The sequence below is a fragment of the Oryzias latipes genome, chromosome 15 (genome assembly GCF_002234675.1).
Source record: "Oryzias latipes chromosome 15, ASM223467v1".
NCBI classification, from domain to species: Eukaryota; Metazoa; Chordata; class Actinopteri; order Beloniformes; family Adrianichthyidae; genus Oryzias; species Oryzias latipes.
This window is the reverse complement of record NC_019873.2, coordinates 25,356,358-25,500,536: the sequence shown is the minus strand read 5'-3', so window position 1 is coordinate 25,500,536 and position 144,179 is coordinate 25,356,358. Positions and strand designations below refer to the sequence as shown.

Genomic DNA, 144,179 nt, shown 5'->3' with positions numbered 1-144,179 from the left:
TTCCTTGCATTATTTGGTTTCTTTGTTTATTGGATTGTCTACTTGTGGTCAAATCATAGTAACCATAGCAGGTTTTACATTCAACAAGCCAGGATCATTTTTATGCAGCTCAGAGTTGACTTTTTGGGGTCTGCACCCGATTTCCGGTGATCTTTCACATCTGCTTGAACAAAATAACCTTTGACCTGCATCCAACAGCTCTGGTGTGAATGCATAACTTACTCTAATTAGTTGATACGTTAATTACTCCAATTACATGTTCCATGTTCCATGTTCCCGTTGGGTTTGAGATATTCCACATAATTTATCCTGATTTTCAGCCAAACTATGCTCCAGATCTGTTAAAAGGTTTAAACGGACTGTTAACAATGTTTCCAGAACTTATTATTTGAACGTCTTGCTTCATTGTTAAGTTTGTTTCTTAACACAATGGTTTCGGTGAAGATGCCCAAGATGAACTCAAACCAAAAACAGATTTTAAATCTGTCTTCAAGTAGGAGGATTATCACATCAATATGGACTCTATGAATGATAATTAGATGTATTGACTAATGAGGTCACTTTTTCCACTGTGTACTGCTATTCATTTCTTTTGAAATCTCAGAGCTCGGTCAGCTTTCCCAGAATCTGCCACCAGAACCTCCCAACCACTGCTTCTAACTTCAATTCAAGAACCCTTTAGACTGAATTTTTTGAATAATATCACATGGACTAACTCCTCTACACTAGTTTGGGGGTTAGCCTGTCTGACCACAGAGGCTGTTTAAATGTAAAAAGATGATTGGATGGAGCTTGTTTGTTAATGTTTTCGTTCCCTGTTTTTCCAAGCAACCATCCTAACATCCTAACATCTGCAGCTAGCATACATTTTATTACATTTCTGTTCCAAATGACACATCCTTCACTGCACAAAAAAAAACCACATCTGTCTATCAAATGTCTTGTGGTGGCATAGATATTTCTTCTAGCTTTCACTCATTGACATTGACCCAGAAGCTGCATCTGGATAGAAATCAGAAGGCATGAACTTGGACAATTCAATTCAATTCAATTCAATTTTATTTGTATAGCCCAAAATCACAACAACAGTCGTCTCGATGGGCTTCGAAGTAAAACATGAAATCAAAAGTATCACGAATACAAAGAGTTCAATAGAAAAATACTAAAATGAACTAACAAACTGACTAAGCTATACTGGCATCCCTGCCCTTAGACCCCCCTTCGCGGTAAGGAAAAACTCCCAAAAAAACCGGATTCCGGAAAAAACGAAGAAACCTCAGGGGTGCCCACATGAAGGAGGGATCCTCCCCCAGGACGGACAGGCGATTTACCAGAAATCTTAGAGAAGAATTAACTTATCTAAATCTACAACTACATATATAAAAGTCCAGCAGACGAGCTTCATCCAGCCGTGGTTGGGGGGACAGTCAAAGGCGCGAGTCGAGCCGGAGACAGGAACCACAGCCAGGTGTAGGAGCAGGAGCAGAGGCGAGGTACTCGGTCAGGTACAGAGCAGAGACGAGCCAGAGATGAGCCAGAGGCAGGATCCACAGCCAGGTGTAGGAGCGGGAACAAAGGCGAGGTAAATGGTCAGGAACTGGAGCACGGATGAGCCAACTGGAGTCTGGAAGCACTCCCACTCCCCAGGAGGGGAGAGGAAAAGAGGGACAATACATGAATCGCACTGCACCAAACAGAGGCATGGAGAACTAAATGATAAATTATGATCAAGAATAGAGGAGAGGAAGGGTAGAAGTAGAAGAGAAAAGAGGACAGAACTCCAGTGCACCATAGTTACCCCAGCTTCAACTTCTAGCAGCCTTTTAAAAGAAATAGTTATTATTAAGTTTAATTTAAACAAATTAACATTAAGTTAAATAATCTCTGAATACTAACTAGTCTGACAATAAGCCTGTCCAAAGAGGAATGTTTTCAGTCTAGCTTTGAATGTAAAAACTGAGTCGGCCTCTCTTACATGAGCTGGGAGTTTATTCCATAAGACAGGGGCTTGGTGACTAAACGCTCTACCTCCAACCGTACTTTTACTAATTCTAGGAACCACAAGCAGTCCTGCATTTTGCGAGCGAAGTGTTCTCATTGGATGGTAAAGGACTATGAGGTCCTTAATATAGGACGGGGCCATTCCATGTAAGGCCTTATAGGTTAACAGGAGGATCTTGAACTTGATTCTGGAATCAACTGGGAGCCAATGGAGCGAAACTAACACAGGAGTGATGTGATCTCTTCTGCTAGTTCCAGCTAACAATCTAGCAGCTGCGTTCTGAACAAGCTGGAGACTTCTTAAGGAACTCTTAGGACACGCTGCTAACAAGGAGTTACAGTAATCCAGCCTCGACGTAACAAATGCATGGATGAGTTTTTCAGCATCACTCTTAGAAAGTATATTTCTGATCTTAGCAATATTCCGCAGGTGAAAAAAGGCAGTTCTGCACGCCTGAGATATGTGAGCCTTAAATGATAAATCCTGGTCAAGTAAAACCCCAAGGTTTCTAACTGTGGAATTGGGGGCTATACTTATGCCATCCAGGGAGACTATCTGAGCAGACAGAGTATCTCTGAGGTTTTTAGGACCAAGTATAATGACCTCAGTTTTTTCTGGGTTCAAGAGGAGGTAATTAATTGTCATCCAGGTCTTGATGTCACTGATGCAGGCGTTCAGTTTCTCTATCTGGTCATTCTGGTCAGGCTTAATGTATAAATACAACTGCGTATCGTCGGCATAACAATGAAAATTAATGCTGTGTTTCCTGATTATGTTTCCTAGGGGTAGCATATAAAGCGTAAACAGGATCGGTCCCAAGACTGAGCCCTGTGGGACTCCATAGTTGACTCGAGTGCACTGAGAGGAATGGCCATTTACATTAACGAACTGATACCTATCGGACAGATAGGATTTAAACCACTGGAGAGCAGATCCTCTGGGGCCTCATTTATAAACGTTGCGTACGCACAAAAGAAGGCGTACGCCACTCTCTACGCAATAGTTGAGATTTATAAAAAGCAAACTTGACGGGAAAATGTGCGGTCCTTCACGCAAGCTCTGACCCAGGCGTACGCACAAAAACGGGTGAAATGAGAAACGGCGACACCGTCGGCAGATGGAAGAAACACGTGAAAGTGACAGTGTGTGCCAAATCGTGCTGGCATGTGCTGTGCTACACAATGTGGCACAGCTTAAAAACGTGCCTCTACCCCCTGGCGCTGATTGCTGTGTTGGCCCCGACCCTGAACCCCATCCCCACGCATTTGAGCCATTTGCTGCTGCTGTGCGCCAGCGTTTGGAAGTGATGCGTCGCTTGTAAAGAAAAAGAGGTGTGGAAAATATTATTTATTTAAGAATTCCCTCATCGTGCAGTTTATTTCAGTCAGGGCGATCTTGATTTCGCCCAACTCCTTGGCCACCTCTCTGATTGAACTACTGACTTCCCTCTGCATTTCAAGGACTGCATCGGTGAGGAAACGTCCACTGCTGGAGGGTTGAGAGCCGCGTGCCGTGGAGACGCTGGGGGCAGACGGCTGCTCAGCTGCAGCATCGTAACCACTGGCCCCGCTGGAACACCCAGCAACTAAAATAAAATTGTTCTATATTAATAATCTGTAATTGTGTAGCCTGCATACATGTGACTTGACTGCATTCATTTTAATTATTTCTCTTACCTGTGTCACCCTGACCCTGGCGCGTCGGCGTCCCCTCCGTCTCAGTCAGGTGACTGAGGCGGAGGAGGACGCCGATAAGGGGGACTTAATAGGGATTCCCCAATAACAGCGGCCAGTTTCTCATCAAGAGGGGTCAGCTCCGGTCCCCCCCCACCCCCCCACGTGGCGGACACACTCTGCCGATGCAGCGCTAGACGTTTTTTTGCCTCGACTTTGATGTCCGATCATTTCTTTTTTATTTCGGCCACGTCCGAGGTTGTGAGGCTACAGCATTTTCGGCGTCTGCCACCGTTTGCCGCTCACGTGCCTTTTTGGCATTAGTAATGCCCACACTGTGCCCTCCAAACAACACTTTTCTCCTCTTTTCCACCTCGCCAACGATAACTTCTACTTCACATTGAGTGAAGTTACGTTTTTTTGATTTCCCCTCTGTGTTTGCCATGATTTAGCAAGCCATGAATATTAATTTGTGGGCGTTTCACGGACTATTTATGGGCAACTATGGGCGTGTCATGTAGCCGCAAAAGCTGCGCTGCATTTAGAATCGGTTGTGATTTATAAAGGGAAAGATGCGTAGGATGTGCGTGCGCACGGTTTATTAAATCCGAATATTTCTGTGCGTACGCACATCCTATGTTTCATCCGTACGCCACTTCTGACGCAAATCCTACGCAAAGTTTTATAAATGAGGCCCCTGATCCTTATGTCCTGCTCTAATCTATGGAGTAAAATACCGTGGTCGATAGTGTCAAAGGCTGCACTGAGGTCCAACAGGACCAGAATAGAAAGTAGTCCCTTTTCTGAGGCCAATAACAAGTCATTAGAGACTCTAACTAGTGCAGTTTCCGTACTGTGGTGAGGTCTAAACCCCGACTGAAAGTCTTCAAAGTGGCTGTTGTCCTGTAGGTGGCAGTAAAGCTGCTTAACTACAACTCTTTCTAGGATTTTAGAAATAAAGGGCAGGTTTGATATCGGTCTATAGTTGGCCAAGATGCTAGGATCCAAACTGGGCTTTTTCAGAAGAGGTTTAACAACTGCATATTTAAAAGACTGTGGCACGTAACCCGTTTCCAGAGAGGTATTTATCATTGTTAATATGGGATCATTAATTAGGGGAAAAGTTTCTTTAAAAAGTCTAGTGGGAATTGGGTCTAACAGACACGTTGAGGATTTGGAGGACGTAATAATTGATGTTATTTCCGCTTGATCCACAGCAGTGAAGCAGTCCAATGTTACAGAGGTTTCTATGGATGCCTCCACTTCTACCGCTTCAGCCTGCTCTGGGCTGATAGAAGGAATAACTTGATTTAACTTATGTCTAATATTTGAGATTTTACTGTCGAAAAATGTAAGAAAATCATCAGAGCTGAGAGAAACAGGAACATGTGGTTCTACTGTGCGAGGGGGGTTGAGCCTCGCTGAAAGATTTCTGGTTGAGGCGGCAGATTATGGACTAGGATTCCGGTCAGAGAATCACGGCACTTGGAGAGAGAGACTGAAGTTTCTTCTTTATTGAACAACGTTGGAAGATGATGAACTACAGCAGCTGTTGCCTTCATCCGTGTGTGTAGGATGATGTGTGTCTCTGTGTGTGTATGTGTGTGTGTGTGTGTGGTCTGGAAACGAAACAAAGATATGAAATGTGTTACCACAAAGTCTGTATGACAGTGAGCAAAGCTTACACATTTACTAAACAAAACTGCTGTATGAGCACATAACATAAATTCACCAATGAGGTAAGTAACATAAACATTAATAAAGCCAATAATCCTCTTTAAACACTCAAATTTAGCTGAATTGTTCATAGAAGCAGAACTAAAGACAGATATTTAACTAACTCAAACTTCCCCACAGCATGTTGCCATATAAATCTTATAATATGAAACAAATCACAAAAATTATTGATAAATGAGAAGCAGAAACAACTTACATTTCCTCAAGAACGCACACAAAGAGAGGAAAAACACACAGTGAATCCTTACAGCTTCACACCTCTGGCAACTGCTTCTCTGCTGCTTGTGAGTGTAAGGGGCATGTCCAGGCAAGTTCAACAGATGTCGCTTTTCTTCTGTACGCCAGTAGATGGTGCTCTTCTGCCTTGACCACTAGGGCTTTCTCACATAGCCGCCCCCAAATGTCAGCACTGACATTTGAAACATCGGAGAAAGACCATCAGTTGGCATTATCCTCTGAATCACTGATCTTGGGTAGTCGGATTAGTCGGGCCACAGGCCGGACATAGGTTTTGTTTTTGACCTTGACAGATGCTGACCGGATGCGTCCATCCGCTCCAGGGTAAACATCAATTACTTTGCCAACTGGCCAGAGCGCTCGTGGAAGTTGAGGATCGACTATTAGCACCACCTGGTCCACCGTAATCTGATGTCCATCGGTTTGCCATTTTGTCCGCCTCTGGAGGCTTGGCAGGTAGCGTCGGATGAAGGTTGACCAGAAGTTGTCAGCTAGCACCTGGCTGTGCCTCCAACGCCGTGTCCCCAAAATACTGCTGGAATCATACAAGGCTTGTGGCAGTGAGGAGTCATGGCGTCCCATAAGCAAGATATGAGGTGTAATTGGGTCAGGGTCGGCTGCGTCGGCTGAAACATATCCGAGTGGTTTTGCATTTAAAATCCCCTCTACCTCAGCGAGAACGGTTGCCAGAACAGGTTCTGGCACTGACTGCTCTTTGAGGATGACTCTGAGTGCTGTTTTCACTGATTTGATCTCTCGCTCCCATGCCCCACCAAAATGTGGAGCACTTGGGGGGTTGAACCGAAAGGATATCTTCTGTTTTGCCAGCTGCTCTTGCAATTCTGGTGCCATGATATTGAAGGCTTCCCGTAATTCCCGTTCTCCTCCAACAAAGTTGGTACCGTTATCACACAGGAGCTCAAATGGCGTGCCCCGCCTGGCTATGAATCGACGTAAGGACAGCAGGAAGGCATCTTTGTCAAGGCTTTCAAGTAGGTCTAGGTGGACACACCTAGTAGTTAGGCATTTGTACAAAATCCCCCATCGCCTCTCGTTTCTACGGCCAATTCGAATGCTGAAAGGGCCAAAACAGTCCACCCCTGTGGAATAGAATGGTGGCTTATAAATGCGCAGTCTAGACGGTGGGAGATCTGCCATCTTGGGAACTTCTGGCTTGGCCCGCCAGAACTGGCAATCTCTGCAGGTGCGCTGATGTCTACGAATTGCCTCTCGGCCTCGCAGTACCCAGTACTGGCGTCGCATTTCAGCTAACACCCTTTCTGGTCCTGGATGGAGAAGCTTGTGATCGAAGTCCTGGATCAGTAGCTTAGTTATCTGGTGCACTGGGTCCAGAATAACTGGATGGATTGTGTCCACTTCTAGATCAGTTGCATGTCGCAGTCTACCTCCGATACGCAGAAGTCCTGTAGTTTCGTCATATTCTGGTGAGAGTGTGATCAAACGACTGTCGCCTGGAATAGGTCGACTTGCCTTGAGAGCCTTTAACTCATCAGGGAAGGAGTCTTGCTGAGCTCGAGCCAAGAGTGACCTTTCTGCTGAGATGTAGGCAACTGCATCCACAGTTTGACCATCACCAGAAGCAGCCGCCCCATGAAAGAACGTGACAGTAGCCTGGACTAAATCCTTCCAGGTATGGAACTGAATCGGATCAGGAATGTCTGGGTTCTGTACCTCTGATGCCAGGAATATCAGCGCAGACTTCTTGAGCTCAGTTTTATCGGGCTCAGCTTCTGTTGCTGTGGGCAGTGTTGGCCATTGGTCAGGAGACTGACAAAGAAATTCTGGGCCACTTGACCACCTGTGAGGATGAGTCAAATCTGAAAGCCGTAGGCCACGCGTTATGTCATCTGCTGGATTTCTTGCAGAGTTGACATATCTCCAGTTGGATGCTTCAGTCAGAGTTTGAATTTCTGCCACACGCGTACCAACAAAGACCTTGTAACGGCATGATTCAGATCTCAGCCACTGTAGCACTGTAGTTGAGTCCGACCAGAGGAAGGTCTGCGTAATTGGTACAGTCAGCTCCGTTTGGATAAGGTTGGCGAGCTGAGCACCAGTGAGGGCAGCACTTAGTTCCAAGCGTGGCATGCTCAGAAGTTTCCTGGGTGCTACTCTCGATCTGGCCATCACAAAAGATGTATGTACACGATCTTTATCCTCAACTGTGCGCATGTAAGCAACAGACCCATATGCCCTCTCTGACGCATCACAGAAAATATGCAGTTCCCTAGTTGTTGTAGGCTTGTCTGCACTTGATGGTGCATAGGTCCGCGGGCACTCAATTTGACTGATATCAGGAAGCTCATTCACCCAAACAGTCCACTGCTCTCTGAGAGACTGAGGTTCAATCCGATCATCCCATCCAATGTTTTGCTTCCAAAGATCCTGGATGAGAACTTTAGCTCTTGTCGTGAATGGAATGAGGAAGCCCAGTGGATCATACTGGCTTGCTAAGGTCTTGTAAATGTTCCTCATGGTTGGTTCAAGGTGGTCCGCAGAGCGAAACTTGAAACCTAGAGTGTCCTTGAGACAGTTCCACTGGAGGCCTAAGGTTGACTCCAGTAAGTCACTACTTCCCTTAGATAGACAAAGTTCAAATCGCTCTGATTTGGCTTCGGGGGGAAGATGTTCGACCACTGTTGGTACATTACTCGCCCATTGCCTGAGATCAAATCCTCCTTGCAGGAGCAGTTTGCGCAGGTCATCAATGAGAACTTTGGCCTCTTCAGACGTGCGGGTGCTATGTAGACAATTATCCACATAGAAAGAAAGTTCCACAACCTGGATCAAGCTGGACTTATTCCCACAGTTGTCCCGAACATGGCGCTGGAGGGCGTAGATCGCGCAACAAGGGCTGCATGTAGTTCCAAATGGCAGAACCTGCCATTCATAGATGGTTGGCCTTTCATCCTTTTTCATTTCTCTCCAAAGGAATCTCAACACTGGCTTGTCAGCGGGTTGTAAGCGGATCTGATGAAACATGGCCTTTATGTCACCGCTAATAGCAACGGAATGCTGACGGAACCTCAGCAGGACACCAAGTAAGGAAGGCCCCAACGTTGGTCCAGGCAGCAATCGCTCATTCAGTGACTGCCCTCCGTATTGGAAAGAACAGTCAAACACAACTCTATTCTTTCCATTGTGGTGGACCATATGGTGTGGGATGAACCATGACTCTGATGCTTGGTCTTTGTCCTCTGGCAGAACCTTTGAGATATAACCCGCCTCCTCCAGCTTTCTGATCTCGGCACAGTACGACTTGGCTAGTGTAGAATCCTTCGCCAGTCTGCGCTCTGTGCTGCGAAGCCTGGGAAGTGCTGCTTCAACCGGAGCATGAAGAGAATTATTGACTGGACGACGAAGAAGAGGGGTAGCATAGCGTTGCACGCCATCTACTGTTATCCTGGTGGTGGCCGTTTCCAGTAGAATGAGAGCTTGTTGATCTTCCCGTGAGCGAGTGGCAACCTTCTCGCTGTATGGCAAAATGTCCAGTTTCCAGAGGCGCTCCACATTGGTGAGAAGTTCACTGGCTGCTGAGGTGGCAACATGCAGACATTGTTGGATTCCAGGGGAAGTGTGGACAGTATCAACTGGCCCTTGAAGTGACCAGCCCAGTTGTGTACGGATGGCAACTGGTCCACCTGGTGGTCCTGCATGCACAGGTTGAACTGGAGTGATCAGGTGAGGCATATCAGCACCAATCAGGATCAGAGGTTGAGCACAGTTCACTGGTGGTAAGGGAAGGTCCCTGAGGTGCTTGTACTTCCGCTGCAGCATAGCAACTGGGTAAGTGTGTTCAGCAAGAGCTAACCCTTCTGCAGTGAAAGCATGGGGTATCAGGTACTTCTCAGATGGTCGGAGAGGTGATGATACCTCCAGAGAGACTGAGGCTCCATTGAGTTGCGTCACACTTTGGTGCACAGTCTGCAGAGGTAGGGTCTCTGGATGACAAACGAGGTTGAGCTGGTGCACTACTTGAGGAAGGACAATACTCCGCTCTGAGCCGTCATCGAGAACTGCATAGGTTTCCATCCTTTGATTACCATTGTAAAGGAGGACCTTTACTACTTTAAGCATTACTCTTTGAGATCTATTGGGCCGGTCCAAGTATACCTTTGTAGGAAGGAGACTAAGAGTATACACCTTCTGCTTGGTTTCCTGGATTGACTCATGCAGAACAGTAAGGTGAGTTTCTTTACAGATTTTACAAGGACGCTTCAGAGTGCAGCGGTCCATGGTATGGTTGCGTCCACATTTCCGACACCGTTTGCCATCCTCAAGCCACTTCAAGATCTGGTCTGTGTTTAGCTTCTTGAATTCCTCACAGGAATTAAGATAGTGGTCAGAATTGTCACAAAAGGGACAGTACGGTTTGATCTTAGATTTGACCTTGGCTGATGTAAGTTTTGCCCCTATTGTCTCTACTTGGTTCGCTTTCTCAGTCGCACTGAAGTACATCTTTGTTGGCTTTTCCTTTGGTAGGGCCATTTGTTGATCTTTCCTGGCTGGTCGGGAAGTATCGGCTTGATAGAGTGTTGCTGCTCGACTGGAAATGCGCTTCACTTGAGACTTCATTTGAAGCCAGGTGGCTAAGTCTGGAAGGGTATACGTTCTGTCAGTACCAGTCTGTAGAATACCCTGTCGTAAACAATACTCAACAAAGCCATCGCGGTAGGTGGGAGGCAATTTGCTGAGTAAGCGATCGACGTGGGAACCACAGTGAAGTTCATATCCATTTTGTCCCTCAAGAGACCTCAACATGCCGACCAAGGACTGGACAGATAGTGCAAAGGAGTCAAAGGCATTGGCATCTCCCATCCTGAGAGCAGGGGTGCTAAGTATGGCACCTAGCTCGCTCTGGACCAGCTGTCTGGGTTGCCCATATTTATCCTGTAGAGCTTGCAGTGCATTGGTATATGGTGTTGGGTCATGCATGAATGCCTTTGCGAGCTGTAGTGCACTAGGAAGCTTAATGTGTCCTAACAGGACTTGATATTTATATTGCTCGTTGAGGTGAAAGTGGCTTCCTAGTACATTGTCTAAGGCGAGCTTAAGTAGAGCAAAGTCACTCTCCCGACCACTCTCAAACACTGGCAGAGAAGGTCGAGGGATGCCAAGGGCTGTTGCAAAGAGTATTTCAGCTCCGGGTAGTGATGCATAACCAGAGTAGGGAGCAGGAAATACTGAATCAGTTTGTTGCCCCTGGTAAGTGGCAGAGAGTGGTGGAGCCCCTTTACTGACCTGCGGAGCAGCGTGAAGTGAGTCTACTGCCGGTTGGTTGTAGCTGTAAGCAGGTTGGTGGCTTGCAGCAGGCTGAGGCCATCCTGGATTGGTAGATGTTTGGTTGAAGTATGGACTCTTTGCTGGGCCTGGACCACAAACAGGGTTTGACTCAGGAAACAATGCCACCTGTGGTTTTGGATGTACCAGAGGTGTTGAATTGATGACATGGGCTGACAGATGTGGAGAAGGATGCATTGAAGGGGCAGATATTAACCCTGATGATGGTTGTAAATTTACAGATTTGGGTTCAGTGGATACTAGACCCTGAAGCTGTGTCGTTGGGGATGCAGAGGGAGCAGAAGTTGCTGGGACGGAAGCAGGTTGCCGCATTGGCGGTGGTCCAGTAGTTGTCACCATAGAGACTGGGATGACCTCTCGGGTCAATTGTGGGGAAGGACTGAGCGCAGCAGGAGCTGGTGGTGGAGGCAACTGGGTTGACAGTGATGACTTGGAGGTAGATGCAATTGAGTCTGCCTGTCCACCCTTCACTGGCGTTGGCAAGTCCATGAAGTGGTTTAGCTTGTCAGAGGGTGCAGGTGAAGGTGCCTGACCATGAGAAAGCAATGAAGAACGGAGCTTGGCAATCTCAAGGTCCTGTTCGGCTCGTGCTAAGCGCTGTTGTCGTTCAAGCTGCTTAGTGAGCGCTTCTCTGGCTTTGAGTGCCTCCTCTTGACGTCGCTGTGCTTCCTTGGCTTGTTCATCCAGTCGTTTACACTCCAGATCAGCCTGTGCCTCATCCGTGATTAGACGACGCATATCTTCTAGCTCCAGCTGCTTTATTCTCTCCTCCAAGATTGCAGCTTGTGCAGCTGAGAGACCCTGAGTGGGATATGTCCCAACAGAGTACCTTGTGCGCCTACTCGATCTGCTGTGGATGTATGAACTCTGGTTGGATGAACTGCTCGATTTGTTGCTGTAGTGGCTGTTGGAGCGGGAAACAGCGACAGGTGGAGCTGAGCACCTGGGTGGCTGGAATCCAACTTGGTAGTCATCCAAATAAGCAGGTAAGCGGTGGTCCCTCTGTGGGCGGCTCCGGTGCTCAGATGTTTCTGATGCTGCATTGTCCATGATCTTCTTTGGGTGCACTCAATCCGGCTCGAAGGACCAGATGTGCGAGGGGGGTTGAGCCTCGCTGAAAGATTTCTGGTTGAGGCGGCAGATTATGGACTAGGATTCCGGTCAGAGAATCACGGCACTTGGAGAGAGAGACTGAAGTTTCTTCTTTATTGAACAACGTTGGAAGATGATGAACTACAGCAGCTGTTGCCTTCATCCGTGTGTGTAGGATGATGTGTGTCTCTGTGTGTGTATGTGTGTGTGTGTGTGTGGTCTGGAAACGAAACAAAGATATGAAATGTGTTACCACAAAGTCTGTATGACAGTGAGCAAAGCTTACACATTTACTAAACAAAACTGCTGTATGAGCACATAACATAAATTCACCAATGAGGTAAGTAACATAAACATTAATAAAGCCAATAATCCTCTTTAAACACTCAAATTTAGCTGAATTGTTCATAGAAGCAGAACTAAAGACAGATATTTAACTAACTCAAACTTCCCCACAGCATGTTGCCATATAAATCTTATAATATGAAACAAATCACAAAAATTATTGATAAATGAGAAGCAGAAACAACTTACATTTCCTCAAGAACGCACACAAAGAGAGGAAAAACACACAGTGAATCCTTACAGCTTCACACCTCTGGCAACTGCTTCTCTGCTGCTTGTGAGTGTAAGGGGCATGTCCAGGCAAGTTCAACAGATGTCGCTTTTCTTCTGTACGCCAGTAGATGGTGCTCTTCTGCCTTGACCACTAGGGCTTTCTCACATCTACTGAGCTCTGACTGCGAGTTAATTTAGCTATAGTGCTAAAAAGAAATCTTGGATTATTTCCATTCTCTGATATTAAGGTTGAATAGTACTGGCTTCTAGCTCTACGCAGGGCTTTTTTATAATTTAAAAGGCTATGTTTCCAGGTATTCAGAGACTGCTCTGAACCGGAGCGGCGCCATTCCCTTTCCAACTTACGGGTTTCTTGTTTAAGAGAACGAGTTTCAGCGTTAAACCACGGTGCTACTCGGTTTTGTCTGACGAACTTAGGTTTCAAGGGGGCAACAACATCGAGTGTACTCCTGAGGGCTTGTAAGGCATCATTAACAAAGTGGTCATTTATATTAGGACTGATACTATGGGAGCTGTTTCTTATTCACTGGTGCAGAAGGATGTTCCAGTGTAAGCTGGAAGGTAATCATAAAGTGATCAGAAATGATGGGGTTAAGAGGAAGGACACTCAGCTGGCTGATCTCTATACCATGGGTTAGAACAAGGTCCAGGGTGTGCTTATGACAGTGAGTGGGTACATTCACACTTTGGGTGAAACCAACATCATCTAATAAAGCTGCAAAAGCCTTTCCTAGGCAGTCACTGGGGTCATCAACATGAATATTAAAATCCCCTAATATTATAGTTTGATCAGAATCTAAGACAATAGTCGATCTTAAAATAATCTGCAAAGCTTTGGCGGGAAGGCTGGAGAAGGTAGTTCCCTCTCTAATACATCCTGACCAAACAGGTTTTATAAAGGGTAGACATTCATCTACCAACATGCGCAGATTAATCAACCTCATAGATTATACAACCATCAACAACCGAGAAGCAACCATTTTGTCACTGGACGCAGAAAAGGCATTTGATCGGGTCAACTGGAAATTTTTAATAGCCACCCTGAACAAATTTGGCTTTGGAAAATCATTTATTAACTGGATTAAAATACTATATGCCTCTCCTAATGCTCGTATCAGAACAAATGATCAAACATCTCCAAGCTTTAATTTACAAAGAGGAACCAGACAAGGCTGTCCACTATCTCCGTCTTTATTTGCACTATTTATTGAACCTCTAGCTGCTGCTATTAGGCAAAGTCGAGACATTGAAGGCATTCAAACCAAAAATTTAGAACACAAAATAAGTCTTTATGCAGATGATGTTTTACTATTTACTCCTAATTCACAATCTTCCATCTGCCAAATCATCTCCCTAATTAATAGATTTTCCTCAGTTTCAGAATACTCCATAAACTGGTCTAAAAGCACAATTTTACCAATTAATTGCAATTATCTAAATCCGTCATCTATTAAAATACAAACAGGCAACATAAAGTACTTAGGTATAAATATCTCCTCTAGGCTTTCTGATCTACTCAAGCTAAACCACACCCAACTACTTAAAACAACCGAGGCTGATCTCACTAGATGGAAAACTCTACCCATTTCTCTAATCGGGAGAGTTGCAGCCATAAAAATGATGATTCTCCCAAAAATTAACTACCTATTTTCAATGATTCCTTCCAAACCTCCAACTACTTGGTTCAAATCATTAGACTCATTCATTTCCAAATACCTCTGGGAAGGTAAACCCCCACGGATTAGTTTAAAAACTATTAAAAAACCTAAAGATAGAGGAGGACTAGGCCTTCCAGACTTCCAGGACTACTACTCCGCGAACAGATTGTGTTATGTACAAAAATGGCTGAATCCTGATGTGCTGGATGAATCCTGGCTAGACATTGAACAAAATCTCTGTGATAACCTAGATATTTCTAATTTACCTTTCTTCAGTTCTAAAATTAAACAACACAAATGCTTCAGAAGTTTAAACATCAGCTCATCCTTAACAGCCTGGTGGGATTTTCTTAAAAAAAACAACCTCACATTAATTCCATGTAAACTTACCCCCATTTGGAATAACCCTGACATTTTGATTAACAAAAACATGATTCATTTTGCTTCATGGAAGAACAAAGGAATCGAGCAGTTCCAGCATATAATTCAGAATAGAAAATTTATGTCCCTCTCAACGTTATCCTCAACCTATGGAATTAATATAAACAAATTTCTAGAATATCAGCAGCTTAAATCAGCTATAAGCACTAAATACTGCCTGACCCAAATAGACCTAGACCCTCCCCTTACAGTAACACATTTCATGGACCTTAAAAATCCCAAACTCACCTCCAAAATTTACAAGATGTTATCAGACATAGATGAAACCATTTACTTACCCATGACAAAATGGGAGTCTGAGCTATCATTGAATTCTAGTGATCAATTTTGGCTACAGATCTGTTTTAATGCCTTTAATATGACCAAAAGCCCTAATCTGCAACTTATTCAATACAAGATTCTCCACAGAACTCACTACACCGGACAGAGGTTATTTAAAATGGGTCTCAATCAGTCTGCTACATGCACACAGTGCATAGGTAACAACATAGACGACTATTTGCATGCCCTGTGGGTCTGTCCACCTGTCCAATCATTCTGGCGTAAGGTTTGTGAGGATTTATCAATCTGGTTTAATCATAAGTTTCCTGCTTGCCCCAAATTCTGCTTATTAGGTGACCTGAATAACATCAACATGGAATCTAACAAGGCTTATATGGTTCTCACCGCTGTATGTATCGCAAAGAAAACTATCCTCCTAAACTGGAAATCTAAAAATAATCTTAGCATCAACCACTACAGAAACCTCATGTCAGAGCATATTAGTTCAGAGATAATGTCCTCCACAAAAAACCTGTCGGCTTCAGACTCTCCCTGGCTCCAGCTGGTTAGTCACATCACCTAGTGGGGGTGGGATGGTGATAGGTTGAGCCGGGTCCTGGCTGGTAGGGTGGGCCGGGGTGGGTTTGGGGGGGTGGGCTCTGCCGGGCCTGTCGTTCTCCCGGCTCGGGGCTCTGGTTGCCTGGGTGGGGTGGTGGTGGGGGCGCACACTCTGCCGGCAACTTGGCAGGGGTTCCTGGGCGGGTGCCTGCTGGGCGCAGGGTAGGCAGTGCGGCTGACCGGGAACGGCGGCCGGGTGCCGTGCTGGGTGGCTGGTCGCCGTGGCGGGGGCTGGGGGGGGGGCTTGGGGCTCTGGGGCCTGGGGTCGTCTGCCCGTGGCCGGTGTTTCGCCCGTGGCCGGTAGTTGGCGCGTGGCCTGGCCCCCCGGGGGTCGGCGCCGCAGTCACAGCAGGGGTTAATGGGTTCACTTGGGTGGGTTTATTTCATTATTATTATTATTATTATTATATTAATTATTTTATTATTATTATTATTATTATTATTATTATTATTAGTAGTAGTATTATTATTATTATTATTATTATTATTATTATTATTATTATTATTACTTATTTATTTTTTTTGGGGGGGGGGCTGGGGGGGCAGTGTGCTAGTCCTTAGGGGGGCCAGGGTATGAATGGTGGGGCTGGACCCCCTGCCCCCCCGTTCTGGCACCGGGACCCTTCCTTGCTGGCTGTCTCTCGGCGCCGCGAGGCTCTGGCCTCCAACTGCGGCTGGCTTGGCGTTTCTGGCTGCCCGGCCGCTCTGGGAGGGGGGGCGCCTACCGCGGCCGGCTGGGGGGCCGGTCGCTCGGGGGAGCCTTCTCCCCCGGTTGTGCCCATCCGCCCGCTCCTCCCCGCTCTCACCCAAACAAATATTGCACACAGGCACATAGGGCCCCGGGATCTGGATGGGAGGGGTATGCTGGCGGGGCTCACTGGGGATGCCCCTCTCTGGGTTCTCGTTGGCACCCGCCCTCCTCCCCGCTTTTTACTTGCATATTAGACACTCTGATTCATCTAGGGCCTTGTGGAGAGGGTCTGGTGGAGGGGGGCACGGTGAAACATCCGTGCTCACCTTTCGCTGGCCCCCCCACAATTTTAACTTCCTCTGTAGACACACACACTGCATGCTAGCAGCACACACACAGCAAATACACACCACTCACAGAGGGACTCCGGAGTGGGGGGCTTTGCGGCTTGGCAGCGGTGGATCCCCCCACACTGGTGACCTCCTATTTTACCTGCAGCACACACACAGCACTCCCACACCTCCATACATGGGTGGGGTCGGGGGGGGGCGGCCGGTCTTCACCCGCCTGGTCCTCTCAGGGCGGCCGGGCTTATGGGTGTCCTGTCGGCTGCGGGAGGGGTCGGGCATGCGGCGCTGGGGGTCGGCCGGCTGGGGGGGGGGGTTGCTGCTTGGCGGCGGGGGTAGGGAGGGTAACCAGATGATTGTGAGTATGTGTGTGTGAGTGCATGGGTAGGACCGACATGGGGGCTGGCTCGCTGGGACCCTCTGGGGCTTTCCCTCCCCATCACAGAGAGGGGAGGGCACTGAGAGGGTTGGGGAGGGGGGGGTCAGATATTATGGCGGGGGGGGTGGTAGTGCGTAGGGTTTTAGGGGGGTGGCTGTGGCTGTGGGTGCGTGGCGATCCCTGGGTTGCTAAGGTCGCGGGCCTGGGCTGGCTTGCGGGGACGGGGCGCCGGTCGGGTGGTGGCCGGCTCTTGGGTTCCGGGGGCCCTGGCTTCGTCCCTGGCCTTTGTCTCGGTGTCCGGCGCCCGGTGGCCCCCATGGCTGCCGCCTGGTACGGCTAAGCGCTCCTGTCTTGTGGCCTGGGGGCCGGACACTGGGTTCGCTTGTGCCTCTGGGCATTGGGGGGGCCCCTGTAGGGGGGCCCTCTCTGTGCCTGGCTGGTGGGGTGGGCGGTCCCCTCCTCCTCCCCTCCCGGGCTGCCTGGGTCCGGATGCTGGGGGGGCTTCTGGCCTGGGGGGCTCTCCTCCCCTCTCCTGGTCTGGCTGGTCTGGCTGGGTAGGATCTGGCTCCCTTTATGAACACACGGTTCACGTCGGCAGCATGCATGTATCTCCACCCCCACGTGCACGTGCACACTCCACACTGCTCCCTGTCTGCTTCATCCCTCCTCCTTACCTACAGTGTATTGATGGACAGTTTTTTTTTCTCGCTCATCTTAGTGTCAGATTTTCACCTTTGATGTAACATTCGTCTTTCCAGCAGATCTGGTATAATTGTTACAGCTTAAATTAATAACTTAGTCAAATCAGTGCTTGTATCCCCCACCTTTTCACCTTTCTTCCTTTTACTCTCTTCCACCCTCCCCTCACATTCTTCCCCTCTCCCTCCCCACACACACTAAATGTAACAAATAAATAAAAAATAATACGACAAAAAGGGGTTTATACAAATCTACACTCTAGTTTCTTGAAGCTATATAACCTCTTTTTGTGATAGTAAAACCAGTCCAACACAAAAAGCCTTCAGCTCTAATCTGTTTGCTCAGCTGTTGGACAGAACACGTTAAAAAGAAAAAAAAAAAAAAAATAAGACAATAGTCGATAGGAAGTTGGAAAACTCAGTTAAAAATTCTGAATATGGGCCGGGGGGGCGATAAATAATTATGAGTAAAACAGGTTTTGGAGTTTTCCTGTTTGGGTGACTTAAAGACAATATGATGTTTTCAAATGAATTATAAGCATTTTTAACTTTAGGGCTGAGAAGTAAGCTAGACTGTGATATTACTGCCAAACCACCTCCTTTACCTGAAATCCTGGATTTCTGATAGTTAGCATAAGTGGGGGGGGTTGCTTCATTCAATCTAACATAGTCATCCTGATGGAGCCAAGTTTCTGTTAAGGCTAAAAGACTAAGGTTTTTATCAGTAATTAACTCGTTGACTAAGAGGGACTTGGAGGAAATGGATCTAATGTTTAATAAACCGCATTTAATTACATCATAATTCTGCTTGTGAGAACTGCTGTCTGTCACTTTAAGGTTTCTAAGACGCGCTCCTTTCATTTGTCTTTCAGCACATAAGCTAAAGCTCGGACCTGCTTGACTTTCCCTGCATGGGTTTTGCACCGGCACTAACCCTAAGGGAGGCTCAGAGGAGCGTTTTACACTGCTGCTCTGCGCCCGGATCTCGTCTCTGGATTGACAGAGACTTGGGGAAACCAGGTTTCTGATTTTGAATCAGAGAGATCGGGTTTCTGAAAAATCTTTATAGCAGGTAAGCCAGAGTTCTTCATCGTGTAAACTCATCAATGTGTTACTCATTTGCAACAAAAAAATAAAAAAATAAAAAAGCTGAAGATAGGTAACTGTACCATTTGACTTTCAGCTAAGAAGCAGCTGGATGAATCCAATCTATGCATGTTGATGATAATTATTTGACATTTTAACAGTAACCAAAACTTTAACAGTGTTAACTTATTCAAGATCTTTATCCAAACAATTCCAAAGTTTTGTTCCAAAAACAGAAGGATTTCTCCATTTTACATTTGTTCTTACTCTGATGTGTTAATTCCTCTCAAATAATAGTGTTCATCTTTTCTTTTAAAAAATGACTCTCAAGGGCAAACTATTTTGAAAGGCACAAAATTAAATTTCCAACATTTTTACATGCACAATATCCACCCATGCTTTTTTTTTAAGCAGCGCATTTGTGGATTCACAAAAAACAACTTCATTTATTACTCAAACTGCTCTTGTTTGACGTTTAATTATTGGACCAATATTTGTTTGTTAAATATTTCCTTAAATTTCACAGTAGTGCTGGAAGTATAAAAGAATCAGGGTTGAATTTAAATTATGAAAATATTTTCTGCTGTGTTCCTTGGTTCTCTGGATTATTCCTTTAGATATTTTGTTTTTTATATATCTAAAATAGGGTTTCCAATTAAGCTGGTGGTCAATAATGACTCCAAGGAACTTTGTTTCATAAACACCATTTCATTTCTATTCCAAAGTAAAGTTGTCCTTTGCTTTAGGTACTAAAAACCATAAATTTTGTTTTCATTTCATTTAAAATTGACTTGTTTGAAATTTAACCAACTCCATTTCTGTTATTCGAAAGGTATCTTGACCTGAATACATTTGTATCATCTGCAAGAAAACAAGCTCAATTATTATTTGATACCTTAGCGATATAATTTACATTTTTCCTTCCCTACTGCTTCCTCAATGGAAATTATTTTGAAACTTTTTTTAAAAAGTTTTTGATTATTCTACTGAAAAGACTTCATACTTTATTGCTCCCGTGAAAATACCACATATTTTAGAGTTCCTTTTCTCACTGCTGTTAGCATACACTATCCCATGCAATGACCTTAAAGATTGATATTATTTGTAAATCAATCCAACTCAACTAAGTAGTTAGACTACAACTGTTTGTTGTTGTTTTGTTTTGTTTTTCTGTTGTCTCACTTAAATAAATAAATTGAAAGAAAAAAAAACTAAGTAGTTGGACTTAACATGTGTGCCTTATATCTAGCCATCCAGAGCGTAGACATTCATTTATCACATGCTAGCATCTCGTTTAGATGTTTGTGTCCTTGCAGATGCATTATTTATATGCCTTTGTTTTCCTTTGTGTTTGGCAGAGACATGATTTATCTGTAGGTTATTGGTATTCAACGGCATGTTGACCAGGGGAGTAACAACGCATAACAACGAGTACAATTAAGTTTCCATGTTCTTTTTGTAATGCAACTGAATGCATGCTGAAATTTTAGCATTCTCACCTGAATGTTTAAAAAACCGGATGGGAGCATCGGGTATCTCTAGTAAGGTCAAACAAGAACACAGTGTTCGGATTTGCTTCACGCCAATTAAAACATTAATGTTTTAAGGTTCCTGGTTTAGAATTTATCTTCTGTGTTGAAAAAGATGTATATTGAAAATACACTTAACAAGGAGCACACTTTATATATCCTTTTTGAAAAGAAAAAAAAAGATGGTTTTGCATCACTACCAGGTACTTTTGAAGGAATCTCAGAAGCAGACAACATTGCAGAGCTTTGGGGACAGCATTATTTTATCAATCATTAATTCAACTACATAAAAAGTGAAGCATTAAAAGATGGAAAGGATCAGAGTAATACAAACATTGGGATAAGCTTTTAGGATGTGTCTGAAGCTATTAAGAAGTTCAGTAAAAACAAATCATGTGGCTTGGACCACATTATAGCTGAACACCTTAAATATGCCAGCCCGAGAATCATTCCTTTGCTTGCTATCTGCTTTTCTGGATTCCTGAGTCATGGGGTATTACCTGATTCTACAGTATGTTTGTACTGCTAGTGCCTGTTATTAAAATTCAAGAGTGAACGGCATGATAGTATTTACAACTACAGACCAATAGCCTTAGCTAGTGTGCTTTCTGAAGTTTTAGAAATTATCTTATTGGATATTTTAAAAAGATTTTAGTATTAGTACAGACAGCGCAATTCGTCTGTGCTTATGTGTTTTATTGATGGTTCAGAAGCATTTGATCACACCAAACTTTTCTTAAAGGTGATCAAACGGGGTGTACCATGGCTATTTGTAAGAATATACACTTGCAGGTCAGATGGGGACCAAGTGTTTCATCATCCTTTGGTGTGAATAATGGGTTGAGGCCGGGAATGGGCCAGTCCTCTTCAATCTTTCAATGACTTGTCAAGTGAATTGAATGCATGCAATACTGGATGTATGATTGGTGGTTTCAAAGTAAATCTTTTGATGTGTGCAGATGATTAAGTTGTTTTTAGTCCCCAGTTTGCAACAGCTTTTAAATGTCTGTTCCAGTTATGGTACTTAAAAGTGAACGACCTTGGGAGTATTTCAGGCAGGCAACTCGAGCAGTGCCTTTACCTGGTTACTCCTCCCTGCGGGCGGTTCAGTCTAATCAACTCACCTGCTCAGCGTCCTACTTAAGTTCCAGGTGTGCGGTCCAATCCCTCTTCATCCATTTCCGCGAGCTCTGCCTTCGTCACCTCACCCTCCTCCCCGGCTTCCACCTGTGAGCTCCGTTAGGGGTAGTTTATTATCCGAAGTTTTATATGGAGATCTTTGTTTTATGTATCTGAACAGAGCCTTATGCCAAACTAAGAGTTATGGAAATAATTCTTCGTTACTAAATGAGTCGTCTGACTAATGTGTTTATATAATGTTAATACAAGTGTTTATTGTTTGTACTAAGGCTAATGTGACATTGAATTTTCCTGCTTTTAAATTGTACAACATTGATCTTGTTGTCTGTCATAAAGTTCAATATCTTGGTCATATTATTGACATTATGACTGACGACATCCGCAGACAGTTCTCTTCTATATGCTCAAATACTCTTTCATGCAGGTTTTATTCATGTCCTGATCATGTTAAAATTGTTTTATTCAAATCTTACTGCACTGCTTTATATGCACCACACCTGTGGATTGACTACAGGGTATCCAGCATGAAAAAGTTACAAGGTGCCTGCAATGATGCCCTGATGATTTTATAAAAAAAAACACAGTGGTGCAGTGCTAGTGAGATGTTTGTTGATGTTGGTGTTCACACTCTTCAGGCTCTTTTAAGACATTTTACTATAGGTTTTAAAAAAATGTCTTATTGCCTCAGAGAATGAAATTGTTTAAGCTCTCACCATTATAAACCACAGCATTCTTAAATATCAGTCTCCAGTCTGGAGGGACTGGTATGGACGCGTTTTAAGCCCTGCAGTTTTCAAGCTTGTAATTTGTGTTTTTACTAAGATTTTTATGTCTATTGTTTTTAGCATGTTTATTTATTGCACGGTGGTGCAGTGGTTAGCGCTCTTGCCTCACACCAAGAAGGCCCCAGGTCAGTTGCTGACCTGAAACAGAACATCAATGGGGGGACCTTTCTGTGTGGAGTTTGCATGTTCTCCCCATGCATGGGTGGGTTTTCTCCGGGGACTCCGGCTTCCTCCCACCGTCCCAAAACACGCTTCATAGGTTAATTGGTCACTCTAAATTGTTCATAGGTGTGAATGTGGGTGTGTGATATGTGTGACACTGCGACAGACTGGCGAACTGTCCAGGGTGTCCCCTGCCTTTGCCCATAAGTGGCCGGGAAAGGCTCCAGCAGCCCGTGACCCTGAAAGGACAAACGGAAGAAGATGAATGAATATTTATTGCACCTTTTATTTATGAATTTCGGTTTCTTTTTAGTCCTTTCTTCTTGTTATTTTGGACTTTAAGTCTGTGATTAAATTATTCATTCATGCATTCATTCATAAGAAAAATGCCAGTTAAATGCTTGAAAGGGAGTGGGAAGAAGTGAACTCATAAAGTTATGTATCATTACAACGCTTTCCATTTTAAAGACAAGAAATGTATATACTTTAAGTTTATACACTTTATACTTGACGTTTTTTAGTTGGCGTTGTGGTTAAACATAAAAGTACCATTATGCTAACTGATTACCTGTAAATAAACCAAGTACAGATCTTTTTTTAAACTGTTTTTCTTTGTCTAGTTGTACATTTTATAAAACGAAAACAGGAAAGGTCATATTTTTGCAGATTATTACAGATCATTAGTGCTGAATATTAGTTGCGATCTCAGGATTTGTGACTATAATGTATTGCATTGTTTGCTAAAAAAAAAATCAGATGAACATTGTAAAGAGCAGAAAAGTATGGGCTTGTTTGTATTTTTCAAAGGCCCACTCCAATGAAAATGGTGTTTTTAACATATTGCTTTAGCATTTTTCTCATGATGGAGGACATCTATCAACAAGAAAAATAGGACTAAGGCAGAATCCAAGTTCTTTCCCTAAACCTATGACACCCTCGCGGCAGAGGGCTCAGGATCCCTCCACCACCGCAAGGGTAACCCCTAAAAAAAACTACGCCTCCAAATGCCCCTACAATTGGAGGGGTAGTTTGAAGCCGTAAGGGTAGGGGAAGAATTTGGATTCTGCCTTAGTTTGGGATTGCGAAGGGCAGAAAGGTAGCAGGAGAGAGTGTGAACAAAGGAATGATGGGAGATCAGGGCAGGCTCACTCCCCCACAACAGTCCCGCCCACAACTCAGAGATGAAACTCCTGGTGCTCTGCAGAAACCACGACCTAGAAAACAACACTGATTTTGGTTTAAAAAGGCATCATCTTAATTGAAAGACCTTTTGAGCTTTTAATACTGCTCAAAAGATGATTGAAGTGGGACTTTAAGAAACCATAAATGGCCAAAAGGTTGGAAAATAGTTGCCAGTTCTAAAAAAGAATGTAACCGTGCTCCAAGTGTTCTTCAATTCTTTGAAAACAATAGATCTGTGAAGAAATGCACAACTGTAAGGCTAATAATTACAGCAAAACCATCATTAATGTTTCTGTGTGATGACATAATTAGTGTAATCATATATTTACTGCTAATCGCTTAACAAGGACAGCAAACAAGGACCTCTACATGAAAAGCTGAGCCCTTGTCACAATGAACACACTGTGAATGACTTGATATAAATTTATAATCTTCGATGTTGAGCAAAGCGTTCTTATATGTCAGCCCTGTCCATTAACAGCATGTCTATGGAAATATTACTGCAAAGGTCATTGCCTGAAGGAACAGCGAGGGAGAAGGGAATGTGCGTGAAAGAGCCGTGGCGCGTTGCCTTGCTTTTGCAGCTCTCTTCTTCGCATGCCATTTAAAAAGCCCGTGAGCTTGGCCGATAATCCCTGTCAAAGGAGTGGGTCTGATCCCCAGGCTTCAGTTGCTATTGATTCCTTGTTTCATTGTTCTTTGATTTCCATTTTAAGTTATTTAACGAGCAGATGATGGATTGCTGACCTTCAGCTTTGCCCTGTCTGGCCCATAAATTTGTGTTTGTCTGTCGCAACAAACTGTTTCGTTATCATTCTTTTTATTTTATTTCGTTTTTTTCTGAAAAGGACAGAACTCATCTATTTTCCTCTCCTTCCTTAAAATACCACTTTCAAAAAGTCAATATTGACTGTGGGCTGATAAAACACCTGCATGTGTCCATCTGAAATAGTTCCTGAGCTCTGTTATGAAGCATCCATTTTCAATGGGCTGGGGCAAGAACACTTGGCATGAAAAGCAGAAATAAAAATGAGGTGATAAGAGATGTTTCATGCAACAGTAGGTCCCCACTGTGATATTGAGCTCAGGAGTGCAGAACGTAATCCTCTGGATTTTCAGTATGCGATGGAGAAGATTAGAGGGAAACTAGCTCTTTTCTACTTCGTCTGGAATCTTTCCCATGTCCATTACACAATTCCTTTTTTTTCTCTTTTTACTTCATTGTAAAGTTTTAATAACATTTCACTTTTAAAAACTAAGAAACAGAGGATCATGGAGGCCATGCTTGAAAACAAAATATAAAAAGCATCCTGCAGCAATAATCTATAGCGTTCTATTTAATCATCAGTAATCTACAGAGGGGAATTTCTTTTCCAAAATTGATTAAAGAGGCTGCAGCTCACAGTCCAGCACTAAAAAGGAAGAAGCAAACAGTAATTAGCTGTAATCTGACTGATTTAGTTTGAATCATGTTTACTCTGCGAAGCAGCAGAGAGAATTATGCATAGGACTGCATTTGAGTGAAAACTAATAATACATTTAAGGCAGCAATGCTCAAGTTTCCCAGAACACTTAGCTTCTGTTATGTTTATTAGAAAGGGGTGTTCATAATTCATTTAAACTGTTTCAAAATAAAAGCCTTACTGAGTTTGATTTTTCTGCAAGGACGACAGCCTTCTTTCAAAGATTAGCCATTTTATTTAGAAAAACTAGCAAATAATAAGGGATTATTTCTTCGTTTTTGTCATGCTGAATGAGCTTCTCAGAACAACTTGCAACTAAAGTTGAAAGGGACATTCAGTTCAGATTGCAGCACTTTCCGTGTCGTCTCAAAACGACCAAAATGCTAACATCTGAAACGTCAGGCTTCACTGTCAGAAGCCTGATGCTGTACAGCTCTTTACTGCCTTGTGGGAGCACAGCAGCCCAGTCTCTGTCACATTTGATTACAGCCTAGAAGGCAAAGAGCAACTACGTAATAACCCTATCAGTAACAGATGATTGAGATCTTCAAAGACTCAGTGCTACTTCATTTGTTTGGCCACAAATGCATGCTGATCAATTGCCTCCAGAACATGGCGGCTCAGCAGCCCTCCCTCTTTCGCGCTTGCAGCTCATAACCAGTCAGCAGTTGATGCTGCTAAAACCCCACCACTGACAGGTGTCGCACTGTTGCTTTGCTGCGTGATGCATTCAGCTGTCTGATCAAGGGGGCTTGTTTTTCTGATCCTAAATGCGCTTGGTGTCAGATAAAACGGTGCAGGCTCTCAGATGAAGGAAACGACAATCTCTATCTCTGTAACAGTTCAATACTGCTGGGTTTTTCCAACATTTGACATGTGTTTTGATTAAAGCAACAATCTTTAGCAGTCCTCCGCATAGTATCAGACTCTTGTTCAAGATTGGATCCATTTCTGCATGTCTCTGTAGAGCATTTGACAAGTGCTTGCAGTAAAAACCTAAAGTAAAGTATCATGAACTGAAAGTGAAATATATATTTATATTTTTTTTACTTATCATCATTTATTGAAGATGAACAGCTGAAGCGATAAAGCAGCAAAGGTGCCTTCCGCCCACAAAAACAAACAACGTCCAAACGTTTTCAAAAATGTGGGTGCATATTGTGCATACAAAAGGAAAGAGATTTTGCCAAACACCACCAGCTCCCCAGAGAATGTGTGTGTGTTAGCCTGGGGGCGGAGCTGGCAGCGCAGACTCTTCCTTCATGTGGACATCCCTGAGGTTTCTTCTTTTTTTTCCCCCCAGGAATCAGGATTTCCTCACCAAGAAGGAGGGTCTGAGAGCAGGGATGTTCAGTTTAGTTCAGTCTGTTTAGTTTAGCAATCAGCGATTGTGTTTTATAACGGTTTTTTAACTGATTTTGTACAATTAGTGAAGCCCGTTGAGACAACTGTGTTTTAACGTTGGGCTACATAAATAAAACTGAATTGAATTGAACCGGTCTACATCAGCTTGTGAGATCCCACTCATTTTCATGGGTTAGGAGGGTTCGGTGCTCAGAGTTCAGGTTTTTAGCGTAATAGAAATCAATCAAAATACCACTTTGGGGTTATTTTCTGTTAGGGAATTAACATTATAATACACTTAAAAGCTCAAAAAGTTGTTTTTAAAATCCAGGGCACTAGGAAGTCCTGCATTATATACCGTAGTTTCTTGGTAGTTAGGGAGTAATAATAATAATAATTGATATTTTATTTATCCCACAATGGGGAAATTCTTCTTCACATTTTGACCCATTTCCTGGGGAGAGCAGGGATCGATCGCTCAACCCTTCGGTTGTTGGTGTATGTCCGAAGAGAGTTCGGACATAGCCTTTGTTTTACTGCGACTGCGACCACATGACAACATCACCCCTGCGTCACAAATGCAACTTGCATCATTCTTAAATACTTCACAATGCACTTACCACACACACACAGCAATGATACGCCCCATTTTTATTACGTCCATTAAGATGGCCGCACAAGCCTTAAGGGAACTAAAAGACACGCCTGTGCTCCACGTAAGATGCAGCCGCTACTCTCTAGGGGCCGGACAACTCAAAAAGGACCCGTATGGATACATGTGACTAAGGCTTTAGACAAATTCTCCAATCCCAGCATCTCCATCTAAACTGAACATCGTTTATCCTCAAGCCCCTTCATGTTATTTTATTTTGAAAAGGTTTGCTGATGTCTGCTGTTTTTGTGGTCGGACTTCCTGCTGTTTCTTGTCCCCTGCGATCCCTGTAATGCGCAGGGACCGAAAGCCATTTATATTTAACGAGCAAGGAAGCATCGGTGACAGAATCTGCTGATTACTTGATTTTATTTACTCTGACATGTCTTTATCACGCATGGCCACACACGCAGCCTTGGTGTTTGCTCTCTGCAACAACCCACACTGCAACAACTCTCTTTACAAAGCTGGTCTTTGCCAGTGGCTTCGTCTCTCTTGTGTCACTACACTTTAAAGACATAAAGGTTAACAGTGCGCAAGTATGCGTCCAAAAGACAAATGCAGGGATCTGCAGCTGCTCTCCTTCCATGAACTCTTTCTATTTATATTTACTTCATTTTGCACAATTCAGTGGTCTAATGCGTCTTTACATATTGGCTGTTACAACCACTGCAGCAGGAAGCAGAAATTATGTGACCTTCAAACTATCTAAAGAAATTAAACGTTTTCTGCACACTTAGAAAATGAAATAAGGAACAGATGAGCACCAAAACAGTATGAAATGAGCCTCAATACATAATGATCTACAGTATTTTGCTTTATTTTGGTCACATTTTAGGAGCAACAGCATTTGAGTTTCTTACCAAAGTCACATGAAATGGTCAAGAATAAAGATTTCTCCATATATTTACTTATTTACTATGATAACTTTTAAGGCAGCAGCATTGATCTTTACATAATAAAGCTGTACTTGTAGATGTAGAATGATATTGTTTTGTTACCCATAGTTACCAAAAATGGGTGGATTATTTTGAGATGATGCTTGCTGCATGAAACTTGACATTTCATCTGATGATCCTCAGTCAAATAGGGAACAGTTTCCATATGAGAAAGTGAAAAAAAAAAAGATCAAATAGTTATGAAGCAACAACACTGATGTTTAAATAAAACATGAGAAAATATAGTGTATTATATTATGTAAATATGTTTAATGCCCTTTCATGCCTAGTTGTTTATTTCTTAACCTAAATTAAATAAAACACTGCTGACGTGAATCGCATTTTTAACCAACTGGAATGTGCACCTCTTGTTTTATTCCCCTTCCGTTATGATATTGGGTATTAAACGACTTTGGCTACATTCAGGAGTCACAGTTTTCGACAAAATTGAAGCAATGCATCTTAGTAAAACACCAATACCTATGTGTGTCTGCGGGAATGTTATATGGAACAATATAACTGTGTGCTGCAACATAATGCAGTGTTTTACAAAAGGTATTAATAGAAATATACTAAGGTCATACTTCCAAACATAATATTTTTAGCTAAATAGCAGCAAAATAAAATCCTCTAAACTGATGTCGTCCATGAGATTCTGCAGGGAGAAAAGCATTTTCATTTCAAAGTGGATGAGAAAGTGCTGTCCTATTGCTGCAAACTATTTTAACAAGTGCAGGGTATCACTGTCAAGCTATTGAATTGATTTGGTTTTGCTTCACAAGTTTATAATTCTCTTTCAAGCTCCTGATTTATCATGAATGGATAACATTTGTGATCTAAAACTGGTCTTGTTGTGAACATAGGTTTTCTCAAAACTGGTGATTTAAACTTAGCAAAGCTGTAGCTTTCTTAAATAAATTAAATTCTGGATATGTTTATAAAAACCCAAGAAATTACTTTAAAAAAAGAAAAACCACTAATGGGTTTTATTAATTTAAAATGCATTTTCTAAGTGAAGACCAATTTATCGATGACTTTTTTATTACCCAGCCCTGTATGTTATCAGGCTTTAACCTAATGACAGGGTGTATTTTTCTACAAAGGCAGATGTACACCTCTTTCTTGCATCTTCAAGAGGGTTTTCTGTGTTGTCTGATGAACCTCCGTCTTATGCAACATTCTCTGTTGATGCAGGCATTCTTTTGTCAGCTGATTACATTTTCTTAAAGTTTCTTGCAGCCAAAACATTTTACTGTAAGACGAAGAAATAACAACAAAAAATCCCCCACCACAGATGAATTGAAGATGTGACGTCTTGTAAGCTGTTTCCTGTAACACTCGCTCTTTGACACACCGTAACTCTTCGATCATTAACGCGATCAACATCAATCGGCTGACTCTGTTAAGGAGAATAGTGTCTTTTCAAATTGGCTTTGCGGCAACATACAACACGTTATTAATGTAAAGTGTTTCATAATAGCTAAAAGATGATAGAAATCGTCTTTTTGGTGTTTTTGACATCTTTTTATAGCCTTTTCTGATGATGGAGGACATATTTTAAGAAAATTAAGCTCACAATTGCATTTCTGAGTTTTTCTTTCTCAAATGGTGGTGAATCAGGAGCAGACAAGAAAATGCCGTTTGAAAAAGATTGTATTTGTGACATATGTGAATGGGAAAAGCCCAAGCTCCCTGCTCTGCTATATTCTGATGCATCCACTTGCAGATGACAAGATCCTCGCCCGACCTGATATCTGGCTCAAAACTGTAGGACTGCAAAGCTCCGATATTGCTCGCCATTTTTGCTGCACTGGTAATGTTCAATTGGGGGAAAGAGGAGCAGTAGGCTTGCAGGAAAGCCTGTAAACAGACAGCTCTCAGTTATGGGTGACAGGAAGGGGGGGAAGCAAGATTGCTCCACATCAATGGCCACCCACAATTCAGAGGTGAATTTCCAAGAAACTGCTGACGCTCCACTGAAACTACTGTATGTCTTAGAAAATGACACAGGCTTTTGATTTTGTTTAAGAATGGCATGACCATAATTAAAAGACCACTAGGATTGGAGGTGGACTTTTAAGGGTTTACTATTAATAAAGCCCTGAAAAGCTGCTTGACAGTTTCTCCCGACACTCTCTCCTTTTGGAAATGATGAAGTATGTTTGCAGGAGTATTTCTGTGTATCTATTTATCATTCTGCTAAGTCAACAAAACAGATAAAACAGATAAAATCACTACAGCCTAAATATCCACAAAAAAGGTGAACAAAGAAAAACTTTTGCACCATTATAACTTTCAATATTTATTGCTTTTTACGTTTTTGTAGATTAAAACCCATCCTTTGAACTCCCCATGCCAAAAATGTCCTCCGCTTTTTTGAAAACAAAATGTTCTTTTTTATTGACTAAATTAGGTTTTTCTTGTTTAGCTCTAAACAAACATTCAAACCTCCTCTTTCACACTGAGGTGCTTTAAAATCCTGCATTTTTTCTGCTTTAATAAGGAATGTTGAATTCTGTAAGTGATAAAATGCATTGTGCTTTTACGGTTGTTGTGAAAACTACTTTGCAGACCTCCAGTTTACTGTAAAGCCAGAGGAGTTAATACATCTGGGTGCCGCGTGTTGCATAAGGTGTGTGATGCTGCATTGTTTCTCATTAGTATCCAGAGTGTTAAAATGCCAACCGACAGCAGTCCTGGGGGATATCTTTGTGCTGCTCTCTTATTTATGTGCCTCGTGCAGCTCAGGAACGTCTCATCCTGCATGCTTTCCACACTCCCCATCTGTAGGCATTAAGCTCAACTTCAGCGGTACCTCTGGAAATTTAAAGGCTGGGAACATTTGTTAACCCACTGAGAGACGCCATGGTGAAGTCGTAAAAGGGTTTTCAGACATTTCGGTTTCGTGCTAATTCAATTTACAGGTAAATAGCTTGCGTCGATAATAGCAGATGCTGTTTGATCAGCGAGTGAATCATAAAAACACAACCAAAAAAACATAAGAAAATCTCTTTTTTCTCTTTAAGCAAAATCAATTCAGTTACTGATTGCGGTTTTGCAAAACGCTTGCATGTGATGCTGCATGGAGGCCTCATGGGGAGGCCAAAAAATGAGACTGATTTATTTTTGATTGCAAGGTGAGTTCCAGCTTAATTTCTTGCTTTGAATGGAGCCAATACAACTATTGATACTCTACTATTGAGCTGTTTTTGAGCCCTACAATTTCTGACTTATGTGATGTTTTAGATTTCTCTCTTTTCTAGATTGCACAATGAACAAGTCATTATACACTCTTTACATCCAACTTCATTCAATGACAGCGTGAGTGCAGCTGCCATGTGTTCATTTCTCCTGCGAAAGCAGGAATTTCTCCCATTTTTGGAAGACTTTTCTAAGATCTTCTGATGCTTCTTGAGACAATAAAAAAAAACCAGATACATGGACACTCATGGCTTAAGGTTAAAGAAAAAGCATACGTAACTGCTTCCTAACATAAGAGAACAATCTAAACTGTTTTATGTGTCATCGATTCATTTTAGATATTAAAAGCCAGATGTCAGAGCTACAACAAAACCTTTTTAAAAGATGCTGCCAACATCAGTATTCATTCTTCATGTGTTTATTATAAACTTAACAACGTGGTGCATTTACTGTCACCATCTGCCACAAAACCTTTAAAATGCCTGTCAAACACAGACAGCACACACAATGCATTTGAAGTATAAAGACGTGCTGATTTCTCTTTGTGTGCTTGGCCTTGTTGACAACGCACTGAGTTTCTGTTCTAAATTAATGAGCCGTTCCTCTTTTGTGCTGTACTCTACAACAGTACTCTTTTTAAATTCAGCTTTGAGTTAGCAGAATACAAAAGAAACAAGATAATCAATGAAGCTTGTTTTTAATTACTTGGTAGATTTAAACGGCCCTGAATTTGACACCTTCTTAAAAAACAAATCATCAAAAGGACCTGTGATTTCTCCAAAAAAGAATAGCATCAAGAATCAAAGATGGGCAGGTTAACTAATGTCCCTATTGGCTAATGAATCTGTCAAGCCAATTGAATGGCCTCTTAGACTTTGCTTTCACACAGGTGACGAAAAAAGCCCCGCCCATCTTTGGTTCTGTACCAGTCGGTCGTTAGCGTGTTAGCTTTAGCATGGCTCCTGCAGGTTTATTGTCTTCGTTCTTAAAAAATGACTGGCTTGTGCAACTTTCTAGTGGACTTTGAAGCAAGGCAACCGTGGTTGAATGCAGTTGGCATTGAATGCAGAGAATTGTCTCCTGGTGATGGGATTTGCAATGAATGTTTCACTCAGGATAAATGCTAATACTTTATCCTATTAGCTATGATGCTAGAGTCATCCAACACCAGTATATATGTTTTTAACCAAAAAATTCATTTGTCTGAATTAAATTATTATATCTTTTACAGAACGATTTGTGTATGTTCAGTCTGTTTTAATGTCATAAAGTTCTTTTTACAATCTTTATGCTTTGTGGTTGTTTGTGGTAAAAAACGTCCACACTTTAGATGAGGTGCTGCAAAACAATTAATAAACTGTTAACAGAGTTAATTAATACATTTGTAAAGCTTATAAGCAGTTTAGTAATATGGATTTAGAAGACAATGGTCTTACTTTAGATGTTAATAAATCTTATTAACACTTTCAGGTATTTGCAAGACATCTATAATGCTAATACATATCTTACTAGCATCTGACACATTAATAAAGCCTATTAATTTGTTAAGTTAGTTAATAAAACTTATTAACTTTATGAACACTTAGGCTTGTGTGAGACATCTATAATGCTAATAAATATCTTACTAGAACCCCAAACAATAATAATACTTCTTAATTTGTTAACAAAGGTTGTTAATAAATCTTATTAAGCTTATTAACACTGACACATTTGTTAGGCACCTATACTATCAGTAAATGCATCATAAGCATCTTAAAAACATCCTAATAGTAATCCTTGTTAACTAAGTAATTTAATAAACCTTATTAGACTTATTGTACTAATAAATGTCTTACTAACGCCCTATAAATTCATTTATAATGCTTGTTAATGGGTTAACAAAGCTTGTTAAGGAATCTTAATATAAAGTGTTACCAAGTCTTCATTCACTTTGAGATGATGTGATTGCCAATGCTCCAGGCTCTGTAGCATTCTTCCTGTTCGACCTCAGTTATGTTGTTAATTTAGGCACTTTCAAAAATAAAAAAAGGAGGAGATATCAAACATGTATTTGTACTTATTACATTTTACAAATTGACGATTACATAATAAATCCTATAGACACTTTAAAAGAACTAAATGATGGGATATGAATGCAAAAAATGTGTGTGAGCATAAGTATAATTTACAGTGACTTACAAATTAAGAGCCAGTGTGCAATCGCACCAGATCAGTGTTTTAGTGAAGACTGGCATTTTTGTTCTGACATAGCATGCGACCAAACTGTGACTTCCACGTGATAACAAGTTCCTATTTGGGGTGCTGAGTCTATTCTTTGCAGACTCCTTCTGTGTGTTGCCTTAGGCCCCGTGTCTCGACCTGACAGGGAGTCCCTAAGTTTATGTGGCGTGGCACCAGGGTAGACACACACCATTACTCCAAAGCCCCAGGTTCACACATGAACATCATACACAGCCCTTGCAATGCCTGCCTCGCTGCTGGCCTCCTGCTTTGCCAAATAGAGGGGCTGTCCTGCTTTCCTAGCCTCATTGGCTTTGGAGGGTCTCCATCAATTAAATCCAATAGACTTTAAACTCGAGTGAACCCAGCACAGCAGCTATTCGAGGAAAAGGGGGGCCACTCCAACCTGAGAGGCTAGATGCCCAGGGGCCCTGTCACATGAATTCACAGAGACCCATCATTGGCTTTGAGCACTAACCACAGGCAAGAACACAGACCACATTTGATATTACATTGCAAATTTAAAGATACAAAGGAGCTAATTTTATAATTACAAAAATGGCTGTTTGGGGATTTAATTGTTGACTGCAACATGTTTTATTAGGTGAGCAATGATCACTTCTCTGTGTTTGTAGGGAAGTGTGCAAAAATTACCTGCTGGATAAAACAAACTGGTCTGTTTTTAATCACTTATTAGAGCTGACCAACCAATCATTTGCCGGCTTTCTGTTCTTCTTATCTCATCCTGCTGAGGAGTCGCCACAGGTGGCTGAAGCCTTTTCCGTCAAAGCCATTTCTAGTGGTCATCAGGCGAGAGGCGGGGCAAACTCCAGACAGGTTGCCACTCTCTCACAGTGCTGCACACACCCCTCACACTAACACTCTTTCCTGAGGGCATTTGAAAATCACCAACCAACCTGTGGGAGAAATACACACATTGAAACTCCACAAAGCAAGACTTCAGATGAGATATTAGCCAGGACCCAATTTATTTAAAGTGCTTTCCTCCATGAGTTTATTCTTAAAAAATGTCATAAGATGGTGTACTTTTAGGCTTTTAAAAGATGTTGGTTGTACTGATTTCATTAGCTCCACAACAGTTTGTCAACCAATACTTCACAAAAGGGTCTTGGTCCCAGCTGACACATTTCTGGTGGAGTTCATGTGCAACGGTCCACACCAGCTCCGTCCTACAGTACAAATCCACTCACTTCCTACTGTATTAATAATTGTTAAAAGCCAACAGATCCTCCAAATTGAATAAATATCGTACACCGTGCATAATAAATAACTTCCATCTCCAATCTAATGGTCCATGTTTTTGCAGTGGGATGCATCAGTCAATGGTCCAGTTACTCAAGTATTCTTTGGAGAATCTTTACCTCAACACCATATAATTAAATTACACTTTTAGCAACAATACTAACAAAAAAACGAAAACAATAACCACAGGCAGGAACAAAGCTACACATGAGTGGAATTATGATTAAAATGCAGAGCAATCAATTACAGAAAAATTAGACAAAATGTATACAATTTCTTTGGCACAAGAAGGAACATTTTACAACATTCATGTTGAAAATTAAATATTCAACAAGATTTGAGGTATTTTTCTATTTGTTCGTACAATAGCACCGGAAATGCTATACATCCAACTATCAAATAACATCTGTAATGCAAAAAGTGTTTTTACATTTCAATTATTTATCTTTTTTTGGTTTCCTTTAACATTATATTGAGTAAACATCGTTTTCCTGTTGTGTAAAGGGCGTTGCCTGTATGTAAGTTAACAATTGTCACAGGCGTTCCAAACAGACATGAGGAGAGATGGATTATTCATGTGTAAACCTACATGGCAGGTTTCTTCAGAGGCAATCTTTTGGAAGAAATGTCATTCTGAATAGCAGCGATTGGAGCTGATGCATACATTGCTCTGGCAGCATTTTACTGTACGTCACTTCAGAGTGATCTGTGTCATTCTGAGATGAATCTGGAAGAGTGCAGGAAGTAGTTTCAGGCCAGAAATGAGTCAAGCAGGTGGCTAAAGCAGTGACTTACCAATATTTCACCATAGCCAACTCTGACACTTACAATTCACATGAAGAAGCAGCCTGATTCCCTCCCCCTGTGAGTTGAGGCTTGAGAGAAAGGAGCTGCTGAAGAGCGATCAAAGAGCCATCGATCTGGTCTGCCGCTCTTGTGCTCAGTGGAACAGAGCCTGCATCTGCTCCAGGAGCTATCCAGCACCGAAGAGGAAGCCATGACTCTTCCGAGTGCTCTCTACATTCTCACAAATTGGATTCATAAAGCTTTAATTTAACCCTGGGTTTCCTTCTCCTTGGAACCAACATATTGCAAGATACTGCTTAAAAAGATGTTATCTCTTGCACCTAAACAGCAGCAAATAAGCTAGCCTCCAGCACAACTGGGAAAAAAAATAGAGTTTTTGTGAGCTGCTGTTCTAAAATGTGTATCTGCACACAGAGGCAATCCCAGTGTTTGGTGAAACATCTCCATGAAAACATAGAAGCAACCGCTGCATTGTTGAAGCTGCATCATCATTAACTTTGTCTTTTAAATGTGACAGTTTCAGTGTGCAATAATTTATTATTGTAAAGAAAAAGCATTCTAACCAATAGCTGAGATGGCTTCAAGTTAGATAAGATTTTTTTTCAAAGCGTTCCCAGTGGTCTTTTTATTATAATTATGGATGTTTTAGCCCAAATTTAGAAATCTGTGCCATTTTCTAGGACTGCAGAGCAGCATTAGTTCATTAGAAACTCAGTTCTGAGTTGTGGGTGAGTTGTGGCAAACAGTAACCCGTACCCCCTTCCCATAACCCATCTGCTTACACACTCTCCCACTAGCTTACAGCCCCTCACAATCCCAACTTAACATTACAGGTGAAACAAAAATGACGAGCAATACTGGAGGTATCCAGCCGCATAGTTTTGAGCCAAAGCCCAGCTTAGATGAGGAAAACAAAGACGGACGTGGATCTATTTGTCTGCAAGTGGATGCATTCCATCTGATTTAATTGACACTTTATTGTCATTATTATATATCGTGATTTAAAAAAAAATACTATTTTGTTGATCCTTCAACCTCTTATTTGTCTATTAGACAGCAACAGACTAAAAGTCTTCAGAAGCTTATTAAGAGGCAGATTAGATTCACTTTTGTTTTTTTCTTACCATTCATTTGATGTATTTTGTATGTTTAATTCACTCTTTGACCGAGTTTATGAGTATAAGGCTTTTTTTACCAAAGGAGAACAGCTGTTCCTGACTTTGAACTTCAGAGTGTGGGATTATATTAACAATGTGTTAAACCGATAGCCAGTGGGAACGGATATCAGATTGGGTTTTTTCATGCATGGATCCTACTTTCTGGCTCAGCAACATGATGACGCCAGCAGACAACAACAGCTGTTGCGGGGGTCTTTGATCCTTACAGGTTAAAAGCAGAGCAACAAAGTCTTCCTTCCAGTAACTGCAGCTCAGTAAGTGCTGGCTTTGCCATTTTTGTAAAGCATATAGCTTTAGCTTTGACTGTTAAGAATCAACATTAGCACGCTTTCTTATACCATTTCTCAGCCTGTCAAAACAGATCGACACACTCTCATGAGAAACTTCAGTTGTCATTCTGCAGTTTTTGCATGTTGGCAGCCCTGCAGCATCAAGTCAACATTCTTTGATCCAAATGTATGTCTTTGCTGTGTGCTGCGATGTGTGGTAAACGTCTATGGCAATGAATGTCATAATAATATTTAGGGAAAGATCAATGCAAAATGCTATTTTACTCTGTCATCCATGTTTGATTTCCATTGTATTTAGCTTTAAATACAAGAAATTTGTGTTTGTGATGTTTTAATATGTTCTTGTTCTTATAGAATGCAATAGAACGGTGGCGCAGTGGTTAGCGTTCTTGCCTCACAGCATGGGGGACCTTTCTGCATGTGTGGGTTCTCTCCGGGTGGGTCTCCGGCTTCCTCCCACCGTCCAAAAACATGCTTCATAGGTTAATTGGCAACTCTAACTTGAGTGTGAGTGTGAGTGTGAATGGGTGTGTGATTGTGGACACTCCACCCTGCGACAGACTTGCGAACTGTCCAGGGTGTCCCCTGCCTTCGCCCACAAGTGGCCGGGATAGGCTCCGGCAGCCCCCGTTACCCTGAAAGGGACAAAACGGAAGAAGATAAATGAATGAATAAATATAAAGAAAATTAAGCTTAAAATTGCATTTCTGAAAATGTTGTCTATTCTCACGGTGGAATCAGGAACAGAGGAATAAATGATGCTTGAAAAATATTGTATTTGTGAGTTAGAAAATAAACTGCGCTTCATTCTGATGCATCCCCTTGCAGACAAAAAAGATCCATGAACGTCTTGGTTTTCCCCGTCTGGCTCAAAACTCTTCGGCTGGTTAGCTCCAATATTGCTTGCCATTGTTGTTGCACAGCTAATGTTGATTGTGTAAGGGGCTGTAAGCTGTGTAAACAGCTCAATAATGGGTCACGGGAAGGGGGTCGGTTTGTTCCATCACAACGGTCCCGTCCACAACTCAGGGGCTCATTTCGCATGAGCCGCTCAGCAGAAAATATGTCCTAGAAAATGACACTTTTTTTTTGTTTGTTTTGAACCTTTAAGTCATAAAAACTACTGTCTTTAAATGACACTATTGTCTAATTTTTTTGCTTCCTGTTCTCAGACAAAACTAACATATTTTTCTTCTTTTAATTTTAATCTTGAGTCAAGAATATTATTCACATTATTCAGACTCATCTGTTTTTAGCAATAAAACTGAATTCTTTTTCTGAGTGATGATACGTTTAAGGTCTACTTTGCATTCTTAGCGTGACAATGGAATCAAATGGATGTATAGGCTGTTAAAAACTAAATGAAACTTCAAAAAAATGAGGCGTAAGTTTTAAATTTTGGGTTTGAACTCAATTTCTTTCGGTGAAAAACATCATCACTTTTCTGCTCTAACGCCCAATGTAAGTCTTTACCGTGCTCTGTATATCTCAATGTAAAGAAAGAATGCCATTAAAATTGAGGTTATTGGTAAAAACATTGATAAATTATTCATTTTACTGCAGTGCTAGAATGGCTGTAAAGCCGTGTGTTTAACTGGGCCGATCTCAGCAGACGGCCCGGCGGATCTCAGGGGTTCATGTTACCCCGCTTTCCCCCTCCTCATTTTTTCTGAAGGGGAGTTTTTTTTTCAGCGAGCATGAAAAGTAACTTCATGTTTGACATAAAGTAGAAGTTGGATTTCGGTCTTTGAATAAACCTATTCACAGAGTTCTGACTTCATCATTTATTCTATGGGAGCAGCTGAACAAACTTGTGAGCCTTTGCTGAAGTGGTCGGCTCTTCTGTCAGAATGTTTTCAAAGAAGTTGAGATTAATATTTTAAATCTCTTTCTTCAGACCTGTTTGCAGTGATTGTTGCACTCGTTAAATTCGAATAGTAACAATTTATCATTCAGTTGATGACATTTCCTTCTGCACAGCTGTAACTACCATTCATGCCTTTTGAAGTTAAGTTTAATTAGGTTTGCATTATTTTAAATTAAACTTTTGTTTCCTTCTTTGAGATGATTGGGACTTATTTGTGCCTTTTTTGTTTTATTTTATTGAATACAATGCAAAGGATCAAGAAGATATTTAACAATTTGGCTTTGAACGTGTAGTGTTCATATGAACTAGTACATAAAAGCAATCAAAAAGTTAGCTTTTGATTGAGATCTCTAAATCTCAGAGAAAAGTATTGCAACATTTGCTTTGGAGTTCAGGTTTTGGTTTTTACCCTCAAGTTCTTCCAAAATTGATCTGGTTGATCTGACATGATCAGATTATACATTTTTTGGGGAAAACAAAATGTTGTAAACTGTAATAGTTTCTTAAATTCATCAAAAGAAAGATTTAAAACTAATGTCTGACACTAGATGCGTTTCCATTGACTAAGAAATTGAGCAAATTGGATTTGTGCTGATAAATTCGCCGAATAGAAACGCAACAAAAAACTTTTTTGTGCCTGGAGGTTTGATGCGCAACGACATTGACGTTTCACAAAACTCCAATGGAAACACGGTTTTTGAATTAATTGAGTCACATGACCAACAACCGGCTTGCAATCCGCTTCTTGACAGGAACTGGCTCCACAGCGGGCGCCACTAGAGGTCCCACAGCATCACACAGCTCATCAAAAGCTGACCGTTTCACACAGAACTGTTGGATCCACAACTCCTCTGTAAAATCACTGATCGCGATTTACCCAAAGCCCTTCATCCGTAGCCGCTCCCCCGTTTAAGGAGCTCCCTGCTCCGTGGCCCGAAGAAGACGCCGGCGTAAATGATGATGAGCGCTGGTGCCGGGGCAGAAAATTGAATGTATCTGCTGTCAATCCAAAAATCATTCACATCCATCGCCATTGTTTTGAATGACTTTTTTCACATAATTGTGATTTAATGGACATGTGTAATTGCGAAATTGTGTTTTTTCGATGTTTCTAGAATTTTGATACCTTTCGGGCACGTGTGTAATGAAAACACAGCTAATGTGAGTTACCTTTGACAACTACACCACCAGTTTACTAAAGCAGTATTTTCTGTAAAAAAATGTAAGAGACAGTGAGAAATCCTTCTGTTTTACTCTGTTTTTTTAATTTCTTCAGCTGTGACCAAAATGTTCAGTCTCCCGAGGCTGTTAGATTTAATTTCCAAAACATTTTGGCAGCCCGTAAATGTGTTATTTTGAATTCCAGTACCTACCTCAAATTTGCATGAGACCTTGGAGCCAGCACAAAGAAAATCAACATTAAGCATCCATAATTTCTTTCCACTGTTGACAAAATCTCAATATTTTTAAGGCCTTTTTATTCTCTTTAAGCATTTTTATGTCACTTGAAACACTAGCTCCAGGTTGTCTGTTCTTCCTTTTTTTTCTCCTTCCAGATATTGATATGGCGCCAACTCCAGCAGAGAATATGGTGAAATTATTTAGATATTCACACATTTTCTGCAGGGGAAACTAATTTTTATATTGTTTAAACTATTATGAATAAATAATTTTCACCTTTAAAAATCCTCATATACAGCAATAACTCAGCAAGGTGTCGTCTTTTTAAAAAAAAAAAGAACTTTACTGCATTGCACAAAAGTGGACTATGATCAAAAGAAAAAGGAGAGCAATTTTTTAACAAGAGCACTGAAGTTCTGACAAATCCTGCAACCCTTATAGAACTTATGTTGTTCAAATAAGATTTATTATATGTGTCTCTTTGATATCTAAGCCTGCTTCAATATAAAGGATTTTTTTGAGTGATTTTGGAGCAGCTTATCTTTTAATAGTCTGATTGTTTTGCATTGTTTAATGTCTTCTCCAGCAGAAGCTGAGCTTTGCCGTTCTGCGTTTTCAATCATAAAGCTTTCTGTAATGCAACAAGCTTAAGGGAATTATGGGATGCATCCTGAAGAAGGTGCACTTTCCTCCAACCACTTCACAAGCTTTTGTCAATTAAGTACTTCTGATTTTCTGAAGGAAAGGCAATGCTGCCAACGCTGTTTTTGCATTCATGGCACTTGCATGCATTATGCATATTTTCATGTATTGTGTTTATTTTCACTAACACACTTTTTTCTTTTGAGTTGCATGCTGCCTTTATGTGCAGGATTTTCCCTAGAGTTGCTTTCATGTGACGGACACGCTGCTGTGTGCAAAGTATGATCAAATTAGCATAACTGAGGCTTCTCTCAGATCTCAGAAAGCTCAGTAAATCTCTTCTGTGTATTTAGAAATGTTGCCTTTGATTAGACTACAGTGACTTTACAATAGAACTCTGAGCATGTGCAGTTATTATGACACTATCTGCAACTAAATGAAAGCGTTATCACATAAAAATTAAAGCAGAATGAAAGCTACATAAACCCTAAAGTTTGGGGTTGTTAAATAGTTAAATTACAGTCTTGTGTATCTTTTTCATTGCACAAAGAGGTAGCCTAAAAATAGGACAAGAACACACATTTTGGGAAGAAAATTACTAGAAAGTAGTAAAATGGCCGATCAATGCAGCAAATCATTTTACTTAACAAGAAATCTTATAGTAAAATATCAAAATATAGAAATAAGGTCCCACACAAGCAATTTAAAAGAAGGAAAATAAGCTCAAAAGCAACTGTTAGATAGAATTACTACAAATTAAATGTTATAAAGCCTAACATGAATTGATTTTTTGTTAGTTCTAAGCAAATGTTTGTATTTTTTGAGATTTCGATTAACCTAATTGTGGTTCATTGTGATTACAGTGACAAAAAGGTAGTGTAATATGTGAAGATGACTCATTTTAGAACAAAATGTGAACAAAAATGAGAATTTTATAGTACAGGAGTGCCTGCGGGCATCTGGTTGCCCCAAAAGGCCAAATAAGTTGCTTCGCAGACCTGTTCTAAAAGTAGCGCAACTCAGCAGTGAGCTGAGTCTAAAGTTTACTTTTGTTATGTTGCTATTTTTTTCAAATCACACTTACATTTATATAGATTCAGAAATGACAATATCTTAAAAATATGTTCATTAAACAGTGTTCCTTAACCCTTTCCCACATATAGGAGTTTTAAGTATTGAAACAGAGTTAGCTTTTTCTGTTAGTTTAAATGAGCTCTGAAGTTCGTTTTCTAACAAAAGAAGAAGAATGGAAAATAAATGAAACTGTGATCAAAGTTGAAATCATTTTAACTATACAGTCATTAGCTTTTTTTGCTCTAAATTGGGTTTTTCGATTTAGACTCTGTGTTTCAGAATCATTAACAGCTGGAGTCGTTGTTTTCCACAGTGCATCCTCCTTGCATGTTTAAGAGTTACCACCAGTCTTTACTAACTGCTGTTTTCAGGCCTCTTTAAAGCTTGATGATTAACTAGATTGGATGCGTACGAGCGATGCAGCATCAAAAAAATCCAGAATACTGAACCCTAAAGTCCAGGTTTGGGAAACCTTTGACTTCAATCACTTCAGGTCCAATGCTGGTTTCTAAAGAAATGGTGTGTGTCACCTGAAAATCCACAAACTGACAACAGAAAGTGGGGTTAAAAAATGACAGTCTCACATAATGAAGGCCAGAGTTTCTTTATACACTACATCATTGTATGAAACCACAAAGGGCTTTATGTAATATACCGTACATAAAACCTCCAAAAAATGGTCTTCTACAGCTGCAGTCTGCATCGTGTTGCTCATGCATTAATTTATGTATAAGCATAACAGAGTATTGACAAAGTATGAGAAGTTTTCTCCAATGCTTCTAATGTTGTTTATATCAATTTGGTATAAGAAAAAAAAATGACCTTTTCATCTACCTCTGTTTTATTTTACCATGCACATGCCGTTTTGCACAAAATCTCTTTGCACAGTTGTATTGTTGTATTTATTGTTTTTGTTTAAACTGCATCTGCCTCACTGAACAGATTTGACCTGCCTATGAGCTCTTTCTATTACTTGTGATGTTTAGATACTGTTTTGTTTCGGCAACTGCAGCAACACAATTCTGTTGCTGTGCACAAGTGACATATAATCTGAATTTCCAACCGGGATTTGGTCAAATGCTCAATTTGGCAAAAATCAAATTATCACCAATCTGGCAGGACCTGTGATTTACCAGAGTTAGCTTGAAATCAAATGAAAAACACTCAAATTTCTACACAACCAGGTCATGAGGGTCAATTACAAGCAGCCGGCAATAAAAACTAATTTAAATGCGCATCTGATTAAAACTAAAGACGCCCTTGTAAACCTCATTGAACTGATGACCTGAATGACTTCCATCTTTTTTCTTTACATTCTTGGATGAATTGATTTGGTATCAATATCTTGGAGTTGGCTCTGTGCACATTTAAAAACATGGATTTACAAACGAAAACCTTGATTATGACACACTGTTAGCATTTAATCGCACTTTGATGAACTCTGAATTCTTCACTTCAAAGCTGCAGTGTCTGTGGGCTGCTTGGCACAGATCAAGCCAGTCATTTCTAAGCCGGCGATATCTGATGTCCTCTGGTGAAAATCCCAGTCAGTGCTCTGTCCTTGTTCTGTGATGTATTTGCAGAGGGAGATTTTCATTGGTGCAAATGTTGCAGTTTCATTCTGCCTTTGTTCATAAAAGTACATGTGCAGTGTGAAAGAGCAAAAAAAAAAAACACCGGAGTGCCCTGTGCATCACGCTACTAGCAGCTTTGAAATGCATTTTGCATCCCTTTCACTCAGAGTAAAAAAAAAAACAAAGGCGTGTTGGTTGGCTGAGAAAACCAGGAGGGCACTTTGCCACATGGCTGGCAGTTGGCTAAGAGAGCATAGTCAGAGTACTGCTAGCAGCTGTAGAGCGGTTAGTTCCTTTCCAGGCACTCAGGAGACAAAAGTTCACTCCCGATGTTCAGCCATTCAGAACTTTGTCTGAATAAAACACATGTCAAAGTTAAACGGGAAATGATCTGGTTAATTTCAATAATTGACCCTTCCAAACTGTGCTTCCAAACAAAATGTGTCAGATTCAAAAGTGTTGAGTTAAGTGAAGGCCTAACAAATTCACTCATTCCAGGCGTCAGTGTGGGGTCTTCCAACTGCCATTAAGGGATGAGCCAATGAGGCAGAACTAAACAAACCAGTGAACGTTTGAGTGTGTTTGCACTCTTAGACTGTTTAGAATCACCAGCCAATCAAACATGCATGTTAGAGGCAGAGCCATAGCAACAAAAGGAAAGCATAAGGGGAACAAAGAAATACGCAAAAGAGGACCATTTGTGAATTTGTTACAATCTGCAAAACTTTCTTGCAAAGTAAAAGCAAACCAAACATTTAAATATCTATGGCAGAGGGACACTGAAGCTGAAACTTAAGGAAGTAAAAAAAAAAAAAACTTGCCTTAAGAAAATGTGTCTTATTTTCTGTCTTGCAAGAAAAAAACATTTTACCAAGAAAGACTTTATTAGCAAAATAATCCTACTTTTTAAAAACATGTCAGTGATTAAAATCCGATTTTATTTTTGTTTACTTAAAGAAATTTTAAGAACTTTTGATTTATTTTAAGGGCCTGTTTCTGCATTCATGCAAAAAAAAAAAGGTGAAATATTTGTATGATTGTTGTTTTGGTCTTATTTTCAGAGCAGGCTTGACCTGGAAGGCAAAATAATAAAAGCACTGGCAGAGCTCCAAAGCTTCAGTTTAAAGTTTTCTTTGTGGTTGACTCATGTTGTCCGTGAAAACCAGTGACGTGCAGTCAGGAGAGGCAGGTGAGGCTGTGCCTCACCTGACATTATGGGAAGAAAAGATAAAAAATAAATTCAATTATTATATTTAATCATTAATTTGTGCTTTGCAGTCATTTTCCATTTAAATGTACCATTTCTGGGTTTTTTTTCTTGTCAAAATCGCTGAATTTCCGCATTAACCGTTCAGATACTAAGAAGTGACGTGCGATGAGGCACCAGCCCGCTGAGCCTCACCTTGGATTGCGCAATACCTATGCAGTCAGACGGTACTGCTGTCTCTCTGTATGTCAGTTCAATCACTTGTACTATATGAGCGGAGTTTACATAATTTAGCAGATGTATATGATGTACAGTGTTTGTTTTTATAAATAACTGTATGTGAGGGACGTGTTTCTTGTGCTGAGTGCTAAACGCCGGCAAAAAAGCCGCTGGGTGAGGCCAGACATTCTCGTGCCTCATGTTAGGGGGCGCCGGTGAGCCCTGAGATTATGACGCTAAAAAAAAAAATAGAATAAGTGATAGCAAGCGGGCAAGTCATTTTCCTCAGAAGGAGCGGCATATGGACTTTATTTACAAGTAAAGGTAAGATGATAATAACGTTTGTCTTTTTTTCTATGCTGCAGTTTGTGTATGAAAAAAACATGTTGAAATATATTTTAAACAAAACACGTTAACTGTTGTCAATTAAATGGTGAATAAGTTACTCAGTATGGTTCATATGTTTGTAAATCTGACTGATGACGTCAGTGCCTCACCAGCCATTGACCTCACCGCACGTCACTGGTCAAAACTGACTTAAAAAATTGCATATGGATCTGTTTTCAACCCTTACCCTACAGTCCTTATTTACATTTATTATGTTTAGATCCTTTAAAGTGTTATTGTCAAACTCAAATTCCACTGTGATTTTTGGTTTGGATGTGATTTATTTGTATTTATTTTTCATTTTCATTTAAACAGCCTAATGTACTTTTCTTAAAGATGCAAACACTGACTTTTGACTCCTTATTGTTAAATATTTTTAATAAACATTTGTGCTAATCTTTTCTAAAAACACTTTTTTGCAACTTGCTGGAAACAGTTTTGCTTTCAACAGGCTTTTGATTGTAAATATGCAGTATGTTAAATGTTAGTTTTTCTTTAAATCACTGTATTTCTCCAGAATAGTAACACATGACAGGCTGGTACAGGTTAGCTGTGTGGGTGGTTGTTGTAAAAGATCAGCCAAAAGCTAAAGCAAAAACATTTGCAGCAAAGAAAGAGTTATGAAGCTTTTTTTTTATTTTATAGCATTGAATTATAAACCATACTCTTGGTTTTGGTGGAACAATATATGTTTTTTTAACATTAATATTTCCTCATTGTTATCCAAATCTTTAATTATGTCAGTTGGACAATTCACAACAAATTCATAGTTTTATATAATATATAAGCAAATGGTTTCCTCAGTTTGCTGTACATTGAACTGTAGATTGTATAACGACGAGTGAATCATGAGCTAAAAGTATCTGCTCAGCAGGTCATCTGTCAGGGCTGCTGACAGTACCAGCTGGTCCTTTCAGGCTGCCAGTGGCACAGGCAGGTTAGAGGGCGGGCCTCCCACAATCATGGTTCTCCTTTTTTATACCAGGGACTGGAAACGGTGCCAAGCCTCCAAGTTGTGGTGTTCCTGCCTCCTGAAAAACAAAGAGATGGAGCCAAGAAAAGAAGTAAATTAACAGAAGGGCAGGAGGAGCAGAGCGCCCACACAGTCATTCATGACCTGCACATTTTCTCAGCCTCGGAGTTCAAACTGGGTCAAGGTTGAAGACCCAGAACCGCACAAGAGCCCTGAAGTGTATGTGTGCTTTTATTTGTTGTAAAACTTTATGATCAGCAAAAATAACACGAGTGTAAGCAAGTTTTAGTCCACCAATACAAATGATATCTGAGGAACACAAAGGTGGATCATTTCACTGCAAAAGGCCCCCTTAGATATAAATTTAAAATTTCAAAAAATCTGCTAATAGGATAAGAAAAATAGTCTTAAGAATTGTTATATTTTAAGAAAAAAAATCTGGTCACTAATTTCCTCAAACTAAGATTATATTGCTTTGAGAACTAAAATATACGACCGTTTTCTTGGAAACAAGGGTCTTCTTACTTTCTTGCAGTATCGTTATTAAAGAAACCTTATTGTAAAAGACAGCTCAGAGAAAAGGCCAGCGCTTTTACAGGAATTTCACACATAGAGGTGAGAAATTTTCTTACTGAAGCAAGTGACCTAGAACTTTTTGAATTGGGTTTAGGTTGTCTACTCCTTTCATACCCACTTTCACTGATGGTATCATGAAAATCTGTTCAATTATAACTGAAAAGTGCGATATTTAGGAAACTAAATATCGCACTTTTCAGTAGTAGTAGTATTTGCTTAAATCTTGCTTTTGAAAGAGCACCTCCTTTTTTCTTCTTTTAAACTTACTGCACTTATGCGTTTCACTGATTAACTATATTAACCTTGAATCTTTGTTACCAAAGAAAATGCAGTAGGACCTCAAAACAGACTTCGTTTCATCAAAGCAAAGATAGCAGATAAAAAAAATAATTTCTCTTCAAATAAAAAACCAACAAATCTACATGTTATGAAACTATAGATGTTCTGGGGGGGAAATATATCATCTTCTTCATATCTTTAAGACACAAAAATAGGTTTTTAAAATACAAAAAAGTTAATTTACAGTTGACTCAAACCCTGGAAACCAAAATAATACATGCATAGCAAACAGAATGAATAAACGCCCTGGTGACATTAGTGTAACAGAAAAATATCAGAAATTGATTCAGTTGTCCACTTGGTTTGTTGTAAAATATAATTTTATTATTAAGAAAAAATGGGTCTTGGTTCTTATGGGTCAAAGAATTGTTTGATATTCAGATTAAGACCAACTTTATTAATCCCTGTTAAGTTGTAGTAGCAGCATATTTCAAGCACAATGAAATAAGTACAAAATAGAGAGAAACCCACCAGAATCCAAGGCAGGTGTGCTTGAAGATCCCCAGTTGTTGCTTGTTGATTACATTTTTTTATCATATTATTTCAAGCACAGTGATTTGTAATTTTATTGCATGTAGGTGTAATGTAAAACAACACAGCATTTGCATCCATTCAAGCCTAACTCCAATAGATTTACATTTAAGTTTAAGTTTTTCAAACTCAGATAGAAATTGATAAATGAACGAAATTGATGTTAAAAACCAGAATCCCTTCAGCAGTTATTCATTTCTTCCTTCATTTCCAGGACAGCTCTCAAAACCTCTTAGCACTCCTGTCTTGGTGGTTCATTTGTCACCTGATTTTGCTTCTCACAGTTAAAGTCCTCCTGCTTCACTGTGACTTTGCTCCTTTGTCCTAAACTGGAATACTATAATAACTAGATCCGCTACGCTAAAGTGATCATTTTCATTTATTCAACCAGAATTGTAGGGATGTGTACAATGTCATTAGTACATTAAGACTATACATTGTAATGTCTCTGCTGCATTAAAGAAGAACTCTGCTCACTTCAGAAATAGAAAATCTGTGTCACCTTGTCTAAATCTCCAAGTCTAAATGGATCTCCAAAGCAGAAGTCACATCCAGCACCTTCAGTGATGATTGAACACGTCCAAAAGAAGAGTCAATTTAGAGACAAATTACCATCCATGCAACTCATTCAAGGAGCTTTGCCAGCTTAACTTTGTTATATAATCAAACCCTTTAGTACTCTTGAATTTTAAGCAGACCACAGAAAACGTGTGGTTGTAAAAAGAGCTCAGATAAAAAATAAAAAAAAAAAGAAGATAACTGCAGTCTCATCATTAATGTATCTCTCTTTTTGTGATCTTTTTGAGTTCCCTTTGACCGGGACTCGCCAAAACATTTCCCTACAAGAGCAAAGTGGAGGAGCAGCCACGGGGCAAAAAGGAATCGTCATCAGGATCCTTCCAGCAACACTCTGCCCAGAGTGGCGGGGGTCCTGCAGGACCAACTGGCAGATGGCTGCCTAAGGATAATGACCAGGTGACATCTGCGGAGTGAACAAACCATCAGGCTAACAGACTCACCTTGACCACCTCGGAAGCGATGCTGCTCCGCCTCCTCATAATGAGATTCCCTCCGGTTATCCCAGCTTCCAAAAAGTGACAAAAGTTTTTGAACCCTCAGGAAATCCTTATTTTTAAATGTATATTTTTATTTTCTTTATATGTTAGTTGTTCTTTTTTTTTTTGTCTTCTTTTATGCCTAAGCCACAATTGCCCTTACGAGCTGTCTCTGGGCGAAAAATCAAAACCTTAAGAAAAGAGAAAATTAGCTATATAATTAGCTGTTAAACATACGAGAACTCGTATTATTCTCACTTTAAAGATAAGCAAATGTTTTTCTTTTCACTTCTTGCTTGGTGTAAGTACTAATGACGGAGCTCTATAAGGCCCAGCCCGCCTTGTCTAAAGACTCATACACACTGACTCTATGATGCTATGCGCAAAGGTCATCTTTTGACAGCACTGAGATCATCAAAAGGTCACATTCCCCTGTGCCATTTAGAGGAGAGGCAGCGTGATGCCAAGCTGCCAATATAATTTCAGCGTGTCTTTTTTCAGTTCAGTGTTAACACCATACATTGTTTACTGAAACCTGAAGCAACACTTTATCGCCTCTGGCAATAAGAGACTGGGATGAAGTTGGCAAAAACTTGGAAGCTGAGCAGGAAAGGGGAACAAAAAAAATGAACTCAGAATAGCAGTACTGCTGCAAAACTTGAGTTACAAAAGAAGATTTTGAGTGTGTTTTTTTCTTTTCTTTTTAAGATAGGAATAGACCCGACAGCCACCAAGAAGAGGCTTTGTAGCCTGGTTCATGGTTTTATTTAAGGGAGGAAGGTGTTAGATAACACGCAGCAAAGAAAAAATCCAAACAAGCTAATTTAAAAGAATAAATCTGGAGTTTATCAATTCATTTATGATCAATTTATGATTTATCAGGATACAATATGATTACAATATGAAACCTCCATATGTTTAAGTGGTGATTTTTGTAATAACACATATAATTAAAAAAATAATAATAATAAAACAATTGTTTACTGAGCCAGCCCTCATTATAACCCCCTAATTGTGGCTCCTTTTTTTATTGACTTTTGTGTTTTGGATTTCTTCTGTTTAATTTCACATTTTTATTTTTAAGTTGAATTTTTTTTTTTTTTTTTTTGGGGGGGGGGGGGGGGGGGTGACTATGTAAATAAATCCAGATGGGTTTCTGTCTTACCCCACGACATCATTTTATTTTCTGTGTCACATTGTCCTTGTTGAACATCATGTGCACTTCTGGTTAGGTGTAATCAAATCAAATCAAGTATGACCACAAGTAAAAGGTGCATCAAAGATCCAGACTGGCTTTTTCTAAGAACACTTCTGATATCAAAATGTGAAAATTCTTAGTTCAACGTATGACAGGAAATGCAGTCTAATCAAAATCCTCCTTTAACCAAAATGTTCAAATTCATTTACAGATTTGTGTTGGGGGGAAAATTGCATCACAGGTTGTCTTTTAAAATCCATAACAACCTTGTTTCCGTCTAAATAAATGACACGTGCTGAAGGTTAAACTGCAGGCAGACTGTTGTGCTGCCTTTGTGTGTTCCCTCAGTTGTACCAGGCTCTCCACATTAGCTAAATGGCTCCACAGTGGAGTTGTGAAGCTGAAGAAGCCATCATATTTTGCACATCTCAGCCTGTTAAAACTGCAGGCACTCTAAATTGGTGCCAATGAAATCTTGTGACTGCATTCAAATGATGATGGATTGTGGGGATTCTTTGCATCAATTACGCAGGAGCAGAGGCGAATGAAAATGAAGGGAGGTAAACACATGCTGTGCAGCTCGCAGGACACATGTATCTGACCTGCAAACAGCATTTCAGGTTTGTTTATGAACTCTTCTTTTAATTCAATTAGTTTCAAACATGTTAATAATTAAAATACAATCAGTATAATGTAAACCTAGTAACACCAACAATAACAATAATATGATAATAATAACAATGCAAAACTAGTTTAAAAGGAGCCAGCAGAAAATAATGAAGCCTGTCCCTTAAGAAAAACTATAACTAAACTATCTTGATGTCTATGATACCCAGATAATTTAATAATAAATATTATAATTTGATGATAAAAGTAAACATAACATTTCCATGTTTTTATGTAGGACTACTCATGTTTACCAATATAATCTTAGGTTGAAATCGTTAATGTCCACATAATTATCTTTATCATACAGTCTTGCATTGGGCCCATACCGCATGCTTGTAACTGTTTTTTTTTTTTACTTTAGAATATTTTTGCATTCCAATTAGACTATTCCAATTTTTTGAGCACACAGACACATAAATTCCCCTACAGTTAGTTCGTACCATTAGTTATTTAAATTTTCTTGGTCTTATTCTCTTACTACAATAAGTAACTTCTTAATTTTATTTAGTTACATGCTTTAAATGATTCTAGTCAGTTTGGATATTTTACAACATCCTGTAGTTATTATCATTTTGACTGTAAATAAGGACCCAGACTGTAACATGTATAATGGATGTAATGTATAGGTATTCTCCCATACTTCATTACAGTAGGTAAGATAGTGGAGCACAAAGGGAAAGCATAATATACGCAATGATTTTTTTGTTAAAATAAGTGTTTAACTTTGTTTAATATTTAAAAAAAATGAGATTTTGAGTTTTATGTGTCTGATTTGTTTTCCGTGATACTTTGCTGTCATTTAAAAATTCTAAAACCTGTTTTAATTGGAAAGTCATTTATATGTATTTTTTGTTCAGATGTTTGTCTTATGGCTACCAAATATCATATTTTTTTTATTTTTATTTTAACTTAGTGATAACTTGTTGCAATCCAGACATTTTTTAAAGCCCACAGATTCTTTATTGATAAAGCTAGTAAGGTTATAATAACTGTCATCAATATAAAATATGACTTCTTAGGTTCTTTTATTATCAAAGTAGGTTTTTTTTCCCCACATACCTGACATGTTTCGATGGAAACAGATTCTTTAATAGGACGATTTTGTCTTTCTATGAATATAATGTTCAGTGTTTATATTTTTTGAACCACTAAACACTAATATAGTTTTACTTTTCTTGATTTCTCTATAAGAATAAAAAAAACAACTACTTTTGTCGTCCATCCCGTCAATCTCTGACTCCGTTCCCTATTTTGCACTTTTTACACTCTTCACTTTCACACTTTGAAGACACAGAATGACTTTGACTCGTCAAGTCCCCAGAGTCTATAAGCTCTTCCAGCTTATGCACACTGCTTAGGATGCCTTTTCCAGCAGTTAACCCACTTTCAGTTCTTGAATATAGAACAAAAGGAAACAACTTGGGTCCCACCAACTTTTTTTCTGACTTTGAGCTTTGAGTCTCAAGACTGTTGCACAGCTTGGAGTCTAAGACAACGCACGCTGCCCGTGCGTGAGCATCCATGGTCAGATCAGAATGGTGGCACAGGCTGCTTTTGATGAAGCTAGAGGTAGAAGTTCCCTCCAAATCTTGTGTTTTTCGCAAGAAAAGCTTTAAACGTTAATTCAAAGAAATTAAAATTAAGTTTAAACTAAACTAGATGCAAATTGTCTTATTGTGTATTAAATAATGTGTCTCTGTTGTCAGATCTAAACATACAAAACCTCAGACAGGCACAATCCTCTACAAAAAACTCATTACCTTCTCTGCAGGGATGTGCAGAGCTGCATTCTGATCCTCCACCATGCCTAAATCCATTTCTTTCTCTTGGCTAGACTTGATGCTTTGCTTTCTTTGCAGCATTTGTTCAGGTAGCAGTACGTTTTAGCATGACATCAGCCTATAACATTGCATCACAGTTTGCCTCACCAGCGATAAGATTTCTCTCCAAACGGAGGAAATGTGAAGGAGCCAGCTTTCAGGTGCGTATTGAGAAGCGTTGTGACACTGCGTTGTTAAAGCTGATAAACTCATCTGCATGTGCGGGATTAGACTCAGGAAAAAAGGCTGGGTGAATTGTTAACAGATTTTACATGAGTGCAATATACCTGATCACTGCAACAAACAAGAAATGTGCAATCAAAGAAACTGCAAAAGCCGTATTTTGAACAGTAAGAAGATTTTAACAAGGAGACTCTATGCAACAGGTGGGGATACATTACATAAATCAATGCCTACTGTCATTGGGAAAATCATGCAAAAAGAGGTGACAGTATTGATTTGATGTCTGACATATTCTATGTATATTTTTAGGTGACAGCCTGGACGATATCTTAATCTTTGCATGAGACCTTCAAATGTCAAGATTCATTTTTCTCTGCTCCCCTTGGAATGATGTTATTATGGTAGGAGAGATGACAGTAGTATCAATTATGCATAGGCTGACGGTGTATGGAGGACATCTATGCAAATCAAGTTCAAACCCGTCAAAAAGGTGAACTAGGATTCTGTCTCTCTGTTCGTCCGTAAGCGGAGGAGAGCTTTTGCATGAAGAGGATGATCCCATGTTATGTTTCTTTCTCTTGTGTGGGAATCTTTTTTTCATCCCTCACTTTCCTCTGGACTGCTCATCCTCACACCAACAGCTCCACCTAGAGGTTAAAAAAGAGGTTGCCTCTAAACTTCAGAGGAAACTAAGACATGTTCCTCTCACTGTCTTCATTTTCATGCACAAGTGGACAGTTGAAATCATCTAAAGAGCTTTTGTTTATCCCTTGTGCTATCTTAGATGACCCCACCCTTACATTGAGGTGTTATTCCTACCATGACAAAGGTGGATAAAGGTGGAAAGATTTCATGTAATCCATGGACACCAGTGAAGATCACAAATCATTGAAGAAAACAGGTTCAACACACTGTTTAGTTTGTCTAGAGATGACCTAACTCCCAATGTTAAAGTACCTAGGATAGCACAAGGGTTACTTTGTATGATCATCACTGTGTGTGGAATTAAAGAATAATCTGGGTCTGTGATTATTAAACCAATAACAGTTACTATTATTATTATTATTATTATTATTAGCAGGTGAATTATTAAGAGCAAGGTCTTATTAACTAAAACAACCAGTGAGTTGAACAGCACATGGTTGCTCATCATGTAAATTGAAATGAACAATTTAAATACAAACAATTTTAAAAAAAAAGCATCAAACTGATTCTGACTCCATTCACAATTTCTATGTGAATTTTGTAAAAACAAAAAAAATAGTATTCATTACTGTACATGCTTAGACAAGTTAATTTTCTTTTTATTTCTTTTTGAGGGTTTTCTTTACACAGCACAGATGTGTATTTGCACATTATCCACAAGGTGGCAGCAGAGAGGGAGGAAAATGTAAATCAGTTTGAACTTTTCATGTGAGTTTGAGTTTTTGTTATTGTTTTTTTGTTTTGTTTTTGTTTCCAATTTTATCCAGGTTTATTTTTCAAAGTAACTATAACTTGTTTAACCCTTGTGCTATCTTAGGTGACCCCACTTAGTGTGCCTAGGATAGCACAAGGGTTAAAAGCACAAAAATGTGTTGTGTTGACTATCTATTTTGCGCGAGGGTACATATGTTTGTTTGCCTGTGTGTTTAATTGTTTGTTAATTGCTATTGTAGAGGGGGGGTTATGTTTCATCAATGCCCCTCCCCCTTTATAAGTGCAGTTAATAACAGTACACTTTTGTTATTATTAGTATTAGTAGTAGTAGTAATAGTACTATTATTATTATTATTAATAATAATAATAATAAAAGTAGTAGTAGTAATAATAGTAGCAGTAGTATTTTATTATTATTATCATTATTATTAGTAGTAGTAGTACTATTATTATTACTAATTTCCTTCCCTAGTGCAATTTTTTTTCTTTATTTCTTTATTGCTTCACCAATCTACATTAGTTTAAAAAAATACTTCTGTGATTATTTTATGCTAATAATCTTGAGCTTTCAGACGGTTATTTATATATTTTTATATTGCATTCTTGTGGCTGTTTAATTTACCTAAGTTAATGTAAAAGCATAAGTCTGGGATTTCAGAGGGTATATATATATATATATATATATATATATATATATATATATATATATATATATATATATATATGTATATATATATATATATATATATATATATATATATATATATTTACAGTAAAGGATGAGAGTGGGGTTTTTTTTCAGGAAAACTTTAAACAATACAGTGTAATCACTTTGCATCATTTGTAAATACAAATGGATAAGAACACGGCAGTTAACAACGAATGAATTGAAAGAACAAGCAGTAAACAAAGAATTGGTACGGGGTATGTGTTGTAAAATTTCACATAGAAAATAAATATGCAATCTAAAATCTATAATCTAATCGATTTGAGAAGGTTCTTTTCTAATACCGCAGACGTCCGCGAGGGGGCGCTGCTTAATTTACATTTCTTCGAATAACCGGAACACGACGTGGCAAACAAAAGGTTCACTTCCTGTGAGTAGATCCGTGTTGACATCCGCCTCGCTGACATCTGTCAAACCGGACTATCTTCAGTTTTTTGTATGGTTTAGTTTCTCTGTCCTGTAGCCAGAAGCGGGAGGTTTTTATTCTTACGACGACGGGCTCCGGGAGCTCAGCAGCCAGACACCAGGAGAGAGGATGACCGGTCTGTTGTTGCTCGGAGGTCTGCTACTGTTCTGGGGCAGAGTTTACTGCAACAGAGGGGCATACCCTTCCTTCACAGACGAAGTCCCTTTCAAAATCACTTGGCCGGGCACTGAAGTCTCACTGGTAAGTATCCCGATCATCATAGCATGCAGCAGAGCTCTAAGCTCTGTTTATATCACTGCTGTTTGGTACATGTGTCAATAAAGGTTTGTCTGTTTGTATATGTCACAGCCGACTTCAGGCGCGCTATACAGCGATGATGACTTTGTCATTATGACAACAGCAGAGAAAGAGAAGTATAAATGCCTTCTACCATCTCTGGCCTTTGGAGAGGAGGTGAGGAAAGCTCCATGTTTCACCTACACATTCAAATATGACGTATGACAACCTTTACTAAACAAAACCATTAGTTTGTTTTCTAATCTATGTGCTAGTAACACTCAGAAGTGACAGCTGCTAACACTGGGAGATATGAATGCTTTTTAAATAAACAGGAAGTGTAGATTTTTGGCATTTGCAGTTTCCTCTGCAGCTTTTTCTGATGACCTGAATGTAGATGTAGACCTAAGGTGAATGCTTATTAGTCTAGTATATTAGCATTCCATTCAACAGTTTAACACTTCAGCCGATGCTGCACTTGCTCCAAAGTGCCATATGGTGGACACCAAAAAAAACATGTTTAACAGGCAGAGTGATAATAGAACAGTTATGAGTATTGTGGTTCTGTAGAAAAGATGGATATTAAACAAACGAATGATTAAATATCTAAACGTTTATTAACATAGTCTGTTTTCATGATACAATGAGCGAGTTAGAAGAACAAAATAGGAACCCATTTGAGATGGGGATAGAATGTCGCAGTGGTTATGTGACAATCAGAAAAGCAAAACAGGGACATTTTGAGGAGAGACTGAGGGATTTATAACAACTGTCAAAACACCTGCACAACCCGAACCGTTTCCTGAATCAGTCATGCGGTACAACCAGGCGGTGAGTCTCCGGACGTTAACACTTTCAGCTCCTCCTCTGCATAAAGCAAGCCTCCATACAAGCCCTACTCGCAACACTAGCCCCAATACAAGCACATCACATCAGCGGTGTTTATGCATCTAATGAGCAGCGCCATTTTACCAGAGACGGAGACAAATCTTTTTGTTTGTTCTCTGGGTTTTTTATTGATATTCAGTCGGATTGACATGATCATTTTGCCACAACTGGAAACCAGCAAACCTGAAACCTCACTGCAAACATTAGGTGCATCTGTCTTGTGTTTAAGGATGACGGGAAAAACTACTCTGGACCCAGTCCATATGAACTGCTGGAGCCACTGTTCAAACGAAGCAGCTGCTCTTACAGGGTGAGCCTTTTCTGCTGTGAAATGCCATTATGTTCAGTCATGCTTCATACGTTGTTAGCAGAGCAGATCGTGACTGAAAATGTAGTCAGACTTTCTTTTCATTCCAACTCCAGATTGAGTCCTACTGGACGTATGAAGTGTGCCACGGGAAGCATATAAGGCAGTATCATGAGGAGAAGGAGACGGGTCAGGTAAGTGGGTGAAGTGATTCCATTCCAGGTTAAATAAATGTATTTTTTTATTCATTTTACAATAATTCTATTTGCAGAAAATGAGTGTTCAGGAGTACTACCTGGGTAAAATGATTCAGAGGAGTAATTCAGCAGAGACAGGTGAACCTTTTTAGTGATTTAACTTTAATATACATCTATGAATATTTCATATTTGTTTATTAAACATTTTTGGACTAAATGGATGACTTCTTATTTTTTAATCAGTTGAAGAGATGGAAGATGACAAAGCAGCTAGAAAAAAGGAAGTAAGTCAAATACTGAAACTTACGTGAACAAATTTGTCAGAACAGCTGTCGGTTCTCAACTTCGTCATCTCCTTACGTTTGTTTTTAGGTCTCCACGAAAAATATAGAAGGTCAACTGACCCCTTACTATTCAATGGAAATGGGAAACGGGACCCCGTGTTCACTGAAACAGAACGAGCCGCGCTCCACGTCTATTTTATACGTCTGCCATCCAGAGGCCAAGCATGAGATCTTGTCTGTGGCCGAGGTCACCACCTGTGAATATGAAGTTGTGGTGTTGACGCCTCTGCTTTGTGCTCACCCGAAATACAGGTAAGTCTGCCAGACTTTTTCCTGTGTAAGACGAACTGTGGCAATCTCATGGTTTTCTTCTTTCTCTTGTTTTTCTTGTAGGTTCAAGTCCTCCCCGGTGAATGCCATCTTCTGCCAGGCCCTGGCGGGGTCCCCCCTACGGCCTCAGCGGCTCGTTCAGTTGGACAAAGAGCAGGAGGAGCAGCTCAAACCCCCTTTTGGCACCGCTTCCCGAGGGGTAAGGCATCCACAGGGTGGTTTTGCATCCAAAGTTGTCCCTGTTTACAACTCTGACCCTTCTCAGGACGAGGCAGCACCCGTCGGAGAGGAGGCCTTCACCTCCACCCACAAGCCCATCATGGTTGGGGGGCAGGCTCAGGTCGCCGTCGGCACCACTCACATCTCTCGCCTGACAGATGACCAGCTGATCAAAGACTTCCTCAGCGGCTCGTACTGTCTGCAGGGGGTGAGGACATGATTCCCTTGGACCTGTTTGTTTAAAAACACTGTTCTGCAGAAAAGTCATCTTAATGTGTTCTTTTAGGGAGTGGGTTGGTGGAAATACGAGTTCTGCTACGGGAAGCATGTCCATCAGTACCATGATGTAAGTGTTTGTCTCTGTCTGATAGAAAAAGGAGCAAAACAGTCAAACTTAGAGCGTTAAAAGATAAAAATCAAAATATGTTTTTTTCAGAGTATAAGCTGCTCTGTAGTATAAGTCGCAGATACTAAAAAAATGCGTACTAAAGGAGAAAAAAATCATATATAAGTCGCAATTTTAGGTGGAAATGTATTTAAAAATATGCAGGAACAAGAACGGACATTTCCTCTTGACAGTCTAATCATATCAACAGTACAAAATAGATAACAGTAGTAGACTGAATATATGCACACTTTACTATTGTAACACATTGATGCTTATTTAGCTTCATGAAACATCAGAGGAATATTAGTGTAATATTTGACTCATTTTTCAGATAACCTTTGCATAAATAACATGCTTACAAATCAACGAAACTCTTTATATCACTTCAAATGACTAAATCCACTGAGTTCTTCATTCTTCAACCACATAGAAGTTGCACCTGAGTATAATTCCTATCCCCAGGCAAACTTATACTTTGAAAAATACGGTAGCTTGAAAAAACCATCACTAGTTAGTTTTTTTTAGATAGATCATAGAACAATGGTTGATTTATTCAAATGCTCTTTGTTGTACCAGGATAAAGAGCAAGGCAAGAACATTGTGGTGGTGGGGAACTGGAACGCTGAGGAACACATTGACTGGGCCAAGAAGAACGTTGCCCGGTCCTTCCAGCTCAGGGATGATGGCGTGCAAAAAGTCAAGTAAGCCTTTAAGATAATTTACCTTATATATAAAGGAAAAAAATGAGACCTCTTGTGGTTCATTGACTCATTTTTCTCACAATAGATCCGTTTCCCATTTCTACGGTCATGGCGACGAATGCGATCTGACAGGAAAGCCCAGACAAGTCATCGTCAAGCTTAAGTGAGAAAAGTCTCATCAGAGGTCAACAAAACGCCTCTCTGTGATTCGCTGACATCCTTTGTATTCGCTCTCTCAGATGTAAGGAGTCTGAGTCGCCCCACGCCGTCACAGTCTACATGATGGAGCCTCAGACCTGTCAATACATCCTCGGGGTAACTTTACCTGCATGTGCTGAAATAAAGAACAAACGTGCTTATGTGGAGGCCGTAACAGTGAGGGATTCAACCTCTGGAAGGGTCATTACTGTCTTAGCAAACTGTGCTCCTGTGTGTGGTTGCTTCCTGACCTTTATGTTAATCAGGTCAGTGTCAACAGGATTATCTTTAAGAGTCTTTTCTATATCTTTAAGGAGTTTCTTAACATAGTGACCCTAAAAATAGTAGACATGATGGGAGTCAATCCAATTTTCTGATTTTAAATTCAGAACTCGCTGATCTATTTTCAGCAGAGGATATTCCGTAACACTGTCTCTTATAAAAGCTAAAAAGAATTTCTTTCACGAATAATCCGTTACTTTATTCAATGTGGCAACTAATTATGAGGCATACATATTAGGATTTCTATTAATAAAAGGGCAGTGTGGTCATTAATTTTTATATTCATTTTGTTCTTTTTCATTTTTTTGGTATATTTCTCAGTTTCATCGTGACCTTTCCAATAAGAAAATAACAGGGTTATTATAAATATAAATAAAAGGTTTTTAAATGAAAGAGAATCGGAATAGACTCCCTAAATGGTTTTAAATGAATGCAAAAATTTGATGTTTTAATCGTTTAAAGACTCACTCTGATCTTCTTTTGATATATTCTAAAAGCTTCCCAGTGGTCTTTTAACTAAGAAAATGCAGTTTTCAGCCAAAATCAAAAAAACTGTCGTTTTCTAGGACACAATTTTTGCAGAGCGGTGGTAGATCATTACAAATAAGCCAGTCTGCTGATGCAGAGCAAGCCCTCCCCCACTTCCCGTCATTTCTCTGTTTACAGCTTATAGTCGCTTATAGTCCCTCACATCCACAACGTTACTGGTGCAACAAAAATGATGAGCCGTATTGGAGCTATCCAGCCGTGACAGTTGTGAGCCAGATGACAGCTCGGATGGGGAAAACATAGACGTTTATGGATCTATGATCTATTCGTCTAATTGTGATGTAGAAAATAAGCTAAACAAAATCCAGGGTGGGTCCTTCAAAAAGACCCTTCGCACTGCTGCCTGTCTGGGTCACCTTGTGCCTTGAAAAAAAAAAAAAACAGTTTTGTGTCAGGAAGGACGTCCCAAAAACTCTCTGCCAAACCTCCTGTATGAATCGGTGAAAGCTGATTTGCTGTGGCGAGCCCTGATAGGAGGGCAGAAAGGTGAACAACAAACAGATCACATCTTTTTCATCTGCTCCTGATTACCAACAATTTGAATAAAGATATACTTAGAAATGCAGTTTTAAGCTTAAAAATATCACAAGAGCACGTTAACAACACTAAAACATGATTTTCTTTGGATTTAATGTAATTTTAATCATTTCCTAATGTTTTGGTATGTTTTTGAGTTTCATCATGATCCTTTCCACTGAGACAGCAGCTAAGGGTTTTTAAATAAAACAGAATGTGATTATGCTAAATTTTCTTATATTTAAAAATTTATCCAAAACTGTGACTTCATAAGGTTTATGAGTTAAAACCTTTACCAATGACACGTGGTTCTTAATGACCTCTGTCTCTTTTGAACCAGGTGGAGTCTCCGGTTATATGCAGAATTCTGGACACCGCTGATGAGCACGGACTCCTGTCAGTCTCCGGTTAGATTAAGGACATCGTGACAGCAGGGAGAGAAGAGCACCCATTAAACTGAGGCTTGTTTGCTGGAAGAACAAACGCTCGTGACACTGTGTTGAAAACCAAAACTGAGGTTTGACCTGATCCTGAGGTTGGACTTCATGGACTGGAGCGCAGCCCAGTCCGGCCTTCATTCGTGGCTGTGGCCACAAACCCACTCCTGCAAGCCAGCTGGCCAGAACTCAAAGAAAAAGAGGCTCAACGCCTCCCCCTACAGGACGGCGGTTTTATTTTCTAAATTTTAGGTGTTGCATCCGTCAACTTTAAGAAAGAAGTGCTGAGGGGAAGCGACTCCGTTCATAGTGATTTTACTCTGTCTTTCCATATGAAGGACTGGACTGGACCACTTTTCATATCTTTAAAAAACCATTTTGCAGGTGTGAGAATGCATGCTGTGTCAGCCTACATAACGAGTGAGTGTAACTTATATGTTAGGGGTGTTGCCTGTGGAAAATCATCAAAAAGGATTTATTAAAATTGAATGCATTGAATGTGCAGAATGTGGTAATTGTGTATTTTACGGATGCACACTGGACTGTGTTGCTGTAGCAAAAGAATGCAAACCTGTTTTTTATAGCGAGAACAAATCCACCTAAATTGCCACTTATAAGGGGAAAAAATGCCTTAACAGAGACATGCCAACAAATGTTTCACCGAAGGAAATAAATGCATCTATTGACATGCCTTTACCTTTTCAAGAATATTTTATTGTTTTATTTCCTTTTGTGATCAAACAAGTCTTTAAAAAGATTTGTCAAATGTGCTCCATTTCTGCAACTGCTTTGTAAATTTAAGGCCATTCCAGGGTGCCGATGCTAGGTGTAGTATACATTTATTGGTAAAAAGTGCTTGAGGCTCATATATATACATTTCTTTTAGGCAGAAGTCCATAAAGTTGCAGCTACATGCTTCTGACAGCCACACGGGGGCTTCAGCAAGGGCTCATATAGCATCCTTATGCTGCATCAAACCATATCAAGGTTCTGAAAGGAAAAAAAACACTCAAAAATTTGATATGGATTGAAATCTGTAGCTGGACTGGAAAAAAAAACACCAATGATTGTGGTTTTCTAATGGCACATGCGTGTCAAACGGAAAGAGGAGTTATCTGAAACTACGGAGATCAAATAAATAAACTTGCTTCATAACAAAAGTCTAGTTACAGTGGAAAGTTTATAGTCCATCTACAGAAGAGGAAATGAATGTTAATACTGACTTCCGAAACAGAGTTTAATCTTTTGATTGATTGATTGGCATTCTCGGTTCTTTGATTAGACTGAAGGGATAGGAATCTGATGCACCGATGTGCTGTCAAAGTCTTGCAGTGCATCCTGGTGAGTATGGTAGTGCATGGCAACATAAGACTTGGCAAAGGCGAACGCCTGAGAGCTGACAGGTTGGAGGCTGGTGGGGGAACTGGGCCCTGCGGATGGACTGCTGTTGTATATACTGTAGTAGGGCTCGATGCGAGTGTTTATTGGCGTCGAAGTGCTGGGGAGGCGGGGTTTTCGTGCACCCGTGACCCTTGGACTACCACCACAGTCCCTGGAGTGACTGGGCCCACAAGCCTGATCCACCAGCCTCCTCTGAGGTTTGGGCGACAACACGTAGGCCGAGTTGGTCTCATGGTGCGAGGATTTATTGCGATTGACTTCCAGGCTTCCCTTTCCCATGGCGTGCAGGCGGGTCTTCTGCTTGCAGCAGAGAAAACCCAGAGTGGCCCACTGGATGCAGCCGAGCAGCCGGCGGCGCAGGCCGGCACTGTTCCGCGAGTACACGAATGGGTTAATGCCCGACTTGAGGAAAATGAGCACGAAGCCACACAGCTCGAACTGGTAGTGGGCAAAGCTGCTTTTAGGTGACAAAACATCCTGCGCCAGTGAGAACCCCATTGGCAAACAGCAGAGTAATACGGAAAACACAATGACCACACAGGTGACCACTGCCCTGGAGTCTTTAGCTGTGGCCAAGTTGACAGAAGACACCATCTGACAGCAGGTGGCACCTTGGGCCGCCCCTGGAGCTAAAGGCTGGCTAGTCCTGTTGGTATAAGAGTGACTCTGCACATTCTGAAGTTTGTTGTAGTTCTGGTTGCGGTACAGAGACGGTCCTTGGACGGCACACTGCATGCTTTCGAAACCAGCTGCAACAAGGGGTGGAGGTGGTGGCGGGCAGGTGGCATCCACACTGGTGATGGGACACTTCCGCACCGAGTTCTTCCTTAGAGTCCGCGCGATCATCAGGTAGGACACGGACACCACAGCCACGCAAAACGCAAAGTCTGCCAGGTAGACGTACAGCACAACCCTGGCCTGTCCAGTTCCCAGGCCAAAATGGCGCAAACAGGGTCCATCTCTGTGGGGGTATACTCGCGTGGTCAGCAGCGCCGCCATTGTGAAACTGGTGGTCCACAGCAGGGCAGTGAGTGCCAGTGTGCAGGGAAAAGAGGCTGTCCGGTTGGGCTGCTGCCCCAAAACCATCCGCAGCCTGTGCAAGGCGATGACCGCGACCGTCTCCAGCGACATGATGATGAAACCTGAGCTGGTCAAGTGGAAGGTAAAGCAAAAACTCTTCGACACGCCGTCCCTTCCATCCGCGTCCAGGAAGAGAACCAGCGCAAATGTGGGAGCGGTCACACAGCAAATGAACAAGTCGCAAAAGGATAGGTTGAGGATCATGAAGTCAAAGTTTGTGCGAAACTTGCGAAACGCTGGGTCGAAAAAAGACAGAAACACCACCACATTGCCGTAGGAACCCAGAAGGAAGATGAAGATGAGGAGCGGGGAGCAAAAGGTCAAAGTAGCAGTGTGGATCACAGCCCAGCCGGAAGGCATCTGGGTGCCGTTGAAGGTGTGCTGTCTCGGCACATCCACCAGCTCCGATGCGGGTAGAGTGGTGTTCATTGTATTGTAGAGAAATTTTAGGTGGATCCTCGTATTGTCAGCATTATTCCTTTACATGGAAGCAGCGTATGATTATGACTGAATGGGCTGCCTCTCCCATGGCTGCCACAACGGTGCTGAGCTGCAAAGGACACAAAGACAGATGTTATGTCACGCATTTGGCCATGATTCTGAGAAACTCAGCATAATAAACTTAAAAATAGTCATGTCAATTTAAACGTTATTAGTGATGCTACAATAGGCTGTTGACTGACAAAATGAAAATCATTTAAATAGTCTGCAATTGTGCATAGTTTAATGGTGCATCCTTATTTAGTGATCTGTTTATTTAAATAATAATAATAATAAAAGACTTGATTACCTGTAATGGATCGTGAATCCAGCATCCTCACCAGATTTAGGGCTTTTCACCATTTTAGAGGAGTAAGTGAATGCACCACAGAAAGAGACAAATTCACGAATAAAAAATAAATAAATAACAATCATAATAATAATCAGCAGCAGTAAAAATCCGACCTGCACAGCGTTTTAGCGTCGACGTGGACATGAGTCTACCGAACGGCGGCGGCTCCGTTTCTTTGTGCGTCTTCCAGTCTGGCAGAGCAGCGTCGGCCGCCGGACGTGCGTTGAAAAATGAGCAGGCAATGAAGTCACTATCTACGTATCTGCGCATGCGCACAACCGCCGCACCAGCTCACCTTTGCTGCTTCCACAAAACCCATATATTTAGGAAAGGATCGCATTTTAAGGCACTAAAAACACGACATTCCTACTGAAATGGCCTTTAAAATCAGTCAAAGGGGCTAAAAATAAGAACCAAACATCAGATGTTTTTTTTTTTTTTTTTACTGTAGACTTAAAAAGGACCGTTCATCCTTCAACACTGCTGAAAATATGATCACATAATCAGGAATACATTTGGAAATGTTCAAATAAACAGAGCATTCCTAAATGTCGGTTTTGAGGATGTACGTTTTCTTTTCGTCCTTAGACTTCTAAACGGTTGCTAGGCAACACTGGCAATTTCACAGTGAGTCTTAACAGGGCTTATTTAAAAAGCATGATCATTAATAACACACCTACTTGTAGAATTAACTATGATTCCACCATCCGATTTGTTTATTTGTTCATTTGTTATGCAAATATACAAAATAAACTAGCTAAGCTACATATCAGGATAAACATGATAAACAGAAAGTGCTCAAAAAATGAGTGTGAAGAAGGAAAACCCTATTAATTCCCTCCACCAATCTTGCACTATTTTTTTTAATAAATTTTCACATTATGAACTATAACAAATTTTCATATAGACACAAAGGAATTAAGGAAAAAAGCAAGGGACCCAAAAACCATCAGTTATGATTGTCCGTACATTGTCCTATTTTCTTTCTAATTTCCAAAGGTTTCATTTTATTTATTTTTTTATTGTGCAACAGTTTTGGTCGTGATAATACTTTCTTCCATGTTGTCCTACAACCAAAGCACACAGACAAAAAGGCATTTTTTTGTGTTGTCCTTAGACAGGGTTGTATTTCTTTGGAACTAGTTTTTTCTTTTTTTCACTTTAGAAAACTTTTGAAACTTCAAGTATTTGCATTTCATCTTTAACCTTTAACACATTTGATTCCTAGAATAAAATACTACTTTGTTCATAATTATCTCACTTTTTTAATAATTAATAAGGCTCGTTTTTGTCGTGTGCATATTGGTTTTGTAGGCGTTTCCCCGTAGCTCAATACCTTAGTTGAGCCAAGTCAGTATAGAGCACGACATAATATATATTGTTTTGTAATTAGGAATATGTTCAGCTTTGCTTTTTATCCCTATACTCCGTGATATTTCTTAGCAATATTTGTAACTTAGTTTGCGGTCAATTGGAATTTAATCAGACTTACTTTTATCAGTGTCCCTAATCATAAATTTCACCTTTGTGTTAATTTTTCAATCAGCAAAAACTATGCATTTTGTTTTGTCTAGATTTAATAGTAATTTTCTTTTTTAGCAAAACAGTTTCAGTTTTGACAGTTCAGGCGTGACCACGTCTAACAAGGACTTTGTTTTCTCCTGCACAGAAAACAATGGTGTCGTCTGCAAAAACAAATCATTTTAATGGTTGATACCATACAAATATAATTAACATGTGAAACAATTTTAACCCCAATATTAATCATTGCAGTTATTTTTGTTTCTGTACTACTCTCACTTATTTGCACATGTTTGCAACTTCTAAAGTCTTAATTTTTTTAACCAGCAAAGTGCAACACCTCTTTCACCGCATTGTTTCGATTTCTGGAATAAAATGATCAAGTTTCTTTGTGATGCTTTCAGACAAACTGTTAAAAAGAATAAACAAATAGTTTAGTTGAAAATGAATTTTACTTACTGTCAACAAGGGAAAAAAAATGGAAAGAAAAACCTGCAGTTTTGGCACTACTCTATAGTCACGTGAGGTACTAAACGCTTTTATTTTTAGATTGGTTTCAAGTCCAAAACACACAAACCAAATGTCATCCTATTGGGTTCTAAGAAAAGTCAAAGAGAACTGGTCAGGAAGGGAGATCACCATTTTTAGACAGGCATTTTGGCTTCTTTTCCTGTGCACGCAGGTGCATGACATTGATGTAACTCCTCCGGTTTTCACAATAAAAGCATCACACGGCAATAGAGGGGAGTTCTGCGCTCTCCCTTTCCTCTGTTTTGTTGAAGAGTAGGAACGATTGGCTCCACTGCTAAAAGCTAACCCAAGTACATATCAAAGGTACAATGAAAAAGAAAAAAAAACGTTAAAAAAAAACTAAATAAATAAGGGTTTGTGCATACTTGTCATTTATGATTTTACACGGGTTGAAAGACCATTTTTTTAATCATGAAAACTCTGTGGCTACTTCACCACTGAAAGATGTTTAAATGCTTCTCCTGCACTGTAACTTCTGCCTTTTCAAAGAGAATCCATGGAATAGAATCCTGAGAAACATGGTGTGTCCTAAACCATCCCATTAACACGCACACGTGTGGAAACGTGTACATGCATAAAATCAAGCCACAAAGAAAAAGGGGAAAATATCTCTGTACAGTAATGTTACAAACTGCAGGTCATTCCTCCCTGCCATGATTGATCCTTAAATATTAAGTATAGTAAAAACATAAATGCGCTACATTCTTTTACACACGTTTCAATCATGTGTCACAAGTCACTACGCAGTGCGCCGGTTTTCTTCTTCCAAATCTGCCCTGGTTTCTTGTTTCGTCCAATTAGTTATTCAGTGAGGATTTGGTGTCTGGTTTCCAGGCTGGTGTCTGAAGTCTGGGATCCTCCAAACTGAAAGAGAACACATTTTTTTAAAGAAGTGGTTACATGCTAGTCAAAACTTTAAATAATGTCTTACAGTGATTTTATCTGATTGAATTTGTTTATAGACCCACTTTGATCATCTTTTGAGCTCTTTTAAAAGGGTTCTTTTAATTATGATTATGCTGCTAAGCCAAAAGTTATTACAGATTTAAAGATACAATTATTCTTAAAGCTCTACCTGGCTTTAGGCATAATAACAAGGGGAGACCAGCAGATCAGTGAGGACCAACAGCTGATCATCTGTGAACTGTTGTTTATGTTGCTGCCAGTTGTCATGGTGAGTGCGGCGGAAGTTTGACAGAGTTTTCTTTACAGTCATCTGAAAGCAGATAGCATTAAACATGTCCTTTTTAGTTCAGACAAAAAATACTAATAACCATAGTCAGTGCTCGTACCTCAATGGGCTGCGTATCATTAAGGTGAGCACTCAGGTCCATCAAAAGCTGGGGCATCCAAGTGGGAACATCATATGGGCTGGAGAGAATACAAGCACTTAACCCGAGCACGCCCGCGTGGCGACGCACCAGACCTAAGAACACAAAGATAGACAAAGATAAAGCTACACAACAAACACTACAATGAATATCTAAAGAAGCATGTTCTTGTGGTATTTTTCTGATGATAAATATTTATTTTTATTATTATTTGAGCTCAAAAGTGCATTTCTGTGTATTTCTTTATTTAAATTGTTGTGAATCAGGAGCAGTTGACAAATTGCTGTATGAAAAAGATCGTATTTGTGACGTAGAAAGTAAGCTGTGTGGGCCGCGAGCTCCCTGCTTAAGGTCCCGCCCACAACTCGGTGGTGAATTCTTATTCCTACTCCTGCTTTGCAGAAACTATGCCCTAGAAAAATGACAGAATTCTTTCATTATGGCTAAAAATGGCATAATCATAGTTCAAAGACACCTGGGGAACACTTAAATGAGCTCAAACGATGATTGGAGTGGGTCTTTAAACACTTCCTCTAATAGTCAGGTGTGCTCCTTACCAGCAGGCGGTATGGTATCGACAACAGAGCCAAGCTCTCTTTTCCTCTTCTTTGGCAAACAGGTTTTGCAGAGAGCCTCAAAGTGTGCTTGCATTGGGGCATCCATGGACAGGAAGTTGCACTGAAGGAAGCCACTAAGAGTGGTGGCAGCCATTTCTCGAACCTTAAAAGCAAAACAAAAAGCTTTTGTTTGCTCCGTTTCACGAAAATGTTTTATTGACTGCTTTTAGTAGATAATAAACCAAGGACATTACAAGAAAAATAATAAGACAAAACATTGACTTAGTAAAAATAAACAAATTCTGGATTGTATCTTGTCGGTTGTTTAACTCTAACTTGACCACCTCGACCTTAAACAGCAATAAAGAAAATATATAAACTGGTTATAACAATCTATATTTACCCCCCCCCCCCACACACACACACACATCGCTTTACACCTTCCACTCTCCTTTTTCTCCTTCAATCTAAAATGCGTTATTGCCATAGCAACAGATTACTGCAGCTAGTGGTTTCCATAGAAACAAGAAAGAGACTGAGAAGAGGAGGAGGAGGGGGGATTAGGACCAGGAGGAGAGTGCTGAATCACCACTATAAAGCTGGAAGACAAAGCAACTGTCTGCTAGCATCAACAATTTATGTGACTATTTTATATCAAGTCTGCTCTATTTCTGCCTTCCAGCCATCCTAATGTCACTATTTTTATACCGTTTACCGTGTATGTTGACATTTTTTGGAGATTTGAATGCTTAGACTGCTGTTGATTGTGTGTTTCGGTTTACCTCGAGCTGCTCGTCCTCCAGCAGTTTGATCACAAGTCCCCGTACGTCAGCCACAGCTTTCTGGTCACTCATGAAGGTGAACAGGTTGTAAAAGACCATGATCTGGAGGTACGTCAGTACTGAATACCGGGCATGCCAAGAGCTGCTGCCAGCAATCTGTAATGCAGACCAACAGACATCAATGTGATGCTGTTTCAAGAGGGATAACCTATGACCTGCGTTCACTTCAAAATTAAACTAACTGTTATGACCTTTGCTTTATGGGAACAAGTATAAATTAAATAAGCTGCTGCGTTATAATTTTTTTCCAAGAACACATTTTTTTTAACAATTTTCTCAGCCAATCCAATCCCCGTGAATAATAAGGGGCAGTTCTGGATTGCAAGGGCTAGATTGTTTTTACAATTCTTCTATCTTACTGTGCCTCTGAGCAAAAGATTTCACCCCCCGCCACCAACTCAAAAACTCACCACATTTTGCAAACACCTAGAACCTGCTGAAAATGAATTCTGGGCATAGTGAACCAAAGGAGGAAAACAAAAAAGAGGGTAGATATCACAGCAAGTCAAACCGTCAAAAGAGAGTGTGGCCAAAATCATTTATGGAGCTGAAAAGCAATTTCAAACTCCATAGACAAAACGAGAACATACATGTTGCGGATATTCAAAGGCAGTTTTGAAATTATTATGGACTGGCCACAGGACCATTTTGTGTCAAAGTGTGAAATTTAGCAGTTTTTACATGTTCGCACAGTACAGGAAAAGAAAACCTTTTGTTTGAGTGATCTTTCCGCTGTCTTTTTTTAAATTATTTATTTTTTACAGTCACATCACCAGGTTAGGTCTACAAACACAACCGAAGATTTGCTGACCTTTGACCTTTTTCATTATCAAAAAGACACTTTTAGGCCCAACTATAAATTGGAACTCCTCCTACGGATTTCAATCTATGGCCTCCTAACTCCTCGAGCGTCACTGGGACACATCTGGAGAAAAAAATTTAGAATTAGAACGGTGTTAGTATGGCGAGCTCACTAGCTTGGCTCACTAGCCAATGAGGGCAGGTAAAAATGGGTAATGGGGCGTGGGTCGGACGCCGCAGTGTTGCTCATGGTTTTAATTTCTATTTTGCTGAAATGATGTGGGTAATTTTAAATCTTAGTTTTTAAATATACCAACAATCAAGCAGGGACTGGGGCTACAGCCACAGCCTTTGAATATCTTACCTCTTTCAACACAGTGAGGACCATCTGAATCTGTTCTGGGTAAAGGAGTCCCTGAGATATCAAGGACAGACAAGTCTTTGCGTCTCTCTTCAGTTCATCATAACTGTCGTCATTCTCGACTGGAGCGATCTAGAAGAAAAATCAAAGGTGGAATAACTGTGTTCCTATAATGCAGTGCTTCTCAATTATTTTTTGTAAGGCCCCCCTTAGGGGTGACAATATATTTGATTAGCATCTATAAAACCTGTGTAAATATACCTAAAATTGTATCTTTTAACATTAACAAAACAAAACAGCAATATAAATGTACTTTCAACAAATATTACCCTTATTTTTCCACACAGAAACCCTGTTATAGTCTAAAAAAAAAGAAGCTTAAAGTGCCTAGAATAAAAAGATCTGTCATTCCTTATTTAAACTAGAAACATTTTGACCAACTGAATCATCTGATGCTGAGAAAATAATTAAATCAATAAATAATATTAAATGTAAATTGATCCGAAGCATTAACACAGCAGTACCAATATATTTAACGTTTTTAGTCTGAAGAAATAGGTAAAAAACATTGTGCTGATTTTTTTTCTAAATAATAGGTCGTTTATTTATGATCTCATAAAGTGTAGCGGTTTCCCTGCATTATCTGCTGTCTTTATGTCAAATACCGACACCAACTAAACCACAAGCTGACAAAGAATACATTTATGGAAAATAAAGACAGGTCATCAAAACGTCTACAGTAATAATACAGAATGACATTATTAGCATGAGCTGAGCCAACTAAAGGCACGAGATGATCCTGGTGTTGCACAACAGAGGCTGCTCACGTGGGGGTTCCACCTTGCAGCCTGAGCCCACTACCCCTCCCCTCTCCTGTCACACACACGAGCCCCATGTGACAGGAGACAGGAGCAGCGGCAGAGATGGCAGTTCACGCTTTCAGACTGTTACAAATTCTATCATATAACAGATAATAGGAAACCAACAGTGGCGCAGATTTTTTTCCAAGCACTGTGCTGCTGTCAGCGCAGCCCCCCTTTTGCGCCCCGAGCAATTGCCCGTAGAACCTGTGCCTAAAACCGCTACTACTGCGCGCCCCCCCTGGCATCACGCGCCCCACTATTTGAGAAGGACTGCAAGAATGGGAGCATATTCAAGTTTAAGAAGGACGAGGAGGCCGATACAAGCCAAAGAAGAAAAGTCACCTTAAAGAGTAGGGGGAGCAGCCGTAGTTGCTCTGGGACGGCGGTGGTGAAAGAGCGCCCAGCACTTGCAATCAGCCACTTAAGCACTGGACACATTTGGAGAGGAGAAAATTAAAATTTTATTTCAAGAATAGTTGGCCTTGAGGATGCATAAACTGTTGCTGTATCCACACATTCTATAGTTCATTCTGCTCTTGACATAAACACGGCTTCTTCGAATGCAGAGGTTTTGCTGAGACTGACCTGTTTTGAGCAACTTGATTGCTTGCGTCCTCTCATCCTGCTCCCCCACCTCGTTCTCCTCCACGACATGGTTCTGGATTTCCTCATCCCCCTCTGTGAGAGGCTTCAGCTGCAGCAGGATTCGCTCTGTGAAGTCTGCGATGCGCGGGGAGGTAGTTGGGCGAGTGAACGGCAAGTTGACATCAATCATGAAGATGTACGTGAGCACGCTGGAAGGAGAGCAGATCACAGTGGGCTTGATGTATAATGCACACCAAAATCATCACCATGACAACACTCATAATAGGATTATCAGGAGTGTTAAAAAAATAAACTCACCTGCCAATTCGTTCTCGTACATTCTTGTAGACCTGAGTGAGTTTGGGCTCCAAGTATTGCAGCAATCTGTGCAGAAGCTCGGGTACGCGCCACTCCTGCTGGGCCAGCCCTCCCTGAAGCACGTACAGGCGACTAGAAAGGAAAAAAGGTAAACGCACAACTGTAACAACTTGCTTTGCTAAACAACAACAGTAGTAGACAACGTCTAAACTTACCAAGCGTCTACAAAAGAGCCGCCCTCCCCGTTGACTGGAGATTCCATCAGCATTTCAAACAGCCAGTGAAGCTTGCGCGGGTCTCTGCTTTCCTGTTAGTCCGTCACAACAGCCATTTAGAGCAACGGATGAAAGCAACAGGTTGGATGGCGATTGTGGTTTTAAGTAAAGAAAGGACTTACGCAGGCGGTTGCGATGCAGGTGCCCCAATCAGCATAGGTTTCTATAGTAATATTTGCCAAAGCTGTGTGTAGCAGAGGACACAGCACCCCCCACAGATTCTCCACCTGTAACAGAATCCCCATTTCTGTTAAAACAACAGTAAAACACATCCGAACAACTATGAACCATTTCTTTCCATTCAATCAATTTTATTATTTGTAGAGAATTCATAAAAGTAGGACCAACCAAAGAGCTGAGCATTAAATCAAATATAAATGCAATCATTAAACAATAAAATAAAAGAAACAACAAAAACAATCACAGTGTACCTTGGAGAAGCTCCAGTGTTTGGATCCTCTGATTAATCCAGAGATGATCTCAGCAACACAGCGCTGCTTACTCTCATGGGAGTCTGCCACCAGCCGCTCCAAGTGAGGCTGCAACACCGGCAGAAAGGCATCTCCAAAATTACGGAACAAGCCCTGAAAAAACACGCAGGGAGAATTAATCTTTTTACTCATCGGTCCTTGACTGACCTGAAGTTGTGAAAATCTCACCTTGAACAAACAGAATCTGCGAGGGCTGAACTTGTCCTTGCCCTTCCGGTCTTCAAGAGACAGAAACTCGATGAACTGATTTATGAACACTGGGTCGGAAAAATGATCAAAGGTGATCTGCTCCCGCTGGGAAACAAAAAGAGTAAAGATAACTACCGTATTTTCCGGACTATAAGTCGCTCCGGAGTATAAGTCGCACCAGCCCAAAAATGCATTATAAAGTAGAAAAAAACACAGATAAGTCGCACTGGACTATAAGTCGCATTTTGACGGGAAATTCATTTGACAAAATCTGAGACCAAGAACTAATAACTTTCACAACCTCATATGACACAATCATAGCAAAATGTTTATCTCATAATTTCACAGTAATTCTTTCTCATACTTATTTATTTATTCCTTTCATGAAGCATCATTGGCCAACTAATACTCTGTTTCATCCTGTATTTGTAGAATGTAGTCATTTTTATTGCATTTCAGAATCTATGAAATCATTGGAAAATAGAATATTATGTTGTTAGCCTTCAAGATCTTACTGTAAAAAAATGTTTGCTGATTCTCTGAGTCACTTAACATACACTTAACAGACCTCATACATCAAATTGACCCCAGGAGTTCATAAGAACATATGTTCCTCACAAATGAACATAACAGGAGGGTTACCAATGTATTTATTTCAATTTACCGTATTTTCCGGACTATAAGTCGCACCGGAGTATAAGTCGCACCAGCCCAAAAATGCATTATAAAGTAGAAAAAAACACAGATAAGTCGCACTGGACTATAAGTCGCATTTTAACTTTCACAACCTTATATGACACAATCATAGCAGACTGTTTATCTAATAATTTCACAGTAATTCTTTCTCATACTTATTTATTTATTCCTTTAATGAAGCATCATTGTCCAACTAATACTCTGTTTTCATCCTGTATTTGTAGAAACAGTTTTCATTTTTATTGCATTTCTGAATCTATGAAATCATTGGAAAATAGAATATTATGTTGTTAGCCTTCAAGATCTTACTGTAAAAAAAAGTTTGCTAATTTTCTGAGTCACTTAACAGACTCTTAACACTTAACATACCTCATACATCAAATTGACCCAGGAACATCATCTCTGTTCCTCACAAATGAACATAACAGGAGGGTTAACAATGTATTTATTTCAATTTATTTCTAATATAAGTCGCTGCGGAGTATAAGTCGCACCCCTTGCCAAACTATGAAAAAAAGGGCGACTTATAGTCCGGAAAATACGGTAGTTCTAATATAAGTCGCTGCGGAGTATAAGTCGCACCCCTTGGCAAACTATGAAAAAAAGGGCGACTTATAGTCTGGAAAATACGGTATTTTTAGGTGTTTAACACGTTACACGTTAATGTGACACGTTGATTTATCTCACAAACCTCTGTCATTTCCTCTCTGCACAGGTTCTGCTTGGGCTGCTCCTTTTCAGGTGCATAAATCATTAGTTTTCTAAAAAAATAAAGGGGAAAAAAAATGTTTAGGACATCAATAAAGTAGTGAAACAAACAAATTAACATTTTTTTAAATTAGGAACCTTGGCCAACAGTAGTATCCCCAGTGGGTCTTTTCCACAAAAACACAAGCATCCCAGTCTTTCTGCGTTAGTGGAAGTTTGCCGCTGTTGTACTGGAGCCACTGGTTGTCAGGACGGTCTCCGGCAACAATAGCCTTTGTGTCGATCATCTCACCTGCCGGGGATTCATGGGAAAACTGTCATAAAAGCTCAACTGACAAAATAAATAAACAACAAGCCAAACAGACAAGCGAAACCCTACAAAGCTCAGAAGGGCTGATCGGAACTTTCTTATGTGGTTTCTTAATCTGCTTCATGACTCCGGCCACGGCGGATATCGCCACCTAGTGGAGAGAATTCAAAAGGATTGATCAGGAGCAGGCTCAACTGAAAGGGACAATCCTACATGTTTCCAGTATGTGCCATACCTTACGAACATAAAGGGAATCATGGTTAAGGCTTTTCACAAAGAATGTAACAGCTGCAGGTGGAAGCTGGTGGTCATCTCTCAACAACAAAGACAGGAAGCCGATTGAAATGTGTTCAAACTTCCAAGGCCTAAAATGTTGTCAAAGCAGGTGTCACTAGAAGTGGAAAATGATTAAAAACTGCATTTTTTTTAAGCATAAACTAGTTTAACCTACATGTTTCTGTTGCCAAGGCAGTCCAGCAGATCACTAATGAGCTGTTGGTATTTTCTATAAAAAAAAAAAAAAAGAATTGTATTTTTTAAGTCATGTGAACATCTCCAACTTTAAGAACTTAAGAACTCAATTTCTACAGAAACGTTAAAGTCTACAAGCTCCAAGGCTGTTGGTGAGGTAGGACTTGTTTTGTCGCATTGGGATGAAAAACTTACTCAACAGATTCAGAATTCTTAAGCTTCTGTCTTTTTAGACCTTCAGCCTCTTCTTCCTCAGAGGGCATAAGAGCCTGCGGTAGTGGATTTCCTGCAGTCATGAGTTTCTTTGCCAGAGCACAACACTCATCTGGGATCTAAAAGAAGGAGAAACACAAGTAACAATAAAAGCACATCTTATTAAAAAGGAAGACAGAGTACAGTTATCCCATAATAAACAGTGATAGGTGAAATCCATGAGCTAGTCATCTTTGTTATTTTTACAATAGATGTTTTAAGGCAGTAAAACCCTTCACTAGACACTTTATACACTTTCCAAAGACAGACATGAACATTTTAAAAGACAGAATTGTCTCTCTTTTCAACACTCCCAAACCTTCATAGAAAAATAAGTCCAGTTTTATAGGATGAAAACAAAGATCATGTCATGATCGAAGACTATGCAAATTTGGCAGACTAAACGCATTCTGCACAGGAGACACGGTACGGAGGAGATGGATTGACAAGGCCAACAGCCAATCAGGATGCAGAACAGTGCACTGTAAAAAATAATTAAAATAATTGCTGTGACAAAAACTCTGCAAAAAAAGAAAATGAGACTATGATGTGAACCAGGATTTAGCAATGGACTACTGTACACAAAATGTAAATGTAGGGAAAATGGGTATAACCAGATTAGAAACAAAATGTTCTCAGCCTCTACTAAAAAAAGAAATAAAAAAAGTTGATCATTTCATATCAGTATAAAAAAAAGTACAGTTTGTTATTAGGACCATTGAAGTTTTTAAAAATTATTTTTAATTGCCCTACATTAGCTTTGCATTAGCAGTGCATGGTTTAGTTGGGTACACTGTAATGAATCTTTTTAATGTTTTAAGTTCCACTCCGATTGATTTTTGATCCATTTTCAAAGCGTTCTATAAATGTGTGTTATTAATAATGATTGTGCCGTCTTTAGGCAAAAATCCAAAAAATCTATTTCATTTCTTAGGACATAATGCTGCAGAGCGGCAGTAGAGAAGCCCCGCCCCCCTCTTCCCCTGTCCATTGCTGAGAGCTTTGTTTACATGCTCTACAGCTACCTTACAGCCCCTCACACCCCCCAACCGAACATTACCGTTGCAACAAAAATGGAGAGCACAAGTGGAGTTACCCAGTCGTACAGTTCTGGGCCGGGCACCAGCTCAGACAATGAAAACAAAGATGTACATGGGTCTAGTCGTCTACAAGTGAATGCATCAGAATGGAGCAGAGCAGGAAGGCTGTGGAGTGCCCTATTTTTGTAAGCAGATACCATTTATACACGAGGAAGTGTTGAGCTTACAGAGAAGTCGATGCCAATAGTCTCGTACTGGCGATGAATCTTGTCAGCGAGATCGTCAAAGAGCCGCACGATAGAGGGCTTCTCCAGAGACATGGCTGTGCTCAGACCAGAGCGCACGATAGCAGGCCATGTCACAGAAATGCAGTCCCAGTCATGGAGATTAGCCAGGCAAACTCCATTGTGGTTCCCTAGAAGGCAGTACAAGGCACCCTGGAGGCAAGCAGATGCACCATATGAAGTCAAAATGATGGGATTTTTGCTGAATGGAGAGAAATTGTGATGCACAGGGAGACGACTGTCCTACTTTGAATTGTTTCTGAGTGACACTGCTGTTGTCTGGGTTGAGAAACTCAAGAACATGAGGGATCAAATCTCTGCAGCAGAAGTTGTAGGTTCCCAGCGCGGTGAAGAGCACACTTTGAGCTCTGCTGCGTACCTGCAACACATTTTTCTAAAAGTTGAAACCCACCTACATCTTGCTTTTATTTTCGAAGGCAGCGTTGTGAGGAACTCACCTGACTATATCTACTTGTGGAAAGCCTCAGCAGACCTCTCATCAGCTCCTGGTGAATGCTCCTGTACTGACACCCTTCCATCGTCAGCTTTCTCAGCTTAAAAAGGACAAAGATTAAAAGTCAAAAACAAGAACATTGGAAGAGTTGAAATACTGTGAGACTCATTACCTCATGCTGCAGCATGACCCTGTCAATAAGTAGAGCTCTGATGTGCTGTTTTCGGCCATGAAGCTGAAAAGAAGTTACATATAACACTAAATATGTAGATCAGGTTTTAAGGCGTTTTTATTTCCACTTTTTGAAATGAAGAGAAGAATCTACTAAAAAGTGTTACCCTGTTTTCCATTGATTTCTTTACAAGATTAAAACTCTTCCAGCGAGAGTCAAACTCGTGCTTGTGAGAACCTTTGAAGTGTAGAAGGTCGCTAACAATCTAAAATACAAAAAAACAACAATAAATATTAGATTTTGATGTGGTGCCATTGTGAGCTGTTACTATTAGTTCACCGCTTACTCACTTTAATGATCAGAAAAAGAGATTTGGTGTCATCTTCAGAGTGCTCCAGAATATAATCTGAGAAAAAAAACAAAAGAAAAAACAGAGAGGGCAAGCTTTATGTGGATATGTCCGGATTTTGCCTCAAGCATTTTAGGAGCAAAATAAGTAAACACATACGAAGCAGCTGCCTCATCACACTGCAGATAGCATCTCTGTAGTTCTCTCTGGTCTGATCTAGTGGGCAAAAGTAGATTTCAGGGTAAGGAAACATTAAAGACATCTCTAACTGCCCAAATCATCTTACAGTATTTCTTAAATCACTGTTCCGTACCATACTCCATTCCTGTGTGCAAGGTGGTCTCATCCAGATTCACCATGCTACAAACCCTGGGAGAAGAAACAGAACATTTAGAATCAGGACCAACAATACTTAGAAAACAAACAAAAAAAATTAAAAAATTTTTGGTGTAAAATACTACCCTGGGCTATTAAGGTCTGTATTGACTAAAGCAATATTATTATCTTTATTATAAGTCTTGTTAACTTACAGATGTACATCAGAATTAAGTAAAATCTATTGTCTCAACATTTTTTTTAATTCACCTTGCAACTATAAATCATTTGTGCATCAAACTATTCCTAAAAAAAAAAAAGAAAATCAAATTGTGTTTGACAGTCACAGGTACTTTTTGTGAAAAAAGCGATACAAACCGGAAGAATAACAACAATGAAGTCCTAAAAACTGACTGAATGTTTATTTCTTTTGTAAGTGATCATGGTATAAGCAGGTTAGTGGCCTTAGAAGTGTGGATTATCTGCTTTGCGTCGGATGGTTCAGGCTTCCGCGGCGTGCATTAATTCTTTTTGTTTTGCATTAATTTCTAATAATACACACTTCGGCCACATAAGCCTTACACATTGAGTGTAAAAGTATTGAAAGGAAGTGTCCTAATGTATACATTTATCAAATTAACCTTTTTAGTACTTATCCGAGTTTGCAAGAGCTCATAATTGAACTAGTTCTGTTTTATTTTAAACCTTTTATTTTTTAATGTGAATTCTATTCGTAATACCAACATAGGCTTTCAACCATTACACCCCACCCCCCCGAGATTATATTTGTTTTAGAGAGAAGGTCTTGTTTAATACTTTAACCCTTTCATGCCAATTTAAACCCTTTCATGCCAATTAAAAAAAATCTTTACTGTTTTTTTCCTTCTTTCAAGGTGATCAAGATTATATTAAATGAAGTCGAGTCCTGGGTTTAAAGGTACATTGCAACACACAGCATGAAGGGGTTAATGAAAACAAATCATTTGGATACGGCATAAATGAAAGTACTTACAACTCAGGAATGGGCTCCCCGGTTAGTGGCGGCATCAAGCTGCCTGCTCCCAGAAGACAGTGATGAACGATGGTAAGACTTTTCAGGACATCATCTCTGTCGAGAAAAAAACAAGATTATTATCACTTATTCTGTATCGATCATATCACCTCCATTTATAGACAAGCAGAAAAGTTTCCTTTTAAGAAACAAGAGGACAGTAGGAGGTGCTGACCTGCTCATGTCCTGTTCTCCTGTTGCAAATCTCTGAAGCCGCTGAAGTTCAGGCTGGAGGATCAGATCCAGCAAATAAAAGGCCAATGATGTCTCCTCAACACTGGGAACATGCCACTGGATGTTCAAGTTCCACAAGTCCCCAGGCCGCCCCCAGTCCTGCAGGCATATGATTGATCAAACCTTTTTTGTTAATACAAAATAATTTATGGGGAATTTAAAACACAATTACATTTGATAGAGCATTGGTTTTCTATATTAGTGTTTTTCAACCTTTTTTGAGCCACGGCACACTTTAACCTTGACAAAAATCCTGCGGCACATCAGCATCCAAAAATTAAAAAAAAAGGAGAAACTCAGTCTGATATACAGTCCCTCCACAATCTCACATGCATTTTTGTAATGATTGTGGCAGAAAAAGCTGGAAGTTGCAGCTGTGTTTTTTAAAAGACGTAATAAAAGTTAAGTTAGAAGATTTAAAAACTGTTTGATGTGTTCGTTGTGGTTTCAAGACGTTTAACAACAGATCTCATTGTGCGCTGAGACGCTGTAACTTTAAACCAATGCATCATGGGAGATGTAGTGCGCAAACGGCTGGAGATCGCTTCTCTGAGCTTCATTATTTTGTTCACTTGTTCCACGGTCTGACACCGGATTCTGTGGAAAGTTACACCGCTAAAGACGAGCTTTAGCTGGTATTTTTGTTAGAACTATGAGCAGAATCGGGACAAGGAAGTGAAGACTTTAACCACTTCTGATTGCTCTGACTGATTACGTGTGATTAAGCCCCCCAAGAATGATTGATGGAGACAGTTAAAGGGGCGGGACTTTTCCAAAAACAGCTGAAGCTGCGGCTACATTGTGGTACCGTCATTCTTATCAACGTGTCTTTAATTCAATTGAATTAAACACAAACAAAAAAGTATTTTACGATCTTTCATATTTCTAACTACTCAGTGTTTTATCAGGACCTGTTTGGATGAACACAGAGCTGATATCCTGGAGATAGAAAATGTTTTTAGATCAGTTAATGAGGGAAATTTCCCACGGCACACCTGACCATCTCCCACGGCACACTATTGTGCCATGGCACACTAGTTGATTGAACACTATTCTATATGACAATAAGAGATTCTACTGTGTGCCTCAGATATTTATAGCAATAAACATAATTACCCTAATTGGGAGGTAGTCACCGACTGGCTGATGGAAGCCTCCAGGTACACTGCAGTACTCTGTGGGGTAGATGAGGGCAGCAGAGCGAAGGATGTGGTGCAACAGGTTGCACGCCAAAGTGTATCCCTGCTTACACTTAAGATGGAGAGTCAACTGCAGAATCTGAAGCAGGTCAGAGCGATACGGCAAGAGCTTGTGTCCGTCCACCCGAGAAACCTGTGGAGGACACGCACAAGAGGATGAGGGCAAAAAAGCAGCGTTACTGCCTAACTTTAAGACTGAAAACTCACTTACCTCGGAAAGCAGCTGCAGATTCCACAGAAGCTCTTTGTCAAGCTCTTCCTCATTTAAAACCTCCTCATCTATTTATAAAAAATAAAATAATAATGAGGATAAAGCCACAGCTGATAAAAGGCACAAGTAAATCAGCCATTCTTACTTATTTATTTCAGGGTTTTTTTTAATCACTTACTGACAGCAATGTGGTTTATGGCACTGCAGCAGTGTGGCACAAACAGCTTGAGTGACTCTGCTGGATGACACTGAAAACAGAAAGCACAGAATTAACACAGAAAAACCCAAATTCTGAAGGCTAAAATTAGGGAAAGCAGTCCAAAAAGACTTGCCTTGGCAGTAGCTCGACACATGTCAGCCACCATTCGGCCAGACACGCGCGTCTCAAAGATGTTTGTGGTCGCAAAGTTAAAGACTTTTTCCAAAGCCACCTGTTGAAACAAGAAAACTGTTCTAAAAATGTGACTTTAATCTCTTCAAATCATTAATAAATAACTGTTAAACTGCCCAATGACAAATCACACGGCAGAGGCTCAGAGAAACATCAGTTCAGTTCAAAGACATTGTTTATCCCTGAAGGGAATACATTTGTTGCAGTAATCTGTGCCAGCCAAAAAAGCAAACCTCAACACGTCACTGTGAAAATTTATTCCAATTTGATCTTTAAAGCATTTAGGAACAGGGCTGGGTATTGATGTCAAAATACAGAAGTGATTCTATTTGTAGATTCATGGTTCGATATCATTTATCTCTCAAAATTTTGTTTGGAGCCAAATTAATTTGGGAATAAAAAACAATTTTCACATGACCAGTGTCATAAACTGTGAAAACAAGGAACTTTCATAATAAAATCAAATTTCACAGAGTTCCACAAGTTACATATAAGACTTAAAAAAATTAAATATAGATTGTGAAAAAATAAGTACTCCAGTAACAGTATAAAGGGATTCTCATTAAATACCTATAAGTACTGATATTCTAGTTACTTATTCTGACATGTATTAAGAAGGATTTATAACTTTTTAACACTTCAAATATTTAGAATGACGAAAAGAGATATTTTATATTTAACAAAGAACAATAAGACTTGTATTTAGTCTTGAATATGTCTTAGCTTTTCAGCTGTGTTAAAATAAACAGTCCAACAATTATGGAGTTGGACCCTTTTTTCCTCATTGATGACATAAACAATCGTTGTTTTACATTTGTCCATCTGTTGCTACATTCCTTTTCCGTTTAGATCACGTGACCACCGGCTACGGTGGCCCTTTTGGTTCAGTTGTTCCACTCCAAGAACGGATTGCACTCAGACTGAGGAAACTGAGTGAACCAAGGCTCAGTCACATTGGAAATGACCCGAGAACGCCTGGAAAGATGAGTCCGAGAGCGGTTCTAGGTCCCGGACCAGATTTCACTTGGGTGTATTCAGACCGAAAGTTGTTCTGGATAGTCTGAGGAAACAACCTTTGGTTTACTTTAGGCGAACCAAATGTGTCCAGTCTGAAAACGCCCTAAATATCCTTTCAAAATATTTATGGTATTCCTTGTAGATTTACCAATGTAAGACTTCACTATTAATGGAATACTAAAAAAATGCTTAGATTGACAATTGATTCATGGATCATATCAGCTAATATTGATTTATAAAAGTTAGGAAGATTCAATTTAGATGAATCTATTATTTCAACCCAGGCCATGTCTGGGTTGAGATTTTATTCCTCTAAAACTACTGAAATTTACAGTTTACAGATATAAAAAAAAGAAAATGAGACGAGACCTTGAAGATGTCCAGAGAGCACTGGGTGAGGATGGTGCTAAAGGTGGAGGACAGTCCAAGCTCCACCAAACTCTCCAAATGAGTCATTTTCTCTGTTTCGGTTTCCTCTCTTGTTTGTTCAAGAGTGCTGCTGTCTATCAGAGCAAAGCATCTGTCCAGACACAATGATCTGGGATGTTAAAACGTCTGAACTTCATACATAGCCCATTGAGGCAAACGCATGTCATGAATGAAACAAATAATCATATCTGCACAAAACTGTTAGTAGTAGTATTATGTAAAGTCAGCCAACTTTTCAAATGTCATTTGTGCTGCATTTAGCCAAAGGCCCTGGATGGAGAAATGGTGTCTTGACACAAATATTTAGCAAAAAACAACATACCTGTCCATGAACTGAAGCACAAAATCTTCAAACTCAGCGGAGGCAGAGCACAGTTCTCTATCCAACTGAGACACCCAACATATGGAACAAAGTGTCAAAATACTATACAGGTTTGAGTTAAATAACAGAACAAGAGAAAGTCTGCCACTGCTCACCTCTGTCAAGTCTGTTCTTTCGTGCAGGGCAGACGAACAGTCCACCAAAGGCACAAGAGTCACAAACGTAGCAATAAACTGGAATGTGATCTATATGAAAAGAAATGAGGTTCAGAGGATCAGATTAGAGGAAAAACATTAAAAAATTTAACGTTTAGACATGAGTCAGAAGTGAAAAGCACCATGCACTTGCTGAAGTCATTTGGGTCTACGCCTGGTAAAGCTCTTATGAGCAGGGGCAGCATGTGAGTTGGCCCCTCAGGAAAGCGCTCCCCGCCCGACACTAGACTTCGTGCAACACCGATCATGCAGCTTAGAGTGGCTGTCAGCTGGTGGGGCTCCGTTAAGGTTTCCAGAGCGGGATATGTTCTACGACACACAACAGTAATATGTCATTTTGAAAGAAAAATATGTGATGATGTGATCAACAAGTTCATGGTGAAAGCTTACTTTTCAAGCACAGGGGGAATCACCAGCTCAGGCCTCATCAAAGCGAGGTTTTGTAGCGCCTGGGCAGCGTCAAGACTCCCCGTCTTGCTGAACATGGCGAGCAGAACTGGCTGCATCATACTCTTCACAAACTCTGTGATATCATCCTCTGTTAGCTTGTGGCTTTCTGGTATTGGTGTCAGCCAAGAGGGCTTTCGATAGCGCTCTCTGTGGAGCCTCCGGACCACACTTGCGGGAAGGCGTTGGAGCAGCTTCATGAGCTTCATCTGGACATGAAGACAAGAGGACAGAGAGACAAACGCATGACATAGGAGTGATGGAAGCGCCTCCGTGTGCAAATGAGGACGTTTAATGAAGCCTCTAACGACACAAGTGACATACAAACAAAAATACAAGCAAAAATGAACAATTTTTCATCTGATTTTTAAAAAATTTAAAGCAAATAATGAGGACACTTAGATGAGCTTAATGAAATACATTTTACAAGAAAAAAAACTTTTTGGTCATCTATTATTAGATCTAGATATTCCCCGCCCACCCAAAATGTTTTAAGCATTGTTTGCGAGAAACAAAACAACTAATCAAGCAAACACCATAAACCAACAAACATTTCCCATGAAATCCCAGAGTAATATGATGACACACTGCTGCCTGCGCTGCTTCAGATCGAGCACAAGGGGATCCTCAAAACAGAAAGGCATGCGGACGCGGTGCCAACGACCTTTAATAACATTGCAGTCATTGCACTCACGTGGCCTGCTGTTATTTGTGCTCTTGCCTAAATGCAAATTTAATAGCTAAGACCAAGGAGGCTTTCAGAGAAACCATGACATGGGACTACTTTGTTCTGAATGTCTTTTGCTATCAACATGATCGAAAACTTTCTCGCACTTTACATTCACTAAGAACAGCCGACTGGCTGAAAATAAAAGAAGCAATTGTATAAAAACCCATTGTTGCAAAGTCTATTAAACTGTCTAACTTTTTGAATTTCTAATTCCCTTAGTACTATTGTTGGCATACACTGAGAAAATGATTTTGCAAAAACAAAATGATTCTTGATGTAGCCTTTTGTTTTTGTTCTATAGGATTTCAGAAGTTTATGAATGGCAGGAGATTAGTAAAACTCACAAAAACACATTTTCAACAGTATTGAAACCATAAATGATCTGAAAACAGCTTTTTATACACTGCTATCAGTCTGCAACCTGTGCTAACACTGCTAACCAGGCTAACCTAGACAAATGATTATAGGAGTAGATTCTGGTCCTTATCCTTTTTGGTCTCAGTCTTAGATTACAGCTGCTATAATTCTAGAATCAGATGTTTTATTGGAGGAACAATTGTTGATTATAATTTGTCAATAAATCGGTACACTGCAAAACCTGTCCTGTAAGTAAAAAGATCCTTGTTTGAAGAAACTGGGTCTTATTTTCTGTTATTAAAAGAGTTTTTGAATCATAAAATAATCTTAGTTCCAGAAAACAAATCTTAGTGAGTAGACTTTTTTCTTTAAAATATGTTGTTTTGGGAAGACCATTGTGTAGTTTATTTTGTTTACTTAATGAAAATCTGTCTAGTTTTAAGAATTTTCTAGCTTTTTTCCAGGGAACTTGTTTTGCAGTGTAATATTTTAGCACAAAATCCAATTCTGGAAGACACGGTTTTATTGCTGCCAAATCTTCAGCAAAACAATAAACTTACCAGCCAGCGGCCATGATTTGATGGGTGGAAAAAGGATGTGATGCTATTGAAAAGGCCACTGAGCTGCGCTTGAGCTTGCTTGCTGGGTCCTCCCTGAGGATGAAAAGTCAAAGATAAGTAAGAAAAGCATCTGAAACAAAAATGTAACTTTTTTTTTTAAACTAACCAAGAGCGATGAAACCCAAAACACCACATGGCCGATGTCGTAGGCATTGGTAACGTAACGAGGTACCAAGATCTGACTGGTTCCCACAGGAAGATTCAAACTTCTCAAGATTTTGGTGAAAATCTAAAATAGCAGAAAACAACAATCAGAATTCACAAGATTTAATTGATATTTTATTATTCGGCTTTAAGGTATCAAGTATGTTTCTAGCCAACATTCTTAGTGCTGTCAGTCGAAGGAAACAGACATGTTGCAACGTATTTTCCCTCAAAGACAAGGTTCATGCTTGGAGACACTTGATAGTTTGTGTTCTCTGTAAGCAGCCAAAGCTATGAAATACAAGCCGTGAGCTTGCATGGGAGAGTGTGTCACAATCCTCAAAAACAAATTACTAAGCGGTACAAGACGTGAATGAAAACAAACCTTAGGAATATATGGGTCCCAGTCAATGTAGCCAATGTTGTCATTGGCCAACCTGGCGAAGAGGTTGACTAGGTGCTGTAAGTGTGCAGAAAGAGCCAAAAAATAAATAAATAAAATAAAAATGAATTTAGGGAAAAACAAAAAACACTTGAACCTTTATAACATACAAAAAATACTCACAACTTCCCAGCCTGGAAGATTTTGCACAGACTCCCAAAGGGTGATGAGCTCATCAAACCACAACCTGCCAGAGAGAAGGAAATGTTACCAAAATGTTGGTCTCTTATGCAACGACTACTGAAACATTTCAAGACAAGGTAGAATTGTGGAACAGAATAGAACTAATAACGTTAGATGAAGAACGCAAGCAGTAACATGAATAAAAGATTAAATAGAAAAAATGTTTTTTAAAAGGGTTAACTTCCTTTTCTTTCCCCACATCTTAGCATAATACTGCTATGACTTAGTTTTTGATAAAACGCTAAAACAGATAAAACATTTCAAACAAACTTAACCATCTATTTTAATTCAATTTTATTTGTATAGCCCAATATTACTACAATAGTCGTCTCAATGGGCTTCATAATGGTAATTGTTAAATAAACATGAAATCATGAAGAACATGAAGTCACAGAATTCAATAGGTAATGGCTCCACTAACTAAACAGACTAAGCTAAACTGGGCAACCCTGCCCTGAGAACACCCTTCGCGGAAAGGAAAAACTCCTAAAAAAAACAGAAAAAAAGAAGAAACTTTAGGGTTGTCCACATGAAGGAGGGATCCTGCCCAGGACGGACAGGCAATGTACCAGAACTCTCAGAGAAGAATTAGCTTATCTAACTCTACAACTACATTTTTAGATGGGCTTCATCCAGATGGAGCTTGGGGGGGAGAAAGGAAACTTGAACTGGGCTCTTTCAAAAGCAGTGGTTTCATCCCCACTGGATATTAACACAGACACTTATTCCATTATCCTTGCCAGGCCCGAGTGGCTTTTATGACGTCTGTATCAGGAGCCTCTTCCTTTATAAATAGCTGACATAACCACTGTGAACAGCTAACACAAGGTCACTCTTGATTCATTCATTTACTTTGAACTGCCAAACTATACTTTAGTCTATATTAAAGCGAAATCAATCAACCTGGAAGATATGTAGGAAAAATTGAGACAATGTCTTACTGAAATCCTTTGTGGTGTAGCTCGGGGGGAAGAGTTGTGGGTAAAAAGAGCTCAAAGTAACTGATTGCTCTTTGCATGGTGACATCAAAAGGACAGAGAAGAGGTCGCCACTCATCCAGCATCTCCTGAGTGGCATTCTCTGAGAAGTATCTGCAGCAAGAATCATATTGAGATTAACTTTTATAAAATTAGGCTAACAAAACATGCTTAAAAAATGTTTTTCTTAAAACAAAACAACAATGACAACATTTGAAATATAAAATCCTCCAACACTTAAACACCTTAACTGTATTTTAGTAGAGCAAAAAGATTAATAAACATCATCCTGGTAAATTTTAAATGTTAAAATATTTTCATTATCAATGTTATAACCTTTTCTGTTGTGTTTTGGGGTGAAACATATTTAAAAATCAGAATTCTAGAAAGAGATTTTTTTCCCTGCTTCACTGCTGATCCACAGTCTCTGAGCAAGAGATCATGACAAATAACTTTCCCTTCCTGCCGCTATAGGAAGAAACTCACCCAAGACAGAATTAGATGAGTTAATAGGATTATCTGCCTAAGTGTAAACGGAGGTATACGTGTAGTGCTTGCTAAGATATCCGTGTGCACACCACTCCGGTGAAGACAGAACTGGGAACTTGCTGTTGAAAGCAGAGTTTTCTGGTGTCCAAGCATTTAACTGAAGCGCAATTCTAAGCTTTCAAACATCGCCCGTCTGTCAATCTCACTATGTCAAGTTCTGACCAATATAAGACATGTCTCATCGTACAAGCAAAGACAAAACGGTTTCATCCTCAGCCTTCTGTGATGATGAGTTGGGAGTCGACAGAAGATGAGGGAATAACGGAAAGACAGTTTGGGATGTACTTACGGTCTGCAGCTTTTTATGAGCGTCTTTAACACACTTTCCACTGAGCTAAAAAGCAAAGAGGACAAAATTCAGAATCTGTTCAAAAAACACTGATGTTAGTACATTATTCGTCACTCCAACGAGATCATCACAATTTGAATTCGACTGCCTTGCATGCACACAGCAACTTATTATACACAGCTGACTGCAGTATTATTTGATTATTGTTAGAGGGTTCATACAGGTTTCTAGACATTGAAGATCAAAGACCATTTTAGGATGAACTTCATTTACTACACATTTCAAGGCCTTTGTCAGAGTCAGACAAAGAATAAGGTGAGCTTGTCCTCTCTTTCTCTAATCTATTAAAATGGCTGCTTGTGAATTGGCAGTCAACACCTGTAAGATTTTATGGTTACTGGTTCCTATTTTCTTTTTTTGGGGTTGCGATAAGAGGAACAACTACGCTGACGTTCCTTTCTTTGAGACTTAAACATATATTTGAAACACAAATAAGTTTTTAAAATAATATCAAGACATTTAACACATTTTTAGTAGTTAAAAAAAATATTGTCAATTTATAAACTCAAAGCAGGCACAAATTTTTAGGACCTTTACTGAAACAATTAGGATGTAAACAGCCAAATTTGTATAAGTAGGTGTCAAATATTCCCCAACTGCTCATTATTAACATAATCTACATATATCATCACTATTTTCTTTTTTAAAAAGTATTAAAAACATTTTTTACGTATTAACAATATATCTGCAGGACTTGCATGAAGGTGTGGCTGACATGCCTTCCTGGAAATGCAATGACATCCACAAATACCAACTTGTTTAGTTTTTCAAATGGAAATATCCGTTTCCCTTTACTGTTACCTCTGTTGTTTGAGGAGGGGATAAATGTGTGGATTTAGAAGTCTTCTGTAATCCAGAGCCATAATTTACAGTTTATAGAACTTGGTCACACTGTATAAACCCAGAATCCAAATATCCTTGAAAGGTTTACACACACATTTGGAGAACAAACTCAGTTCTTTGCAGGTATATAAAGTATATATATATTAAAAAAAAAAAAAAAAAAAACATTTCATAGGCTGCTGAGTAACTTAACATTTTGCCATGTGAAGCAGAATTAATGAATTAGTAGCAGGCAATGAAGGTTCATAAATACATATTGAAATGTATTAAGTGATACTTAAAAAAAACAAGCCCTAGAAATCCAAATAACATCTTTATTATTGATAAATCAATTTGGAATGTGTCAAAAACTGAAACTGTAATATTTTAGTCAACTAACTAGCATTCTGATTCACACCAGTAACCCATGATTAGGTTTAAATCAGTATTTGACATGATATATATTTCAATATTCAGTCTTTAGATATTATTAGTAGACAAATTTAGATGATTTTGTCTATTTTTTTTTGTACATTAACTTTTGAGTCTTATACGCAAATGAAAAGCTAAGGTGTGCAAGTTTGTGGTTTTTGAGACACTTCTTGTGGGGGTGTTTAGTCCAGCTTTCACATGCATCTTATACAAAGATAAAGCAACAAACTGGTTCTTGAAGGAAAATTCAAAATAAACCATCAAACAGAATTGTGCTTACCACCACTGAATCAATTTAAAAAGTATGTGCTTAGAAGATGAGCGATGTCGTGAAGAACTAAACGTAAAAGGACACAAAGGCATAGAGAAACCTACTTGACATTTACATTATAATGTGCTCCAACTCCTCCATACATTCCCAAGGAGATGGTAGTAAATATCTTTTCATTTGAAAATATGCATAGAATAGTAACTTCACAATTCAATTCCTTAGCTAAAATCTACCAAAGCAGCATGCCTTTTTATCTTTTTCCTTTATTTTGCAATGCTGTACAAGGTTGCAGGGATTTTTTTTGTAGCGCAGATAGATTTGCTAAGTCTTTTGGGACCATTGTAAGAACGTGACCACATTAGGTGTAAAACCTTAACGAGGACATCATCAATTGCTGAATAAAACATCAGTGATGGCAACCACATTCTATTTTCTAACTATCAGAATCCCCCTAAAACCAATGTGCCAATGTTAATAATTATCCTTTTATTAGGTCACGTTTGTTTAGCAGGTGACAATAAAAAAGTTTAAACAAAAATTAATTCACTCAAATACAGAAGAGGAAAAATTAAGGTGGGAACCAAAATAAATCGAAAGGCACAAGTTTTGTTTCAAGGTTAAACCACAAAAGCTAAGTCTAAGTTATGTTTTGTAAAAAGGATTTTTAAGCAAACTATGTTTTACACAATGGAAGATGAATTGTGGGCCATTTTTTTAAAGTTTACTTTGGATGCGACACGGTCACCCTCTCACCCTATTAACCAAGTAAAATGCCTCTCAAAAACAAAAAATGCTCGTCTGCTCTAAAGTAAAACAGCTTATGATTTGCTAAGCTGATAAAATACATTTTAGACAGCTTTAGATATGTAACTGAATTGAAATGATTATCTTTCTGTACATATTACTTGACAGTGAAGTAGCAATATTGTCCATTTCTAAAATTAGGCATGCTTTAAAGTATCATTAATGATAACAATAGAATGAATGCGAAACAGGCATACTTTGGAAACCAGTTAAGGCCCAGATGCTCCGTCTTTGAGAAAAGGATTCTGTCATGCAGTTCATACAGTGGTCTCCACGGCAACTCAAGATCCTCTCTTGACAGTAGCTCCCGTTTTCTGTTGAATTAATTCAACACACACACACACACACAGCATTCATTCAAATAATTCAATTAAATGAAAGAGGAGAGAAGAAATGAAACAGAAGTTCAAGATTTATAAAGCTTAATGCCTTTAATTTATTTGCAAAGCTGTGTTCTTGTTTTTTTTTTTTTTTTGAACTTTTAACTCAAAAGGCTTATCTTATGAAAAACAAAAGACAAATTAGACATATTCTTACTTGAGAAGGTTAATTAGAAGCCGTCCAAGACCCTGCATAATGCTAATCTCCAGTCTGGGGATTGTCACTAGCTCATAGAGCAACTTTATGAACAGTACATGGTCCTCTTTGCTGAACTTTCGTCCATAGAGTCTCATATACCTTAAAGAAAAAACAGAAAGGTTCATTTTAAAACACTGCAAGAGTTTTAAATGCCAAAAGTTCTCTTAGAAAGACTTTACACAAAAATAATAAATTAAGTGTTAAAAGTATCTCAAGATTAGCAAAAAGTAAAAATGAACAAACAGGACACATATATTTTAAAATCTACTAATAAAAAGATGGCAAAATTAAGCTTCTTTAATTTTAAAAACACCAAACTACTAAATGTGGGCCAACGCTACAAACAGCCTTTCTGTCTCTGAGCTGGCAATGACTCACGGGAAATGAGCCAAAAAAACTGAACTGGATTACAGACGGCCAAAAAACCAAACAAGAACAAGCACTCATTGCACCACTGTAATGCAAAACCCCTTGTTTGTGATGCCATAACTTAAAAAAAAAAAATTAAAAAAAATAGATTGCAATTGGGTCGAAGTGAAAAATGAGAAATGTTGCAAATATTTGGGCTAAAGTAGTAATGGTAGGTAGCTTGCACATTCAAAACATACGCTACTAGAACGCGCAAATCACGTGACTTTAGTCCAAAGCCGCTAAACAACCAGCATGACACTGCATATTTAAAGTTGGCTGTAATATAAGGAGTCCAGAGAAGGACAACACAACCAGTCGGCAGGAAAATAATTATTCCTGGAAATAATTCAGAAATGTTATTGCTCAATTTATACTTATTAGTCCCCAAGTTAAGCAATTTGTACGCGAAATCGTTTAATTGCAAAACACACAGGTGCAAAACGACGGCAATGACCTACGATGAGTGAGCTGTCTGGGTCATGCAGTGTATTTTAACTCGCCTGGCCCGGTTATAAAACCTATAGTCACTAATCAGATATACGGAAGAGGTTTTGCTTTTCAGAGAATTAACAACTACATAACGTGTGAACTTACATTTAAAAAAAATAAACGACGGTTCTACAGTACAGTTTTCACTAAATGCTACCTTACAAAGACACACAACAGTTTAAATACTGTGTCAAGTAGTAGAAGTACTTTGGAAATTAAACTATTGTTGTTTTATTCAGTCAAATAATTTTAATTAATCGACCCACCATATTATCCAATCACGGTTACTACTTTAAAAAAAGATTTAGAAGTCTATAAAAACTGTTGGCAAAGTAGCAAACATCTCACATATAAAGGTAAAACAGACAACATTGTCACTTACGTGGAAAGTTTTCTCGTCCAAAACAAAACACCGGGCCATATTTCTCTAAGTTGCACAGCTCTGCCCAAATTTCCTTTTATTTTGCTCAAAATATCGTTAGATTCATCGTCTAGCTTGTCCGCGTATGGCAAAAGTTTGTTGTAGACTATATCTTTTTGAGAATCAAAACCCAAATTGTTATCGGATTGTGTTTTTGTCATATTACAAGTTCGAACTGGTTAGCTCAACTACTAGCAATGTTATTTTCTTTCACTTAATTCTTAAACTGATCGTTGTTGCGCTATCTAGCTAAAAGACGGGCTAGCAATCTTTCAGTAGCTCAGTGACATGATGATGTAGCGCCAGCCAGGGCCCGCAAAAAGACCAAGTTAGGAGATAAATAAGTTGATGACACGTTAGCTAGCAATGAACGCTAGTAAAATTTGCCCAATTTTGCCAGAGCACGTGCAAATTCTACCGTCATTTCACATAAATCAGAAGACTATAGCAAATGTTAGATAACGTCGCTTTAGAACTGAAATCTCTCCTTTGGCAAGCGTAATCCCTAATGCCTAACAGGAAGCTAAAGGTTTAGCTAAAGTTAGCCCTCCACAGCAACACCGTTGTAATCCAAACGACTCTCACGTCGGCTGATTCATTCTGCTTCTCCGGCCCGCTGATGACAACAAAGTACAAACCTCTGACGTCATATCCGCTAGCCACAGCAATAGCTCAATCACACTTCCGGAAGGTTACTTTTATTGTTATTTTTTGTTTGAAAAATACTAAAATACACACATACTAAATAGCAACTTTTATTTTTTGTATATATTTTTAATTATTTACCCTATTCGATTAATATTTTTATTCTGAAAAAAAAACATCCGACAATTTAAATTGCTATGTATGTTGTTATTTACATAAATCAGTAACTAATAAATAATTTTTAATCTTTCCATTTACCTTTAAATAAATGAGAAAATACATTTAGTGTTTAGGTGTGAATACAAATCCACAAATATTAAAAAATGTCAAAATAAAGTGTACATCTATGCCAGTAAAAAGCATAAAGTAAAAAAACAACAAATTAATTAACAAATTGATAAACAAATAATTATTAGATAATATTTTATCTACAATAGATATATTAAATTAAATCTATTCAGATATGTTTGGCGAAAAAACGGTTAATCCGTTGTTGTGGAAATCCTCTTGGTATCCTAGCAACCCTCTAATTATCATCTCGAGCCTTGCGCCTCTCTTGAAATTGTCTCTGTAACGGAAAGTATTCCATTATTCTGTTTGTTAATGTTTTTATCGCCACCGTAGACGTTCATACTACATGCAGCTTCACAGGAAAAACAGAAACGATGAAAGAAAAGCTTAGCCTGATCTGTGACAGACTCCTGTCACACCAGCAGATCGCTTGTTGCCAGTTATTCTTTGGCATACCCCATCATGGCAAGGACTTACTGATTTACAATATCCTGGACTTGCAACAAAAGGTTGGTCGTTGCTTTTTTTAAAAAAACAACAAACTATTTTGTTAATGGACACGTTTGCATTCTATCTTATTGTCCCATAAGTTAACAACATTGTGTTTGTTCACAGCCACTTCTGCTTATAGGCCACCATGGTGTCGTCAGTGCCATGACTTTTGGTAACGCAATGAGCCCTGTTCTGCTCTGTTCTGCATCTGATGATTATATCATTGTCTGGGATGTTCAAAAGTGCCAGAAGCAAACACAGAAGGGTACATTATTTGTGCATTTGTGCATAAATATAAAAAACAACTTCTCTCTTAAAATTTACTGGTGATTATCATCAATAGAATAGCAGAATTTTACTTTTATATTTCCTTTATATGATGTCATGATTGTGCAAATTTGTTTAAAAGAGGTAAAGTTTCCTCTGAAGCCATGAGGCTGAAAATATGAACAAGTCTGCCATCTAGTGGAGAATAACACTGGCGTATTTGTTTTGTTTCAATGCATTGTCTCGTTAACAGGTGAGTTGCCCACTGGAAAGGTTATTGGTACTTTATTGGGCAAGATTATCCATCTGTCATTCTGTTTCTGTGATGAACGCGTGGCTGCATGCACAGAAGCAGCTATATATATTCTTAGCCCTAAGGTTAGTTATTTTTATGCTGCTTTGGGTGTCAAAGACTAAAAATTTTAAACTTCCATGCTTTGTGACTTCGTTTTTTATTTAAATCTTCTGTGTTTATATGAATAATGATTATATGTTTAATGTTTAACCCTTGTGCTATCCTATGACCCCAGCCTTACATTGAGGTGGATTAAGGTGGAGAGGATTTGATGTAATCCATGGAAACTAGTGAAGATCACAAATCATTGAAAAAAAAGGTTCAGCGCACTGTCTTGTGGGGTCTAGATGACCCAACTCCTAATGTTAAAGTGCCTAGGATAGCACAAGGGTTACAAGGAAATCAATCAATATGGTTAAATTTACAATTTTCATGTAGAAAATTCAAGCACTCAACAATATTGACAAAAACTGCGTATAGAAATTATATTTTTTAACTTTTTAGATGATCCTTTTCTCATTTGTATGCTATTAATAGGTTACAATCAAGACAAAATGACATTATTTGAGTTCATGGACTGAATTTGGTTATGATAATTTAGAATATTTGACTAAGACTAGGATTGTAACAATCACCTAAATGTAAGTGTTTTCTTTTTTAATATTACTGTAATTTCAATTCGACTGTTTCAAATCTCTTTCCAGGCTTTTCTAACTTCAGCCGTAATGGATTCATGTCTAGCTTAAAGGGGACATATACAATTACAAATATTTGTTAAATACATTGTTTATGTTTTATATATGAACCAGATTATTTTCTTTCTCAACAATAGACACAGGAAACACAGTCCAGGTTGACTGGCCACCTTGGACCGCTAACATCAGCAGAATTTTGTCCCTGGAATGAAAATGTACTTATCAGTACATCTGAGGACCGCACTTTTAAAGTATTTTCCAATTTTGTTTTACTTAACTTAAAGAAATATTAAACCTAATGTGTTTTTGTTTGTTTTGCTGAACTTGTATCCTTTCTTTAAGGTTTGGGATTTAAACACTGAGACTGTTGTCTACCAGTCATTTGTTCTTTCAGGTGAGGCATTTAATTTTTAATTATTTTGAAAAAAAAACATAATTTTGATTGCTGTGGCTGTCACTCATTTATGTTCACAGAACATCTAGTCATTCCATATTATTTGAATAGTAATTCATAGCCCTGCAACAGACCGGTGACCTGTTCAGGCTGGGCCCCAGTTTAGCCCAACAGTAGCATGGTTAGGCTCTGGCAGCGGGTTACAGTGGGTTAAAAAATATAGATGGATGAGTGATTCATAAAAATTGGAAAAATACACTTGAGTTCATTTTTTTGCTAATTTGAGTGAATATTCATATGTTTCCATACTTTAAAAGACTGAAAGATGTGTGGTTTATACATCAAGTTAAACAAAAATCTGTTGTAATGATGTTTTTTTCTACTTCAAATCACCTAAAATGATCAAATTCTCATGTTTCTAGCATTTCCATTACTCAATGTGATGTTTTTGGAATCAGAAAGATTCCTAATTGTTGGTTCAGCTGATGGACAGGTCAGTGTCTAGCATGTATGGTGAGTAAACGCTCATGCATAATAACTAACAGTCCACATTATTCACACAACTGATTGTTTTCAGGTCTTCTGCTATTCTATTGGTGATAATCACAAGTTCAGTCCTGTAACAAAATTGGACCTTCAAAAACTGGAGAAAAGATATAAAGTACAAAGACGTAACATGAGCCATGAAGCAGGTAACTCCAGATCTCTACAGCAACACAAAGGTTGTGATCTCAATACAGTTGAAACATTGGCTTTTTGTAAACCATTTTATTTTTTTTAGACACTCCCCGTTTAACATTTATACGACAATATCTTTTTCAGAGGTTGGTGAATCATCAACTGAGGATAAAGTTGAAACTTCTAAACCTATTTTGGCTTTATTTTGCCCTTTAAGAAACAAAAACATCAATGAAATGTAAGTTGGCTTTCTATACCGCATGTCATAACTTTAAAGGTTATAATTAGATTTTTTTAGGTGTATAACATCAATATGTTTTAAATTTGTTCAATTAATATTTAGATCGTTTAAGTACAGTATGTAACAGTAGAAACAATAGTTTTTGATCATTTATTTAACTCCCTTACTCCCTAAAAAATTATACATTCTATACAGAAAAATGCTACACAGCTCACAACACACATTTGGTAAAACATTGTAAACATTTGCTTTGGAAATTGACCAAATGCCAGAAAGAAAATTAGGGAATATCGCACAAGACTGCAGTTGAGTACCGGTACCTGTTTAATTACTTAAGAACATTTACTATTATGAAAAAATTGGACATTTAAAAATTCAACTGTTTTCAAATGTGATGATTATATAAATGGCATGATTTCAGCCATTTATTCTTCTTTACAGCACAGTAATTCCAGTGTCCTTGCCATCCTTTCTTTAGTAGAAATGAATCCAGTGAGTGTTCATGTGTTGGGCTATTCATTTTTCTTTGATTTTTCTGCTATCGATGCATAGTTATAGATATAAATCTATTCCATAAATTAATGTATTTGTTGAAATCCATGTCAGCATCAAGGAACACGACAAATTTTAACCTGTACATTTTATGTGCAAGCTACTTTAGTGTCTGCCTGTCCTGCCTTATTTTTCCACAAACACAAACCTGTCTTTGGAACACTCAAATTATGCAATTATCACATTAAAATTCCCGACACAATGACTATGACTGCCCCTTCCCGTTTTGCAGGAGAAGGTCAGCGTATAAATGATGATGCACTAAAGTTTAAGTGTCGATAATATCATAAGCTTAGCATGCATATCAGAGGAGGTGGTGGGTAGAAATGTAAAAGCCCTGTGTTCTTTGTGGCTTTAGTTTCCAGGTTTCAGTGTTTACACAGTATAAACTACAAGATGGTCAAGGAAACTTGAATAAAATGTGTAGCCCTGCGGTGTTTATGTCCTACCACTAAGTCGTGCAAGTTGACATTTTTTAGCGTGTGGTTTCATAGTTTTTTTCTCCCAAATTCCTTTAAAAAAAAAGTTTAAAAAAGTAAAATAATCGTGTTTTCTGTGTGCTTTGTGGGCGTCTGCAGCGACAACAGCTGGTTTTGTATTGGAAGCTCTGATGGTCTATATGTGGTGGATCTGGCTACCTCAGAGCTCTCAAAGGTGTTATTTTTTAAAGGTAGGTATTTGCATTTTTTTCTTGTTTTTTTTCAATTTGTTTTTTTTAAATAACTGTTGACATTGGACCTTAAAAAGACAAAGCTGTGCTGCAAAGTCCACTTCAAGATTTAGCAAAATATTTACAATCATTTTTTTTTTAATTTCAGCTTATTTTCAGCTGTTCCTGTAGATTTTTTTCAAAATCTTGATACATTTTGTGTAAGTTCAGGATTACACCGGATGGAACTCAAAACACAGCCTTTAATGAATGAGATGCAGCCACTGTATGTCAGGCGTCACAGTTCCCCGACTAAAACTAACTTCCCCTCTATGGTGTCCTGTGAGGGTAAAAATATAAAGACATTCTATTGAATGATATACAGTTTCTTTGTGAATTCCAGAATTACAGAATTTGTCACATTTTGGAACTTGACCACTAATAAAGACGCTGTATTTTCAGTAAAAAAGGGGAACAAACTAAACAAAAATCACTCATCTTTTTAACAAAAGATTGATATGTAAGCAATATTCAGCTAATTGCTTTATGTCGTTTTCTAAAGTTAACAGATATGAATAAAAGGCATAATGCAGCAAAATTTTTGACTGGTGATTATTTTTACAGAAATTTCCAGTTTGAGCATCAACATGGCAGGGGCTTGGTCAATATCTCCAAAATTTGAAAACACAGTGAGTAATTTCTGCAAAACATTAATTGAATTGGAAATAAAAGAAAGGCAATAATTAAATGTTCCTGAAAGTTACAGTTCCTTGAATGCATTTTCTCTTTACATAGATGCTGGTTTTAGTGAGTTCTTTGTTTACTCCACGTGTGGCCTTGATGGAAATGTGCCTGGGTGACCTAGAGAAGATTGAGAATGGAGATGAAGGCCTCTCTGTGTTTCCCAGGTAAATTTGACTTAAAAAAAAAACATTTTAGAAATCATGATATATATATTTTTTTCATAACATAACATTTTCTTTATTTCTTAAAGACATTACATGCTATAAAATAATAGTTTTGCGGCATTTTTACAACAGTGACACAAGTTTTTATGCTCTTGGGTACCACTGGACACAGTTCAGTTCATAAATACCTGCTGAGGTTTAGAAAACCCCAGTCGCTGTTATTTTCCTTTTGACCAATGCAACACTGTTCTCAGCCAAACACAAAAAAATTGTTTTTTGTCCAATTTCAGTCAAATTTGGTCAGATGGATATTTTCACTGAACAACATGGAACTGTGTTCAATCAAAACCATCACCCTAGGCAACAGCAAGAGTTTTTACGAGTCCCGGTACTCTACATCGGATGTTTTTGCTAAGCAAGAGCAACATTCATTTTTTTTAGCACATGCATTTAAAGACACGCTTGAATCTGATTTTGCTCAACCTACCGCGCATGTTTTAGACTTGGAAAACTTTGAGGGAAGCATTAAGTCTGTCCATTTAATTTAATCTTCTGTAAAAATGTATGACGCCGTTTCTCCTGAAACCAATGCAAAAACACTATGATCATATACTCTCCGACTTCTATATGAATGCAAACATGCTCAGCTGTCATGTGTAATTGGTGTGGCGTATTTGTTTATTGGCCTCCAGCCTGTAATGTCCTCAAACTTTGACATTTCCATATTAACTTACCCCATTATGACTATTCTCACCATCTGGTTTTCCTTGAGTCAACCTTATTATGAGACTGATAATTGAGGGACTAATAATTCATAGCAGTGGAAAATGCTGTACCCCCTTCAATTCAAGTAAATCATTTCCCTCCTCTCTTGCTCTCAGTTCTCCTCCACTGCACAGATCCTCTCTGAATACTGAACTAAAGATGAAGGAACCCAGCAATCCCAAAAAGAAAGGTCAGCAGCTTCCTCTCAAAACTCAGCCATCCCTCACTGTCGCCACATCAAAGCTGCATTGTATCCACAAGCGCGTGACATGTTTACACTGACGAATTTCCATAAAGTTTGTTGTGCATTTTTTAGTTTTGGGATCAGAAAAATGATCCTGTTGGTGTTTTTTTTAGGACCTTGCAGCTTGAAACAATTCTGCTGGAAGCAGACAGCAGAGTAAGGGTTACATGTTGCTCTTGCAGTGTTAGTGCTGAGAAAGCCCAAATTCTCTCGACCCCCCAGCTTTCACCCAGCTGGGGTGAAAGGATTTGCCAGAGCCAGACTATGTAGGGGATCTGCTGCAGAGCTGATGGGGATGCTATGTGACTGCTGCTTCACAGCAAAAAAAAAGAAAGAACTAACCCACAAGCATTTATGGCTAACCCACCATGTTCCTCTATGCATCTCTCCATTCCCAAAGATATCTGCAGCAGAATTGTATACAAATTACACCATAAACCACCAAGTCTCCTGGAGAGGAAAATGTTCTTCCATCATGAGTCTGGCATCAGTCTGAAGCAGCTCTTTCAGAAGAGCTGGGTGCAGACTGGATGTGACTGTGATGTCATATAGCATTGAAACATTATCACGAAATGGACCAGAACGCTTTGCTTTTTTTATGATAGTAATTGTCTGCCATCACTTCTTAAACCAAAAGGCCCCCCAATGCAAGCAACCAGCTGCATATTTGAGAAAGATTTACCAACAAGGCAGGACAGATTACATGGGATTCTTACTCTTTTTTTAAGGCAAAATAAAAAAGATATTAGAACTTGTTATGAATAAAATAATCTTGTAAAGGCCCTAATGAAAGTGAAAAAAAATGGTTTGGAATAATTTTGATTTCCTGAAAATATCTGTTTAGAAGTTTGTCTTCTTTTTCTTCCTAGTTTCCACAGACTTTGAAATTTTGAGCCAGTGGAAATTAAAGTTGCAGTGCAAAAACACAATATCCTTGAATATGCTTGTCCAGATTCTTGTTTAAATATGTTATTACACTGGATATAAGACAAAACTGCCTAAAACTAATTAACTTGTCAGTGCTATGCAACGACTTATTTTAACTGGTTCGAAAATTGTTGGACTTTTGTTGCTTATAATGGGATATTTTTTGAGGAAAAACTACAAGCATGCAGATGGACATACAGCATTGCATGTTAACTCTCAGTGTAATTCACACTTGTTCCACTCAGTTGTCAAATTGTTCCAGTTTTACCACATTTTTATGGCTGTCTAGAAGTCCTTTTTCACCCAGGCCTGTTTATCAACTAATGGTTTGACTTGACTATACGATCACATTTCTGTCAAGTTTTTCTGTAATTGTTGCAATGTGGCCAAAGTAAGGATTATAAATTGGAAAAACATTTCTAAACAGTTTGGATTTGATGACCGACAACAAAAATAGTAGTTAGATTAAGACACTTTTCCTGTTTTTTGGGTTTATAATATATACACAAAAAGACCTCCACACACTTTTTCCATTAGGTATATAATTGATCAAAATTTGATTAAATTTTTACCTTTTTTACTCTGATCTTGTGGTACATATTTTTGAAGAGTCGCTGCATTAGAAAGGGATTTTTGTGACTTTGATTGCTGAAAATTAACTTTTTTCAGTTTCAGTTTCAGTTTATTTCCTACGGTTATTTCAAACACAAATGAAAAATCAACACAGTGGTTTAAAAAAGACATAAAACAATACAGTGTGCTTGAAAAGGTGTGGGTTAAAGAGAAATCTTGTCTGCTCCCACCACTTTTTACAAACCTGATGATTTGCATATTCAATACGTGTATTGCTATTTACAGATAGGTACAAAACATTCACGGTACAAATCCTCCTTTTTTTGTTCATTTGTTGACATTTATTTGTTACAGTTTTTGTTAGAGTGTAATTTTTCAATGCATGCTGCTAGTGCAATTTCATTTTAACTACAGTGGTGGACAAAATTGTTGGTACCCCTCAGTTAAAGAAAGAAAGTCCAAAATTGCTCACTGAAATGACTTGAAACGTTCAAAAGTAACAATAAAGTAAAATTTATTGAAAAGAATGAATGAATTAAAATCAGCCATTACTTTTGAGTTGTTGATTAACAGAATTAATCAAAAAAACAAATTAATGAAATAGGGCTGGACAAAAATGATGGTAACTTAATATTTTGTTGCATAACCTACTGAGGCAATCACTGCAATGAAACGGTTTCTGTATTTGTCAATGAGCCTTCTGCACCTGTCCACAGGTATTTTGGCCCACTCCTCATGAGTAAACTGCTCCAGTTGTCTCGGGTTTGACGGGTGTCTTCTCCAAATGTTTCAGCTCCTTCCACAGATGTTCAATGGGATTCAGATCTGGGCTCATAGAAGGCCACTTCACAATACTACAACGCTTTTCTCTTAGCCATTCTTACGTGTTTTTGGCTGTGTGTTTTGGATCGTTGTCACGTTGGAAGACCCATGACCTGCGACTGAGACCAAGCTTTCTGACACTAGGCAGCACATTTCTATCCAGAATGCCTTGATAATCTTGAGATTTCATTTTACCTTGCAAAACTTCAAGACACCCTGTGCCGGATGCAGCAAAGCAGCCCCAAAACAGAACTGAGCCTCCTCCATGTTTCACAGTAGGGACAGTGTTCGTATCGTTGTATGCTTCATTTTTGAGTCTACGAACATAGAGCTGATGTGCCTTACCAAAAAGCTCCAGTTTTGTCTCATCTGTCAAAAGGACATTTTCCCAGAAGCTTTGTGGCTTGTCAACATGCATTTTTGCAAATTCCAGTCTGGCTTTTTTATGATTTCCTTTCAACAGTGGTGTCCTCCTTGGTCGTCTCCCATGAAGTCCACTCTGGCTCAAACAACGACGAATGGTGTGATCTGATACTGATGTACCTTGATCTAGGAGTTCACCTTTAATGTCTTTGGAGGTTGTTCTGGGCTCTTTGGATACAGTTCCAACTATCCGTCTCCTCAATTTGTCATAATTTTTCCTCTTCCAGCCACGTCCAGGGAGGTTGGCTACTGTCCCGTGGGTCTTAAAAGTCTGAATAATATGTCGTCACAGGAACTTCAAGCTGCTTAGAGATGGTTTGCCTTTAACTTAACGATGTTTGTCTATAATTTTGTTTTTAATGTCCTTGGACAATTCTCTCCTTGGCTTTCTGTTGTCCATGTTCAGTGTGGTTCACACTGTTTCACCAAACAGCAACGTGACTATTTGTCTCCCTTTAAATAGGCAGACTGACTGATTATGGGTTTGAAAACATCTGTGATGTCAATTAAAGGACATACCTGAGTTCTTCATGACCCCCTGGGCAATTAGTTCTGTCTTTTATGGAGGTACCATCATTTTTGTCCAGCCCTATTTCATTAGTTTTTTTTTTTAAATAATTCTGTTAATCAACAAATCAAAAGTAATGGCTGATTTTGATTATTTAATTTTCAATACATTTTAATTTATTGTTACTTTTGAACGTTTCAAGTCATTTCAGTGAGCATTGTGGACTTTCTTTCTTTAACTGAGGGGTACCAACAATTTTGTCCACCACGTACATCTTGAATTCTCAATCCTACATGAGAGCGCCATGTTTGACTTTAAAAGTGACAATAAGTGATCCTGACATGTAGTGAAATAACCAGAAACAATCAATCATCGCAAACATGTTTACATTAGTTGTTGTCCAAGTCTGGCTTGATGAAAGCTATTAGAAAATCACACAGCAAACCATTGGGATTTAATGCAGGTATGACTAAACTTGGAAATTGGTCTGAGGTGCTTACTGTGCTTCAAATGGCTTCTAATGTAAAGTCAGCGTAAATTATGAGGTTTTTACTGCACTGTAAAACTAAAGAGCTGTAAAACATTAGTAGGGGGTCAATAGAGCTGTTGAGAAAGGGATTGTGTTGCCAGACAATTACAGCTTCAGCCTTAAAGTGATTTCTATTTTACATCTGGTTTGTTCTGAATCAAAAAATGTTCTGGAATCTCACCGTACATGCTGTACATTACTTCAATGGCCTTAAGCAAGGCGCTCTATTTATACGACTGTTTTTTTGTTGCCTAAATCTTCTTAAAGGCTTTGAGGTTGAAACCATAAGGTGTCAGCTAGACACCCAAAGTCTTAATTGTTCAGTTGTAAATACAGAATTAGTTGTTTCTTAATGAAATACTGTAAACTTTTAAAGAAAAATAAGTATAAAAGTGCATTTTACAAATTCCAAGAAAAATACAAATGGGGCCTACAGTGGTTACATTTAAGTTTAGCAACAAAACATATTGGGTAACTGTTAAAGACCCATTCCCATCATCTTTTGATCTATTTTCAAAGCGTTCCCGGTGGTCTTTTAGTTATGCGTATGTCATTTTGAATCTAAATTAAAAAACCGTGTGTCATCTTCTAGGACATAGTTTCTGCAGAGCAGCAGAGGTTCATTAGAAATTTGGCTCTGAGTTGTGGGTGCACAAAATGTGTGCTACTAGATTTGAAAGTTAAGATTGCATACAAAATGTTTAAGTCAAGATAAAAAACAAGTAAAGTTCTAAATATTTGACCGGACAATGACCATGTCTGACAACGTCTTTTTTGTGCGTTTGACAGGCAGACGGTTTTGGAAAGTCTTGCACATTTTAACGACTGCGGAAAGAGTGAGCTCATGCTCGTGTAGTAAAGGCACTGACAGTAAAGATAGTGCAGAATAAACCGTCCCACAGTTTACTGTTGATTTCTGCAACCCACAAAACCGTTTTTTGTCATAAAACCAGTAATTGCATTCTAAAATAGAAATGGCAAACAGCAGCGGTTTTTGTTAAGACTTCTGAGTCATTGCATTATTTCCTCTACTATTTCACTTTATTTTCATTTTTTCTGTCTTTGAACACATTTTGTTGTTTGTACTTTTGCTTAATTAAGTGTTATTTACTGTAGATGTTTTTTTCTGCTTTACCTAGGAAGTGTGCAGGAACAGCCGCTGGTTTTTCACTCAAAAGTGAAGTCATCTGGATACACCAGCTCCCCGAGGTATTTTCATAGAGCAACCTCTGGCTAAATTAAAACAATGCAACTCTTTTGGTGGTCTGAACACTGATCAAAGAGTGAAAGATAATATAATACACAAAATATGCAAATAATGAAAAGCAGCATCAATATTATGACGTTATAGTCTTTCAACACTCTGCTCTATGTTAATATTGACACCAATTCCTTTAGACTAATTTCTATCATTCCCTATTTCAACTCTAAAATTTAGCAGGAGTTTTTTGTGTTGTCGCTTATTTTTCTAATTTGTTATCGTTTTCTTTTCAGACAGGTTATGTTTTCACCAAAAACAAATGCTCAGAAGAAAAGTCCCCCTAAAAAGAGCAAAAATGTGTAAGCATTTCCTCTGTCTATGTTTTTATTGGCAGAACACTGTGTTTAGAAGGTTTCTGTGTCATATTGACGATGAGCCTGTTTTTGTCATTCAGATCGTCCCTCCACACAGATTACCCAGCAGAAGATGCCGCACCGACAATTCCCTGCACCGATCTGAGCCTTGTCAACAATCAAGTCTTGTGCCTTCAACATTCAGGTAAGTCAGGGAGCCTTAATGTTTCTTTTAGATTTTTTCAAAATCCAGAAAAACTTATAGGGAAATAAAAATTTGTCTGAGCTGTACTTCATCTAGAAAAAAAATACTTTACAGACCTAACTCCAAATAGTTTGTCTGTAGAATTCCACAGATGTTACCCTCACGCATATCAAAGCCACCCATGCCAACAATAGGAACACATTTTCAATCACAGACTCTGGCTGTCAGATATTTTGCCGATAAAAGTCTGAATGTCTTTCTCATCTTCCATTTGCAGACCTGACAGTAATTCTTTTCCCAAAGGAATCTGAAATATAGACTCAACCGAGAGCAGAACACGCAAACCCTCCTTCTGTCCATCTGAGCTGAGCTTGTGCCAAAACAACTCAGCAAAGTTGACATATGTCTAAATTTTTCATCGTCCAGTTTCCCATTTCATTTCTGAAGGCACTGATGAGCTGTGAGTTGCAGTGGTTTTCTAAGATTTTTCTGGAGAACAGGCAGTTACAGCAGATCACTGAGGTGTGACTATTCATGACATGCTCTCTGATAACCAGAAGGTCACGCTTATCCAACTGCGGTTTCCAGTCGTATTCTTTAGGCAGTGAAATGTCCCCACTGAGGTTTTTTGCAAATTCTCTGGGTTTCTAATCAGTTTTGCAGAAGACATTCAAGAACTTATCTGTGCTTAAACCACTAACCCTTTAGTACGTGATTTTTTGTACTCTTTTTAAATAAAACATTTAGATTGTTTTTTTGTAATTTAAATGCATTATTTCATTACCACACTTGCCTTTTTGTTTTGTTTTTATTCTTGACTGCACCAGCTCTGGTAAAAGGTCTTTTCTGAAAATCTGTTTGGGATTGTACACTTTATGGGATGAGGGGGCAGTACATCAGGCAATCCTGATTCCTTGATAATTAAATTCTTAACAATATTAATTTAAAACATGTTAGTTTTATTAAAAGAAAAGAGATAGTAAAAGTAGACTTGATTAATAAAAAGGTGTAAGAAAAGAGATTTCCTATTCTAAATAGATAGACCCTATTTCCCTAGAATTTTCCATGCCTTACTAGAAAGATAAGAAACAAGGAAATAAATGTTCTGGCATTGATTGCACAACATTTACCCCCATTTTCCATTTTCCTTTTAGGTGATGGGAAACAAATCCTATGTGGCCTTGAAGACAATTCAGTGTTAATGTACAAATCACGTCTGACTGGAAAACCAAAGATCTTTATAGGTATACTCATATTTGGAAATCCTGAGCTGTGCTCTTTTCTTTAGTTACAATTCAGAATTGTATTTTTATGTATAAATTGGACATAATTTAAAATGTTTAAATATATAATTATGCTCAAATGTGTTTTTTGGAGGCACGCAGAATTTCAGGAGTAAGAAAATGATCATTACTTGTATTTTGGGCCTTTTTTTTGGTCCAGTTTGAATAACGTTGAAATCCAGCTGTTAACGACAGATTTTGCACACGGCGTTCGTTAAGCTGCCTCTGATAATGAGTCGTGACCGAAAATAAATATCATTGTGTTGTCAAGCAATGATATCCTAAGAGGACAGAATATATTTTCAAAACTTTAGATTTAAACAAATTAAACCTGTGATCATTGATTCATTTAAACTTAAAGGGTTGCTGATTCTAAAACACATGGTCCACAAGGGGGCGGTAGAGATAAAAGGGAGGATAATCAGGGGACTTGTGGGTCAGAATGAGTCTCTCCTCTGTCAGGCTGGTCTTTCAAATACAGCACCATTAAAGTAACTGTTGCTAACACACTACCCTCTGTATTGTATTGAGATTCTTTGTTTGCATTTAGGACATGACAAGCCCGTAAGAAGTGTGAGCTGGAGCCTTAGCAGACAGTACTGGCTAAGTGCATCAGAGGATCTGTCACTGAGAATGTGGACTCACTGCAGCTCAGAACCAGCTATCGTCATGGTAAAAGCCCTATGCAGATTTTTTTGTTTTAATTCACAAAATTATTATGATAGTTCTTTATTTTTTTCTCCCACCGTTAACGGGACCTACTTTGAAGCAGATCTGCTCTAACAACGGAAAACATGGGAATGTGTCTAGGTTACCTAACATAGGAAAAATGTCCTCATTCTGAGGGTCTCCAAACTCACATTGGTTTAGAAATAAAACAGAGTAACGACAGACATGTGTTGTACACATTTTTCTCTTTCTATCAAGCTGTTAAAAGTGGATTTTGTCTGATCTGCTTCCTGGCGTTCAAGGTTAGCTGCAAAAGGCACAATACTATAACATCCCATTTTGGGAACATATGAGATAAGATAGAAAGGTAACAGAAAGAAAACCAGCTTCAAACTTGAGCTAATCGGTAAAATAAAGCAGATCAAAATCAGATTTTTTTCCCCCTAGATATTAACAGCAACTGCTGCCTACAACCTGCATCTAAAGAAAATGGGGGATCACAAAAAAGCTGAAGTTACTCTGCAGGGGGGCAGAACAAACTGAACTTCTGACAGTGAACAAATGTCAGTGTGTGAAGAGAAAAGATCTGTTTACCAGACACATCAGAATAGTGAGGTGAACTTCAGCAGTAAAAGAAATAAAATTGATCATTAGTGACCTGGGAGAAGTGAAGGGAAATCTGTTGCTCCAACAGAGTCATCTGCACGGTGTGTGGTCAGGAATGAAAGAGATTCTTGGCTTCCAGCAGAGAACAGGAGAGGCTGAACCTAAACTAAACCACAGATCCTGATGGTGCTATGTAGCCTTATGAAATCCTCAACACTTTTAAAACTAAAATGCTAATATAATCAAAGGTGAATATAAAAATGGTTCTGTCCTTGATAAAAAATGTTTATCAGTCAAATAAACACATGGTAAATGGCATATACTTGTAGCACTTCTATGGCGCTTTTTGGAGTGTTCGGCTCCGCTGCCAAACACTGGTGCCAACTTCCCACCAGAGGCAAGATGGGATTCAGTGTCTTGCCCAAGGACACTTCGACACATGGGCGGGCAAGGCGGGAATTGAGCCTGCAATCTTCCGATCAGAGGTATATAGATATAGATCAGATCATTGGACCTGTTGGTGGCTCAGCTATACTTAGAAGAAAAAGCTTCGAGAGAGTGATCTCGGGTTTATTAATTTTTTTTTTCTGACATCTAGAAGTAGCAGGCATCACATAAGGACAATGTCTTTCTGCTTGTGTTCTCATCTTTACTCTGTGAATCTCAGATTCACTTTGTGGAGTCCTGCATGTCCCTCACAAAAATGCACGACTTTTCTATTGTAAGTGCTAAAAGTACTATGCATCATAGGATACGACACATAATCCTAAATATGAATTTAAACCTGAGCATAGGAATTATTCTGGACTACAGATTGAAAATATTGACATTGACACTACCAACAAAGATACTAGGAAAGTTTAGCTAATCACTGTTTGCACAAGGATCTTGCAAGATTGCAATAAGGTGATTAATGTACTTCTTAGTGAAAGTGTTTTTCTATTGCGGTTCATCCATTGTAATCCCATGACATCATATTTGTTTTGCTAACCATTACAAATTAGAAACTAGAATCTCTGTAAGTTGCGTTTTCTTTTTTGTGGTAAATTTACCAATATTACTAGAAAGTCAAGTACAAAACAGAATAGTTGTGAAATAGCTCCGGAGAAATTAAACTCGCTGGCGTTAAAAACAAAATATCAGAAGAGAGATGTTTAAAAATGAGGCAAAGGACAACAAAAAAACAAAGCACTGGAAGGAAGAAATACCAAAGAACAATTAAAAAACCCAGAGCGCATTACAATCCCTCTATCTGCATGCAAAAAAACATTTTTATGAAAATATTAAACTTTGAGACCTGATTCTTCAATGTTGTTTGATGTTATAATAATATATTTTAGTATTATTAAAGAAATGCCCACTCTCTTTTTCACACATATAAAAGCATTTATTAATAGATATGCTGTGGTACACCACTTACCTCGTAAAACTAGAATAATTCATCTTAGTTAACTTTAACTATATAATGGAAATGCTTTTTGATAAAAAAATACTTTTTGGTTTCTTGTATGAAAAAGAAATAAATATTCATAAACTCTATTGGAAATAGAAATTCATGTATGAAAGTAAGTTGTTTTTGTATCAATAACCCAAGGCTTTAAAGACGTTTTGACTTTTCTTTCCTATCTGTTTTAGGGTGACGGTATGTTTTCCAAGCCTATCAGAGGAGCTCAGTTTTACTACCTTGACAAATTTGTACTTCTGGGATCTGGACCTTCTCTGCACTTGTACCTGTACAATGTAGATGTCACCTCTGACGACATTAAAAGGTAATTAGTGGAGAAAAGACAGAAACATAAGAGACTGAGGAATAAACTAACCATTGATTGTTTTGCCTTCACCTTTCTTTAATGAAAGCTCTAATTTAACATCAGAAGATGTAACATAAAGCTAAATTATTGGCTTTTATCTAATTTTGCAGACCTGTAGCTAGAATCATAGAAAAAAATCCTAATTCAACTAAATTGTCATGGAAAATTCAACTTTTTGCTGAAGAAATTGACAAACGGGACAACAAACACCACAATTCTGTTGTAATAATTATATGTCTACATAAAAGATCTTCTGATGACTCTGTGGGCCAAAGTAAATGAAAGTAACTGTCTTGAAATCAGAGTGTGAACTAAATCTATATGTGGGTTTTCTTTTTAGCTGTGTTTAGGCCAATTCTTTTTATTTCATTATTTTTCAATTTGGTAGTGCGTACCAGTTGAAGGATGCTTTTTCCAAATGATTAATCTGATGCTATTTCTTTGGCCCACTGGTTTTTTACACACGTAAATAAACATCTGGCCGGGTTGCCATTAGGGTTTGGGCAAATATGCAGGTCACAATAGGAACCTCAGTCTTACATTTATATGTAAATTTCACAACTGTCAATTCTTAGTGTTCTAGTTTCAAACCTATAAACCAACAGTGAAACTTGAAAAAAAGCTGTCTTTTCATGAGTCCTCGTAGCATTTAGCTGCTACTGCTGTAATTGCTGCCCCTAAATTACACCTAAAGTGTTCAACTGGGTAAATAAGTATCCATATTCTTTTAAGAGGCATATATATTCTTTTGTAAAAGACTGTTTCCAAGCATATTTTCGAGTCACTGTTATTGGAAAAAACATAAAGAAGCATTCTCTTTTAGGAACAGAGTTTTGTTTGTAAAGTGGTGAAAATGTTTTCCTTAGATACCATCGACGGAGTGTCTTCAAACTGGCAACACGCTTAAAGACATCATCAACAGAAATTACAGCCATGTCTGCAATCAATGACTTCCTCTCCTGTATCCTTTTTCTGTCTCTTATGATCGCTGCAGCAGTCAATGAAGCCATTAAGGCCTCACTACTGACAAAAGGAGTCCACTCTTCTCCCCTGAGAATTGGGTTTGACAACTTCTGTCTGAACCACGGCTATATCATTAAGTCTTCATATGTTGCCTAAAGGCTTCCACTGCAGACTTCACTGGTAAAGCATTTAGGTGTCTGTATTTTTTTCAAGAATGTCTGCATTCCAACCTCTTGTTAGGGTTTACAGTGTATTTACTTCCCAATAAATCCTGAGAACAGTTACATCCTGTCAAGGACTGAATGCTTTCAGTCATGCCTTCCTTGGGAAGTCAGCAAATGAATGAACAAATACTTTTCCTTTTACCTCCTAATTGATTGATTTATGAACCAATAATTCAATCAAGTTTTTTTCCTCTGGACACAGGCAGGTTGCAACTGGAATAGACCTTCAGTCTATCATAATTATATAAATACACATGCTTAGGTCCTGTGGTTTATAAAAGTTAGCATTTACCTGTGCAAACTCCATGTGGACTGTAAGTAAATGTCAAGCAAGCACCAGGATAAAATCCATGCATGCATAGCATAGGGAACATGCACACTGAATTATAACTTACTATTGTTTTTTAGCAGTGCACTTTTGTTTCTTGGTGACTTAAAAATGATTAGCAAAAAAGTCTTTCTTTATGTTTATTTTTAGTTTACGGAGCCCCTACAGGGAAATAGAAGTAACAAGCAAAACAAAAATAATGGTGTCACGTGCCAAGAGAAATGGTCCGCATGAGAAACCAGTTGGTGCGCACGAGAAACTAAGGCCAAATCCAAATTGCTTCCTTACCCCTTCAGTGTCTCCCTATCCCCACATTTATCCCTGCAAGTGGGGAGATATGGAAAAATAGTGGCTATGTCCGAATTCCTTCACTACTCTTTACATTGTGCACCATATAGTGCGTTTGCCATTTTGCAGTGCTGTCTCAATCTACAACTCCAAAATTCAGTGCCCTAGAAATTTCCCAGAAGTCTCTGCAAAAAAACATTGTGCATCGATGCTCAGATTGGCGAACATAGACCACATTGCATTGCGTTTTAACATTCTTTTACAAAAAGTGCATTTTTTAAATAAACCATGAATTGTTTCATCCTCAGAACACAGTAAATAAATAATAAATAGCTGTCATAAAATGCTCGTACTGATTATATTTTTACTTTGTGAAAATGGTGACGTCGTATTTGCCGTTTAAAAATAAATTGTGAGCATGGTGTCCGAATTGCTTTTAAAATTCAGAGCACTATATAGTCCCACACTATATAGTTTTTTAGTAGTTAGAGAGTAGGGAAGGAATTTGGACATAGCCAGTGTCTTTAAGTTCAGACATTACTACAGCTCAATGATGTCATCGATAGTTGCTGGTCATCTACGTTAGCACACAGCTGCTAGTGCTCGGAAAAATTCATAACAACATCACCAACATCACGCCAGAATGGCGTCACCATTATGTTATCTCTGACCATCACCTAAAAGCCTGCTAAATCATGTAATTTGTCTCGGCACAAGGGATACACTAGCTTTGATCAACTGCTATGCTGCAGATGAGTTTCTTTTCGTGAGCACCAGATACTTTCTTATGCGCACCTATTTTTCTACTTCTATGTCTCTTTAGGGGGCATGTATTAGTTTGATATTTTCTTTATTAGCTAAATAACAATATTTGAAAGACAAATAAATCTTTGAACAGGACATTCAGATATTGTTCTAGTGTGTGGTTCAGATCGGTCTATTCAAGTGGTGGACATGAACAGAGGGGGCGTGGCTTCAACTATGGCAGAGGCCCACAGCAGAAGCATCCACTGCATCACACAGAACAAGGTAAAGACTTTTACTAAATCCTTTTACCATAAAACTTGTCAAATTTTCTGAAGGGCAGGGTAAATTGAGACATGATGTTTGTTTGTTTTTATTTGTTTAATCCACTTGTAACAGGTAAAACCAGAGAGATAAGTATATTAATCAGACCTATAATTTTAGGTGAATGTCTAATTCAAAAGAAGATAAAGCAAGTCCAAGAGCCAAATAATGACATGAATATTGCTATATTCAGCATTATTATACATAGAAAATTGTTCTGGAGATTCCTTGCTGCTTAAGTAGTTTAGCGTTCACAACTTTTTGTTTTATTAGATTCAGGAAGTCAGGGCAAATGGTTGTTTGCATAGATCAAGATGTAAATCACTGTTGAACATGATTAATTTTCTGGTTGTGGGCAATACAGCCACATGGCTCCACAATGAACCATTGCTTCCGAGTACAATCCGAGTATGTGTGTTCCTAAGCAGTATCTGAATCTGTACACTGGAGTCTGATCACAAAACCATCTTATTTTGGGAAGAACATTGTTTAAAAAAAGGCATCCTATGATACTTTTTGTGCGAATACATTTTTTTAAACTTAGAAATTTATGGTTGTTTTTGATTTTTAAAAAAAGAGTGAGTTACAGAGAAGTATTTCTGCTCTTTCACTTATTGAAAAATTATGTTGGGTTTTGACATGCAGTCAAACAATGGAAGCAATAAATAAAATAATTGTAATATTTTTGTATCAAGATCAAGAATTATCCTTTTTCTAGACTTTTGGAAGGTCATTCTACCTTGATCTGTGCAACCTTTACTTATTCTGAAATAAAATTTTAGCAGAGTATCTCCTGATGTGTATTTTATCCTCAACTCCACAAATATACTCATGAGTTCTTTAAAAGTTCAAATATTTTTCTAAGTTTATTGTGGCTGAGACATATCTCCGCATTACCAAGATTCTGAAAACTCATTTCAGACCAGATAATTTATTAAATGTAATGACATCAAGTGATGATATAAATCTAACTTTTCATTCCATGCTTGGAGGGTTTACTGTTTGGGAGATCTCAAAGGGTTTTATGAAGAAGAAATCAGTGTTTCTTAAGCTTTTTACAAGACTATCCTTGAAATTGAAATTGATTGTAGAAAAAGAAAAATTAATTAATAAAAAAATTCCACAACACACAGAAAAGATCAATTGTAAAACAATATAATATAATATGATGTTCTGTGATGGAGTTGCATTACTTCATCAATAATGGTTATAATTATTAGCTAGAATGGGTTAGTACGGGTGGTCGTGTTGCAGAGGTAAAACGGTCCTCTGATTGGAAGATTGGAGGTCCAGTTCCCGCCCCACCTGCCCAGGAGGCCCAAGAACAGGCATTTGGCTGGATCCTAATGCAGCGGGTTTATTAGCTCGCCTAAAGGTCCACAAAGCTAAATCAGGGTCAGACAGGCAGAGGTCAATAACAAGCATGAGAGAAGAGACAGGATCCAGTCAGGTAGTCAGGGTCCAGGTGAGAGTCGGGGCAAGCGGCAGGCAAACAGAGTCAGAAACCGGGTCAGGAAACAGCCATATCCATATCCATATCCATATCCATATCCATATCCATATCCATATCCATATCCATATCCATATCCATATCCATATCCATATCCGGATATACCACTCACTATTGCAGGTAGAGTGGCACAAACAGTAGTTCACACTGAGTAAGGCTCAGTACAGTGCTTTAGTATGCTGTGGTTGATTGAGTGAACGACAGTCAGGTGTGTGGCATCCAGGAAGTGCGTGCTGGGGTTGCTGGGAGATGTAGTGTGGATAGACCTCTGGAGATGGTTCATGTTAGTGACCAGAGGGGGAGACAGAGTTCTGACTTCAGACAGTTGAAGTGTCCTCGGGCAAGACACTGAACCCCACGTTGCTCCTGGTAGTTATATTTTGGTCCCAGTGTTAGACAACAGCACCATCAGTGTGGACATGGTTGAATGGGGATATACAGTAATTAAATACTACACACCATTTAGTATCGAAAGAGTGGATGAGTCAATACAGCTACTTAGTACCTGTTAAACATATAATCAACTTCAGTAAGGACAGTCATAAAGGTACTAAATTATACTGTTAATTGTTTTGCAGTTACAGCAAAATAAAATAGCGGTCCTTTAATTATTTTTGCCTGTTCATGGTTTTTAGATCAACCAAAAGTGTAGCTTTGTTTGTAAAGGAAGGCCTGTACTCAGTGACCCTTGACTTATTTAAGTTCTGCATTTTTATCCCAACATACTGAACACTCAGGCCAGCCCGGATTAGGGGGATAGACCGCAGCCAATGGCATGTACAGAATGCTTTAACCCGTTCAGCTGCAGCTCTCTCCTGCATACAGCTGACCAGCCCAGGTGTGCCTGCTCTTTGTCACGCCAGCTTTTGTGCGCCAAACCCTGTGGAAAGCCCATGGCTTGTTTTTTCAGCTTGGCTACTGCGTCAGCGAGAGTTGTTTTCCTAAGTGCCGGAGGGCCTTTGAATGCTGCAGGGTTGGTAGCTGTGGATCAGAGGGATTGCCCTGCTTAAAAACTTCACACATAACTTTACACTTCCATCCCCTCTTGCTTTGTCGTACCAAGGGGGTGCAAACGTCATGAACTACAGCATGAGATGCACCTTTCTCACTCCAAATTTCCACTGCCTCCTTCACGACCTTCACCTGGAACTCATCATAGCTGAGGAGTTCTCAGAAAAAGGGAATGGAAATGCCCATACAGATGCGTACTGCCGTACAGTTAATGGAAATCTAAACAAAAGACACTCCTACTGTTACACGCTTTCTCTCAATCTCACATTTAACTATGCGATTTCCTATATTTAAAAGTATATGATCTTGGCATAGTGGTGCAAATATAAAATTTCATGAGAAAATGTGAAGGGAAAACTCTAGATGTTTAGCCGGATTCTATCTCAATGTGGTTCATAAACCATGGAAAATAAAGTGGAGCCTCATTAGCAGCAGTTTTGCTTCAATCTCACGTTTCTTTTCTGCCCTTATGTGCATACACTTAATTTCAATTTCTGATTGTAAATTGTTTTGCATTAAAATCATGATTTAGACTCTTACTTAACTAAATGAAACAAAATTTAGAAATTTAGAAATACATGTGTGATAAAAAAAAAACTCTTGTGCATCTCAAATATAAAAGGGCATACATCATTACCATTCTCAAGCCTTTCAGAGTATGTATTACTAAAGAACAATTAAATCATTAAATCAAAATGAAATATGACTTACTTTTCGCAACTCATTTTCCTACACGGAAGTGAGATGACTCGATCTCTGAGGCACCGCCTATCGCTCCTTGGGGGTGCCGTCCATTTCATGATGTCAACCTAGAGCCGGCCTCAGCTGTGTCTGCGTCTTTTGCAAAGATGAATGTGCATATTGTGCATGTAAAAAAAAAGAGTTTTGGCGATCACCGCTAGCTCCGCTGAGAAAGTGGGTGTGTGTTTGCCTGGGGGGCGGTGCTGGCAGCACAGAATCTTCCTGGAAGGGGCTGTTCCTCACTTTGTTATGACATAATGGGAGAACTCACTTGTTTTTGTGGATCGGTGCTTAGAAAGGACTTAGAAATGCGTAAATGGATCAAAATGCTGATTATGGGTTGTATTTCATGAGGAATTAACAATATCATGCTCTTAAAAGCTTTAAAAGTGGATTTTACCAGATACAGGCCCTTTAACTAAAAATTGGAACACTTTTTATTACAGAAGTCTTTCCTTGTTCTCTTTATCTGAGAATCTTTTGAAAATATGTTGAAAGACCATAAATGAACACAGAGGAAAAAAGTAACACTACTAAATGTTTTCAGCATTTTTTTTGTATTTATTTGTGTGTTTGCATTTAAAACTACTTTTTGCTTTGTTTTTGTGTGTGTCTTTCTAGGGCTCCAGATTCTGCACACAAACCTCTGATTCATACAACCTTTTCCTTACCAGTGCAATCACTGATGGCCTGAAGCTTTGGGACCTTCGCACAATGAGGTCTGTATGGATTTAATGTTCAATCTAAAAATTATCTAGGCTTAACTACGTTTAAACCAATAATTTATTCATTTTTATTTCTCTGCTACTTTGTCTGCTTGCAGAAAAGTAAAACAAATCTGTTACTCAAACTATGTGAAGGTTTTTACCTTACGACATTCCTCACTTCATAAACAATTTGGCAAATATTCACAAGAAGCAAGCTGAAAAATACTTCTTTTGGTCCCTCTTTACTGATGTGTTTCCTAAACTGATAATTTCTGAGATCTTGTTGGAGCTCGATTGTTCCTTTTGGCTGAGCTGAAGTCATCAGTATTGCATTCCTTCATGTCTGAGACTGCTTCTTCATTAGATTCTTCCTTCTAGACTACCTATATATAGTGCAGATCCTTTTAAGATAAACTGAATCAGAGACATTTATAAACTTGGGGGTGTTTCATTAAAACCCCCTCAAAGATGCACTTTTTCCAGGTTGAAACTTTTTTTAAAATTAATTTCTAATGTTAGTTTTAGAGTTTAAATCTATTGGCTACTATGACCCTAAATAAAATCAATCACTGCAGTCAACTTTTCTTTTCCCAAAATGTCTCTTCTTATTAAAAAAAGGTTTATACAATTAAATTAAATTAAATTAAATTCAGTTCTATTTATATAGCCCAATGTTACAACACAGTTGTCTCAACGGGCTTCACTAATTTTAATAAGCATAAAATCAGTTATAAAATACAATAGCTGATTTACTAAACTAAACTAAACAGACTATACTGAACTTTGTGCAGTTTGAAAAACTAGTTGGGAAAAAGTACACCTCCTAACTCCTAAAGACACATTTTTGCAGGAATAATCTTAGACTACTTACTTTCTGCATATTTTAACATATTATACAGTTGAAGTATTGCTTTGTTCTTAAATATTTTGAGACCTGTGGGTGAACTTCTTTAAAGTCCCACTCTGATCATATTTTAATCTACAGTGGGACAAAAAAGTATCAAGTCAATCACCAATTGTGCAAGTTGTCCCACTTAAATAGATGAAAGGCCTGTAATTTTCATCATGGGTATACCTCAACTATGAGAGACAAAATGAGAAAAAAAAAATCTAGAAAATCACATTGTCTGATTCTTAAAATGTTTAAAATTATGTTGGAAAAAAAGTAGTTTCTCTGTAACAGAAGTTCAATTTAATACTTTGTCGTATACCCTTTGTTTGCAGTGACATTTTGGCCCATTCCTCCATGCAGATCTCATGTAGAGTAGTGATGTTTTGGTGCTGTTGCTAGGCAACACTGACTTTCAAGTCCCTCCATAAAATTTTCATGGGGTTAAGATCAGGAGACAGGCTAGGCCACTCCAGGACCTTGAAAAGCTTCTTTACGATCCACTCCTTTGTTACCCTGGCAGTGTGTTTGGGATCGCTGTCATGCTGAAAGACCCAGACACGTTTCATCTTCAATGCCCTGGCTGATGGAAAGAGGTTTTCACTCAAAATCTGGTGATACATGGTCCCATTCATTCTTTGCTACATGGACCAGTCGTCCTGGCCCCTTTGAAAAACAGCCCCAAAGAAGGATGTTTCCACCCCCACCCCACAGTTTGAATAAAAGAATACTCAGAAATGAAATTGTAAGATTAATTTTCTTCAACGCTTCCTCCATGATCAGCAAAAGGCCAAACAATCACGTTAAAAATACCAAAAACAACTATTTTCATCAGTGTGGATCTTGAAGAGTTTTACTTGAGATGAAGTTTGCAGTTGGACTTGATCAATTTACAACTTGATGATTTTACTTTTCTGTTGTTTTTCCCATAGTGTGAAAGCTGGACCTAAAGGCAGTCATATTAAAATATATTAAGCCATTACCCAGTATTTTACTGAGCATGCTTCAGTACATGCAGAAGTGTAAACTAGTTGGTTGAGAGAATGACCAGGAAGACAGTAGTGTCGAGGATGGAAAGCAGAGTAGATGAAAACACAGGAGTTCAAACTGAGCACTACAATGCTGAGTGACCTGAACATCGCCAGACTGATGGAAAACAAAGATCTGGCGATGACTATTGAGAATCTTGGGGAAGATATACTGCAGGGAAAGATTTGATGGAATGCAGCTGCACCAGACGGCTGCCAAGAAGCCGGGATTCCACGTCAGCGGACACGCCCACTGAGGGAGACAGGCAAAGAGGGACGGCGGGAAAAAAAGGGAAAAGCAGGAGACGAAAAGAGAGCTGAACAATTCTTAAGTTATGACAACATTTTTTTTTGTAAAGTTTTATCGCTTCTGCCATTGCAGGCATTCATAGTTGACCCGGTCACCTGAAGGTTTCCAGGTTACACAACTGCAAAACAAGCCTTGATCATTTGCTCTTCACCACAATGCAGATTTGTACCAATATGGCTTCCTTTCATTTGTGTAAGCATGTTGTTGTGAGTCAAACATCACTGGTTACATCTTGTCTAAAGTTTTTTTTCCAAAAGACTAAAGTAACCATTTTACACCACTTGATGATCATTTCACCTTGTGTGCTAGATAAGAAGCTCATTGTATAATAAATGCATGTTATTCAGTGCTAAACAAGTTTTTCCACATTGAGCTGTAAAGCTAAATTTCAGGTATTGATGAAAGATGCTGATGTCTGTGGCATTCTAGTAACATGTTAACACGTTGCACTGAAACACTTTATCTTCACAATCTGAGTCGGAGAAAAGACGCAGAAAGTAATTTATTAGAGTTGAGTGATAAAGTCTCTTTAAATCAAGACTACACTAATCACCATATCATGACAGAACATAACTGATTATGAACATCAAGGTAACACAGCAACTCCACAGATTCCCACTTTTCAGAATTTGCCCTTCTAGAACTGTGTAAGTCATCTGGAAATTTTCAGGTATTCATCACTTATGAAACACAGAGAAACGCGTCTTCAGAGCCTTTGCCAACGTCTCTGCTTCAGTTAAAACACTGGATCCACATTTTGACTACATATGTTGCTTTTTGAATGCGATGATGACAAAAAATATTTAAAATCTGCAGGTTTTTGAGAATATTTGGATGTAATAGGACCATTTTCCCATTTGATTTAAAGGTTGCGCACAGTTTTTAACAGGACCATAACTTTATAGCAGCTACTTTTTCCTTCCTTTTTTTACTGCAGTAACAGCCGTAGTTTATTGTGTTTTCTTTACCATCTATGATTGTCATGTTATTGGCTGCAGAAGCTCTAAGTCACGGCCCATTTTCATTTGTGAGCTTCCGCTTTCATTGCATGAAAATTTCCTAACGCTGTGATGTACTGAGGTTTACACAAGATGCACAGTCAGCCTACAGGAGCATACAGCAAGGGAACAAGCGGATGATATTACAATTTCAATTCTGCTGCTGAAAACAGCCAAGCACCAAAAAAATGCCAATGAGCTGAATAACTGCAGTGACCCTGTTTGAGCAAAACACTTATGTCCTCATCAGTTTTCTTTGAGAACTCAATGTTACTGAGTACCGGTATATCAAGTTTCTCCATGGTTGCCAGTGAATATGACCTACTTTTATTCCCCTCAATGACATGAACACGTGACACAACCCTGTCTGTATGCCAGGCCACAGAAAAACTCAAACTGTAAAGACAGAACATGTTGCTGCAGACCAAAGAAACCAGCAAAAATGTTGAATGAGGGATTTGGTCAGTTCTTGTCTCCTCTGTTCTATAGTTTGTTGAAGGTGATTTCCCTCAGCAATGTCAGTGTCTGTAAAGTGTGCCTAAAGTCTTTTTGAACTTCTCAGTAGTCCTTCTTTCACATCAGGTCCTGTTGGTATGATAAATCACCACCTTGTCCATCGTTCCTCCAGGTGTGTCCGGCGCTATGACAGCCACGTGATCCGCTGCCACCCGTGCTTTTCTTCCATCTCACCCTGCGGACGCTTCATTGCCACCGGTTCAGAGGATAACTGTGTAAGGTCCTTGCATTTGAGGTTTTTTTTCCCTTTACATTATTCCTTTTTAATCTTTCCTTCTTATGTGTTTTATTTATTTATTTGTTTGTTTGTCATTTTAACTCTGTCAGGTTTTTCTAAATAATTACAAAAGGCATAACTACGGGGGCCCTGAAGAGTGCATCACACTAACAAATCACTCATTTCAAAAATTTTCGATAAACAAAAGTAATTTCCAGAAATGTTAAAAAATGAAACAAAGAAGAAGTTCTGATTGATACTGTGGGACATCGTTGTCCATCTTTTCAATTTAAAGTTATTTTGCATAAAACCTTGTGGATATGCTCTATACAAATCATGAAGCTTTTATTAGATTGCGGACATTGAAGACTCATTTGGAAAAACATAATCATCCAATCAATGATGTCCCAAACTTTCTCTGGTTTCTTGTTGTGTTTTTTAGCATTTCATTTAGATTTCTGGAAACCACTTTTGTTTTTCTAAATGTTTCATAATTATTTCATTTCAGTTTTTGGGAATTGGAATTTACTTTCTGAAAATGTGTTTTGATTTTTCTAAAATGTAATGTTGTCTGTCGTTGTGATCCTTAATACATTTTTGCATTGAGTGAGTTGTTGGTGGCATTTGCACTTCAGGGCCACCATAGTTAACAGTTAAGATGGTTTTTATCAGACAGATAAATATGTAAATGTCTTTGATTAAAGGTGTTGTGTCCACTGATATTTTATTTTAATGCATTAACCCAACTAATTCACTTTGCTGTCTTGAATCTGTTGTCTTTTAACTTCTGTAACCCCTAGTATTTACAAATGTATGCTTATTATCTTCTTATACATATATATATATATACATATATATATATATATATATATATATATATATATATATATATATATATATATATATATACATATATATGTATATATATATATATATATATATATATACATATATATTATCTTCTTATACATATATATGTATACATATATAGTATATATATATATGTATACATATATATGTATACATATATAGTATATATATATATATATATACATATATATATATATATATACATATATATATGTATATATATATATATATATATATATATATATATATGTATATATATATATATATATATATATACATATATATGTATATACATATATATATATATATATATATATATATATATATATATATATATATATATATATACTATATATGTATACATATATATGTATACATATATATATATACTATATATGTATACATATATATGTATGTTCTTATACATATATATGTATAAGAAGATATATATATATATATATATACATATATATATATGTATATATATATATATATATGTATATATATATATATATATATACATATATATATATATATATATACATATATATATATGTATATATATATATATATATATATACATATACATATATACATATATATATATATATATATATATATATATATATATATATATATATATATATATATATATATATATATATATATATATATGTATAAGAAGATAATAAGCATACATTTGTAAATACTAGGGGTTACAGAAGTTAAAAGACAACAGATTCAAGACAGCAAAGTGAATTAGTTGGGTTAATGCATTAAAATAAAATATCAGTGGACACAACACCTTTAATCAAAGACATTTACATATTTATCTGTCTGATAAAAACCATCTTAACTGTTAACTATGGTGGCCCTGAAGTGCAAATGCCACCAACAACTCACTCAATGCAAAAATGTATTAATATATATATATATATATTTATACACAGACACTACAGACCAAAGGTTTGGACACCCTTTCGGGGTCACAGGGCTGGCCTATCCCGGCCACTTATGGGCGAAGGCAGGGGACACCCTGAACAGGTCGCCAGTCTGTCGCAGGGTCACAACCACACACCCATTCACACTCACATTCACACCTGTGGACAATTTAGAGTTGCCAATGCATGTTTTTGGACGGTGGGAGAAAGCCGGAAAGAACCCACGCATGCACGGGGGGACATGCAAACTCCACACAGAAAGGCCCCCCGCTGATGTTCCGTTTCAGTGATTTTGTGGTGTTTGTGGTGTTGTATGGAATTTTGATAAAATTTGGTTGATTGGAGTCTGAATTTAATAAATTAACTAATTGGCACTGAAAGGCCACCTGCTTGATTTAAATAATAATCTTTTAACAACAAAAATGTAAAAAGTGGGCTGCTTACTGACACAATTAAAAGAAAATTCTATTTTTTTATTTAATTGTGTTCATTAATCGCGCCTACAATATGTCAGTTTATTGTAAACCAGTTTTGGGTTTTTCAAAGTATACAAAACTGGACTTGTGCTAACACAAGAGGATATACGGACAAAGACAACTAAAGGACTATAGGAATCGGGCAATATAAAGAATTATGGAGAAATTTAGAAAGAAAAATTGGAAATGCTTGTATTAGCAATAATTTAATATTTAGTGTTGCACAAAGTTTAAGCAAAAAACATTGAGAAGAGTCATTCTTAATTCACTGATCACATTATGTTTCAGTCTCTCAGCCCAGCTGCACCACTCTGATGAATGAGATAAAGTGTAAAACTTTACTTCTCACATTATGTCCTCCTTAAGGTCTCCTCTTCTAATATCTTCCAGGTCTTCTCCATATCTGCTCACCCCTCACTTCCTCTGATCTCCCTCTCAGATCTCCTTTCTGTCCCAGACTGTAAGATTCCTGTCTGGATGCCAGTGTTTTCTCTCATGGTGCACTCCAGTTTTTTTAAACTTTTTTTATATCTGGCTGCTGAACTTCATCATGCAAGTTCAAACTGCTTAACTTACTTAAACATGTAAAGGCTCAAGATAACAGCTTGGTATTTTATCAGCTTTACCCCAGTTTATGGAAAGCACAGATTGTGCTTGACAAAGACATTTTTATCTACATCCAAGCTTTTTTCCAAAGAAATCAACTCTTGCATTTATGTCAAGCAGAACTGGTTAATGGCTTTTCCTGGCTCCCTTACATTTGTTCTCAAGATGTATTTAGAAGATAGCCTCCCTTTTTTTCCTCTTCTCAGTTTTTGACTGTGGAATATTTATTTGTTCAAAACTGTGGAATAATATACGCGCGCTGCTGGTGATTATTAATTATGGGGATTCGGCACAGCAAGGCCATTTCAGAGCATCTCTGTAGAGATCGAACATTTCCAATGCTTCCTGGAAATTGGGAGAGTATTTGTGGCGAGCTACATGGTATTTATTTCCAACTACCCTGGGACTTCTGTCAGCCAGGCACATTTGTACTTGTCTTCATAATTCAATAAGGAGTCATGGAAAAAAAAAAAAACAGCATGAGCCCTTTGAAATGACTGATTAAAAAAAAAAAGATATGCCCGCATATAAAACGGTTGCTGTTTTAGGGCTAACTCTTTTCTGTTTAAGCCATTAAGCATCATTGACTCTTCCAAGTATCTAATTGTCTTCACATTCTGTACATAGGAGCACATTTATGTTTTGACAGTTTGAGTTTTCTGGAAAATGTAATTAAAAATGCTGTAAGAATCTGGTGAATTATCAATTGAAAAAAACCTTTTAAAATTAGTGTTTTTGACATTAAAGCAAAACGTTTTATCTTAATTATACTTCATTGAATCAATCTTGGGATGGACTGTGGCGCAATGGTTAGAACTGGTTGCAGCCAATTCAAATACCAGGACCCAGAGCCTTTCCGTGTGGAGTTTGCATGTTCTCCTCATGCAAGTATTGGTTTCCTCCCGACACTCCAGTTTCCTCCCACAATCCAAAAACTTGCTTCATAGGTTCATTGGTTACTCTAAAGCAGGGGTGTCAGAATCCAGGCCTTGGGGGTCGGTGTCCAACATGTTTTCCCACCAACCTGCCACTGAAGCTCCTTGTTGGCTAAACCCACCTGATCCAGGTAATCAGCAGCAGATGAGGCAGAATTTCTGAAAAACCAGCAGGAGGCCAGCCCTCGAGGCCTGGAGTTTGACACATCTGTTCTAAAGTGTCTCTAGGTGTGCATGTATGTCTGTCGCAGTGATTGTCTAGCCCTGTGACAGACTGGCGACCTGTCCAGGGTGACCCCCGCCTTTTGCCAACAGACGGGCTCTGGCACCCTCATGTCCCCAAAAGGGATATAGCAGCTTAAGTGGATGGATGGATGGATGGATGGATGGATGGATATATTAAATATAGACATTTAATATATTTTCTTTCTTTTTATTTTCTTACTAAACTCTCTTTCTTGATTTTATATTCTGTGTGTAGATTTGAGGATGTTTTGAGCTCAAATTTGTTTCATGTCTTTGTCTTTTCAGGCTTACATTTATGATATCCGAAGCAGCCTCCACCTCCACAAGCTTCACAGACACACAGACACAGTTCTCAGTGTTTCATTCAATCCCGCCAAGCCAGAGGTAGGAAGGACTCTTTCCACAAATTTGATTAAAAAATTAAAAAAAAGGTCAAGTTTGTGTCAAATGTCAACTCCTGTCCAGAGTGAATATTGGTAAATATCCTATTTTATGTTTTCTTCTGAATTGTTAATTGTCTTTAGTAATTTCATTTTAGTTGAATTTTTTTTGTGGCATTTTAATAAAGATAAAAGGATGATTTTTTTTCATTATTCTGTTTAGTTTTATCTTCGCAATAAAATACTGTAGATCAAACTAGATAGATCTCAGATATGTTTTTGAACGTTCCCACTGTACAACACTTATATCACTCGGTGAGAACTGTGACGAAGCGATATATAACTCCTGAAGTGGCAGAAAATTTTATTGACATTTTAAAACAAACTCCTGCTCAGATTTTACCTTTGTCCTGCGATTCTCTGACTGATGATTTTAATGACAGACTTAAGTCTGCCATTGATTCAGCCGCTCCAATGAAAACAAAAATCTTGACACATAAACCGAAGATGCCTTAGAGAAACGGTGATATTTTAAATCTGAAGAGAATTTGTAGGAGAGCAGAGAGAAAATTTAGAAAAACTAATTTACCAGTCGACTATGACTTTTTAAAAGATCAACTAAAAACCTACAACCACGCTGTTAAACAGGCAAGGACACTTTATTTTTAAATCTCATCACAAACAATAAACACAACCCCCGGTTTCTTTTTAAGACTATTGATTTTTTACTAAACAAAGATTTTAATAAATCCATCATGCCTCACTCACAAACTGCATGTGAGGACTTTGCTGACCACTTCAGGAGTAAAGTCAATGCTATTAGATCTAACCTTCAACCGGTACATGACAGTAATCCTAGCAGGTCGGTGGCATTGTCTTTACCTGAGGAAACACTGGAGAGTTTTGTCCTGGTTGATGCAGAGATGCTTGGTGGAGTTTTTTCCCAAGCAAACACTACAACCTGCCTTTTAGACCCTATTCCCACTTCTCTTTTTAAAGCATTTTATAAATTCTTTGAGTCAGAGATTTTAAACATAGCTAACTGCTCTCTTCAGACGGGGGTCTTCCCCTCTGCCTGTAAGACGGCGGTGGTGAGGCCCCTTCTGAAGAAGAGTAACTTGGACCCAAAGATCATGGACAATTACAGACCTGTATCCAACTTACCATTTTTAGGAAAAATTATTGAAAAACTTGTTTTTATTCAATTACATGATTTTTTAAATGAACATAATGTTCTTGAAAAGTGTCAGTCTGGTTTTAGGACAAATCACAGTACTGAGACGGCCCTTTTAAAAATTTTAAATGATCTCAGACATAATTATGACTCGCAGAAACTTTCTGTTCTGGTGCTGCCGGATCTGAGTGCCGCCTTTGATACAGTGGATCACCAGATTTTAATTGACAGACTTAGGAGTCGGGTCGGCCTCTCAGGAACTGCTCTTAACTGGTTTCACTCCTATCTCACAGATAGACACTTTTTTGTAAGTATGGATACTCGTTCCTCAGGAGTCCATGAAATAGGTTGTGGGGTTCCCCAGGGTTCAATCTTGGGTCCAATACTTTTTAACTTGTATATGTTGCCTCTTGGGGATGTCATCAGGAGACACGGCGTTGACTTTCACAGCTATGCTGATGATACACAGCTTTACATCGTCGTGTCTCCTGATGACCTTGAACCTGTCAACACTCTTTTAAACTGCATTTTAGATATAAAGCTGTGGATGGCAGAAAACTTCTTGCAGCTCAACCAGGACAAAACTGAAGTTTTAATCATTGGTCCTGAAGACAAGAGAGAGATGATTTTAGCCAAACTTAGGAATTTTAAATCTTCTCAGTGTGTGAGAAACCGGGGCGTTCTTTTTGACTCTGAGCTGAATTTTACTCCTCACATCAGAAACATTGTGAAAATAGGATTTTATCATCTCAAAAACATTGCCAGAGTCCGCCCGTTCCTCTCTCTTGCCAGCACAGAGATGCTAATGCATGCTTTTATTTTTAGTCGTTTAGATTACTGTAATGCCCTGCTCTCTGGTTTACCCAAAAAGTCGATCTCAAATCTACAACTTCTACAGAACTCAGCGGCACGAGTTCTGACGAGAACCAGAGGGCGGGAACACATTACACCGGTTTTAAAATTGCTGCATTGGCTCCCTGTGCGTTTCAGGATTGATTTTAAAGTTCTTTTAATGGTTTATAAATGTTTTTATGGTCTTGGGCCCTCTTATTTAAATGATATTATTTTAAAATACGAACCCTCGCGGACCCTGAGGTCCTCTGGCACTGGCCTCTTAGTTGTCCCTAAGGTAAGGACCAAGACACATGGTGAGGCTTCATTCTGCCATTATGGTCCTCGCCTGTGGAACAGCCTGCCGGAGAACCTCAGGGCCGCAGAGACTGTAGAGGTTTTTAAGAAGAGGCTCAAGACCCACCTTTTTAGTCTGGCTTTTATATGACTTTGATCATTCCTTATGTCTTTTATTATTCATCTATTTATTAATTGAGGTATTTATTTACATATTTATTTATTTATCTATTTATTTATTTTCTTGTAAAGGCTATTATTATCTTTGTTTCTAATATGCAATTCTTTTTATTGTTATTTTACCAATGATACTTAGGTTATGTTTTAATCACTGACGTTTTTTATTTTTTAATTACTAACATTCTTATATCTTATTTTATTTTTTATCTTTTTCTATTTTTATTGTTGTTATTTTATGATCATTTTTATTTTTTATTCTGATGTTTTTTACTCCAGTGTTTCCTCTGGGGGATCCATCGTTCTTGGGCACCACCAGCTTGACCTGTAGGGCGTGCCGTTGCTGTGGTGCCCGTTCTGGTTGGGCGGGCTGGGGTCCCACTCTGTGGTCTAATAGCCATGGATGGGGCCCTGGGCTGCCCTGTGTTGGGCGGGCGCTGCGGTAATGGCCCCTGTGGTCCGGCTGGGCCTTGGAATGAATGGATCCCCATGATATCGTTTCCTCACAGCAGTACCAAGCCAGATCTTCTTCAACTGCAGTTATTTGTTTCTGTTCACTGTTCTACTGGGGTAACTGGGTGGGTGGGGATGGGGGCGGGGGGTGGTGAGGGAGGGGTACCTTCTTTGTGGGATTGTCCTTTGTTTTCTGTTTTGAACAACTTTCATTTTTTATGACTGTTTTATCTGTTTTTATGTTAAGCGCTTTGTGTTTTTAACCAAAATGAAAGGCGCTATATAAATAAATAAAGTTTGAGTTTGAGTTTATTTCAGGAACAAAAGAGAAGAATATTACGTTGAGAAAAAAAGAGTTTAGAAAGCATTCATCTCTTCTCTTATGAACATTTTTACTCAGATCTGATGTTTTTGGTTGTTCATTTCTGCTGCAAAAAAATCAGTAGTGTTTGCATCCTGGAACAAGAAGGTTTCCATAAGTTAAACCATGTGGGCCCCCAACAAGATAATAAAAATGATTTTTTTATGCAGTTATCTGCTTTGGGTTCAGCTACCTTGCCTTATTTATTATTGTACTAAAACACTTGCAGGTTTGGATTGGAATCTTTTATAAAGCATTTATAGAAAATGTCTTTTTCTCTCACAGCTTCCTTTAATTTAATAAAAAGAACTTTGCTGTGCCTCTCAGTACAGGCTCTTGAAAAAACATGCAGGGATTTTATCTCACCAAAAATCCCATCCAAGGATTTATTTTGAACCCCTTAAGCAGAGGTAATGCTGCATCAAAAACTATTTTTCTATGTTCTTCTGAGCCTGCTGAGATGTCTCCTGGGTCTCTCTTTTTTTTTAATGCATTTGAACCACCTCTGTTTAACTTCACTCATCTAAACATCTGGTGCATCCAGATTTTCAGGTTAAAAAGTGAAAACTTTGGTGCACAGCCCTGTATTGGCTGCAGTGTACTGTGGTGTCAAAGACACTCCATTAGTCAGAGCATACTTGCTGTGCAGCATTTCTTCTGCACATTCTGTAGTTTTTAACACAGAGTTAAAAAGAAAGCTCATAAAACATGTGCATTTTTGCACATGTTAAATTTCAGTGTGCTTTTCCTGCATTTAAATACAGGAAAACATGCATGTATTTATTTTCTATTAAAAATGTTTTCCCAGTGGTGAGAATAATATTTTTTTACCTATAGGAGCTTTGTCAACTAAAATAAGGGGAGTGTTTAGTAAAATAGTTTTTCCTTTGGTAGAAAAACGGTAAATTAGATAAAACCTGATAAAAAATGTCGAAAGAAAACTTATCCACAATCAAACTAAAAAAAGCAGATTTAATATAAAAAGTCAGTTAAGTCAGTTTTGATTCTGTGCCGCTTATTCTTATGTTTAATGCGTGGTGCCCCCAAACTGAGTCACTGTGTGCAGTTGGGTCACATTTTAGGGCCAGATGTTCGTGACATTTACTGCTGTTCATACCTTGTGATGTAAGAAAGATAATGTAATGGATATTTTCCACTCATTTTTTACTCGTTATCCACGTTAATAGGCCATCAAGCAGACAAATCGGCCATTAAAGTTAATTCTTCCAGGTTTATAACTGCAGTTTTCCTCAGCAGGAGGTCCCTGCTTTTACTTCCGTTATTTTGTGTGTCCTTTAAAACCTTGTGGGATTTCACAGAGCATGCCTCTGTAAAGGTTGGCATGTCTCTCTGTCAGACCAGCAGTAAAAGGGTCAACTGCTTTTTAAGTTGCTAAACCTATAATAGACTCCAATTCCTGTTATTTATGAAGATGCAGACATGGAAGATGACAATTTACATTGATTTGTTCATTGTCGTTTGTGTTGTTCTTCTGCTACTTGAGCCACAAAGTAAATAATAGTTATTTAAAATAATAAAATAGGTAAGAATGCAGTACAAAAGCTGCAAAAAATGGTAAAAACTTGTGTATTAAGAATTTTTAGATCACTAAAACATGGATGGAATCTGTAAGATTCCACTCCTTCCTAACAAAACATTTTAAATGTATTGTTATCCTTTTTTTTAAATAATTTGCATTAACTTGCATTAAATAAACAGAAACTATTGAGTTTATGTGCAATTCCTGGACAATATTTTTCAGTCATTAATTCACAGCAGATTTGATGACAGAATCTTGTTTAAAGACTCACTTCAATGAAAATGGTGTTTTTAACATGTTCTTGTAGCATTTTTCTAAAATTGGAGGACGGACGTTAAGAAAATTAAGATTAAGAAAGGAAATTTGGAGTAGGCATTTTTCTTTATTCAAATGACAAAAAAAAATCCAGTTTGAAAAAGCTTGTCGTTTCTAACGTACACACCACAGTCGGCATTCTGTTGCATCCACTTGCAGACAAATAGATCCATTAACGTCTTTGTTTTCCTTGCCCGGGCTCTAAACTGTATGGCTGGATAGCTCCATTATTGCTCGCCATTTTTGTTGCTGCAGTAATGCTAGGTTGGGGTCGTGAGGACTGCAAGCAAGACAGGGATAATGGGAAATTAGAAAAAGGGCTACTCCCTGCCAATGGTCCCGCCCACAACTCAGTGATGAAATTCTGATGAAGAACTGCCTATGATACTATGTCCTAGAAAACAACTCAGGTTTTTTGATTTTACCTAAAAACATCATGAATTTGTTTGAAGGACCACTGGAACGCTTTGAAAATAGATGAAAAGATGATCGGAGTGGGACTTTAAGAAGCTTAGTCATAATTAAAACCTGGTGCACCCATCCATCTTTTTGCCTAATGCAATGTCAGATGTCTTTAAGGTCCTTTCGGTCCGACTCCAAAGAGTTAAAAGTTTGCTCTGTGAAGGCTAGACTTTAGATTCAGCATCTGCCAGCTCTAGAATGTCACATGAGAGTGAGATAAAGACTGAGCAGAGACAGACTCACTCAAATCAATTTAGCTGGAACCGCCAAGAAGAGGAAGTTGCGATTTGGCCAAAGGTATTTTTAAGAATCCAAACTTTTCACAGCCTGTGGACAAAATGTTTCTTTTTTGACATCAGTTTTAACTGAAATCTATTTTTTCCTCTTCCCGAAAAGTCAAAACATGAAGGACATCATGCTGATTGAAATGACAGATGCAGCCCTCATATATTTATGCACTTGTTTTCTTAGTATTACGTTTTGGAAATTCGACTGAACTCCCATTAAAGTCTAAAACTACTCTGACCGGTCGCTTCTGATGCACTTAACATGAATTTTTTCATGCTCAGGGAAAGCAGTTCTGAAGTTCTGTAAAATAAGTTAGGAATACAAATACCCTTTTTTCTTACGTAGCTTATTGAAATGGTATTGTGGCATAAAAATCTTAATTCAAAGCTTCTGTTCTGTGTCTTACAGATAGTTTGCTCTCAAACCAGCTGTCGTCTTCCCATCCTTTCCTATATCACCACTTTTAACTCCACTCAAGTCTGTGTATTCTGATGTTATTCCGCTTATTAATCTTTAGATCTGTGGAAAATAAAAATCACAATCCTCTGTCTGTCCATGTTGCCACAGCCTGAGCTTTGCTACAAACCCAAGACTTTCCGTAATCCAGGGTGGTAACATTGGAAACAAGGGCCTGTTGAAAATTCAACCCATACTACACTTTTAATTTTTCATTTTTTATTTATTCTAAGGACTTGTGATTTGTGGTCAATTTCTCATGGTATTAAGTCAACATCCCAGATGGTACCTATTATGCAACCTGCTGTACACACCCAGTTTGGAAATATTTAAACAAGACTTTAACATAAAAAATAAAAAAAATCTGCAAAAACGGAAATAAAAAAAAGTAGTGTCTTTCTTTGGAAGTAAAAGAAGCACATGTATGTTAGTGTCATAGAAGTAGATAGGCAACATTTGGCTCCTTGTATCAGTTTAGGGATTAGGCCTAGTTTACAACTGATAATTATTATTTAAACATAAAGACTACGAAAAACTGTAATTGTATGTGCCAACAGAGACACACATTGGGTGCATAATCTGCCCTCATGTACACCTGAAAGTTTTTTGCGCATAGAAAACGGGCAGCAACTCTCCCCCATTGAAAGCCGATTAAATTCCCTGGACTTTTATTGTGCTTGAGTCATCCCCAGACCTCAGCAGCTGTTACTCCCCTTCCCAGCACAGGCCGGGAAGGGATTCCTCCAGCATTAAGCCAGTTTGGGACGTATGGAAAAATGTTGGGCAAAGCCAATTGTGGTTTTTATCCCGGCACAGTGAAGCTTTATTTTCTGTTGAATTGGGACACTTTAAAGAGATGGCACCTTTAAAACAAACAAAATCTTTTGAATCGCAGTAAAGGATATTTATTAATGCACTGAAATTTAACCTAAAATGCAAAATTTGTTTTTTGATCATACTTTAATCAGTGAAAGTTCAGCGAAACTTGGGTTTAGCTCATATGGACCTTAAAGAAGTCCATTAAGCAGCTGCTGAGTGAAATACACATTAAAACCCTTTTTACGACCTGCTGCCAAAGTGTTGAGGTAATACTGCTTTGCAGCCTCATCTGTTGAACTTTCTGACACAGAGGAATGAGATAAAATAGACTTCTGATTTCGCTCAAATGTGTCTACGGCATCCGCATGGCCTGCAGGGTGTGGACTGCAGTGGGATTATTGATGTGTGGGGCCCCTGCTAGCCTGTGAACAGCTGATTTACCAAGAGAATTATTGGCAAATACAGTCTGATAAAATAAAGTTACATAACACAGTTTAGGTCCAGCAGGATCTGATATTTTTGATAAATGGCAGGTATGGAAAATCGAGAATCTCAGCGGGAAAGTGTATGAATCCAGCACTCAGTGACGCCTGTGTTCCTGAAGGGCCAGGTGTGAGGTTATGCAACCTCATTCTCTAAATAAAGAGTCGTAAAATGAAGGGTAATGTGTGACATATTTGAAGAGGGACTTCATCCACAAGAATAAAATACGATACTGATGTCATTCTTTTTCTTTGTCTTTTTTAGCTGTTGACTGGAACCTTGGATGGGAAGCTGAGATTGTTTCAGACCAACAGCAGGCCAGATTAGTCCCATACCATCACTGCAGCTTTGCACCACATCCCCATCACGAGCATGTAACCCCTCAACCCATTTAGCTCTCGTTAAGTGAACTGACACTCAAAAGACTTTGTAAGAATTCCGAAATGTTAAACAGTTGTTGCTTTTTGTTTAAAAAAATATTTTTTTAAACATCCAAGTGGCAAAAAAAGTCCCCTGTGTGTCTCATTCAGCTGTTTATCTCCTCACTGCTTTTCTTTAAAATTTTCAAATAAATTTACATGTGTACTGCAGATGTTTGACATTTCTTTTTTGTAACTTTAGCTTGAAGGCATTATCTATATTTCAGTTAACCTACCCTTTGTCAAATAAATTATGTTAACTTTGATGCTCATGCATTACATAATAGCAATAGACCTCCGCAGTAAGTTTTGTTTTTTACAAATTACAATATTTGCCGTATATGTATTCAATTTAAAGAAAAGAAAATTTGTCTATTTCTTTGTTCAATTTTATGCTAATGACACATCAAAGCTTACAAAACGTAAGGAAACAATCCACTTTTGTTTCAGGACATCAACTTCATTAAAATCTAAAGCTCTCATTTAAGTTTGTACTAAAAGTAGGATATTTTGTAAAAGTGAAATCTATGTTGAAAGTTTACAATATTATAACTGACTTGGTAAAAAAAAAATATCATAAAGTGGTTTTTTTTCTAGCTTGTAAGATTTTTTTGTCTAAATTTTGCAGGGTGTTTTTGAGTTTGCATGCTTCTCTAATTTACAGATTTTAATTGTCAGAAAATACATGTGAAGTAAAGCAAAAACACTGATGCCATCTTGTAGTTTGTCCAAATAAAGGTGTTGTCCTTTGCGCAGCTGAGGAGCCGATGTTAAGTATTAGTTGGATCATACTCAGGCTCATTGAGACCTCCAATCGGAGAATCTTGATAAAGCATCTTGTTATCACCGTGCTGACTGCGTTAAGGTACGGTAGTTTTGTTTATAGACATATCCAAGAAAACATTAGACAAATATAAATGACAACATGTTATTAATGTCTTTGCATTGTGTCTAAGTGATTATAAATAGCTCACTTAAAATGCTTGTGTTTGTCAATAGTCTGAGTTGTTGATCATTTTAAGCTTCAAAACTATTGAAAGAACTATATTTGTATTCAATATTTGATCAGTTTTCCTGTGAATACATTTATTGTAAAAAGTAACAGAATCCTTTCAAAATAAGAGCACATCACTTGGTTGTTCATGTTTCTTATACAGTGTGTATATCCATAAACCAGGTCGTTGACAGTAAAAACATGACTTTTAAATTTACACTTACCCTTTAAAGATATTTATTTAATGTAGATCATGTGACACAAACTTACATGAATAAATCCACCCATTTTACTTTTATCTCAACTGACCTAGATTGAGGTAAATGTTTGGAAGATTTCTCATTTTCCAATTTCTGCTTCCCTAATACTTGAAATTAAATCCAGGTTCATAGTCTTTTTTCTCCAGACTGTGATTTAATCTATGCCATCAAAAAAGTAATGTAAAGATCCATCTCTGTGCTCCACTAGCCTCTGTTGAGAAAATAAATCTATGTTGGCTTTGAAGTTGCACAATATCAGCAGCTTGATTTCGTATCGCAAAAACTGATGTTGTACTTCAGGGAAAAACAGGAGCAAACCCGACTTGGATTTATGAAATAGCTTTGTCATGCACCACTTTGCGTGTCTGCGTGTATTTCCTGCAACAGATATAGGTATGTACTGGCAAGGCTGAGTCTACCCTGTTGTGGTGAGCTTTAGTGTTCCTGGAAGCTTCAAAAGTAGAGCAATAGCATAATAAATTGTGCTTGAAGTTAATTTATGAAGCGATGTTCTTTCTCATTTGTGTGCAGGAATGTGTGCATCTTTCACAAACTCAGTATTTTCTCTTGAACAAATTAAACACTGATTCTGTGAGTGGCCTTTTTCAAGTCAGTAATATATTGCTGTGTGCATCAACTCCTTGTTTGAAGTTTCTTCTGGTGTACTCCCTGGATTGATCTCACCAGTGAAGAATTATGTTACACTTGAAAATAGACACACCCGAACATCCCAATTCATTTTGGTCCACATTTGAACTCCCACAAGATTTTGTCATTTGGCCACAGAGTGTCAACGGATAAAACCAGAAGTAAGAAGCTGGATTTCAGCTGTCAGAGAGTAAAGCAGGATGTAACAGTAGAGGAAGATACAGTTCGAGATAATCATAAAATTCTTTGTGCATCTTAATGCCATCGTAACTGTAAAACAGCTTGTGAAAGCCTGCGCGTCATGGCCCGTGAATGAGTTTTTTAGTCCACTGACTCTGCGGTCTCTTGGCTTGGCCTTTACTTTCCCTCACAAAACAATGCATACATCATTTAATGATCCCCACAAGACCTCTTAAGATCTTAGCTCTTTTGCTTTCAGAAAGTCAAACTTACTGCAGGGGAAAGTTTGTGCAAACATATTGTGTAATGTTCTGTGAATCGTTCAAAAGTCACGAGTAATCAGGCCTATGCATACACATACACACATAAAAACATATATGATTAGCAAGAAAAATTAGTCTTCCTGTTGCTTCATTTCACAGAAACACAGCCAGGAGCTGAAATCTGAAGCCAGTGAATTGCTGCCAAAGTCTTCAAGAAATGTTGACTTGAGGCTTCCTCTGCAGAGCAGTCCGTCCCCGCAGACCTACCTCATTTCAAGACATAAGACCTGACTTGCTAATTGCTTAATCTTTAACTCAGATTTCCCTTTTTCTTTGTTTCCCCAACCTTTTTCTTTTCTCCTTATCTTAATTAACTTTGGTTTAAAAGCTCGCTGGGCATCTGTAGTAGCATGAGTAGATGACCCAAGGACATTCCTGTCCCAGTTTTCATGCCGTCATTAGTGGGTAAAATAATACTGAATTTCAAGATGAGAGTAAGGAATTAAATTAGGTAGCATGCTGCTCCTTTCTGTTATAAAAAAAAGAACATACGCATAGCTACACCTGCAGTAACACTTGTTAAGTCCATATATACAAACAGATGTTTGTGTAAAGTGTATAAAGTTGATGTAAATCCAGGTTTTGGGCTTCCATGTTTAAAATTTTCATGTTCATATGTAGCCACGCACTTTTCCACAACCATTTTTGGGCTCTACGTACAAACCAACAGCCATTGAACACATGTTGAAATTTAAACCAGGTAAAACTTTGACCAATTAGGGACTCAGATTTGGTAGTGATGTTTAGATGGCATCCCTTAATTCACAGAAGTACCAATCGTTCGAAAAATGATCATAGAGGAGAAGTTAATAATTGCAGTTTGTGCCCAGCCGGAATTAAATGACAGCGAGTCTTTCAGATATCAGAACATAGCTGTGAAAGAAAAACCTGCAGAAAGATTTGGAATGTTTGCACCGCTTCGACATTTCACAGCAACCCTCTTCCAACTGTAGGTGGCGGATATGTGCTAGACAACAGTAGAAAGAGAAGAAGAAGCCCCTCCCTGCTTGCCTAGTGTGAACACGATGGGTTATACTCATGTTCAATGGGCGTCACATGTCCGGTGTGTCTATAGCTTAAGAGCCACATTCTATACTATTTGATCTGTATATATCTGTAAGTCATGCGAGTGATAACGTGAGGAATTATAAATTGGTGAAATATCCAGATGGAGGCACACGTTGTGTAAGACGAGGGAATCTGTCTCTTCATACTTGACTCCTTGTCCTGAACGGTTGTTTGCTGCTGAGTGCAGACAGTGATGGAAATACAGATTAGTAGCAGATGGTGACATCCAGGGAGCAAAGCATAAACACTCAGACCCTTAAAACTCAGATAAATCAACACATGATCCTTGAGGAGTTTGCGGGAAGAAATGGGAAAAACAGGAGCTCGCAGCGCAGGCTTCCAGATTAATGAATTAATTTGTGGTCGTGAAGGAACACTGCTTCTAAGGTTTTGAAAGCCATCACTAAAAGACAGATATAAGTAACGGAGTGCTACTGAAAGGTAAATAATTCTATTAGATGTTTTGTTTTTTTTACCTAAAAGAACTTAGTTCAGTTTTTTCTTGGTTCTACCAAGAAGTTAAGGAGATGCATGGACTGCATTAAAACGAGGTGCAAGGGTGAGATAAGATTATACTTTGGCATGTGAGCCCAAAACATCAAGTCTGCATATTTCTCAGAAGCATTAACTCACTAATCAAGCGAAATTTGAACCTTTCACTGGACAAAGATAATGTTTCAGCATCTATCATTAGCAAATTCCTTTGTTTTATGATGGAGTTTATTTCCTCAAAGAGGCAATTTTATGTTTTCCTCTTTCATCATGTTCAATTAAGCTGTTGAATTAACAGCACATGTGGCTGAGCTCCCTTTCTGTGCATACATTGGAAAGGTACTGGTGTCCCTTTGTAGCTTGTTCTGCAGATTTCTGATAAGTCTGTATTTCTTGGCATTGGTTTTTAATTCTTTCCCTTTATCATAAACTGAAAAGCTTAAAAAAGCCTGCAGGAGAAAAATGTGATGGATTAAGTCTGCTAATACTTGACATGGCATCAAAATGGACATGAAAACCTCAAGCATGCAATTTGTCAGCCTTTGCTCCAACTTGGTTTTAAGGTTGCCAGCAAACCATGGGGATCACCCACTTAACTTAAGGTACCTTAATTGAAGTGAGGCTCCTTTTTATCTTGCCATATGCTCTCTAAAAACTCAAATTCACTTCCACGGAAAGTGTTTAAACATCTGAGTCACTCAAAGGTAAAGCCACTGGTTTGTGCAGAAACCCAGAACTGCATCGCAGTAATTTACTGCAGGACTCCTCAAACCTTTCAGCATACAGACAGGACAAAGATGCCAGCTACCAAAACCTGGACTCAATAATGAACAGGAAATTCTCTTTTGGAACATACCATTCCCGCCAATGCACCTATCCGCAATGCTGTTTCTGTTGTGTCTTTGTGTCAAAAAACTGATGTGCAGTACATTTTCTTCTCGGCATGACGGAGACTCTAGATAAGTTTTTCTCTTTTGTTGTTGATAATTTCTTTTTCTTTTTTTTTTTGTTCCCCTGTTTTGCTCATCTTGCTGTTATTATTCAGCTCAATTCCTGACAGTGTTTTCGTTGGTTATTACTAAAAGTCTCTGTTTTGTTCCAAAAACAGCTTGATGCCATTTCTTTAATTAAAAAATGTGGTCATTTTAACTATATGAACCCTGTAAAGCCCACTTTATCAAAGAATTGACAGAAAATGCAAATAATTTTTGAATTAAAATGTTTTTTAAACCCTTTGATCTAATCTAAAAAAAAAGAATTGGAAATATTTTTTACAAGATAGTATCAATATTATTACGTTGGGTGATTTGATACTTCTTTTGCTAACAACAATGTTAATTTAGGATGCAAATATGAGTGTTTAGGGAAAAAAAACGACTTTTTTTATACATTGGATCCACACATTTTTAACATGTGACTGTAAAATAAAGAATTACGTGTTTTTTGCAGTATTTCAATATAGCATATAGCCCTATTCATTTTACCTTTATTAATTTTAAAAACGATAAACAATAGCTGAGTTATTCCCACCATTAAGCTATGAAAATTAGTAGAAATGTTTGATTGAGAAATGAGCAGGAAAAGCCTTTAGTGGAATGATGATGAACTGCAGGGCAGAACACATGAACCAAGTTATATACAATGGGTTTTTAAGGAAGGTTTGGATCATTCTCTAGTTTAAATTACCTTAAGTAAAACGAAAAAACTTTCACTAGGTCTAACTGCAAAAAACAGACTATGTTTGTCTTTCAGGCCATGATGATGACATCTCCAACCATTAGGAAAGTCACACATTTTCTTACATTTGTGTATTTTTTTTAAAGTATTTAAATGGCAAAAGTGGCAACAAGCTAATTAGAAAAAGGGACAAACCTAGCTCATCATGTATTAGCTTAGCTAAACCTATGGCACCAATCAGCTGAAATACAGTGAATTAATTGAAATAATATCTTCTTTTGTGTTTTTTGAAGTGAGGAAAACATAAGATGCTTTCTGTAGTTGTATTTGGACCCTCTAGTTTAGAGTTTTCTTTTTGAAACTCATGTGATAGAAATCCTTATTGTGTAAAGATAAATGAATGAAAAGCTCAAATTAGAAACATCATATGGATCGTACTCCTGTGGTGCAGTAATAAACCTAAAACTTCAACATGACCCATTTTAACACTTGAGTGAGCAGCTACAATGCAGGACGGAGTTGTATGAGCAGCAGTGCTTCAGCTATGCTGAAGCACCTTCTGTGCCCAGGGACCCAAGGCCAGAGCTCCTCCTCCTCCACCTCCTCAACTTCTCCACACTGAAGAGATCTCACTCTCACTTAGTTCAATTTCACTCAACACCTCCTTTCTTTGCATATTTCAGTGCAGCCGTTTTCTTCACTAAAAGTCGTTTAAATTTCTCATTTAATCCCACGAACCTTTTGTTTTTTAGAGCTAAGATTTCTAAAACTTCTGAGGCTTCAAAATACTTATTTAATGGTCTGGTAAAACTCCAAGTGCAAATGAGGGAGTCTGGAAGTCATTACTTAATGACTCATATTTGAAAACTTAAAGGATGAAGAGTGGATCTAATAGAAGGGGGTTATTGTAATCCGGTGCTTAAAAGAATTATCCACTCATTAAACTAAAGCTAAATGCATTTTGTATATTTATGGAAAAGCTATTACCAGCATCTTTCTTTGTTTTATTGTTTGTCATGTTTAAATCAAGGCTAATTATTCCATTTCACATCTTCAATCAGGAAGATTTCGCTTCACTTCATATCCAACTATTGACTTCAACATCTGGAGTTGACTCTTAAGTTACTGAAAGAAACAAGCTTTGATTTCATTTTGATCCGCAAACTTGAGTAACAGCAGGCTATTATTGGCGAGAAAACATGTATGTCGGTTGTCTCTCAGTAAAGATTGTTTGAGACGCCAATAAAAGTTTGTTTAGTTTTGTAGAAAAAAAACACAGCATCTTGTTTTGGGGTTAGTAAAGCTAAAAAGTTGATGTTACCATAGCAATAAAAAAAAAATCACTAAAAATACGTTCTGTTGTAATAAATTTGATAATCTTGTATTAACAAAAGCCACACACAGAGGATTCTTAGGCATTTATTAGAAGAGAAGAAGTCAAACATTTGCTATCTCCCTTTGATGAAAAGCCTGGTCTACGCCAAGGTATGCGAGCCTTTTTCATACTAAAACTGGAATTAGGCGCCATGAAAGCAAATATGTGGTACCATGGAAACTTCTTTTCTTTATGCTGGCTCTCTAGAACACAGTAAGATTCATGATGAAAGTGAAAAAATGTGTTGTTGTCTTGTCTTACGAAGTCCATTGAAAGTTCATGGTGACGGCATCATCCTGGTCAGTTAGAATTTCCCCCAAAAGCCAAACAAATCTTACTCAATCCTTCTTTCCATGTTTGGATGTTGTGATTTAGATCAGTTTATTTTTGCACTCCTATTGACTTCTCAATTACCTTGTTTAACCTATAGGAATAATTTAGTGAGCTGCGCTCTGTAAAAAAAGAACATCCTGTTGAGTAACATGGGTGTTGTAAAATACTGCCTGTGAAAACTCATCTCCTCTTGGGTGGAAATGCTCTTCAAAGTAGGATCCAAGCTCCTTTATTTTTCTTTTATTTCCTGGGAATATTTTTCTGCACAAAAACTGCTTCAAACCTTACCCTTTCAAGCAAACTGATGTTCACTTTTAACGGAGGTTTGCAACATTATTCAGGTGTTGAAGAGAGATGTTTAAAAAACAGAGGAAGTCTCCGTCAACCAGTGTTTGGGTTTAGTCTGACAATGAAAATTACTATTGTGTGAAATAAACATCTGAATCTCCACCTTCCAGACTAAGAGAACTTCAGTGGCCATCAGCTCTTTCTTCTTTGTTGTACTGTGTTATTCTGTGAGGACTGTGAGGTAGTTTGTTGTGGAGGCAGTTCCCAGCTTGAGGTTAATGAGAAGGACACCATCCTGTGACACTGATATCTGATGTAAAAATGTCCTTCTTGATTTGTTGGACCTAAAGCGGCTCTCAGTCAAGCTACAATCACGTCGGCTTCAGTGGAAGACTTCTAATCAAAAACACAAACCCTTTCCTCTCTTGAGCCTTTTCTAAATCAACTGGCGTGTGTCAGGTAGCTTATTATAAACGTAATTTTTAAAATAAAATATTGAAAGGGCGCATGTGTTGGATAGAAAGATAGGTGGCCCTGAAGTGCAAATCACATCAACAAAAAATTCAAATTAAAGATCAACACGACAATTAAAAAAGCAAAACAAATAAAGTTAAATTCAATCCAACCGCTAGATGCTGGGTATCAAGCAGGAGGCTTTGGGTCTTGGGCACAACATGACCATGAATTTAAACTCTCAACTTTCTAGTCTTTGGGCAGACACTCTAGGCCACTGAGTTGTACAACAATAAATTTTAGAAATCACAACAAGATTTTATAAAGCAAAACGTAAAAAAAGACGTAATTTTTGGAAATCTAAATAAATGTTTAAAAAGGAAACAAAATAGGAAAGCAGTAAAGGTAGGTATTATGGGACGTCACTGATTGAATCTTATGCCTGAACTGCAGTGAAGAGTTGATTGAGCAATCACCCAACTTTTTCAGAAGTTTAAAGAAACATAAGAAGAATTTGCCATGCCAGATAAAATTCTGATTGAAAAAGGTGAACCACTATCATCATCATTCAACTTTTTCTTTGGATTTTAGGAAGTTACTTTTATTTTCTGAAACACTTTGTTTTTTATTTTGTTTCAGTTTTGTGGGAATTGTGTTTTTTTTATATTTAAATCACATTTTAGTTTCTGGAATTGTGTTGTAAATTTATAAAATGAGATGTTTTTTTTGTTTTGCTTTTTAATTGGTGTTGCAATATTTTACTTCAGGGCCACCATATAAAGGAATCCATAGCAACTAAATCTTAGTAAAAATGACAGAGTGAATGATCTTTTCTGACTAATTTTGGCCTCAGAAGATTGTGTAGTTTGGTTTGGCTGTCTCATTTTCAGCATCACTCTCTTCAATGTATTTTCAAAACCTAGAAAACTAAAGTCTGAAGACATCTGATTGAGCTATTTGACATCTTACAAACCTTAAACTCGTGTTTGCTTCAGTCCAAAATGTCACCACAGTTAAAAAAAGCAAAGTTTCACTTGATAACAGTCTGTCAACATCTGTCTCTGCATACAAAGCTGTGTAACCATCAAACCCATCATGCAGTCTTTCCATTTGGGTGTTATGTAAGTCTATTTAACAATGCCAGCCCAACTGGCAAGAATTGTTTTATTGGCATTACTCAACACTTGGTTTTATTGATTTAAAAGGAGTATTGTTAGCACAAAATTACAATTTTCTACTTCATTTCTGCTCTGCTGTTTAGTTTTAGAGTTACTGACAACATGAGCAACTCTCTCCAGTCGTTCTTGCTTTAAACCTGCATCGTAGATTCTCCTTTTGGACCCAGGTTCTGTGTCAGACGAAAGTTTTACGTGTTTGTGCATGACCTTCAAAAACACATAAAGCTCCGCAGTGAAGAGGAAAATTTGAGAGTGAAGCTGTTCATCAACCCCAAACCCACCATCCTCATGTCACTACTCCTCAAAATTTACAGGGTTTTTAGCTTGGAGAGAAATATCATTTGAAATGGATTTCGATGTTGTGCTGAAGAAATTCAGAAGTCCATTTTTACATGGATAAAACAAACATGTGAAAATAAAGCTTTCTGTTAGAACTTTACACAAAAATAAAGATTTATATTCGTCTTTTTTTAATTTTTAGATATAAACCACTTCATGCTGTATGTCGCTAATTTGCAACATAATATATAAATTAGAACTCCACTTAATTTAGCATCACCTTGAAAGACAAAGCATTAAAGATTATTTTTTTTGCAAAATTGAAAATAAATTCAGGTATCAAAAGCAGTGTGAACCTCAACGATAAAAATGCATTTCAATTAAATGCTTTTTCCAAAACATCCAAAGATGCACACAAAAGTAAAAAAAAACCACTGAAAATAAATCAGTAGATTTTTAAAAACACTTTAGGTTTGGAAAGATATGGGCAGACAAAAAAATCACTATTTCACAGAAAAAAGTGTGGTTTTAGATTTAATTTGATGACAGCAGAGTCAAAGTTTTAAATTAGAGTCTGTTTCAAAGATGACGAACAGAGCGGTGGAGAGCTCTGCTCCCCATGTAGCTGAGGTGAAGAGGTCACCTGTGAGAAACAGGAGCTGCGAGAACAGGAAGAAGTAGAGGTACAGGGGGGGTTAGACAAATATATGAGGGAAGAGGTGATGGATGGCATTCAAAGTGTACATACTTTGGGGCAAAATAGTATTCGTCAGTCACTGATTCTGTAAATCAGCTGATTTTAAAGGATGAGAGAGTCATTATCACATTACCTACAAGAAACAAAAAAATAATAAATATGTCCAGAAAATCGCGTTGTATAATTTTTACAGAAAGCGTACAATGAAAATGGATATTTAGTTCCAACAAACAAGGAAGAACTCTGGTCCTCACAGAACTGCTTCTTCATTTAAGTTATCATGTTTTGATGTGTTGTAAAAACATTCCCAGTGGTCTTTTAATTATGTTTTTTTTAAGCAATTTCTAACTTATTTTTCTTTATGTATGGCCTCCATCAGAAAAATGCCAAGAACATCCAAAACACGACTTTCGTCTGAGTGGATCTTTGAAAAAGCTCCATCACTGTGTTAATGTGGTTACATGGTCAGATGAGACCAAAATGGGGCTCTTTTGGTTTGAACGCCATTCACTGTGTTTGGAGTGGGAAGATTGCTGAGTTTCATCCACCCACTGTAATGCACAGGGTGGAATCATCATGGTTTGGAGCTGTTTTCCCACAAAGAAGACATGACAATTGATCCGTATTAAGGAAAGAAGGAATGAGGCCATCTATGGTGAGATTTCGGACTGAAAAATTCCATAATAGAGAATGAAACGTGGCTGGATCTCCCAGAATGACAATGATCCCAAACACACCACCAAGGCAACAACGAAGAAGTGGGTTTGTAAAAAGCATTTCAAAGTTCTGGAGTGGTCCAGTCTCTGGACCTTAAAGTGTGGATGCCATGCTTTGAACAACTTTGTCAAATAAAAAAGCCCTTTAAACGCTGATTCTATTGATACCAATAGTTCGCGTCGAAAAAAATCCGAAGCATATGAATAATAGACATCTTTCGAAGGAATCAGAGATTTGGATCTGCCGCTAGAGCGCAGGCTGGAAGTGAACCCGATATGACCTGTGACGTCATGAAAGGCGTTGATTTTCGCAGTTCCGCTTCGGACAGCATGTAAACAAAACCGGTAGTCTTCGTTTCTCTCGTGTTTAAATCTGTTAATCATCAACATGCCAAGTCGTTGTGTGGCAGCTGGATGTAGCAATACATCTACTGAAAGTGTATCTGTGTATAAAATTCCCAAACAAGAAACGCTGCTGAAAAGGGGAAAGTTCAAGAAGGTGGACGGCGAAGGATTTTTCCCTCCAGATCTGCAGGAGAGAAGTCTGCGTTTTCGAAGGGACAAAAACCGGGACACAAACGAAGAATTTTGAACGGAGAGTTGGGAGGAGGATCTTGGCTTCTGAGTCGAGGAAAGGCGGGTGAGCTGGAAGCGAGCGAGCCGTTTTCTGGGTCGGAGAGGACGGCGCTGGAGTCGGGAGCGGAGGCTGCTAAGCTAGTGTGCATCACGATGGATCACATTGAGGCGAAGTAGTCGTGTTTTCTGTTGTCCTTGGATCCAACTGGAGTATTTCAACGCACTCAATGTTTTGCAAGAGAAGCAACAGGCCTGCAACGTTTTTTTTCTTTTGCTTTTGAGGTGCCGGTACCGTGGGTAAACTGAACTGTGTGTGTGTGAGCGCGCGC

The 144,179-nt window shown here is 38.6% G+C and overlaps 4 protein-coding genes across 10 annotated transcripts; 2 read left to right on the top strand and 2 right to left on the bottom strand.

Annotated features, from left to right (window-relative positions):
* The first annotated feature begins 55,177 nt into the window (after window positions 1-55,177).
* On the top strand, window positions 55,178-61,531 carry erlec1 (endoplasmic reticulum lectin 1). The gene is made up of 14 exons (XM_004077208.4): window positions 55,178-55,503; window positions 55,612-55,716; window positions 56,657-56,737; window positions 56,851-56,928; window positions 57,006-57,069; window positions 57,175-57,215; window positions 57,304-57,527; window positions 57,609-57,744; window positions 57,811-57,972; window positions 58,051-58,110; window positions 58,729-58,853; window positions 58,939-59,016; window positions 59,093-59,168; window positions 60,739-61,531. Exons 1-14 carry the CDS (start codon window positions 55,372-55,374, stop codon window positions 60,808-60,810), a joined length of 1,434 nt encoding a protein of 477 aa, XP_004077256.1. The 5' UTR covers window positions 55,178-55,371; the 3' UTR covers window positions 60,811-61,531.
* Window positions 61,532-62,071: 540 nt separating this feature from the next.
* gpr75 (G protein-coupled receptor 75) lies at window positions 62,072-64,463 on the bottom strand. Its single transcript, XM_004077443.4, has 2 exons — window positions 64,107-64,463; window positions 62,072-63,866 (listed from the first exon to the last, which is right to left on the bottom strand). The coding sequence occupies exon 2, from the start codon at window positions 63,743-63,745 to the stop codon at window positions 62,114-62,116; it is 1,632 nt and encodes a 543-aa protein (XP_004077491.1). The 5' UTR covers window positions 63,746-63,866; window positions 64,107-64,463; the 3' UTR covers window positions 62,072-62,113.
* A 378-nt stretch (window positions 64,464-64,841) lies between these two features.
* On the bottom strand, window positions 64,842-92,573 carry psme4 (proteasome activator subunit 4). 2 transcript variants are annotated; one of them, XM_020709681.2, is made up of 48 exons: window positions 91,922-92,573; window positions 90,598-90,738; window positions 90,258-90,374; window positions 89,266-89,322; window positions 87,672-87,716; window positions 86,798-86,947; window positions 85,797-85,860; window positions 85,617-85,691; window positions 85,194-85,316; window positions 85,028-85,120; window positions 83,324-83,589; window positions 83,056-83,242; window positions 82,874-82,963; window positions 82,719-82,783; window positions 82,337-82,487; window positions 80,892-80,990; window positions 80,738-80,807; window positions 80,560-80,627; window positions 80,266-80,481; window positions 79,091-79,248; window positions 78,877-78,972; window positions 77,863-77,918; window positions 77,709-77,765; window positions 77,551-77,606; window positions 77,367-77,465; window positions 77,201-77,263; window positions 77,033-77,128; window positions 76,822-76,953; window positions 76,518-76,727; window positions 75,194-75,330; window positions 74,979-75,032; window positions 74,763-74,892; window positions 74,597-74,678; window positions 74,356-74,509; window positions 74,201-74,270; window positions 72,793-72,918; window positions 72,565-72,717; window positions 72,256-72,360; window positions 72,074-72,165; window positions 71,859-71,990; window positions 71,541-71,749; window positions 71,298-71,383; window positions 70,096-70,224; window positions 68,871-69,026; window positions 68,089-68,251; window positions 67,493-67,626; window positions 67,276-67,416; window positions 64,842-67,064 (listed from the first exon to the last, which is right to left on the bottom strand). In XM_020709681.2, the coding sequence occupies exons 1-47, from the start codon at window positions 92,119-92,121 to the stop codon at window positions 67,282-67,284; spliced, it is 5,547 nt and encodes a 1,848-aa protein (XP_020565340.1). In that variant the 5' UTR covers window positions 92,122-92,573; the 3' UTR covers window positions 64,842-67,064; window positions 67,276-67,281. The 2 variants fall into 2 exon arrangements, with proteins under 2 accessions (XP_020565340.1, XP_011482882.1); XM_011484580.3 differs by lacking the exon at window positions 89,266-89,322.
* Window positions 92,574-93,109: 536 nt separating this feature from the next.
* On the top strand, window positions 93,110-132,486 carry wdr27 (WD repeat domain 27). 6 transcript variants are annotated; one of them, XM_023963569.1, is made up of 24 exons: window positions 93,110-93,405; window positions 93,512-93,560; window positions 93,909-94,033; window positions 94,783-94,896; window positions 94,988-95,039; window positions 95,462-95,532; window positions 95,617-95,761; window positions 95,862-95,955; window positions 97,089-97,180; window positions 97,784-97,848; window positions 97,955-98,067; window positions 98,949-99,022; window positions 103,998-104,067; window positions 104,353-104,418; window positions 104,514-104,617; window positions 105,772-105,861; window positions 106,451-106,572; window positions 108,811-108,944; window positions 109,853-109,947; window positions 111,697-111,818; window positions 115,741-115,838; window positions 119,680-119,782; window positions 124,144-124,242; window positions 132,159-132,486. In XM_023963569.1, exons 1-24 carry the CDS (start codon window positions 93,271-93,273, stop codon window positions 132,219-132,221), a joined length of 2,295 nt encoding a protein of 764 aa, XP_023819337.1. In that variant the 5' UTR covers window positions 93,110-93,270; the 3' UTR covers window positions 132,222-132,486. The 6 variants fall into 6 exon arrangements, with proteins under 6 accessions (XP_023819337.1, XP_023819336.1, XP_023819335.1 ...); XM_023963568.1 differs by having other exon boundaries at window positions 93,512-93,653; window positions 95,617-95,731; XM_023963567.1 differs by having other exon boundaries at window positions 93,512-93,653.
* Window positions 132,487-144,179: the final 11,693 nt, after the last annotated feature.

Bases quoted from the DNA above. Each gene is read 5' to 3' on its own strand.
- erlec1 (XM_004077208.4), top strand. From the start codon at position 55,372: ATGACCGGTCTGTTGTTGCTCGGAGGTCTGCTACTGTTCTGGGGCAGA. The intron at 57,745-57,810 runs GTAAGGCATCCA...GACCCTTCTCAG, and splicing joins TTGGCACCGCTTCCCGAGGG to GACGAGGCAGCACCCGTCGG. The intron at 59,169-60,738 runs GTAACTTTACCT...CTTTTGAACCAG, and splicing joins CCTGTCAATACATCCTCGGG to GTGGAGTCTCCGGTTATATG.
- wdr27 (XM_023963567.1), top strand. From the start codon at position 93,271: ATGAAAGAAAAGCTTAGCCTGATCTGTGACAGACTCCTGTCACACCAG. The intron at 99,023-103,997 runs GTCAGCAGCTTC...TGCTTTACCTAG, and splicing joins CAGCAATCCCAAAAAGAAAG to GAAGTGTGCAGGAACAGCCG. The intron at 119,783-124,143 runs GTAAGGTCCTTG...TTGTCTTTTCAG, and splicing joins CCGGTTCAGAGGATAACTGT to GCTTACATTTATGATATCCG.
- psme4 (XM_020709681.2), bottom strand. From the start codon at position 92,121: ATGACAAAAACACAATCCGATAACAATTTGGGTTTTGATTCTCAAAAA. The intron at 80,808-80,891 runs GCAAGTCTTTTT...TTCTGTTTTCAG, and splicing joins TGTGTCGAGCTACTGCCAAG to TGTCATCCAGCAGAGTCACT. The intron at 72,919-74,200 runs GTTTGTGAGATA...TTTGTTTCCCAG, and splicing joins GCAGAGAGGAAATGACAGAG to CGGGAGCAGATCACCTTTGA.
- gpr75 (XM_004077443.4), bottom strand. From the start codon at position 63,745: ATGAACACCACTCTACCCGCATCGGAGCTGGTGGATGTGCCGAGACAG.